We start from the raw sequence: 144,179 nt of genomic DNA on the forward strand, positions 1-144,179 counted from the left end.
CCTGTCTGGTGGGGTGCGCCTCAGACCACATTTCTTGAATGGGTCTTTTCCTAACGTGGTCATTTTTGTTCCAGGTGTGTTTTTCCAGGTGTGTTCCCAATCCTTTGTGACTCGCGTCTTACAGGTGTTGGGGTAGGGGGGATGTTCCTTTTTCATGCCTGTGTCAATATCCATTTTTAGACTGTCCGGTATTTGCTGTTTACTTTTTAAATCCATCTGATTCCCACGAGTCGAGGGTTTCCTAGAAGTCACCAACAGGCTCACCCACAACCCGCTGGAAGGCGACTTATATATACAGGGGTGACGCCAGGTGCCCCTGAGGATCCGCTTAAGACTCGACTACCCTCGAGCCACGCACCATCAGCACGGGTCGCATGACACTTTGGATTGGTGTTTTCTGCCAGGGTTGTCTCCCTTAGCCTACGTGTCCTCGTTAAAGCGCCAGGAACTCGCTTTTCGAAGAGGTGGAGGTTGGACTTGGGGTTTCTTCATTTCTGACTGCGGGCGTTTCTCAGCATTTTGTGCAGGGGTTGGTTAGACAGCCAGCCCCACGCCGAGGCCCAGGACCCCCCCATTTGACCCCCGTAATTCTCCCTACCACCACCCTATCACTGAGAGAAAAACCAGGGATCTTTTTCACTTTTTGTCCCAGCCGTAAGGTTCTTGAATGAGCAATACGTTCAGCCTCTCTCCTGACGAAGTCCGTCGCAAACCGACACCGTGTTAAGTTAATTTGTCCTATCCTCAACTTACCCATAATTTATTTTGCTTACCCACCTTTTTAATGCTTCCTGAAACGCCGGACACGTTCTATCCCTGCTCAAGTGCGAGCTGCTTGAGCAATTCGCCCATCCTAATTTATTTGAAACGCATTTCGTCAAGAAATGTCCTTCTTCCCCGCATTTTACGCACCTAGTGCAGCCCCACAGATTGCCGCCCGATGCCCAAAGCCGAAGCATTTCAGGCACTGTTTAAGGATCACACAGTCTGTGAATCTGCATCTAGCCCACCCTAAATTAATATATTTCCCTATCAAGTTTGCTCGCGCCTCACTATCCACCTCAACTACGACGTCGCGTCTACCCTTACTGACCTTCTTCCACTCTCTAATTTCACAAATTCCGTCTAATTTACTTTCCCTTTTGACGCCTGCTTTTACCGTGTCCCTACTAAACTCCTCTGGGTCACCCTGAATTAAAATCCACGGGTTTAATTATCACCTTTTGAACCTTAAACCCCATACCTACAATTCCCTGATCATTTTCCAAATTATTTTTCTTTCCGTAATTTTCGTGTACCGCACCTTCTTTTCCACCGTCTCGTAAAAGCGAGCGAGGAGATCGTACCACCTGGTAGCACAGCGATCCTCGATCCATCCATTTTTCCTGAAAGAATTTTTTTTTTAGTTTATCCATTAATCCTAATAAGTGTTATTTTCAATTTTGTGTGTTATAAGAAATTATTTTATGTTACTAATAGTTTTTCAAAATAATATTTTTTTAATTTTGCATGAATTTTAAATTTCGGGGAAAACTGTAGACAAGGAAAATCGCCGGTTAAAACAACTCGTTCGTGACGATTATCTTCGCGGACTTTGGACCCTACAAATACACGCGTTAGGGCTGGAATATTCATTGCTTAAAATATTTTATTTTTCTTTTCTCGAAGAAAACAAATTCAATTTTATCTTTCATCCCGATCATGTCAGAAAGCTTAGACAAAATAAAGTCTACTTTAACTATAGAAAGTTGTTTTGCCTGTAAAAATTCGGCTACCCCAAACCAGGTGGAAGTATGTTCTATCTGTCAACATATTTATCATTTTATTTGTGACAACTTGAAATTTCGCGAAAATTTTATTAAATTGAGTCAGAATAGGAGAGCGATATGGAAATGTGAACGATGTATGACATCGGCAGAAAATTCTGAAATACAGATAAAAGAATTAACAGTTGCCTTAGCTCAGTCAAAAGAACAGGTCGGTAAGTTAAATACGGCAAATAGTGTTCTACAAACCTAAGTAGATGAGCTTGCCCAAAAACTTAATGCTTTGTCGGCTCAAATAAAACAAGCCCCTAAAGAAAACGCGACCACGAATGATTTTACGGACTCAGAAACGACACCTTCCGCGGTGAGGTCAAACTTTGAATTGATCCAAGAAAATGCAACTACGATGTATGAGTCCCCCCCCCCCAAAAAAAATCCCCTACATATTTAGACGATGCAATAAAAAATATACCGCACCTCAAAACAAATGATCCTTGGGCCATAATGTCATTTTTGGAAAATTTATACAACCTAAAAAAATAACTCCAAATATTTCGACGAAATGTTTAGGCGCGTCGTAACAAAACAAGCGAACTCAATTTTATCGCAAGTTTTCATGGGTAAGAATACTGAAAAATTCACCTTTGATCAGGTTTCCGGATATTTAATTAATCAATTAGTTAATGTCCGAACTCGAACCTTTTTAATATCTCGAAAAGTTTTAAGGGCCCAGGATAGTAAGGAATGTTTTAGAGAGTACGTTTATGACGTCAAACGATCAGCTCAGATTTGGGGAAACTACACGGATAATGAGATTTTAGAAATAGTACTTTCGGATGTAAATTTAAGTACAAGAGCCCGTTTCCAATTTACCGTAAAACCCATTAATCTAAAGCAATTGGACGATATCATTTTACATGTAGAGCGTTTGGAAGTATCAGCCCAAACGGAATTTTTAGAACATAAATCTGACAACGGCAAATATAAATTTAGAATAAATGAGTCTTGTGAAAAATATAATAAGAAATTTAGTTATAATGATCGGCAAAAATATTCACATTCGTACCCAAAAATTACAGAAACAATTACCGCAACGATTATCAAAGCCGCACCGACACCTGAACTAATCCTATAAACAAAGCTCAGCAGCTATAAGCAAAGGCTCGGAGAACATAAATATGCCGACCCGAGAGTTAAAAAGTCCCGCGACAAGAACGACGCAAATTATTTTAGAACTAAATATAGGGAAAGATTTAAAAATCAAAATAAGTTCCAGAAAGGAATATCTGGGGATGATAAGGAAAGGTGGACGAAATCAATAAATCAGATCACTGGTAAAGTAAGGCAAAAGCCAAGTAATTTTGATAAAGTTTTACCTTTTTCGGGATCTTCGGAGTCAATTGATAGCAATCAGTCAAAAAGTAGTAACAGTCAATCCGAACGGTTCCATTCATTACGCAGCCAGAAATCGAAAAACGTGCAGCATAAAAAAAACCTAGAGTACAGGATCTACGGCGTTAATCTAAAGACAGATCAAAATAAATCAAAGTGCAGCAAATTTAATAATTACATTCAAATAGAAATTAATAGTTTAAAAGTTTTAAGTTTAATTGATACTGGCCCGGGCATTTCATGTATATAATCAGCTTTATTTGAAAGGTTATAAAAATTAAACAAAAACTTAAAGACTAAATCGTGTAATATTAGTCATCGTAGGGAATTCTCAAACCATTAATGTAGATTAAAAAAAACATTTAAAAATTAAAGTTGGTAACTTCACATGGACACATGAAATGTATTTAATCTTAAATTTACCGTCACCAGTAATTTTAGGACTAGAATTTTTAGGGAAAACTCAAATGCCCGAAGATCCTTTCGAAAATACAATATCCTGTAAATTCAGACCTGAAACCAAACTTTTTATGATGGACCATTCAAAACCAACTCGATCGGTATCCATGATTAAACAAGAAGATCTTAGGAGACACCTAAAAGACAATTATCCTGACGTCTTAACCAAAACATTAGGGTGTACAAGGGGATACTCGTATAACATTGTGTTGAAGGAGGGGACTGTCCTGGATCCCAGAAAATCAGGGATTTGCTATCGTTCAGGGCCCGAGCGGTTTCAGATCCTCAAGTCCAAGATTGCAGCTCTTCTTGAAAGTAATGTTATACAGAAAATTAATTCTCATTTCACGTCCCCATGTTTTCTTGTCCCAAAAAAATCTAGGGGAGAAAAATCAAAAGATTTTCGTTTGGTCGTGGATTATGGGACACTGAATGATAAAATTCAGTATAATTCACATCCTACCCCCACAGTAGAAGATAGTAATAATTATCCATTTAAGAAAGGGAGTGTACTTCACCGTTTTTATTTAAATTCAGCATACAATCAAATACCCCTGACTAGACAGTCACAAAAGTTAACGGAATTTCAAGTTCCGTGGGGCGTATATGCTTTTAAAAGAGCCCCTTGGGGTTGGCAACTGGACGACGTTTGGGGAATTAATTTTTGATTGTGTTTTTTCTTCTTCGACGACCTAGTGGTTTTCTCTGAAAATTATGAGCAACACTTAGAACATCTTAAACGATCGTTTACGGGATGCTGGATTGGCGATAAATGAAGAGAAGCTGCAACTCGCGCAGACTCGGATAAAGTTCCTCTGGCACGTCATAAGCCATAAGCGTGTAATATCCCTTATTCCAATTATTCATAAATATTTTATTTTAAAAGCTTTTCTCCTTGTACCGACTCCCAAGATAAGACATTATCAACACCCTTCACTCCCACCATTGCTAAATCCCTCCTAGACCTCCCACCAGGGTATATAATACGACTGAGTGTAATATTTGAGGAGTCTGTTTCCCGTAAGCTCTCCACTCCTGTAGCTATTAATTTCTTAATACAGAAGTTAATTTTTTCCTCTGCCCGTGTGTCAACTGCTACCCCAGTCTCTACCCCATAATCCTGACGTTGGTTATCACAAGCGGGTGAAAATTGATCCGAGTCGTACGAGCAGCTTACTAGAGATACCCCGTCCCAGAACTCCTCGCGAGGTCGCTCAATTTCTAGGCGCGATAAATTGTTTTAACCGATTCATTCCCGACTTTGCAAAGATTGCCAGCCCACTGAATGAGTTGAGAAAAAAGGACGCGAATCTGGAGTGGACGTCTGAGGCGGAAAATGCCTGGATGACCTGAGGAAAAAGATTACGGAGCCGCCGATTCTTGCTACTCCCGATTTTACAACCTCGTTCGCTGTATTTACGGATGGCTCAAAGCTCGGTGTTTCAGCATGTTTAACCAACGTGGTGAACGGGGAGTAACAACCCATAGCGTTCACCTCGCGAAAACTAAAGCATGCGGAGAAAAATTATTCAGCTTATGAGTTATAAGCTTTAGTTATCGAACATGCCCTTAACAAATATAGGATTTACCTGGAGAATGACGAGTTCGAACTCCAGACCATCGTGCCTTTACGAGCATAATTAACATGCAGGCGAAAGGCGGACGACAGGCTCGGTTTGCAATGAAATTAATGTTTTTTATGTACAAAGTCCGACACATACCGGGAAAACGGAACACTATCGCCGATTATCTTTCACGCAATTCGGTCGATAGTGAAGAACATGCCTCGGAGAAACCAATTCAAATTTTGGACAGTTATCCGGAAGCATTCAAAACTTTTAAACAAGAACAAATTAAGGACCCGGAAATAGCGGAAATATTACACAAATTAAAAAACGGATCATATATGGAAAAATATAAAATTATTAACGGCTCGTTATACTATGATATCGGGAAAAGAAAATATCGAGCGGTAGTACAGGAAAATCTCAAGGCGACAGTTTTTGATTTTTATCATGGTTCTATGTTAGGCGGTCACCTTGGCATATCGCGGACAATTACTAAAATCAGGGACTTGTACCATTTTAAAAATTTAAAAAAGTTTGTCGCGGATAAGGTAAAAAGTTGTATAACTTGCGCTCGCGCAAAAGTCCAGCAAAAACTACCTCATGGATCAATGTCGAGTCTCGAAGCAACTATCCCAGGTGAAAGGTTTAGATTTTGCCGGACCATGTCTAAAAGCATTTTCGTTGCCATCGATAGCTTTTCTCGGTTTGTTTTCTTGTCCTCGGTTCGGAAAACTAGGGCGGAAGCAGTAACAACGGAGTTGAGAATTTTTTTTAAATGTTTCGAATATTGGCATACCGTAGTATCGGATAATGCACCAATTTTTCGTTCGAAAACATATACCAAGTTTATTTCACAACACGGTATGAAGCAAAACTATCTAATCCGTTTTTATCCGAACCCGAGCAGAGCTGAACGGATTTTGAAAGATCTAAAACCTGCCCTTATCGCCTTTTATGTAATAATCAATCCGAATGGTCAAAGGGATTAGAATATTTACAACTCGCGCTAAATAACGCCGAAAATTTCTCAACAAAATTTACCCCGTCGCGATTATTTCTTGGCACAAAACTTAATACGCCCCTAGAACTCTAGTGGGAAATAGATTACACGGTAGACGGGAAACCGCTAAGTGCAGACTGGGAAATAGCGTTACAGAATATAGAAAGAGCCAAAGATTAAGTAAAAACCAGTATGATCGAAAACATGTAAATGTCGAATTTAATTTGGGTGATTACGTTATGTTGAAAGCCTACAATATTTCGGACAAGTCCAAAAATTTTGCAGCCAAATTGGCATTCAAATACGGCGGACCGTACGAGGTTGTTAAAAAAATGTCAGCTTTTTCTTACCTTTTAAAGAACCTCCACGAACCTGATGACATAAAGAAGGCGCATGTGTCCCAAATTAAGAGATTTATAAGACCACGAACCTGAAACAAAATTAAGTAAACAGTAAAAAATAATTAGGACGACTAAAACTAAAATTTATCAACTTACCTCGGGTAGTGTTAGTAGAAATCATAACGTCTGATGTTTTCCCATTTCGTCGCTACAATAAAACAATAAAATCAATTAATATTACTAAAGCTGCTAAAGTAGACCTATAGGAAATTATACTTAACTTTAAACAGTATATCCATGCCAGTAAAATGCAAGGGATTTTCCTCATGTACTAACAAAGTGATTAGGGTCGGTGGAGGAATACCAAGTACTCCACCGACCAAACGGAATGAGTGTACTGTATGGGTGTATTTATGTGTATGAATGTATTTATTTGTATGAATGTAGTGTTTGAAAGGGTAAATAGAATATAGACTTAGTTGGGGGCTGAAATGACCTAGATGTCGAAAGTCCCAATCAAAAAAAAAGTCTTCTCAAAAGGGTATATAACAAATTATATTTTTTCACTTGGAAAGTTTAGCTAGTAAACACATTTTGCAATAGCAATTAAGAGTTTCCCAGGTTTACATTTTCAGCGCATCTCCGATACGACCAAATTAAATTTACAAATTTTAATCTATGGGAAAAAATTGACTTATTTCCAGGTACCAATAAATCACGGTCAAGGTCTATCATTATCATGGGAGGTCACTGTCCTGAAAACTCCCTAATCCCTTCTCATGGTAGATGTAAACAGATAAGAGAGCGACACACAATCGTCCGAGGGAGATATAAAACTAATTGTATTAAGATTAAAATTTTGTTTAGCCAGAAATATGTAATATAAAATTTGAACCGAAGGATGCCTGACAATTAATTTCATTATATTTAATTAATTTTTTTACCATAAGAAATTGAAAGTTTAATTTAGTTTAACAGTTGATTGTAATTGTATTATATTTTGATTATACTTATACATAACAATCAAAATCAATGTTTATAAATTTGCAATAAAATTAGAGTATAATAAAATCAAAGGAGAAAAACAGTATGCACTTACCTGAGGAGTCTTCATCTCAGCAGCTTTATTTTAACTACCATAAATTAGAATACTGAAGCGGCCGATCTCACGTGTCTCGGGTGTCTCCTGGGAAGAGCTTACCCCTGAAATTCCTGGACAGCACCTCAGCTAATAAGTGAGAGGACTGACTTGCTTCAGGCACTCAAGGCGTGCCAGCTTTTCCTCTTCACTCGATATGGCGATGATGGACTTCGTGGCATTCAGCACCAAGTTTCGGGTGCATATTCTGCAGGATCAGGAAGAATTACAGAAGGAGGGTGGTGTCACGACTCAGGAGATCGCGCGACACGGGAACCGTTGAAGTGGGGGCGTGTCCCCCCTTTATCAGCGGGAAAGGAGACTCCGCCGCGATAGGTCAATTAGCGTCAGATGCGCCAAGGACGTTGTCGTGGAAAGACCAGCTGCGGAGGAGACCCAGTTAAGTGCAGGGTAATAAAAACAAAACAAAAGAAGGCATCCTTTGTAAATATTTGTTTCTCACAGTTTGTAATAATTTCTTTTTTAACAATATAGAATTACTTTTAATTTTAACAATTTAATTAAATTACCTTAATCCGAATTGTCGTGTACCGCACCTTCTTTTCCACCGTCTCGTAAAAGCGAGACGAGGAGGTCGTACCAACTTCCTAGCCGAACGGATAACCTGATCGTATGTACTGCCCTTTTCGACCCTAGACGGCGCCTCTCCTAATCTTTTCATCTCTATTTTCCCTCCTATTTCTTCTCTCCTTGCTTTTTGTTTTCAACTTTATCCCCCTACTTTTTTTTGCGCTTTTCCTCCAAGTTCTAAAACCTCCATCTTTTCACCTTTCCTCTTCTTTTCTTTTAAAACATTAATGTCTTGTTTCAAGTCTCCTATGCTCTTTTTATAACTCCTAATAGACCTACGCCCTCCGCAAACGCGGAAGCCCCTTCCGATAATGAACGCACCGCACTTTTAAGTGCAGCGCGCTCGTCTTTCCGGGCTTTCTCGGCTTCTATGTCCAGCAAAATCTTTGAATCAATGACTTTATCAATTTTCTGGACTCTCCTTTGCAGCCATTTTCCCGTTTTTTCGCTGCAGTTCTTTCTATCCTCGGAATATTCCTATATTTCTTTAAGAACGCACCTGACCTCTTGGAACTATTCTTCCAGGTCGATTGCACCAGCACTTGTGTCTATGGTAAGTGTTCAATTTAGCCTAGCCGAATATCACTAACACAAAAGGACAAATATACCGCCCATCAATAGGGAAGCGCGGTCAAACCGTAGACTAGTACGTTAGGGATAATGAGTTAACCAATTACTTTCAATAAAAAATTTTCTCAGACCAACAGGGACCGAGTTATATCGAAAAACACCCCGCAACGCTAGCGAAACCTAGTGAAGGGGCGGAAAACACGAATGACCCACTGAAAAAAAATTACTCAGCAGGTTCGAATTAGGAGGGTAGGATTTTTTTCCGGCTCAAAACGTCAACTTTACAATATCAAGGGGAGGCGCCTAGCAATTAACTGGAACAAAGTCGGCAAGTCACCGACCACGTGCTGGCGATTAAACGATTAAAATCGTTATAACTACGAAACGGCTCGATAGATTTTTACGAAATTTTGTACACTTGTAGGGAATAGTCCACAACCCAAACACGGAGCGTTGTTTCGCGTGTCGGCCCGAAGTGAACTAGTAGATAGGGACAGCTCTTTCCCGCATACTCGGTCACCCTAAAACGGACTCTTAAGGATCTTTAACGTCCGCACCTGGCCTATTCGGACTTATCGGACGTTTTGATTCTCAAGATGAGAGCTGACGCACCTCCGCATACGACATAAAAGTGTTTATTTGTATTTGTGTTGTCTTATTCGACAGAAGAAAGTCATAGTTACTCCCGCCGTTTACCCGCGCTTTTTGAATTTCTTCACGTTGACATTCAGAGCACTGGGCAGAAATCACATTACCTCAACACTCATTAGGGCCATCACAATGCTTTGTTTTAATTAGACAGTCGGATTCACCTGGTCCGTGCCAGTTCTGAGTTTATCGTTCAATGGCGGCCGAAGAGACGATCCGCCCGTTTTCCGTCCCTAAAAGAGACGGCAACGGACATAGTTTCCTTCTTCTTACCTTTTGTCTTTTCTGACCTAGGGTTTATTTACCGTCCGTTCCTGCCATTGCTAGGCTTACCGGACCTTGCTTTTTTGGTGTCTTCCAGTATTTCTACCTTCATCCACCCCCCGGAGAGGTAGAAAAGGGTATGCTCTACCTCCGGCACCGGTTGACCGTTATCCTCCAGCTGAGATACAAGTTGTTGGTTAAACCACGACCACCACGAGTCCTACCTCAATTGGGGGCTACTTGGAGTTGCCCCCGCCCATGGTTCCGTATTATTTTAAAGGTGAGACTGATCGCCCACCCGGGAGTTGTCCTGTTTTATTTTATTTTATTTTATTTTCCCTACTGTTTTCACTCGTTACCCGAGGGGTGAAGGCTCAGTAACCCAGGAAACCTCCGCCAAAGTGAAGGGGGGAGTTGGTAGGAATAAGGAGAGTTAAGGAGTGAGTAGGAAGGTAAGGTTGGTTTGCCTCCACCATCGGTTACCCCTAGACCCCTGAGCCGATGGTAGGTCTTGTATTGGCCCATAGAGAAGTAACTCTATGGGACACATACTTGCCACTTCTTTTTCTCACTTTTTCTCTCTCTTTTTTTTCATTAACTCCAGTCTTCTTGTAGCACGTTGTGCACCAGTTTCTTAAACACCAAGAAGTACTCTTTTTCTTCTACCCATGTTCTCTTTTCTCTTGGCCATTCCAATCCTTTTTCTCTCAAAGTTTTCATTGCGAAAAATCTTTGTCTGTCGTAGTTGACACAATCAAAGATTTTGCGGTCCATCGTGTCTATACTTCCACGCTGACACAGATCGTTTTGGATTTTTCCAAACCTCTTTAGGTAGGATTTGCAGTTACCATGCCCTGTTATCACCTGGCATATATAGAAATCGTTAGCAAAAACTTTGTTTTCTAACCTTTTTTTCACATCCGGGAAATATTCATATGTCTTTCTACCCATATCTGTTCTATTCCATTCGTCTTGCCATTTTTCCATAGTCCATCCTCTTATCCTTTTCTTACAGTCACTTCTTCCCAGCATCTCTATTTCATCACTTTCCATCACCAAATCCTCCATAACGATCTCCATTCCTTTTCTACTCCTCCATTCCATATCCAGTTGTATCAAGTAGAGTTTTAATGGGACTATACCTCCAATAACATACAGAGCCATTGTAGGTGATGTTCTGTAGGCTCTACACAGTTTGATCAGTAGTTTTCTATAGCCCTTTTCTAGATTCTTTATGTCTGGGACTTTTAAGTGTTTCTTAATGAAGGACGTCCCATAAAACATTGCCGAATTAATAATTCCTTTGAATATTATTTGTATGGAATTGAAATTGTATCCCCATGCTGCTCCTTGGAGTCTTACCATCTTGTTCATCCTCCTTTCCATTGCAACCAGTCTTTCTTTTATGTGCTTTGATATCTTCATTCTTTCACCAATTTTGATTCCCAGGTATCTATACTCTTCCATAAAATCGATCTTTTCCCCATTATATTCTTTGGCCTTCTATCTCTATTCATATCTCCTTTTAAGAACATTAGTTTTGTTTTTTCCTTAGAGATAGTCAATTTTGTTGCTCTCGTCCATTTTTCCATTATCTTTATGACTGACTGGAATTTCTCTTCAATTCTGTTTCTACTGTTTTCTTTGACAATAACAACCAGGTCATTCATAAAAGGATTGTTTCTACTTCTCTTAGGTTTTTCAACAGAGTGTCAAAAAGCCAGATCCAGATAAAGGGTCCCAGAACTGACCCTTGCGGGCAATCTTTCGACACTCTTTTAGTGATCGTAGTGCTCCCCTGTTGCATGCACACGTATCTATTTTTGAAGTAGTTTTGATTCATTCTGTATATACCTTTTGGGCAACGTTTGTTTTTTAGTCTTAGTAGTAAAAAGGGCCACCACACATTGTCAAAGGCCCCTGTGTTATCTACAAACAGTCCCACACAGTACCTTTCTTTAGTCTCATTCACCACGCCACTCAGTCTCTGCAATGCGTCATCCACACTTAATCCTTTCCTGCCACCATACTGATGTTCACTTATCACCAGGCCTCCCCATCTATCCATCTTATCTATAATTATTTTTTCCATTATTTTTCTCATTGTGGATAGCAAACAGATGGGCCTGTATGACCTGGCTAAACTAGGGTCCTTGTTTTCATCCTTTAGTAACGCAACTACCATTCCTATTTTCCATTCAGCTGGTATCTCTCCCAGTTTAAAACATGCAGTGATAATTTTCTTTAGATACGTTTTTATCTTTCTGTATCCATGTTGGATCATTTCCGTCAAAATTCCATCAACAACTGGTGCTCTTCCTTTTCTCAGTCCAAAGACCGCTCTATAGAGCTTTCCCTCCTCTTCCTGGACAAATTCTTCACTCTCCTTCTCTTCTATTTCTTCCTCATATATTTTAATCTTTCTCCTTATGTATTTCCTCGTCCTCCTCCTCTATATCGTCCGTCACCAGTCCACTTAATAGATTTTCAACTGCCTGTTTAATTATTATATCTTCTCCACTGTTACTGCCAACCGCATGCACTATTTCCCTTTTTTTCACCTTTTCCATCACTATTTTATATCCAATACCCCACAAGTCTTTTGTACATTCCTTGGTTAAATACTTCCTCCATGTGATTCTTTTCCTTTCTATTATATGTGTGTTATAGTTTGGTACGGCCTCCTCGTCTCGCTTTTCCGAGACGCTGGGAAAGAAGGCACAGTACACGAAAATTTCGGGAATTTAATTAAAATGCTTAAAACTGTAAGAAATTCTATATTGTTTAAATTTATTAGTACAATAGTAAGAACAAATGTTATTAAATGATACCTTGAATTATTTTATTTATGTTACCGGGCACTCGAGAGAATCTCCTCCTCAGCAGGTCCTTTCCCTATAACGTCCTGGACGCATCTGATCTAATTGGCCAATTTGCGACGGAGTCTCCTTTCCCGCTTAAAAAGGGAGAACACGCCCCCACTTCCACGGTCCTCGTGTCGCGCGATCTCCTGAGTCGTGACAAGTTCTTCAAGACTTCTTTATACTTTTTTCTCATTATTGCCTTCAGTTGCTCATTCTTTTCTCTTTGTACCTTCTTCCTTAGTTTTGCAACTTATTTTTTCTCCTTCTGCAATTCTCCTGTCCACCACGTTATTTCTCCTTTATTTTTCCTTTTGTTTCTTATTTTTTTCCCTGCACGTGAACACGCTTCTTTTATATTTCTTTCCATTTCTTTTATAGTGTCTTTTATTTGGTGCATGTTTTCCAGTTCACCTATATGTCCATTTTTCAAGTTTTCTCTATATTTCTCCCAGTCTATTTTACTCCATCTTCCTACTCCCTGCATGGCTTCCTTAACATGCAGTTTCCTTTTATTTACTTCAATTTCTATCATTCTGTGATCACTAGCTGTATAATCTGCCAAAATTTTCCAGTCCTTCACCCTTCTTGCGACTTCTCTCCCTGCTAGCGATACATGTGCTATGTCTTAAATTCTCAAAAGTCGTAAAGTCCGAACTTTTGTTTAGTACTGTTAATCCATATTGGTCTATGATTTCAACCAACTTTCTTCCTTTTTCATCTCCTACATCGGACCACATCAGAGGACTTTGCATTGGCATCCACTCCAAATATTATATTTTTATGCCCTACTATGTGTATTATTTCATCCATTTTTGTTAGGTATCTTTCAATAGGGTGCGAGAACTGGAAATACCCTGTAACAACTACAACCTCCCAGCTCTCCCACCCCAAGGCAACTGGACAGCCGAAGACTCGCAGCAAGGAAGGTCCGTGGGTGGCCAAGGCACGGGACCGAGCTCGCATCCTGGTGTCACCACCAGTCTCCTCGCCCAGGCCCGGCATGTTGACAACGCACCACTTCCCGACCAAGCCCGGCTCACCACGATCCGCAGAGCCAATCCTTATCACGAAGTTACGGATCAAATTTGCCGACTTCCCTTACCTACATTATTCTATCGACTAGAGGCTATTTACCTTGGAGACCTGCTGCTGATATGAGTACGAGCAGGCGCGGTGATCGTCATGGCCCTCCCCCGGATTTTTAAGGGGACCCGCACACTAGGTAGGTGGGGCGGCGCGGCGCGGAACCGACCCCCTAAGAAAAATACATTGAAATGAACGTAATGTCGCACACTAGGTAGGTGGGGCGGCGCGGCGCGGAACTGACCCCCTAAGAAAAATACATTGAAATGAACGTAATGTCGCACACTAGGTAGGTGGGGCGGCGCGGCGCGGAACCGACCCCTAAGAAAAATACATTGAAATGAACGTAATGTCGCACACTAGGTAGGTGGGGCAGCGCGGCGCGGAACCGACCCCCTAAGAAAAATACATTGAAATGAACGTAATGTCGCACACTAGGTAGGTGGGGCGGCGCGGCTCGTTCAACTACTTGCGTTACCTTTTGCCTTCCACACAGTGAATTAATGGTCCCCAATGTCTATCTATTAAGCCGAACTTCATTCAGTATATCAATTATCATTTTCATTTTATTTATTTTACTTGTTATTAATGATGTCAAATAGGAGATATCATAAGTTTAATTACATATCATACAATTGTGGAGCACGTTGGAATAAATAAACCTATTAAAAGACGACCTGACCCTGGCATGGGTCCCTGGGCATTCGGGGCAATAAAATGGTTGACATAATGGCCAAAGAGGGAACCAAGATGGACATTATAGTTCCCGAATCATATTGTGGACTAGTATATAGCCACTAAAGAGGATACACCTTAAAATGAATCCGTAATGTGTCCAAGGTTTGTAGGTTAATACCCATGCAGTATTATTAGAATTACCTAGGATTACTATGTATAAATTGTTAAAATAATTCATTGAAGATTTATCCAACTGGCAGATGTGGTGTAAAAAAATGAAAACCTATTTGTTAAATGGGATGAACACAAGGATTGTAAACATATTATAAGACACCGATTGTGTCAATATGTATCGTTGACACCATGTTAAAGTGACGAATATGGATTTCTCCACTTTTCACATTCGTCACTTTAACATGGTGTCAACGATATAAAAAAATGTATAAAATAAAAACATAATTAAAACTTATTATAAGTATAGGTGAAAATACAGCAGATTAGAAGCATTAACAAACATTGAGATGAATCTTTTAATATTTTCAATGCTAAAATAGATTAAAAATACTTTATTGAGCACATTGACATGAATTAATTACTATTTACATCCGTATTTTATGAACGGTTTCTAAAACAACTTTTTCAATATTCTTGAAGTACCTAATGAAAACATTTGAGTTGGTGTTTCTTGTCGGCCAGATGACGAATACATACATGATTGGAGATTTTGTCAGGGTGGCGGCCAGACTATGAACAACTCAGCAGTTCTTGACGTTTTTATTATTGGCGATGTTGCATACTTATTCTCGCCCTTCATCCGGCAAAACATTAGAAAAACCAAACATTCTAGAATAAGTACGAAACGTCGCCAATAATAAAAAAAAAAGTCATGAACTGCTGAGTTGTTCATTGTCTGGCCGCCACCCTGACAAATTTTCCAATCATGAAAACATTTGAGTCTGTTCACTTCAAGTAAAATGTCTGCATACAATCAAATACACGTTTGCAACTACAAATACCATAAAAGAAAGCGGATTTTAGTGAAATAGTAGTGCTGACGGTGTTCTGAGAGGTATGAATCTTTTGTGGCCGTCTTTTGAATTAATCATGAAATAATCCCTCCCGTTGATTTTCATCGCCGTTTGATAATTGGCCAGTTTGGTCTGTTGAAAAGTTGGGTATATTTTTAGAGCTCTTTTTGGTGCGAGGTCTTTCTTGTTCCAAGGATAATTTCTCTTGTCGCCGACGTACCAACGCCAGATTATTTCACCGCCGAAAACGGCGAGAGCACAGGTGAAACCGGACAAGACGACGACGTAAGTCGTGTAAAGGTCGGAATTTCTGAGCCTCCTCTCTTTGTTTCCTAGGTTTAAAGGGCAAACGACAGCGTCGGGGAGTTCAAGCCCTAAAGAATGCTTCAGAATTCCCGATTCTACAAAACGCTGAAGTCTGCAAACGAAAATGGTAACGTTAACATTTCCAGTGCGTGTTCTCGAAGTGTTCATCTGAAAAATAGAACCTACATCGGATTGAAGAGATTCGGCAGAACGCTGTTGTTCTGGTAAGCGAAGGCGAGAGATCGTATGAGAAAACTTTTGTCGGTAATAACGTATGAGCAGCGTTTCCTTTCGTCTTTCACCCTGGTAGACTTTTTTTTGTAATCGTTGTACATCAATCTTGTAACGGTATACCAATCGTCAAGATATAACCAGCCTGTAAAAAAAAATTCTTTCATATTTGCCCATTCCATTATTAAAGTTTCAAAGCACCGGTCATAATTTTTTGGCTTATTGTGGCTTCACTTTTCGTCTCTATAAACTGCGATCTGCTCGTGCCGAGCGTTTTCTTCAACGCGTTTAACTCTACGTCTATACCCTAAAACAAAAGGACGTTGTACATTAATGACAGTGACAGTAACAATAATTTCTTCAAAAACGTAAGAGAAAATGCAGCTGTTCTATCCTCTAATCCCCCTCTGACTTGCTTCGAAAGATCTACATGGACATGTACATAGCAGATTCGTGCAGACAATGGAAAATGAAGATAAAGTGTAAGTGTGTCCTTGTCACATTTACACTCCGAAGAAGAGTAAATCTCCTCTCACAATATACTACGAAAAAGTTCCCATCCCCGAATAGGACTGCGTTCATACCATGGGTTCCACCTTCACACACACACGTTCAGCATTTACGACTGAAAGGACAAGACCTAAACACACGCTACAATTTACTCTACGAACTTATAGAACGACAATCCAAAATATAAAAACAAACTTACATTTTACAAAACGCTACTACAACCGATTTGGACATACGGTATAGAACCGTGGGGCACCGTTGAACCTTCCAATATCCAGTCTTCAATCCTTTTAGTCAAAGTCCTCAGATCAATTATAAATGCACTGTATTATGTCTCCAATACTACCTTCCACAACGACCTTAAAATCCCATTTATCCTAACCATGATCCTCAAAAATTTAACCAATGATCTATCCCCATCACCCCAATAGTCTTGCCTAAGCCTTGACCAACATAACCCATCACTACAATCCCGCGTCTCAAGAGGAAATGGCCCCGCGACCTACTTTCTGAGGGGTAGGTGGTGAAGTTTAGTTAGGGATCGAAGTGGAACAATAATATTGATTAATTGCTTCCCACAATGTAAGTATGTAAATATATCTATATTCATGAAATTACATATTGTAACATTAAATATCAGATTATAATAAAATATTGGAAAAAAATGATTATATGATTATGAAATATCGTTTACAAAAAGTGAATCTACGTACTCACCCCGCCTTCATCATTTTTACTGACATTAAGGCCTGTTTCACTGCCGGATAGTAGGGTAATTGACGCCGGGTACAGGTTATTGGTTGGAGAAGTATCGGGACGTTTCATACCTGTCCGGTAAAAAGCCGGGGTGGTATGCGTTCCGGGCTGCCCGGGTATAAGTTGAGGGAGCCGGCATCCCCCTCAGCAAGGGCCGTCTGTCGTTGTTGGGTAAAGCGTTATACATATTGTGTCACTTTTGATGAACAACCGAAGTGAATCATCTTTGATTACATAGTTTCATCCAGTTATGTGTTTTCACTGCTCAGTGTTCCTCAAGCACTCGTACTGCTAAACAGTGAATGCGAGGGGGAACGTTTTTCATCGTTCACTTTCGACGTTCACTCTGGAGGCAATTGAAGATGAATGGCAGTTTACATTTGTCACTTTAGATGATTCATCTAACATGATCTTCAAAAGTGACAAATGTAAATGAGCCTTAAACGACCAAGCAAAAGTAGAGGTAGTTGGAAGTTCATAGAGGTTTTCACATACCCGGCGCGGCAATCGTCTGTAGTTCAAATTTTTCTTTTTAGAATGGCGTCGGCTAAAATGGCGGACGTTGATTTTGAGTTACTGATTATTTTATGTCCAGTTTTATGGGGCAAAACTCCAAGCGACTGTAAAGACAGAATGCTTACGCGAAATGGTTGCATGGGCATATTCGAAGAAATTAAAGATTTACTTAAAGAAATGGAAAAAAGAAAGAAACGAGTACGGTAATTATACTGCTACTTAATAAAATTTTACTCCATGATTACCTATTATAATATCTTATATCTTAAAATCTTAGATTATTTATATCCAAGTTTATAAAAGATTACAAATTAACAAGCACACCGTATTGTTGATGCTTTGTTGACATATTAAATCTTAGATATGTGAGGGTCAATTTCAGCTAGACCATTGGTTTTTCTTTTTGAAAAGTATAGAGAAAGACTGTCCACTAAAACTGCCTTCACATATGTGCCCAACTATGTAGGCTTGTTAAAATAATGGTTTGTCAAAATCAAACTAAAAGAAAAGAGAATGTATAATAAAATAAAAAGTTATAACGAAATTAGAAATGAAATAAAAAAATAAAAAATGTACACCTTTGAGTAAAGAGAAAAAAAGTATTTACTTTTTAAAACAAAATTTTTTAATTTTGATGAAAAATTATAATTTTGGAATTACTGGCTTTGACAAAAAAGGGGATAAAATGTATCTTCCAAAAAGGCACCTCGTGCAGACTTGAATTTTCCGGGGTCCCAGGTTTGCCGTTCCAAGATGGCCGCAAAATCTCTTCTTGGTGGACAGTTCTTACTACTCTTCTTCACTAGGAACTAACGATGATAACAGCCTCACACCAGTTGTTTGTCCACTATATCCCCTCTTTCTTCCACACCGCCTCCGGCCCCACATCGCACCTCAAGTCCTTTCTCAGGGCGAGACGATTCCCAAAAAAAAAGATAGTAACAATAAAATCCAATTTCGAAATTTGGCGAAATCGACGCAGATAAATGCCATTTTAGTGAACCAAGTGGCGTTATTACAAAATAATCCATCATCATTTTTCTGACGTTATTTGCTGACATTACACCTCGTATACTTAAAGTCACGTCTCGGTATATTTTAAAGTCCAACTATTTTCAAACTATTCCTTGCTTGGTAACCGTCTCTTTCGAGAACGAAATTGTGTAAAACACACAACGTTTAACGATGTCAAATGCAACTTCGGGATTTAGGTTTATAGCTCTGTGGAAAATTCTCCAATGGGACTAAGAATGCTCCTATGCGGGACGCCGGCTCCTTCTATGTGACTTCGAAGAACTCAGGTTATCAAGGTAGGGTATACAGAGTGGGTGTTGCCTAAAGGCTTACACACACGTGGCTATGCAGATCTAGACTCCAGCTGCCAGAAGAGACTGAGTCTCTGGACGACTCGAGTAACCCTTCGCCCTTATATGGGCTGTTGGCATAGTACTTATCTAGTGCCATTCATTGTGTACTCAACCCCCTATGCAATGTCTAGTGATTCTAGAGTGATGATGATATCATAAATCAGTATTATTATTACCGCCATTACAGAACGAGAAAAGTCACAAGGAAGTTTGAACATTACATGAAAAAGACTTATAAATTGTAGGTTATTCCTTTCAAGTGATAATTGTATAATGCAGAAAATTTCTCCACTTCTGCCACAAATTTTAAATTGAATATTTGTTCAATAATTTCCATCAGACGGTTTTATATTATAACCCCGAGGTACGTCTTTCTTGTTTTGTGATACATAAACTTCTCAAAAATGAGCAGAGATGTTTGTAATTTATTCTTATTCTATTAATTTAATTAAATTAACCGATATATTCTTGTTAGTTGGATAAAACAAAATAGAAATACAACCAAAAAACAAATAAACGTTAATCTTCATTTTTAATAAAGGATTTAAGAATATTAAACATGAATATTATTCATTTTGTAACCTAACAGCTTTGCTGGTCTTTTCTCCATTTTAATCAAGTTGTATTCTCTTTAGTCATGGAAAGACATCATCTTGAACCAGAAGTTCGTAATATTATGGTGAGAATGAGTCATCGATGTCATCGGCAAGTGGATATCGCAGAGGCAGTTGGCGTTTCTCAGAGCGTCCGAGAGACTGAACGTGCCAATAGGAGGCCTAGTACTGGCCTAGTACTCTCAGCGCATTACGACACTAAGGGAGAACCGTCTTGGCCTTCTTTGTTCATACTGTTCCTTAAGCCGTTGCCGGCTCTTTACAGTTTTTATTTGGCTTTCCAGCTTGTGTTGCTTTTTTATTATAGACGGAAGCTGGCAGAACGTAGGGGTCAGAAAGAGAGAGCAAAAGTNGGTCTAAGCCTTTCCATCTTCTATTTCCTTCAGTTTTCCGTAACCCTCACCAAGATATGTACTCGTTCCTAAGAACTAGGACGAGACCTCTCGGAATCCGCGGTACTGAAATGTTGAGATTAGGAGGAAATACCTTGCCGGCGGTTGAGGGTTTTAAATTGCTAGATATCCCACCGTGGGCATTACCTAAATGAAATAAAATAAAATAAATAGGTAAATAAACCACCAACTGCATTGCTTTTTATTGGTTTCTTCAATTGGTCAGTTTAATGGCTCTGTTTCGAAGGCTACGCAGGCCATCCTTTGTTACGCATGGTTGCACGCCACATTTTTGCAGTGGCTCGGTAGCCTTCGGGGGAGGCGATAGCTTCTCTTAGGGTGCGCATGTTGGCTTCTTCGGCACTAATTTCAAACAGCCACTGAGTGCGAGTTATTATATGTCGCGGGCACTCAAAAGCGACATGCTCCACCGACTCCACTTCACCGCACTCACACGCAGGGAAGGTCTTGATCCCGAATTCATATAGTTTGGCAGCAAAATCACCATGACCCGTCAGCAGTTGGGACATGTAGTGGTCTGGCTCAATATGCTTCCACTTTCTTCTGCAGCTGATGTTAGGGAGGAGGGCATACGTGTGACGCCCTTTATTGGAGGCATCCCATCGTCTTTGCCATTCCAGCTCTAGCCAGTCTGATGCTTCTTTCGCATTGGTGACCGGTATGCATGGGTTTATGTCATTTTGTAGTTCCCATATGGCGCAATAGTATCTGGCATGAAGGTCTACTGGTGGTCGAGCTGCCAAGACCTGTATAGCATCGGTAGAGGTCGTTCGATAAGCTCGCGTTAAAGTCAGAAGCGCAGTACGTTGCGCGCGCTTGAGTGTCTCCCATTCAGTAGAACGCAGTGCTCGTGCCCACGCAGGGGCCGCATAATACATGACTGAGTCACAAAGCGCGGAAATATACGTAGACCGGGTACGGTAGGAGATTCCCCACGCAGCACCGCTCAGCGCTTTGAATGCAGCTATCCACGATGGCATTAATTGCCTCATGTGTTGGGCGTTGACTCCAAATCGCATGCCTGCGCCTATGCAGACCCCCAAGTATGTAACAATCTGCGTGCGTAGCTTTGATTGTTTCACCGAGCAGGCGTACAACGGGAGGCGATCGTATGCTAGCTTGCCTTTTAGGATCATAAGTTGGGTTTTTTCGGGGGCTGTTTCCAGTTTACACTCGCGGCCCCATTTCTGGAGCTCGGTGACTGCCAGCGCGCCAGTATTTTCAATGCGTGCCTTTGTTTCCGCTGGGATGATGACGACGAGATCGTCCACATAAGCGATTGCTGAGAGTCCTACTTCTTCAAAGCGTCTGAGGAGACCATCGAAGAGTATTGCCCAGAGATATGGGCCAAGGACAGACCCCTGCGGGATCCCCATCTCTACTTCTCTCGAACACGTCTCGCCATATTCGCGCAGGGTGCCCGTTCATTCGCTTAGATAGCTTGAAACAATGCGTTGGATATCCTGGCTGGCTCCCATGCTTTCTATGCTGTTCAACACGGCCGGCCACCACATGCGATCAAACGCTTGCCGGATATCAAAGAAGATTGCTGCTACATATTTGGTCGTTGCTTCTGATACGAGTTCCATCAGCTTCCTTATGGCGTGAGTGGTGCTCCTTTTAGGCATTCCACCGAATTGGCCAGGATGAAGGCCACTGTCAATCGTCTCACGTAGACGCGCCAGGATGAGCAACTCCAGGACCTTGCCCATGACTGGGAGCAGCGAGATCATTCGATAGGACTTCGGCTCGTTCGGTGGCCTGCCCACCTTCAGGAAAGCGCAGACTTGCGCCTTTTTCCATGCGACGGGGAAGTATCCGAGCTGCAGGCAGTCCGTCATCAATTGCTGAGCGTATGGCAACATTAATTCCGAACATATCTTGACAGCACCCGCTTCTAGCCGGTCATTCCCGGGCGCACTCCGTGTTCGCAGGCGACTAACTGCGGCCAGTAGTTCCTCATCACTCCAGCAAGGGAAATCACTGCCACCAGTTATACGACGCACTCTCTCCCTTAGGGCAGAGTGAGCCGGTTCGTCTGTCGACGGGTCGTCCACTAAGAAGCCAGACTCGAGTAGGGCTTGGCCTGCGGCCTGCAGTCCGCGGCACCCGAAGGACTCAAGAGCGTGTCTGGGTTTAATTTTGCCCATCGCCACTTTTGCATGCAATCCCCATCTATTGATGAAGTTCTGTTCCTCAACAAATTTTCTCCAGCTGAGGCGCTTTGCTTTACGCAGCTCGCATCTGTAGTGGCGGTTCGCCGCATAGTAGGTTACCTGGTGGTGTTCCCTGCGCACCAGGTCACGGCATTGCTGGTAACGCCGTCTCGCGCGCTGAGCAACCGCTCTCAGCTCTTTTACGCGGGGCGTCCACCAAGTAGGACCGGAGCGAGTAGTTGCGTTCTGGTTCATCCTATCAACATTAGTGACTAGGATGGTTTTAATAATGGCAATTTTGGCGTCAATTTCTGAGGTGTGCGCCGCAGGCCACAGCAGGGTGTCTCCGTTTTCCAATAGGTCCCCTTCAACCATGAGTGTAAGCTTATCTTTATCAATTTTTGCAAAATCTGGGCGTCGTCTCGTCCTCACGAACGCATGATCTTCAGTAGATCTCAGGTCAGCCCGAATCCACGCATGATCACTCGATGTGGCATTGCTTTCAATATTAAAGCAAGCCAGCCGACGGGACAGCTGTGGTGACATGATGAGGAGATCGATCGCTGTATCGCCCTGAGCCGAGAAATACGTCTTCGGGGAGTCCTCAGTGTTGATTAGGTCAACACGCGCCGCGCTGAGCATCTCATGGACAAGCTCGCCACGCCGATCCAGCTGAGCGTCGCCCCATGCAGGGCTGTGCGCGTTAAAGTCACCCCCAAGAATACAGCTCTTAGGGCTATACTTATTTATCACTTGTAGAATTGTCGTTATGTCTTCATCTATTGGACGCCGCCTATCACAGTAAAAGGAGAGAACCAGGAGTTCCTCCCCTCCCCACCGGAGGAGGCAACAAGCCATATCGGCGGTGCACTCAGGCAGGGCAACCGCCCGTATGCTGCTGTTCAAAATATAGATGGCAGCTCGCTGGGGCTCAGTCATTCTCGATGCCACTACCCGCGCATTCAGGCCCATAGCTTTATAAACTCCTCCTTTCCATGGCTCTTGAGCCAGAACGATGTCAATTCTTTGCTCAAAGGCGAGGACACGAGCCTCATCGCTGACGATTTGTGAGCCATGGTAGTTGAGTTGCGCTATTTTGAGGGTGTTTGTACTAGCAGTTGGCATCAGGTTCCTTTGATGGTTCCTCTGCCAAAATCTGCACATTGCTATTCGGTGCCAGGTCAACGCATGTTTCTATATGGCCGGTGGGCACGTTTTGCTGGAATTGCAAAGAGGTAGCAGTCAAGGCCACGTCTCCATAGTCGGTAGCGCTCTTTGCCTTTATAACTGCCCTGATGTGAGCCTCGCACTCCCTTGAGCCAGGTGCATGGGATGAGTCCCTGCCCAAACGGATGCAATTCGCGCATTTTAAGGTTTCTGCGTTGCAGTCCCTCGTATCATGCGCGAGTGCACACCTGCCACACACCGGCTCTTTCTTCGGGCAGTTAGGGGCCACGTGACCGTAACATTGGCACTTGAAACATCTTGTCACGCCCACATAGTCCCGGACTGAGCAAGACTGATAATCGAGGTAGATTTTTTGCCTATCAATCACCGCATTTCTGACTTCTGGGGGAACTTCAACCACCCAAGAGAAGGGGCTAGTTTGTCGTGGGGCTCTACCATATCTGACGGTGTGCAGTGGTCGAATATACTGTTTGTGCTCCTCCAGTGCATTGTTGGCCACGATTTCTTCTCTCAATTCATCTGCCTTTGTGTCTTTAGGGACACGTAGAATTAAGATCCGAGGGCTCCTTTTGCCCATGAGGCGCGGCTTAAGTTGGGTGTCACTCAAGACCTTCAGGACCGCTGATTTTGATGCGTCCTGGTCAACTTTGATAGCCACTCCTCCTCTGGCTGTTGACCTAATGCCATCTAGGCGGATTTTTGTGACCCTAGGGTTTAAGTGTTCCTTGACCTTATTAAGGAGGTCGCGAGATTCCATTCCCTCTGGTAGGTCCACAATGATAAGTTTATGCTGTTCTTCCTTGGCTTTTAAGATGGTCTCATTTGATCTTATTTGTTCAAGAGGCTTAGCTTTCTGGGTTTTTGCTCGGTGCTTGCTATGAGTTATTGCGGTACCTCCTTCAATAGTATCATCGCTGATTGTCTTGTTCCCACGGCGACGGCGGTTTGGTTTAGCCAAAACCCAAGGGTTATTTGCATCATCTTCACCAGCAGGCAGCTGGCTATGCCCTTCGATGGGTGGGTTGCCCACTGCGGAATCAAGTTTCTTAATCCTATCCACACATGTGGTCAACTCACTTACTATCGATTTGATGGGGGTTACACTCGACGGGCTTTTTGCAGTGTGAAGTTCAGCAGCTATCCGGTCAAAGGCCGGAGACAAGGCCGCTTTAATGGCGTCTATTTGAGCCTCAGAGGTCAGGATTCTTTTGCTTGCCTCTCTAAGCTGAGCGTTTTCAATAGCGAGGTGCTGAAGCCTGCTAATTATGTTATCAACGCGTTCGCATACAAACATTGCCGCAGGCTTGGGGCATTTACTGCCAGGATCCATCATATACTGTGATATTTCTTTGCGTAAATCTAATGCTTCTGAGCACACTGTCATGTTGGCATTTAGTGACTGGGTTAACTCATTCAAGGTAGGCTGGTGTTTAGTGCGCTTACCCGTTACATGTGAGTACGATTGCCCAGTCATGCTTCCCGCAGGGGAGGGCAACGTATCGGTATTGCTTTCGGGGTCCGTGCATAGTAAGCTTCCCGCCGTTGAGGCAGAGGCAACGCTAGCTTGGCCAAGCACACGCGGAGTGATTGTGCCATAAACGCCTCTATCAATGCCTCGGGGCAGGGAGCGCTTAAGGCTAGATTGACTAGCAAAAAGGTCAGATGTTCGTTGCCTGTTAGCAGTGCTCGGGGAATCACTGTTTTTTGCTTTTCCCTCGGCAGGTTCACTTAATCTTGGTAGAGTTCGTTTTAGGCTTAACAGTTTACCATCAAGATCCATTTCTTTGGGTAGACTTGCTGAAACCTTACTTGGGCTTGCGGTTGTCCTTCTACTGCTTTTTGCAGCAGCAGATATGGTAGTCGATTTTTCAATGTTCTTTTTTCTCTTTGCATCCATGACTAACTTGTTGATCAAAGAGAAATGATGTCAACTGTATTTAAATGAAGTAGAAAGCAGGAATAAAGGCATAACACAAAAAGAGAGTGACACAAGGAGGAGGAGGGGTGCCAACAGAACTCTTAGGAATAATAGATGTCAAAGGTGATATAAAGTTTGAAGAATAAAAGGGATGGTCGGAAAGAAAGATGACAAGATGCCACTTGGAAATGAGAAAGGTGAAAAAGGGGAAGAAAAGAGGGGTGGGGCAAAAGATGTCAAAGATAACTAGACAGACGGAATAACGGAAGATGAATAATGCAAATGGAAATCAAAAATAGCAGAAAAAATAGAAAGCTGAAGAATAAGTGAAGATTGGAGAGAGCGGGGAAGGGTAGGATGACAAGAGATGTCAGAATGATGAAGAATTCAAGGGGATGCCACGTATGACAGAAATCGGAAAGCTGAAGAATTGTGAAGTAAGATGGTGAGAGGGGAAGGGGAGGATGACAAGAGATGTCAAAAACGTTAAATGAAGAGTGAAGAATCGAAGTAAAAGACAATTTAGCCGAGATCGGAAAGATATTCCGGCCTCCAAGGTTGGACAGCCTGAAGGCGTCGACCACGTGCTCAGAGACCGAATTAGTTTATCGTAAATAACTTTCGATATACTTTACCGATTCTGACGTTCAAATGCTTTCTGGAAAGCTGAATGCAAGCCAAATCTGATGAGGTAACTCACATATAGGGATTGCTTCAACAGCCGCCTCAATAAGTCGTCATGTGAAGAGCACTCACGAGCACGTCCGCACACTTCAAACGCTTGAAGACAACTTCACTACGGGAGAACAGAAGTATTGTCATTGCTGCAAGACGGAACCCTTTCCATAGGGCCCGCCAGATCTTAAATGAAGTACAAAATGTTTTGACATGCCCTTTATCAACACACGATCCGTAATCGTTGGCCTCACATCGTATGCCCCTTTGAGACGGCTAGCATCAACAGCCCGCCACGATCAACTTAGGAAAATATGGTGCAGCGAGCGCCTAGAAGAGAACTCAAATTTGAATTCTGTTATGTTTACTGATGAGTAGCGTTTCTGTCTGTATAGCGATAGCAGGCGCCGAAGAGTCTACCGAGAGCAGGGGATGCGTACAATGCCCCAGTTCGTTCTCCTTTCAGTGCAGCTTGGATGAGGCAGTGCGGGATTTACACTGGATGACGAACTGGACTCCATAAAGGCAACCTCCCAGCATTACTTTATATCCAAGAAATTATCGAGGAATAATCCCTCAAACCAGGGATCTCATTGGCAGGGATTTTTCGATTTCTGGATGGCAATGCCAGACCTCATAGAGGTAGGGTTGTTCATCAATATTTAGAAAATCTGGGAATTTCCCATCTGCTCCTTGTCTTTCTCCAGGCCTCAATCTCATTGAGCACATGTGGGATGCGTTGCTGAGAATGCTTTTCGATCACTAACCGCAGCTAATTGACCTGCTATAACTGAGTGCAGCGTTGCAACGCTATGGAGTTAAATTCCTTATAAAATTAGTGACAACCTAATTAACAGTTTGCCTAACAGGTGCACAGAGGTTTTAACTAATACAGGGGATTATATACGGTAATATTGTTTAAAAAAATTATTGTGTCCAATAAACAAAATAATGGAATTAAAACTTTTTATTTTGTTATTTTTCAAAATCCCTTCATTAAATTTTCCTGCAGTAAAAACATAATAATTTCCTCAAAATTTTAATGCTATTCATAGTAAAAATAAAATAAAAATGCTAGGGAAAGTAAATACCGCAAAATCGGCATTATTCCTATTCATGTTGGAGCACATTATTTTCATTCCTTTTTATTTTTTGAGCGGTTTATTTTCAAACTGTTAACTTTGTATATATAGGGCTTAAAATTGTAAGTCCTGAGTACATGTCTAATTTTATTTTTTGAAAAATCTTAAACCCTTCCAACATTAAGGACAGATGAATCCGGATTTTCGCGGGTATACAGTAAAATATTCAGCTCCTCGTCGATATTAGCTGCCGTTTTCTTTTTGCTATAACTTTGTCATTTTTGACTAATTTAAAATCCGATTGCACCATTGTTCTCAGCGTAAAAGATCCTTTAAAATTATGTGTTAGGATATATAGGGTCGTATTTGAAATTTTGAAGTTGACTCTGGGCCTGAGGTACCGTGTATAATTTTTCTCCAAAAAGGTAAAAATTTGAAACTAGACTAAAAAATATTAAACACTTTTTTTTTGTCATTGGTTCAAGAGAAATTCAGCCGGGACATCTAAAAAGGACATATAGCATATAGTATATTAAGATTAAAGACATATATGGTAGTAGTAGTAGTAGTAGTAGTAGTAGTAGTAGTAGTAGTAGTAAGAGGAGGAGGAGGAGGAGTAGTAGTAGTAGTAGTAGTAGTTCAATAATTGCGCACGCCAATGGTATGAATGCAACTGAGAGACCTGAAGACTTGGAGGGCAAAATATCGGGTCTCATCACCCCTACTGAAGTATTCCCGTGTGAGTGACACCACTTAATTACACTTGACTAGTCTATTGGTCGCCGAGTATCTCAGTCGCTCAAATAATTGAGTATCCCCGTGTCAGTATGGCAGTATGCTGTTGCATGTCTAGACCCAACATAACGATATTACAATTATTATGATGTGTAATTTAATTTTAATATGCTACAATTTTTATATAGCCTGATTTTCAATATGTTCAACTTAGTCTTGGTGAAAACGATAAACGATATTGTTGAGCGTTCACATAATATATACTTATGTGGCCTCGGTATTTTAACATGAACTGTTTGTTAAAATTGATTACTCTCACCTTCACTGCATCCGCTATGGCTCCGCCTTGTGTTGCAAACCATTTGTTATTATCTTTGGCCACGTCTTTCACCTCCTTTATTGGCAACGTAGATAACGAAAGAGTTAAAAACGCTGTCAAATTCGCTGTGTAAAACGCTGTCAGTATCAGAATGAATATCCACCAAGTGGCAAATAACATTCGTGCCGAATCTGAACAAAAATAAACAATCAATAGTGAAAGAAAATATCCAAACGGATCAAAATTTACATAAATACTTTGACCAACATTAGTATAATTTGTAGCTTGGGCGTTTCCGATCATTTTGGTCAACCTATCCTCGCTATGAGAATCAACTGACCAACCCAAACCAGCGAGACTAGAAAGACGAAAACGATTAAGCTACAGGTTCTTCACCCGCAGACCTCAAAAGAAATCTCACAGTTACAATTAAGAAATAAATATAGTGCGATCAAGGTTAATTATATCGTACAACCTCAACACCTTTTAGTACGTAACTTATAGAAAAAGTAGAACTCGAAGTATCCCTCATTTTTCCTCAAATTCAATTCCGTCAAAAATGTTTCTAATGTCGCTGACTATCGGTTACAATTGCGACATGAAATGCCACCATAAGATATCTGAAGGAATGTCCGAAATGCCAAGATTTATGGGCACCTCAGCTACCTATCCGTTCGAAACAAAGCTTTTTTTAGTGGAACAATGGAGGTATTTTCCACTTTCAGCTCTAGAATGGAGATTTAAAATTTAAAATGCACTTTTTCGTCGGCCGGAATAAAGTAATCCGGCAACAAAACAAAACTACCTTTAGCTTTTAACAAAGATGAAATTCGCAGAAAACAAAGGCGCTAGAGCCTTGCTTCACCCTTCTTATGTCCTGGACCTCACACCAAATGACTGTCCTTTTTAAATCAACGGCATATTTGTGGAAAGGACGGCAATTCGAAAACTACGACGGTGTGGAAACTAAGGGACAGCAGTTTTGTAACTCTACCGATACAACTAAATGCATACAAATATTTAAATTATTTGGGGTATTGACAAAACCATTGTATTATATTAAATTGTGCTATTACTATAGTACCAATATATTATCGATCTTTCTAAAGTGAACAAGAAGATTATTCCTATGTTTTCGAATACGTTTTGCCTGTTCTTGTATATGATTATTGATTAACAACAATTAATTGATTTTTTAAATGTCACAAATTAGTAAAACGGGCAATTTGCTAGATTATCAGTTCAAAAGTGTTTTGATGGAAATATCGTAATTTGGTGAAATTGAATTCCTCTGACCACATTTTTGGTCATTCCTTTCTCAATCTAAATTGTTTTTCCTTTCTGATTAATTTGTTAACTTTATTTTAAGCAACTACTAAGATGAGTAGCATCAATCCGTAAAACATTGATATAATTTGTAGCTATATCGTCTTCTTTTCGCTGGTTTGGAATATGTATACAACGACGATCGGCGAAAAGTATTGCATTTTTATCGTATTTACGCGAGTCTTAAATTATCAAAAAAAAAGTCTGATTTGTTTATTGACTGAACATATTTCTTGAGCACAACACTCTCTATTCGAGTCAGCATGTTATTTTAATGTTTTAGTTAAGGATGAGCATATTGCGGTTAAACCTTCATCCCCTGACAGACTGAATTACAAAGCCTTTAACTTCTCTTTATAATATAACCCGATTTAACGTCATCCACAGATGTCTAAATCGATTCTTACCAGTTCTGGGATTTAAGGTGGAACCTTGTTTCATCAGTGCCCCATAAACGAACCAAACGCAAGATGGCAAAGGAAACACTTGAGCATATTCGTCACGGCACAGTTTCATCCGTAGCCACATTACCAAGTACATGATGGGTCCGACAGCCAGAAGCGATATTAAAATCAACACCCAAACCTGTAAAAGTTAAAGTGACCAGATCAGTATGTATAAGCAGATGAACTGCCCTCGTTATTGAGGTTATTTTGTGACATGTTTGCCCTCATTAAACTTATATAATGGAATATTTACAGCGCTGTCGAAAGGAGCTAGCAACCCACTCCCGGTATTCGAATCTGCCGGTCTTTTCATCAGGACGTAATACGATGCTTGGTACAATTCAACTCCCCAGGTGATGTACTGATGAGATTGTGGCAATACTGGAAGAAAGGCAGCAACCATATCTGCCTCCTAAAACACGTGTAATTTACTCTTAAACACCTGCATTTCGAATGGAAATAGTTAGCAATGAAAGAATATATATGGGAATTGGACAAAAAGAATTTGTTAACTTTTTTTACAATGTTTATTGTTTGGAACATTAATACAACCCGTTTTTTTGGTTTATTATTTTATTCCTATAATAATCCATTTTCTGAAGTACTTTTCAGCTTCCCATCGTTAGTCTTAATGTGTTTTACATTTATAGCACACCTACTGTAAACATAAGGTTTTTTTCACTGGTCAGAAACTATAGTTCTATTTACAAACTGGCCTTTGCCGCAGTACCAATTTGTGAGTAGAGCTATTGTTTCCAACCAGTGGATTGATATACTCACTCCTCCTTCAATATTTCTATTAAGCTTTTTCTTTTCACAGAAAGAAAAGAAAAAGCTTTATAAAAATCGATGAGAATGTCCAGGCCCTTATACACGACTGCACTTCGAGGGATGTCCCGGCCCCACGTAGGTACGCCACCACCAATACACAGATCGATGCAAGAGCCTCGGAACCGAAGATAACAAAACGCAAAGTACCGTGCACAAAACACTACATATACAACATACAATCGTCATCTGGTGGGGGAAATCTCCCTGTCCCCTTGGGTGTCCCTGAACCCTGCTCCTGGCTCCTGTGAGGGTGCCAGAGGAAAACAGAGTTACAGCACTCCCAGGCCGGCAGTTAGTACAGGGACCCGAACCTCGGAATAGACACAAGGGAGGCTGTCCTATCCTCGTGCATAATATTGTGGGGAGTAGAACTGCCACCTGGCGTCTGGATGGTTACCGTGGTGGGTATCGCGGCGGGCCATTCTGAGGCCAGGCAGGTTGTGGGCAGATCGGAGAAGCACCCGAATGGGCCGTATGATCGCCTCCAAAGGTTGAGGATTGCACTTCCATTGTATACATACAAAACCTAAGGACAAAACACAAAATCGATGAAGATTAAGAGATTAATTAAGAATAAAAGTGCCTACCTCAGCCAGCCCGACAACACCACCTTCCTATCACAATACCTCTCCTTACCTCCCTAACGGATTTTTCTGGCCTCAATGAGTAATCTGTGCCTGTGTCTTCTTAGTCACCGGTATAGAAAAAGACAAAAGAAGAAAAAAAGGAAGGAAAAGGAAAGAAATCGCGGAGTGGTGTCACGTCGTTCGGTTTTGGGAACATGGGGAAATTTTGGAACTATTTCAGTGTCTTAAAAAATATAACTTTTCCGTGATAAAATGTTTTAAAATTTATAAGCCTCTGATACGCTTTCAATTTCCAATCTCCTTGCCAATCATTTCTCTAACGTTTATTCTTTAAAGTGACCAGCACTTTACGTTTATGAAAGCATCCATGGTAAAATATTACGTTGGTTTGCATCCTATTTAGGAGGTCGAGTGCTTAAATCACGATTAAAACCGTTTAATTGTCACTTAAAATAGTTACCCGTCACAATTAAAATAGTTTTGTAGCTTACTAGCTAGCTATACTTTTGTAGTTTACTCCTGGAAGCCCTCGAGGGTTGCATTTAGGCCGTTTCTTTTTAAAATCTACATTAGCGATATCTCTATGTTTACAATTTTGTATACTTCCTCTGTAAGGCCAAATCTGATGATTTCATGCGTTACGTTCAGCGTTGCAACTAACTTCAATTAGGTAGTAAGTAACAATGGTATACATATGTACATAATCAATGAAAGAGTAGAGAAACTCCCAACTGGTAAAACTCCAATGAGACGTTTTTTCTCTATTTAATGGAGAGGTGTTTCTATCACTGTCACTATTACTGTAAAGGAGATCTCGCAACCATCGCTTCTTTAGTCGGCAAGGGGGGTGGGGTTTGAGGGAATTCGTTGGGATGCGAGTTTTTGGATTTGAGGATTTATGGTTGTTGGGAGGGTTTTATGAAATTTGCGGTAACGGGAGCGGATTACACCTTGGACAAAAGGAATATTGAGATCGGTATGGTTGAAGTCGTTGAACTGATAAAATGGAGCAACAAAGATTTTTCTGAAGATTATGGATTGGGCAGTTTGGGTGCGACGGATATTGGAATGTGTGGCTGAATGCTACATTTCCAGTCAGTAAATCCAAATCGGTTTCACTCGTTGTAAAGCAGTCTTTTATTTGTAAATGAGCGTTTGTCAATAAGTCGTGAAAGTGCTCTGTATCATGTCATAACCTGTTGGCGTTTTAGTCGTGTTTGGGGATTCCACTTCAAGCGTTTGTTGTTGTACATTCCTAGGTACCGTACCTTGTCTGCATTTGGCAGAGGGCTATTATTGAAGTAAACTGAAAAAGGGATTAGTGAGGAGAGTGAAGGTTATGCGGGTGGATTTTTCTGGATTGAATTTTATTCTCTTCTGGTCAAACCAAGACTCCACTAGTATGAGGCGTTGTTTAAGGACCGAATGGAAATGACTGGATCAAAGATAAGTGAGAAGATCGCTGTATCGTCTGCAAATGTTAGAGTGGTGGTTTGAGGATGGAATGGGAGGTCAGTTAGTACACGTGGAATAGTGTGGGGGCCAAAACACTGAGAAAAGTGAAAATGGTGATCCGCGCCCACTGCCTTGCCGTAAGAACACGCATAGGTCACAGGGACTCCGTAGTTAATCCTGCAGGCTACTAGTTTTCTGCATTGTAAATGCTGCTCAACGCTTAATCCTTCGGTGCATAATGATTTGGCCATATCCCACCGTACGGTAAACGAGTCCAGGGCGCTGTCTCCGGCATCCTTACCGATTCCACCTGCGCATTCTCCTTGCCGAAGCCGATCCTAAGCGAAGGAGGATTGTGCTCCTTCCTCAGCCTAGAGAAGTGAACCGCCCTCGTTTTTCCCGCAAAGAAATCGAATCCTATTTCCTCGGCATTGGCAACATTCCTGTCGATTACGACTGCATTTTTTACTACTTCTTCTAGATCTTTATCGTTCATAAATATAGCAGCATGGTCGAAGTAAAGCGAGTCCGTCATTGGGCACTCAATACCATCGAAGATGCCGTTAACCGCACTCGCGAAAAGTGTTACCACCGATACTTGTGGTATTCCACTTCCTTGCTTCATCCTTTCGGGTAGTGTCCTAGCGTAAACCTGAATATCAGGTTTTAAGTAAATCCTGACATTTCCGAAGGATAGCATACCTCCATGTCCTGTCAATGGCCTTCTCAAGGTCGAAGAAAACAGCCACCTCATGTTGACTGTTGTGAAAGGTGGCCATGTTCCCCTCGAAATCCTGCCTGATGGTGCCAAAGTAGTCCTCGGGTCTCTAGAATTCATATCAATCTTTTATTTATTATTGACTCGAGGACCTCCCCATGCAGGTAGTCAGCGAGATTGGCCTGTAGCTCGAGGTTTTACTCGAACAGTTTTTTCCATTTTTGGGGATCGATATTACGATGGCTTCTTTCCACTGCTCGGGGTATTTTCCAGCATCCCCAATTTGGCGTGAAGTTATTTATCATTATTTTTTTACCTGTTTACAGGTGTAGAGTTGGTGTATTCAAATTGTGATCACAAATATTTAAAAATGTTGTAATATTTGGCAAACATTGTTACGTAGCTATCTAAGCGAAAATAAATATATATAAAAACAAATGAAATTTACTTTGCAAACTTACTTACTATACTATTATGATATAATTAAATTTAAATTAACATTAATATTTTATGAGATAGAGGGACTTCATGGGGAAAAGTCGTGAAAGGAGACCCATTTGACATGCCGAATAACCCCACTGAAGTATCGTCGTCTGTTCACGGGACACTCTGTATAACTGTGGTATCTTTTTATTACATCTCAAACCCAAAAATCATATTTTTCCAGGAAAATGTAACTTCATTAGTAGATAATTAAAAACATCTATTCTAATGTTAGCGAAACGAGTTATTTGCGTTAACAGCGTTGTTATAAACAAAACATTTAAATGTACAGGCAAAATATAAATATGGACAATCTTTTCGTACCGGGTCTCATTACTTGGCTGTGGAGCTGTAGGGGTAAGAGTAATATCGTTTATTATTTTGTTTTGACGGCACCAATTACAATTTAAATAAAATAAAAAAGTGATTCACACTATTTGGAATCTATTTAAAAACCATTCGGACAAGTGAAAAGGTCTTTCTGATCTATTTTTGGTTTGTCTATCCTCACTCTTTTGGACAGTCATGCGTATTTCTCCGCTTTTCACCACCATCAGCAGAGGCTATGTGCGTTATTTTGTCCATGACTCCCTTAATACTAAAAACAGAATTAAGTCTTCTTATTGACCGAATGAAGTGAGGATATGCCGACCAAAAATGAAAGGAAACGACCACACACAGGTCATGGTCATGTGAACAGGTTCATCACCCACAGACCTCAAGAAGAAATCTTACAATAAAACGTACAGTTAAAAAATCTTTCATTTGTAATTATAGCTTTTCTTTATGATTGGCATGCGTTAAAATATCAGACAAAATCTCTTCATTATTATTTCTCGAGATTTTAGGATATTCGTTGGTTTCCTTGTTGAATTGTGTCGAGCTCCCCTCGTTTCTTCTGAGAGAGGGTCTTTCTGATTCCCTTCCTCAGCCCCTTTCTTTGTCCTGATTGTGGCAGATGTAAGGTGTTCGGTGTATAAGTTATTGTTTACAAACCATTTGAATAGATGCTGATCATTGCTTTTTAAATTTAACGGTAAGAAACCGTGAAAATATTTTCCGCCTTCTTAACGGTCTTTGAAGGATTTATGTGCTGATCCAGTGCCTCGATTCACTTAATTATAATTAAATGACATAAATTAACATTACCATGTTCACTAATTTCGACAGGGCGCCTGTATCTTTGTCTCCGACTACGGGAAGTACGTTAGTAACTTCGTACTCAAAGCCGTACTTCTGTTGGAGTGTTTTAACAAGTTCGAAGGCGATCCCGATTCCGTCCAGTCTTCTTTTTCCTGTCCCTTTCTTGACGCCACTTAGAGGCATATCGTCCTTAAATGACAAAAACAAAAATGATCAGTCCCTCTTTAAAAATACACCCTTGGAAAATTTCAGTTAAAATTGTAAAAATTATGAGGGTTGAATTGAATTTGTAGACATATAGTATAGTTGAAGAGAAAAATATGTTTGTTAGTAGATAAAAACTCTTTAAAAAAATCCATAAATGAAAAATTGCAGCGAAAATATTGTGTATGAACAAACAGTTCATTAAAATTTACATGATAAATTACATTATCTTTGAGAAACACCGATTTAAACAATGAATCTGAATTTTCCGACAATTCAAGCAATGTGAAGTGTTTAGTGACCGTTAGTTAATGATTATTTGGAGATGGTGAGAGATGCGGTCAGGTGTGACTCACAATAATGACACATCTACACAGAAAACAAACACTTTGAGCCCTGAAGATGATCTCAATAAAGATCGAAACGTTGCCACGATAAAGAAAATGTTTTTCTAAAACTACGTTACACCAGACCGCATCTCACGATCTCCAAATAATACAAGCAATAAAGAAAATTGAACCACAAGACAGTTGTAAAGAACTCTATAATCTAGATTTAAAAAGATCCTTCTAACTTAAAAACTATATTTTTGTATTAAGAGTTTATGAAAAATATTCATAATTATTTATTTGTCATAATATTCAATCTGAATATTCATTCATTAAATTATCGTGTCTCCTTTTCAAACAAATGACGACTTAAAATGCGACAGTTTTGAATAATATATATTATACTTATAAATTCGACACTTACGAATGTGAGGATTTTGAGTGTTCTCCCTTTCAGTATTAAATCATTATTTTTCGAGAAGTTTTTGAGATCGCAGTCAAAAGAGCCGTCCAACGTAGCTGCAAACGGGTAAAATAAAAATAAAAATAAAAAAACAATTTAAAATGTAATTATTTTACATTGTATCCAAGGTGAAGTGGGATTAAGCAATTTATCAAATTCAAAAATTGATCCAAAACAATCTAAAAAATGTTCCTCTCTCTCTCTCTCTCTCTCTCTCTCTCTCTCTCTCTCTCTCTCTCTCTCACACACACACACACACACACAAAATCCCAATATGGGACTCTTCTCTGAAGGAAAAAATAGGAAAAATTGTTCGGGTCCAAAAGCTATTGTTGTTGCAATGATACTTATCAAAAGGTATCGCACAATCTCATATTCGACTGCTTTTATCATTGCGAGTTATTGTCGAGCAGAAATTTAGATTGGACTGTAATTGCTTCAATGACCAAGTTGAATAGCTGGCGATTGCAAATGGTCTTTAATGGTTGATAGATTACGCATCAAAAAACTCAAGAATAAGCATTTTCACGGACAGTCGAATAACAATTGATGCCATGAGAAATCCGTCTACCACTCCTCGAGAACATTAGACTGCTTCTGTCAGGTTTCAGCAACGTTGTTATATCTCCTCTTGAGTTAAAGCGCACACTGGTATAGAGGACAAAGAAACGTCGTTAAGCTTTCTAAGGAAGCAGCAGCATAAAGTCGCCTCTAATATGGAGCGCATCGCACACAGGCAGGATAACGAAACTGTTCTTCCCATCTGCCTTCACATGGCCTCCAATAATATATAAAGCATATAAAAAAGACGCAGATTGTTTTAGGTCATGGGAAAACGGCACCCTATTTCAGCGGTTAAGCATAGTTTCAAGTCCTGCCTGCTCGTGCCTATCACCTCAGTCTGTCGAACACCTTCTTTGGGAAAGCTTCGGCGTTGCATCGGAAACGTGGTGCAAATTTTTTTCGTAGATGCAATATTCGCCTTCTTAGACACAGTGAATTAGTGGTCCCCAATGTCTATCAATTAGGCCGAACTTCATTCAGTATATCAATTATCATTTTCATTTTATTTATTTTACTTGTTATTAATGATGTCAAATAGGAGATATCATAAGTTTAATTAAATATCATACAATTGTGGAGCACGTTGGAATAAATAAACCTATTAAAAGACGACCTGACCCTGGCATGGGTCCCTGGGCATTCGGGGCAATAAAATGGTTGACATAATGGCCAAAGAGGGAACCAAGATGGACATTATAGTTCCCGAATCATATTGTGGACTAGTATATAGCCACTAAAGAGGATACACCTTAAAATGAATCCGTAATGCGTCCAAGGTTTGTAGGTTAATACCCATGCAGGATTATTAGAATTACCTAGGATTACTATGTATAAATTGTTAAAATAATTCATTGAAGATTTATCCAACTGGCAGATATGGTGTAAAAAAATGAAAGCCTATTTGTTAAATGGGATGAACAAAAGGATTGTAACGATATTATAAGACACCGACTGTGTCAATTTATAAAGAAAAAAAATCAAATCTTATTTTGCAAGAATAGGTGTAATACAGCAGATTAGAAGCATTAACAAAAATCGAAATGAATCTGTTAATATTTTAAATGCTACAATACATTAAAAACACATTATTGAGCACAGCGAAACTAGTGATCCCAATGTTTATAAATTAGGCCGAACTTCATTCAGTATATCAATTATCCTTTTTATTTTACTTGGTATTAATGATGTCAAAAAGTAGATAAGCATTTATTTAGTTACGTATGATTTATACATTAAGAGCGAGAAGGAGATCATCATCATAAAGGCTTGGATTCAAAATGTTTATATATTTGGATGAAGCCCCTTCATCTTCTCTTTAACAAACTTGATGAATGAGGACACCATTTCATCTTCTTTTTAAAATATGTACAACAAAGAATTCATCTATCAATTTTTTCTTTTTTATTATAAATTTGATTTACACAACACGTTTTATTTTTCAAATAGTCCTCGAGGGGTTTTCTTTTTAAGTTTCTTTTGTTTATGTCTGAAAGAAATTTCAACCTGTACATACTTACCGTTCGGATAGTAATTTGCACAAAGTTTCACGAGCAACATACTAATAAAAGCACTGAACGATAAGGCTGCCATGGGGTAGAATATAGTTGTCCAGCAGATGAGTTTTTTTTAAACAAAAACCCCCGTTAGCTAACAACCCTGTTGGAAGGTCGACAACAGCATAACTGGTGGAAAGGTCAGATCGAAGCCCCTTATCGCAGTTTTCATTATTTCCATAATCAGATTGTACAACCCTCCGTGACTCAATCACTCATCGAAAATCAATCGGGAGTCTGTTTAAACAAAACAAAATTGGTTTGCTGACCTAGAATCTACAAAGGCGGGACTTGAATCCTTAATGGCATTGGCAAACAGAAATTCCCTGACTGGAAGTAAAACAAAAACACGTTAAGAAAACTTGACTGGCCAACAAATCGAGGCATTCGTTTTGATGTGCATGCCATTTCGGCAACCAGCAGTAATTTTTGGTCTTGATCAGTTCACGTGAGAACGATAACCACAATTGTCATATTACATATACATATGCATTGCATGTGCATACTTGTTGTTTATTTATGCATATAAATTAGCTGTTTAATATTTAAAAGCAATGGAAATGAGTTATTCACTTAATAAATCCTTTTCTCAAAGGGAGCTGTGAATGTAAAAATACGTAGTTTGCAATTTACAACAAAAAAGGAACTTGGTGATCTCTCTTTGAGTATATGTCATAAAATGATTCTAAAACAGATGTCTTTTAACTGGCAGCTTCGTCAAAATTCTTATCGCTGCAATAAAAGGTGCAATCATCAGCAAAGTAGCTGGAATGGAGTTGGGCCAGGTTGTTCGCTGTTGATTTGAAAGTTTTCCCTTGGTCACTCTCGATTTAGACGGCGGGATTTTGTAGGGAGCATATTTGTTGGACTAGTGGGTTAGCTTGTACACTTATGAAGTTATGGAAATTTGTCTAACGGGAAAGCATGAGTTCTTTGACAAAAGGAATTTGGAGGTCGGAGTCTAGGGTAAGGTTTGAGACGTAATAAGGAGCATTGATAATCTTAGGGAGAAATTTTGACTGCAGTGACTGAATTATTTTGGAATTGGAGCGTTTGGTTGAGCCCCATAGTTTTATTCCGTATGTCCAGAGGTGTCCGAGTACTGTAGTATTAACTGTATGTTCATTAGTGAAAGTTTTGATCGTTTGTTTTTATCGAGAAACATGCCTAGATATATCACTATGTCAACAGTCGGTATATGTATGTTGTTAAAGTGAGTTTGGGAAATGTCGCACGGCGGATGGTAAAGGTTGTGTTGATGCATTTATTTTAATTAATGTTTATTTTCCATCTTTTGATCCATTCATTGATGAATATCGTTCGAATGGTTTGGATGTTGGACGCAGCTAGATCTTTACATTCGGGGTTTTGTTTGGGGGGGGGTTTACAAAATCCTTTCCTCCGCTTCAACCTATTTTTCGTGGAACCCCTATAAATTATAAACATATGTTATGGAAGAGGACAAGAGGAGGGAAAAGAGGCGCCCCTCCGAAACATTAGAAGAGAACCGGCGGCAACACTGGGACGGTTGGCAACGCTGAGGGGTTGGTGTTGACGAGAGGGAAGAACAAAGAAACGGGACTAACGGGAGTACGCACGAAGAACTGCGCAGTTGTGGTTGTTTGGGACAACGGCGTTTTGTATTCTAGCGACTTTAATTAAATTACTTTATATCAAATTCTATTTATTTTTAATAATCCTTACACATACCTTTTCCGAACTGGTCGAAGAGAGGAGTTCCTTCGCCTTCCTTTTTGATTGATTTATAAGTTATAACCAGGGCTGTGATTTATATGCAATAAAAACAGACAAATATGCACATATATATGAAAATATATTTGGTAAAATATGCAATTAAAATTTGAAAATATGTGAAAAAACAATTAGAAATAGGTACACATAAAACATAGTACATAATGTGCATACGAAACCACAATGCACATACAGCTTGAGTAAAAACACAAATAAAGTGGAAAAAGAAACTGTTAAGTTTTATATAAATGTATATACATTGAACATTAATAAAACTCGTCACTATTGGTCCAAAAAACTCTTGCAATTGCAAACAACCACTTTTTTAAAGTTTTCAAACAAAAAAGAACGTCTATTTGGCCTCAAAATAGATTTGAAACAGCTAAACGACCGCTCGACGTCAACCGAAGTTATTGGGGCATATTTGAATACCCCAATTTCTGTTGGGTCTAGTTTAGCACTAGAATCGTCATCCTCTAATTGCACTGTATTTCCAGACAAAATGTCAGCTATAATCTGCATTTGTTTCCAACCTGGATTTTTCCCTAAAACTTCCATGAATTTCTTCTTCATTTTGTGTCCATTTTCCCCTTGTGCTTCTTCTAGTTTTTTAATAGCACTGTTAACTACAGCAATACTGTCTATCAGTGGCATAATTTGTGTTTCTAATGTTTTAATTTTATCTCCCAGAAATACGGCATTGGAATACATGTATGACAAATTATGTTTCAAAGTCGGGTTCACTATTAAAGTTTTGGCTTTTTCTATTGCAGCGGAATCAGAAGGTATCTTCGACAAAACATCTTGAATTTGATTGAAGTTCTTACAGTAGTACTCAGCTGCCATTAGCCACGTCCCCCACCTCGTGATAAGCGTGAGCTAGGCATTTAATATGGATAAGTTTCGGATAAAAAACTTTTATTGCAGATCTTGCTTTTATCATATAAGGAGCACCGTCTGATAGAAATAATAGAACATTTTCATGTTGAACTCCGCTTGGCCAAAGAAGACTCATGCATTCATTAAAATGCCTGGCAACGGTGGCATGATTACATTTTTCAAGTACCTCACAACTCACCAAGAAAGGTTGCGATGGTGAATCTGCGGAGAGTTTTCCCACGATTACGTTGACTACATATCTGCCTTCAACATCCGTCGTTTCGTCCATAGAGACCAGATGGGTCCATTTTTTATGACGTCTCTGATTTTCTGTAGTGTTTCCATGTAAATACAATCGAGGTGGGATTTCCTCAGTGTACTTTCCTGGGGGATGGATTTTCCTGTTTTTTCCAAAAACCTCTTGAACTCAGGGTGGCTTAATTTATGGAAGGGTATGTCTGCTCTAACTAGAGCTCGACATAAATCTGTATCGAAACCAGATTTTGCAGCCGCACTTGTGGAGGCTTGAGTCACAAATGTTTGCAGTAATTTTGAGTTCCTACCTTTGTTTTCCTTGTGTTTCGCTGTCTTTATATGCTTTTACCAAAAACCGGGTAGCTGTTGATACGGGTTTATTGCAACAAACACAATATAAAACTTCTCCATCTCCCTTAAAAGTCTCACTTGAAAACTCACGCACATACTTTCGAACAAGTTCTTTTGTCTTCGCAGTGACTTTCGGCATTTTAGTAAAAGTTGTTCCACAGTGGAATACGTGTGAGAGACTGGCAAGAGTGGGCAAGTGGAAAAAGCTGACAAATGCGATGTTTGGGTGGAGGAAAAGAAAGAACTGAAGTCGAAACATTTCTATGAATCCAATTAAACCTATTCCAAGAGAACACCAGTGGTACAAACCCTATCCCTTTCTATATTAATTCCTAGAAAAAAAAGCAAGGCGGAAAGCGTTGAAGCAGCAACTGAGTAAACACGAACTCATATGCAAAGAAATATGCATTTACTATCAACTTATGCAAAAATATGCATTTATGACTAAATATGCACAAATATACAAAATAAAAGTAGCTTAAATTGATTCCAAATGCTTCAAATCATATACAATTTGTTAAAACTGGATGTTTTACTAAATCAGGAAAAATATGCAAATGCATATATTTCACAGCCCTAGTTATAACTCTTTTACCTCGTAGCTTGTGTATTTCTCCAGTGCTTGAGTCGTTCTATCTCAAGCCGTTTTCCCAGTTCCAAATGCACAAGCTCCGGTGCTCCTATGTAGTTGTGGTTCTGGTCCCATGGGGAAGAGAACTGCCCGTTCTTTGACTAGTTGTTCACCCTGTTAATTTCCTTCAATACCTTCATGTCCCGGAATCCACTGTAAAGTAATCCTGTTTTTCTAGCTCCAGACAAATTTGGAGCTAAAAGCATATGCTTAGTGCCTTTATAAAAGCCTGATTGTGTGATAGCACATCCATGCACATTTCATATTTTTCCTTATATACACATACCCGTTATACCCTACACATTTTTTTTGAGGGGGGTTAAAAACGTACAGAAAACTCCACCTCGTTTTTCGGCCCAACGCGATACTTTCCCCTCCTTCAGTTGAAGGGAAAAACTGAAAAAAATCACTTTTGATTTAAAAGTTTCAATAATTTAATTCAAAAAATCAAAATATACATAGATATAATATATGTAAATGTAAGAATATATTGTATACAGGGTGTTTCAGGAGGAAAGGGCCATACGTTCAGGGAAGATAGTACATACAAAATGTTCAAGTTCAGTACTTATATCGCTTAAATTTAATTTAGTTTCCAAATCTATAGTCATATTTGAATTTTGATGCTTTTAAAGCCAAGAAATTACGACTTTTTTACAAAAAAAATCGGATTTTTGATTAAAAAAAATAACAAAACTGCTTATATCTCCCGGATGGGTTAAACATATAATCCTAGGATATGTTTATACTTAAGAATGGCTAGGACATTAACATATCTCAAACAATTAAATAAACAAAGGTTTCACAAAACAAAATTTAACATCCTTGCTTTATTTTTGTCTGTCTGGTTTTATACTAATATCACGATGACAGTTTAACAGAGCCATACCGACTCATCTTTTTTCTGATATACTATTCCTAAGGTAAGTTTTTAATCGTTTTAATGTAGAAAATGAGCGGTCGGCTGACGCCGTTGTTACAGGAAGGGTCATAGAATTTTTAAAAGAATATTAATATTTGGATAACTATTTTCACTTACTTCAAGAGCATTTATTAGGTCATAATTGAGAAGACATTATTGAGATCCAGGTTTCGTAAATGTTCTTTAGTCACCAACTTAACAAANGGATTGCAAACACTCAACAAAATTATTATATTTTAAATCATGATGGATAACACTTTGTTGAATACCTTTAATTTTTTTCGTCTCTGATAGACGCCCCTCCCGATGATATATTTTTAATGCATACATTTTTGCTCTTAATCCAGCAAAGCCCATAATGATGCTTCCACCTACTTCATCTTTAAATTTTCCCATAACTTTTTTATTTAGTAATGAAAAACATTCATCGGTATCAGGGTAATTGGATGTATCTGTAGGATCATGTAACGCTCGAAGGTCTTGATAAAAGTCATTAGTTTTTATAAAATATATAGAGTCTGTGTCCATATACATTAGACGAAGCTTTTCAGGGCCATAATTTGGTAGCATAATATCATAATGAAAAGAATACGTTAACGTTTTGGAAATATCTAAAATTGCCATACCTATACAAATTGTTTATTAAATTTTATCTCTTGTTTTAGTCTGTGGACTGCTACTAGATTTTTCTACTTCACTACGAGTTCACACCAGACCGCATCTCACGATTTCTAAATAAATATTTTTATATAATCTTAGCAGATTGAATAAAAGTCAGTAAACAAATGATGACACTGAGGTCCATGTACAGGACCTTTGCACATCCTATGTTTAACTAGAGAAACCTTGGTAAAAAAAATAGCCATGCAGTGAGATCGTTTAAGGCCAAACTTGTGCATACTACATATAACATCTTCACTTGGCTCCAGGGGAGGGACTTTAAAATTAATTATATTATATATTGTTCATTTCCCACAATCCCCCATCCATTCTGTTTTTTTAGTGAATTGTTTATACACTTTTTCATAGCAGAGGTTTATTTGAGTATACGGCCAGTCCGATTCATTCAGCAGGAGGTGACATATCAGATTAGCTCTTTCTGCATCCAACAAAGGGCATAGAAACAAGAGAACAACAATCTGATTGTCGTAAACATGTTCTGGTGATGTCACTTCAATTCTTTGCAGATATTCCGTTAGGCCTGTGTCCTTGAGTCTCCATTAGCCTTGCTGTTGTTGAGTCATTCCAATCCTGTCTTATACCTTTTGAAATTTTCTACCTTTTTGTCATGTTGTTTCCATAATTCCAAACACAAATTACTGAAGTGTTCTTTTTTCTGTTTTTTTTTTTTTCTTTTCTTAATATCGGGTGAACCCATATTCAACTTTTGTTTTTTTCCATTGGTTATATAGCAGGGATATAACCACACGATAGTGCTAGTAAAAACGCAGCATGTGTCAGCTACAAAAAACCTATTCTATTAACGCTTTGGTCAAAACTGCTACATATTTCATAGCATTATTAAGTATAACACCATTTACATAAAATCCAAAAGTAAAATTTTTTACAGGAGCAAAAATTGAATTGTACATCCTCATGAGTAAAAGTAAAGTAATTCCTGTCATACAGGAGGGCTTAATGTCCAACTACATGTGGGGTGTCACAGAAGAGAGGTCAAACCACTTTACAATACATTTTTCATAACATTAGCAATTAAAAGGCTATGGGCTCACCAAGATTTGAACTCCAGAATCACTAGCAGGCAAACACAAGTTGGACACCCTAACCATTGGTCACCACACATGATCATGTGTATACACTGGAGACAGTTAATAACTCAGATAATCTCGAGCTCATGCATTACAAATAATGATACACCCTATCATTAAGAAATTATATTTCTTATCAATATGTAACACAAATTAAATTTACTCAATTTCCAGTGTATCTATTGTTGTAGGTTTATGTTAATGTTTCCTTCCAGGACGTCCTCATTTACCACGGTGTGAAGAATGCTTGAGCATCCAAATTTTGTTGGCTTGTTGTTCTAGGCAAAATTTTCTATTGTTTACTGTTTATCGTCATCTTGTATCTACCCTTTTGAGTTACAACAATTTCCACTTTTTTTAAAATTATTATTAGTTTAACTGAATTAAATAGGGTTGCATATATATTGGTTAACCAACTATATTGGTTTTCTGAAAGCACATCTCCAATACTCCAGTTATTACCAAAAATTCTTCCTTTGGGAATTGTTTATTTCTGACACAGTATAAATACAGTCAAGAACCATTCCATTATTTCCAACCATAAAATCCATTTTCATTGAAAACAATTTATTTTACTATTGAGTACAAAGTAGACAATTATTACAAACAAATTATCAGTATTTGTCTTAAGTCACTGTACGAACAAATTTGAATTGTAAATACTTGAACAAATTAAGTTATTCTCTTATTATTAATTTTTTAAAAGGTATTTGTGAAACTGATTCAAACCTGAAACAATAAAATTATGTTAATTTTATTAGAAGTAAGTGGTAAAAAGGTAAATTATTACTTACTTTGCAGCTTTGTACTTGTCCCTAATTGCTACATGTTTCGATGTAAATGACTTATTGTGAGTTTCATTTAGGTGTACAATAACTTGAGACAACTGAGAAAGAGTATAACCTGTGGTTCTGGCTAAATTAACGGGCCATACTTCAATAAAACCTAAGCAGTGTCTTGCCAATGCAATGGCACCAGAAGCAATAATAGACGGATAGAAGTCAAAGTACGGGTCTGCTTCCAGCAAAGTTAATTCACAAATGTACTGCAACATATAACATAACATCTAAGAAACAGGTTACACACATTAAACTACATTCATTATATGTAAAGTGCATAGTTACATCATGGGAATTCATAGAAAATAAGTAATATAACGTTGTCATCAAACCTTTCTTCAATTGTGTGACATTATAAATTAATATTACATAATATTTGGTCACTTGATATTTTTGCATGTCAAATTAATTATATTATATTTATTATTTGAAAAGTAAGTATTTATATTTGAATAATTTCATTGAGGTAACTAACAACTTAATATTTGTATATAAATTTTTGCTTTTATTTGGTTGTTTGCTCTCGTTGGAGAGATGCCATGAACTGAAGTTTCCAGAAAAAACGATGGTGGTTGTTTACTGAGTATCTGTGACACATAGGTCTGGAGGGTAACAAAAAGATAGACTAGGCAACAAAGGTCAGGACGTCCTAACCTCCAGAGTTAACCACAGTGATCTAGCCAAATAAAAATCCATTAAAAAACAGGATTAAAAGAATGTGGTAGGCTTGTGAATCAAGAGCACTTTCGAGAGGTGGCCCTCAGAGGATCTGACTCGTTGAATAAAGGTGAGATCCGATTAAAGATTATAGGCCATGCGAGGTGGAGAAACGGACACATACTTTTGGGCCAAAGCCCACGTGTCTGACATGCAGAGAAAGGTTGCTCGATGTGTCCCACTTAATTGACAGGGGCTCTTCATATAAGCTCAAATCTCCCTTGGCCTCCTGGCTCCATGTAGAGAGCATATAAGAATGCCACCTGATATGAGAATTGTGCTGGAGAATGTCAGCCGATTTTTAGAGGAAATAGAACTTTTATTGCATGTAGATGACTCACATGCATGGCTTAATATATAAATCAGTAATCAGTTTGGTTGTTCTTGATTGTCCTCCTCTTCGTACATTTACTTCATTTTGGTTAGATATATTTTGCCATCTTAGGTCTGACCATCCATGGAAATACATATAACATACAAGGATCAGAAATCACAGACGACACCAACTCAATTGTCCAACAAAATATCCAAATTATATATATATATATATATATATATCTCCACTGTNTAGTTAGTAATCAATATATTATATATATAATAATATATATAATAAACTTCAGGAGGTGTTTCTAATCACCAGATACATCAAAAAACTTCCTATAAACCCTTGTCCAAATCTCAATGGTAAAGAAGTAATTTCAGGTATTGGGCTATAGATCTTTTACATGTAATTTCCAGAGATAAAAGTCCACTCAGTAAGTTTCTATTTATTACTTACAACTTACAGTTACAGCTACATAAGTAAGTGTAAGTTGTAACAGAACAGTTTTAATGTTACCTTAAACCCTTATAATAGTTACTTCTACTTACCATAGCAAGAAACAAATTTTTGTCTGGAAGTTTTGTGCTTGCAGCAATGTGGGTAATGAAAGTACAACAAGTTGGTGCAGAAAGTTCGAAAGATAAAACTTTCAGTATTAAATTTTCCATCCTTAATACTTGTTTTTTTGTATAAGTGTTATCTGTTATATATGTAAATTCGGAAACCTCAGGTGGAAATATTTCTTCAAACTTCCTGTCATAAAAAAAAAAAATCAATAACAAAAGCCATTATTTGTAATAATCCATAAAACATAAATTGAGAGAACTGCTTAAAAATTTAAAAAAATGTCTTTACAAGATTTATCAGTGATTTTGTATATTTACGATAATTGATTATCTTATATTGACCTATATAGAAAATGAGAGCTACATTACTAGAAATATTTTATTTTATACATAAAAACAAAACCACCCTTCTAATTGCTTAATTATTGTTGTAATAACAGCAAATGCACTAATTTTTTAAAGCATTCAGATTTACATAACATACAAACAATAAAATATGTAAATTTATTTGATAGAAATAATATAGATACTATTACACAAATTACAAAATCATTAACAACTGAGCACACCAGATTGGAGCGTGACAAATAAAATTTTCCAATACAAGAATAGATAAGAATAAATTATTAGCAACTATTGTACATAATAATTTCTAACCATTTTTGAGAATATAATTTTCATATATTAATCTATAAAATAACTACTTACGCTGCAATAAACATTGCAGATGTCCCTAAAAGTTGTAGTTTGGCACGTGCGACTGCCATGCTACTTAAAAATCTGTCTAGGAAAGACACAGCCATAAATAATGTTTCATTGTGAAGTTTGTATTCTTCTCCAACTTCAACCAGCCAATCAACAAGAATTGTTCTCATTGAATATGTTACATCCGGTTGCCGTTTCATATAATACGCTTTTGGCCTAAATTGAGTCTGAAAAATACACAGAACTTCAAAATTGTAGTGAATTTATATATTTGTTATCGTAAAATAATTTTATAATTACTTCTAATTGTTTGAGGTATTTATAAATGTCATCTCTATATATCAAACAAGAATACAGTTCTTCAAGCTTTGCTTTACTAGCAATTAACTCAATATTTTTTGGTGAACCATCGATAGACATAGGCGAATCATATTTGTTTTGTTTTTTATCCTCTGCTACTGCTAATGGGATTTTAACTAATTCTTTTAAAGGTGTCCGCGTTACAACTTTTTTGGCAACAGTAGGATTTTCCTTATCATCTGAAGAAACGGTCAAATTGGATAACTCTTTTTTTAACTTGCTCTCATCCACTGTTTCCTTGATTTTTAGCACTGGATCTTTTACAATTTGATCAGTGATCTGAAAGAACAGAAAACAACAACAAATTAACAACAGAGAAAATATTTTATTATATTTGATATTTTTATTCATACAATTAAAATAATCATATACAAGCCCTACTAAAAAAGGAGACAACCAGATTGGTAGGTCACGGATTTGGACCAATTTTTTTGGTAATTCTACATTCGAAAATATCTGACACTTATATTTTTCTTTCCAAAAAGTAGATTGGGGATGAGGCGAGGGATCATAAACCTGGCCTCATCCCAAATCTACCTTTTGTAAAGAAAAATATTTATACTGAGAAGGCTGATCAATCACCAAAGCAAGTATTAATCTGACACTTGTATATCACTTCTTGTGGATAAGCCCTGGTTTTGGCAATTTTTTTTTTTTTTTGGAAGTTGAAATTTTCCATTTTTAAATATTTTTATTTTGTCTTTCTACTTGATCAAATCAACTTTGTGAATATATCATTCTACAGCATTTTTTATGTAGATTGCCAAAACAAAATATTGTCAATAACCAAAAAATTTCTAAAAACCGAATATTTTTGAAGTTAATTAGATCATATTTTCTTGTGAAACTATATGAAATTTCGTTTTTATTCACCTCTAGAGATCCTTAAGTACAAATTTTGTTTGAATTTAAAATTATCAATTTTTTTGGACCCAAAAATTTTTCTGATTTTTTAGAAGTCATCGGAATATCCTGATTGAATGTCTTTGTTGTCCAGTGAGAATAAGTAATTCCATAAATTTCCAGTTTTTCACTTTTCCACCTTGCCATGTGGATTGTCCATGCAAAATGGTCGTATATCTTTTAAACGAAACTATATATAATAACAAAGTTAATAATTTTGTTTAAAAAAAGATGCTGATGATGGGTGTAATTTCAAGTCCAAATAAATGTTTAAATAAATAATGAATTTAACTTTTTTAAATCACATGGAATTGATTTTTTAAACAAAAACCAAAAATATATATATAATACAAATATAAATTGCTAAATGGTGACGCGATCCAGATTGCCGAACACCAAAGACCACGAACTAAGAAAAGCTACGCTAGAGTACATCTACCTTTTTCCATAGAGGAATTACTGGCCAACAGACTGCAACAAAATACCTGATCTCTTAGACTTTTTTCTTAGCAAAAAGGTTCTCCTAATTTCCTAATTTCATTAACATAAGAGGAAAGTTTGATCTAAAGTGTACTCACTCAGCAATATACTGATACTAAATGAAAGGATTTAAAAAAAAAAAAAAAAAAAAATGCAAGCCATCACTAGTTAATTTTAACTCTGGTTGGACTAGTTTTGCTTTAGACGTGGATGCAAAAATGGTCCTTAATCCTTCCTTAAGTCAGAAGAACAATTAGATAATGAACCTAATGTTCACTTCCATCATTCAGACTGCAGCATGATGAAATACTAGATAGATTATGCATAAAACATTTAGTAACCAGATTTGTACTTCTTCTTGGGCGCAACATTTTCAGGCACTTCTGAATCCAAAAAGCATAGCCAATCTCATTATTTTTATGCGGAACCTAAGTTTGGTGTTTCTTCTCTAGATAGTCCATTTTCTTTCAAAGAACTGCTCACAGTTGTAAACAAACTAAAAGATCATAAGGCAGCTTGCCCAGATAGAATCCCATGTGAATTTTTTAAATATGCTCCTTGGGAATTCCTCGACCATCTTCTGTCTTTAAATAACTATATTTTTGATTCCGGTTCAGTCCCTCACACATTTGGTGAATCAAGTATCTTCCCACTGTTTAAGCACGGAGATCGAACCAGTCTTTCTACCTACAGAGTCTTCTTGTCTTGATAGTGTAGCTAAGATTTTTTCTGGTTTACTACTTAACAGGTTGGACGCTTTTGTTAGCGATAATGGTTTACTAAGTGAAAACCAAATGGGCTTTAGAAAAGGTTTCTCAACTTGTGACAATTTATTTGTTCTATCAAATCTAATAAGTCTGAGAATGACAAAACCTAAGCAAAAACTTAATGTTTTTTTGTCGATATATCAGCTGCTTTTGATAGTTGATCATAGAGGCCTAATTTTAAAACTTTGCAATCTGGGTTTCTCTTTTAAAATTGTGACTATCCTTACGTCTTTGTTTTTTTTTTTTTTTTTGCAACCACTTCTTGTATGCGTGGCCAGAATGGAGTGTCCAAGTTTTTTAGGGTACAGTCTGGTGTGCGACAAGGTTGCGTGCTAAGCCCTTTATTATTTGCGCTGTTTCTGGATGATCTTCCCCAGGTTTTTGAATGTGGAATTCGCATGAATGGTTCAGTTATTAAAATATTAATGTACATGGATGACATTGTTATTTTGGCAGACTTCTTCAGAGCTTAAGAGGAATATTAAAATTTTGATGCCTATTGTGAATTTTGTGTCCAGAAAGGGATTCCTAGATTCGTGGATTCGAATCCCACCTGTCACAAATTTTTTGAAAAAATTGTGTATAATTAATTGAGTATAAGTATTGATTAAGGTTAATTCAGAGCTAAAGACTTGGCCAAGATTTCAGATCTCGTAGAAATATAAATAATAAATTTCGTAGAATTCAAAATTTATTTTATTTTACAGTTAATTAAGGTTTTTAGTTGAGATGAAAAAAAGCTAATGGCACGAGAGGGATTCGAACCCACGACCTTCGGCTAGATACGCCGCTGCTCTACCACCTGAGCTATCGTGACCTCGATCCACTTGGACATCAACTCCCCATCTCAACCCCACCTTATGAGTTTTCCCTCCTTTTGCCATTTTTCAAAGATCGTAGGTTCGAATCCCTCTCGTGCCATTAGCTTTTTTTCATCTCAACTAAAAACCTTAATTAACTGTAAAGTATTAATTGGTCAAGCGGACCACGAAATTAGTGAATTTATTTTATTGTTCATCCTTTAATATGTACAATAATAGTTTTTCGTTAAATTCGATAGAAAAAATTTGAAGACACTAGCCAAATGATAAAAATAAAATAGAGAATATGGCGATGTTTATTAAAAAATTATGATATGAATAACAAGGCTGAATAGAAAAGATTTGAATCTAGGAACATAAACAAGAAATAGTTCGCAACCAAGTATTAAGAATTGTTTGTATTAAACGAATGGGTATTAACTTATTTACCTTGTTTTCATGTCAAAACTAGAAAAGTTGAAATTGAATTGCTTTTATATTACTTTTTAAGGCATGTATCAAAATTGGAGAAATGCGAAGCCACAATTAAAATCAACATTTTTATATATTTAACAAATTCTTTATAATTATGTATATTTCTTATTTATTAAACATATTATATGTAATAACACAATACTTCAAATAAAAATCGAGGAAATTACATGAACAATAATTACATTAATTAATTACAACATTGGATAAAACTGATTTAACTGTTTAATAGGTTTTCAAAGGGGAAAAAATTATTTTTTGGCCAAATGTTCAGTACTTCTGTTCTTCCCCCCACAAGTTGAATTCAAATTGGCATAAACGGACTTTTTTTAAAGACTCACCTCACCCCCAAATAAAACAATCCGTTGGTGTTGGGGAATCTATTCTGCGGGCCCCTGGTTTTTTAAAAAACAATTATGTTGCAAATTTATATTATAATTCACAAACCTACTACCTACATTAAAGTTCTAGTTGAACACAAACATAGACGTTGGGTGTGTGCATAAACATGGACGTGTTTTAAGTAGTTATTTTTGAGAAAAGAGGTTATATATTTTCAGCCGATCATACAGGGTGATACATACACCGCTTTTGGGAAAAAACACATGATACGTTTGTTTAGTTTCTCATGAAACAAACTTTTGATAGGAGCTTAACTATTTAAACTTGACAACAAATTTATCTAAGTATATGTTTTGACAGGTATTTTAGCGCTGTATTCAATGGTGCAAACGGTTGTAAATTTGGAGCAACAGATCTCAAGTTATTCGCCAAATGTTTTATCCAAATACAAACAAAATTTGCTCCCAACTCGTCAATCAAGAACAAATTTATTTATTTTTCATTTTAATTGATTGTAAATTTGATACTGAAAGAGAAATTTCCCAACAATTTCTTAAACAACATCTATTAACTCTGGATGTAGTCAGTCATAAAAGCACCTGGTGCATATTTCGGAACCACGAGAAAGTAATTTCCTATCGTATCCTGCTATCCTGGAGAATTAAATCAATACTTTTTGACTCATGAGAAACTGGAAAAACAATAAAGTTTACATTTTTTCTCAAAATGCACCAACAAAAATAAAAAATAAATAAATTATAGGGGACAGATGTTAAATTGCACCCTGTATATAATTAAAATCAACTATCAGCTCTCCATAAATCTTCAAATTGGTCAAGTGTAAAACATATCCAAAAGACCATTCCAGTTCCAGCATTCCAGTCAACAATTCGCGTTTTTTCCCCCTCTTAAAGAATTAGCTCTACCGTAGGAGGCCTAGCGATTTTTCGATATAACTTCTGGGACTTGATTTCTATCGTATCTTCCACACATGATGACAAGGCTTTACAACGAAGAATTAAAACTCAGCCTAACTTTAGTTTGACGGGTTTCAGGGTACTCGATATTCCCGATATTCCGACATTACTGAAGGCCCACCCTCATTCACGATAGTAAATAGTCATACTGATTAAAACCTTTCATGCCATATATACAGCTACAATTTGGGGAGCCACTGGGGTAGTAACATTACGCGGTACACTGCCACCACCCACCCACACATACTCAACACTCACGATAACATTCATTCAAAAAACAAAACACAAGAAAAATCCTAATCTACTTTGGCGAGTCTGTGTGGTACTCTATATTCCGCCACAACTCACCCACACATACTCACTACTCACGCAATAAATACATTCATTTCAGGTAGGAAAACCACGTGTGGAAAAGCATCAAATCTGGCCATCCCCCTATTGCCTACATAAATAAATATTGCTCAAATCTTGCATTTGAAAATTTACGAGCATTCAAGTATTATATAGGTGGGAAAGTTTATGGGCCAACAAACAGCTGAGGTCATCGCCGGCCCTCCGTGTGTTTTCCATCTTTTTCTTTTCTTTCGCGCATATTTTGTTTTAAACTGCACCCATTTGAGCATCTCGATCTGGTTACTGACTCTCTGATTTCAGATATATACTACGTTGATATTTTAGAATGCTAGTCTCTCGTTTGTTCCTCAGGTTGTCAAATACAGAATAAAAACAAAACATACAATACATATATATACATCACCACAAACATAGATGTCTGGTCACATTCATTCCCCCAGAGTACTCGATATTCCTCGGGGCGGGGTTATAAGCCACCCCTTTCTTTCACGCTAATAAATTACATTCATTCCGATAAATTAACACAAAAACAACACTCGATAGAAACATAGAGGTCTGGTCACTTTCACTCCCCCAGAGTACTCGATATTCCTCGGGGATTCAAGTATTAATTTCACAAATGTCTATTTACTATTTATATTGTATTAACAAAAATATATCAAATAAAACCATGAAAACGTTTTATCTCCCGACCATTCCATTATTTTATTAAGGCACGACTGCGCGTGCGAAAGCACATCAAGGTGACAGACGCGTGGCGTTCCTGGAAGAGAAAGTATCAGGTCAGTGTCAAAAATACACGCAAAAAAGCACGCCGGGGAAATTCGTTGTATTCGTGTAGGGGAAAAAAAGGACTGGCGCGTTTGTGCACACATTTAAAGTTGTTTTTGCTTTATAATTTGTTAAGTGGTGAGGAGCGGTCAAGAACGAGGTACTTTAGAAAAACACATTTTTCATTTTTTGCCGACGTTTCGACCTAAGCGGGAACACAGCCGACGCCTCGCCTCATCTCGTTCTGTTCGACGTCAAGCGCACGCCACGTACAGTCACACAGCGTGTATCACAAATCAGTATCACAATCGAAACGCCTCTTTTGTTCTTAATGCATTATTTTGAGCGAAATCATGTAATAAATTGTTAGATAAATTTTATGAGCAAACCATGAAATAAATTGTTAATTAAATTGTATTAGCAAAACGATGTAATAAGTTTTAGTGAAATTTTATTATCAAAACCATGTAATAAATTGTGAGTTAAATTCATTCTATCAATAATGTATTCCGGTGTTTTGATAAATTTTCTTCCAAAACATTAATTTTTTTTTTAAATAAAAACTCATGAATTTTTGATCTCGCTTAATTTGGTTTATAGTAAAATAAGTATGTTGTAATTAATATAACAGCAATAATACATGTAGTTTGAATAAAAATAGGGGTGCCCGGTTCTTTCGTTTTCGACTGTACTCGACGAAAATCTGGAGAGTAGGGAAGGAACTTGGTTGCATCGCTTAGTAGCGTGGCATCAGGGTAATACAATCTTATGGAAAATTGGACATTGAATTTACATCGAGTGGCGGGGGAGGCGTTTGTTCTTGCTTTTTCAGTCCAATCGTTAATCGTTATCCATTTAATCCCGGCATAGGTTCAACCCTTTGCTAGATCTACCAATAAGTGAAAGATCTTGCAAGGGGAGGACTAGGTTGGTGGGTCACGGATTTGGGCCAAACCTTTTTTGGTGACTACACTCCAAAACATTGGACACTTAACCACCACTTCCTCCGAATGAATAAGCCCTGGTTTCGCAAAAAAAAAGTAACTTGAAATTTTCCGTTTTTTAATATTTTTATTTCACCGTTCTACTTGCTCAAAACAACTATGTCAATATATCATTTTACAGCATTTTTTATGTAGATTGCAACGAAAATATAGTAAAAGCTATCAATGTTTATCAATAACCAAAAAAAATTCTAAAAACTAAATATTTTTCAAGTAAACTACAATAGGTCATAATTTTTTTCGTGAAACATGAAATTTCATTTAACGATCCCTAAATATACATTTTTGTTTGGATTTAAATTTATTGATTTTTTGACCTCCAAAATTTTTTTCTATTTTTAAGAAGTCGTTCTCGGATGATTAAAATGGCTAGAAGGATTTTAACGTCAAACAAACCATTTGAAAGAAGAAGAACGTAGGTAGCTTTTTAGCGACGTATGTACCATAAAAATATATAAAGGTTTTCTATAAGAAAATACACAAAATAGGAAAATTATTAGTCAAAAATTAATTGGATATAATAGTCCGATTTTAATTTTTTCACTGTTGGATATATGTAATATTACTTAATTGCACAAATCAACGTCAAAATACCTTCTGACTTTTGCTTGCCAGCAAACCTAAGTAGTCTTTGTTGACAAGTGAGAATAAGTAATTTTATAAATACTCCCATTTTTCCAATAACAACCTGTTCATTGTTCCGACTTAAGAAAATTCAGGACGTAATTATTTTCATTGCGTTGTCCATCATTTGGTTTAACGGCCAAGAGAATCATTCTAAACTATCCTTGGATCTGAAGAAAAGATTTTCGTCCCTCATCCTTGACCCCTGTAATACTTAGGCAAGGGTCAGATCTTTTTTCTTCGTGCGATAGTCTATGGATACCTTCTTCATACCAGAAATGACCTCATTAATGAATGGGTTTTTATTTTCTTGGTTACCCTTATATGTGTATATTTTTCCTAGATTACTTTTTGTTGTCAGTGATCGCTCAACCATTCAACAGTGCCACAGGGTGGTAGACATTTTTCCCCCATTCAATATGTCGAATTGACTGTTCCCCAACACAGTACGTTTCATGTATGCAGACGGACGATACCACCATCCTTTAAGCAAACTCAGACCTGGTAGCCTTCAGAAACCTTCAGAACCATATTTTCTGTTAGGAAGAATGGTTGAAGAAATAGAGGATTAAATTCAATGAAACCAAATACCAGCAAATAACCTTCATCCTTCGCCAAAGCACTTCTCTTACAATCTACTACAACTTTCCTTTCCCAACAACTATTGCCGACCGTTAATAGGGACTTTACATCAACAAAAGACTTACTTGGAACCCCCCACACTCGACTCAAAATAATAGAACTGAACTTACGATGTAAACTACTTAAACGAATACTTAACAGATCGAAACTCTCATTAGAAAACAAACGTCTCATCTACGTATTATTATTACAACCGAGCTGGGCATAGGGAATTGAACTGTGAGGTGCAACCAATTATTTCAACCTACAAAGAATCTTGTCAAAAATCCTTCGAACAATTGCCCAAGTTTCCTACTTCATATCCAACCTTACTATCCACAAAGACCTCCAAATCCTATTTGTCCTCGAAACCCGAAGATCGATACAGTCCCTTCCATAAAACCCTCGAAACTCATCCCAACCCTCTAGTAGCTCAACACCTTTTAAACGGAACCCTCCTCGATAATCTACTAAGCGCCGTGGCCTCACCATTTCCTCCATAGTGAGGAAAGTTCAACTGTGCGGGAGTGAAATCAATTTATTATTTCTCCACACTAATTGTGTATTAATACAAAATTTTTGAAGACAACTAAGTAGCTTCTACAGCAGCTCTGGCGCTGTAAAAAAAATTTAAATTAAACTTTTTATATGTAGTAAACACTATTATGTTTTACAAGTAACTCATATGTAGAGACCGGATTTTTATGCAGTTGCATATTTTGTTGTTGTGTCATTATCGTGTGTCGTATAGAGTGCCAGTGAGATATTGGTTGAGATAATGACACATCTATACAGAAAACACAACACTTGAGTGAGTACAAAGCCTTTGATTGAGTCTAAAATTTCCAGCATTGTACAAATTCATCTTTTCACATGTATTTGTATAATTTAAACAATGTTTATAAATCCTAGGCCCTGAAATGATCTCAATAAAGATCGAAACGTTGGCATGATAAAGAAAATGATTTTCTAAACCAACGTCACACCAAACCCTATCTCGACCTCCAAATAATCATTAATTATTTGTCACTAAACACCACACATTCTCACACATTTTAAGTGACCAGCTCAATTTCACGGAAGGTAATTTAGAGAAGTACTTGTTTATTACCATTAATTGTACTCAAGTAGTATAAAATATATAATTTAATTATGTAAGTGAGAAAATATTTTTGTTAAATGTAAATAAACTTTGAGGGGTGTCGGTGGCCTACTGTAAAGTATAGGTCCAGGCATACTTATGTTTTTGTTTTTTTCCAAAAACAACGGCACTCTGAGGGTTCAAATAACCTCGCAGATGGGAAGAAAAAATCTAAATACTTGTGAATTTTAATTATTTTTAGTTTTAAAGAGTTTTAATATATATTTTAATTTAATTTTCTTAATTTAATTATCTACATTTCTGTTTAAAGTTACTATGATAGTAGAAAAACTGGTTTAGTGCATATCATTGCATATTTTAACATATTAATTACTGCATATTATTGCATATTTCAGGGCTTTCAATTGCATATTTTATGTCATGTTTTGACAATTTTTACCGCATAAAAATCCAGTCTCTGCTCATATGGAAAATGAACTACTCGACACAAGAAAACAGGGTCAAATTCATTTTCAAGGAATGAAGGAAAAACCTTTCGTTAATATCGTCTTCACATTTTTAAAATAGAGATCTAACATCAGTAAATGTAGTTTTTTATTTGTTTAATATTTCCTTACGATAATTGAACAGTGAAGTACATATCGCACACCCAAAAGTGTCACAAGTCGAAAAAATGTTAAAAACCGGATTATTTAGTTTTTTTAAGTGTTCAGGTGTGTGATCGTACAGGAAAATTACCTTTACTGTAGGTGGACTCTTAGCTGTTGAGCAGCACCAAATGTCACTTTCGATTTGGTGGAAACGCACTGTCTCCATTCACGAAAAGTGGCATATCTTAGTTTCCTGTCGAACTTTATCGCATCGGTGTGAGTGTTGAACAGGAAAAGTGGCACATTTCGTGTTGTCAGTTTTTTCTTGTTTAGTAAAGAATTTTATGTTGTACTGGAGTCAAATGTTCACAATATGTAAAAAAATTGTTAAGTCAATTGTCGAAAGATGTTTTTCATAATGTGAAATTAATATTCGCCCTAATGATGACCTTAAAATAGGTCGAAACTTGGCAGTAACAACTGAATTTGCTGTTTTCTTTGAGACCATACCTTGATGTAGAGTATTCGTGAATTATTTTGGTTTCATTTCTAACATTCTTAATGGTAACGTTGTTTTTCATAATTTTTCAACAATATTGTCTTTTACTTTTTATATATTTTATAGTTTCAACGTTTTTATAATGTTTTAATTATAATATTTTAATACTCAATAAAATCTTTATTTCAATAATTAATTTTGTATTTTAAATAAATAATTAGCCCTGACTCCAGGAGAGAAGCATATTTGGGTCAAAAATGATCTTAGTAAAATTTATTACATGGATATTTATGTTCGATCGACGTTTGTATGTTGTCCGTTACTATCAAAAAAACAATTAATACTCTTACAGACATTCATTGACCTCCATTATCGTTAGAGCACAAAAGAGAGGGGAGGGGTGGAGGAGAGAGGGTGAGGGAGAGAGAGAGAGGGTGAAGGAGAGAGAGAGAGAGGGTGTGAGAGAGAGAGATAGGGAAGGGGGAGTGAGGGAGGGGGAGTGAGAAAGAGAGAGTGTGTGGTGTGAGTGAATGGGAGAATGGGAAGGAGGGAGGGGGAGGAGTGAGGGAGGGAGCGTGAGGAGAATGAAAGAAAGAAATTGGACATTACGTTAGCTCGTCAATTTGGCTTTTAATCTTCATTCCATTTAATTCGATTACAATAGATGACATTACTGATACTGTACTCAATTTATTGCATTAATGAAAAGGATTGATTAGTACTAACTTTTATTATTTTTATCAAATTATTCTTAATTATATATACACTCAATTAATGAAACACAATTTTTTTTCGAAACGAAAAATATGTGTCGCAGACGGGATTCGAACCCTCGACTTTCAGCTAATACGCCGCTGCTCTACCACTTGAGCTACCGTGACTTCGATCGCCCATACCACAAACTTCTCATTTCGATACCCCGTTTATTCCAATTGAAAGCATCGCGCCTTTGAGAGGGCTCGGGCGATATACCACCTATATTTTGAGGATAACTTCATTTAATCCATTTAAATTTGTTTAATAATGCAAGAAAATGCACACTTTATTACCCTCCTCCCCTACATTTTAATATATTAAAGAAAAGGCCTCGTCAACAGAAATTAAATTAGCACATCTTAGATGTTAAAATAAAATTTACTGGCTGTACGATTAGCTTGGGACGATTATTTCATTTGTGATCAATGTTGAATGAAATTGTAAAAAGATGCATAGAAGTTTATCCTTTAACCACTATCTATAACTACAGGTTCATCAACCCACAGACGACAGGAGGAAATTTCACATATTTTATCATAGTTATAAGAATTATTTGTTATAAACTCTTCATTCCTTGATAACCAAGGAGTGTTTAGGTTTTCTTTTTAACATAAATAGCTTATTTATCTCAAGGGGGACAAAAGAAATTTATTGTCGTTATGAGGGTATTTACTGGTCGGGTCATTGTACAAAGACAATCTATTTGTCGTGCCATTAAAACGAAAAAATCGTTTCTATTGACCTAACACTTTCAAAAATTGTCTTATCGAAAAGGACCGTGGTAACGATAAATCTTTCACTTGGGATTTTGGGATTAGAGAGACGGGGAAAGGATTATTTGAACTTCCTGAATAAACTGGAAGGGGTCCTGTCTAATGTTTTTGTACTTTATCGATAAAAGATACACACAACATACATATTTACAATGTTATTTCTGAATAATTGAGACGGTAAAATAATTAGACCTTAAAAAAAGACAGTACTAGAACACAAAATACTGGCCTTAATCAATTATTCCTGACAAATTAATGTTTAAAATTCAGTATTGTGTATAATAAGCATTTTAAAAATTAATAATCATATTTCAAAATGAAGGAAAACAAGTTATGTAATTTGTAGAATCACATAATATATTTGTTCAAACGTATTTTTGATACAACTAACACGGGGAGGCTATTACGGTCGTAGGAACACAGATTTCAATGAAACTTTTTTTTTTAAACTAGGTCGACGGGTGAAAATATTCACATGATAAGGGTTCTAATGGATCCAGGAGTCAAAAAAAAAATTAGGAGTAAAAATGACCAAAAATTGTGTTCACAAAAAAGCTCCCACTGTTACAGCTCTCTCAATATGAATGAAATTTTAAGGGATGTTAATACATCGAAAAATATTGGACCAGTGTCCGACGGTTCTGTACATTGGAACCCAGGAGCCAAGAAAGCAAATAATTTAGGGGTAAAAATGACCAAAAATCGCGTCCACAAAAAGGTCCCACTGTTCAATTTGAATGAAATTTTAATAGATGTTATTACATCAAAAACTATTGGACGGGTGTCCGGCGGTCTGTCTAACGGGACCCAGGAACCAAGAAAAAAAAATTAATGTAAAAGTGACCAAAACTTGATTTTACTAAAACGCTCCCACTGCGCACAGCGCTCTTAATCGATTTGAATTCAATTTTAAGAGATGTTATTTCATCAAAAAATATGAGACACGTGTCCAAGGCTTATTACATCGAAAAATATTGGACGGGTGTGTCTAACGGGACCCAGGAACCAAGAGCCAAGAAAAAAAAGTATTTTGGGTGTAAAAATGACCGAAAATTGATTTTACAAAAAAGCTCCCACTGCGCACTCTCAATAATTTTGAATAAAATTTTGAGGGATGTTATTATGTCAAAAAATATGAGACACGTGTACAGTTAGGGGTCTGGCAAAAATAGCACCAACAAGCCTGTAATAAAAATGTTAAAATATTGTGGTAAATTCTGGCTCTGCGAAAGTCAAAAATCAAAAGTAAATCAAAATCATGGAATATCACAACTTCATTGGAAAAATGAAGACTGGACTCGCTTTCTCGACGTTTATTCATTCTTCCTCAGGTGGAAGAATTGTAAAACTTATTTTTATTTACTGACGATATATTTCTAAAAGAGGAACTCGAATTTGTATGTCGTCTGTGGAATTGTCCGTGCAATCTGCAAAATACGAACAAATCCTTTTGAAACAACTGGAACAAACTGAACTTGTAAAACTAAATAATTAATTAGTTGACTCAATTAAGTTCAAAAATAAAATAAATCTGTCTTAATCCTTTTTACCTATTATTATATTTCACCGTACCTATTTCTTAAAAACTTCATTTATAAAGAAAAAAACCTTCCCTTGTTTTTCAAGCACAACTTTTCCAATGCCAAGTTAAGCTTAAATATAAATGAAATATTAGAAAAATGCAATAAAACGCTTGGAGAATCAAGCAATCGTTGAACAATATTTGATAGTCCACCTTGTCTTAAGCGCCACGCTGTCATCAGTGAGTGTAGTTTTCAGTAGAACAAGGGACTAAAAAAGAAGGGCAAGGTGTGTTTTTCACTCCGGCACGGTTTTATTCGACAAGGGCGTCCACAAAGGGTAAAGAGCTCTTTGTTAAAGGGTTGTTCCTTTAAAAACCGGCTCGATGGCGACTAACATCCCGTTTTCTCGTATGAATTCTCTGTGATGAACATGCCATTTGGTCGTTACCGATATGAACAGAAAACCCACCAGCCCAACACTGAAATTGTGAAATACATCCGACCAAAATAATAGATAAAGATCAAATTACAAACCCTTTTTTTTTCCCCTTCCGATAAAATACGAAATTCAAACCTTTTCTTCGTGTCCCAATAGATAGTAAACCAATCTTAAACAGTTATATAATGCAGTTTAGTCGTTTCCGATCAATTTGGCCTGCAGGACTGATTCATGCCATCATCAGTGGGTCACAACGATAGGAAACGACTAAATTATAGGTCTCTCTCCGAGTAGAACCAAAGAGGAAAATCTTACAAGTCAATGTAATGCAGATATTGAACGTATAAATAAATGTATACCGTTTGTACTATTGGTATACCGTTCAATTATAACATATTATAACCGGTTTGAAAAAAAAGTTTTCTTTTTAAAAATGATTGTTCTGTTTTTTAACTTGAATCTGGTGTGGTGCTACAAATTGAAAATTGCCACCACCGCAGTGCGGAGATTTAGCAAACTAGACTGTCGAACGAAAGGTGTGTAGGTCACATTCTCCCGTTATAAATTTATCTTTGAAAATTATCCAGGTATAAGGATGAAAATGTGGTTCATTTCAATAAATATTTAAGGAAAATAAGTTTTTCCCTTCGTCATTAACTATATATATATATAGTTAGTTAACAAGCGAATTAAAGGGCAATACATTAAGGGAAAAAATCAATAATTTTTAAAAACTTGTCAATTCGTGTTATTTATATATAAAATTGGGGTGATGGGGGTTGCGATCGGATTAATAAAAATCAAAAATTAATGTTAAAATACAACGGTTGAACTGTGTTAAAGCAAGTGTCTGCAGGCAGCACGTTTCTCTCGGAGAAAAGAAACAACTCGACAAATTTCCGCTCGTCATCTTTTCTCCCAAATTCGAAATATAATCAAACGATATACTCACGATTTTTTTAGTCCTGTTCTGCACTGCCTCTGAGTCCAAATTGGCGCTGATGACACTCAAGACAGGGCGTTGCTTGTTGAAATTCGCTGTCGACGCCTTCGATTTGCCGACAGGAGCGATGTTTTCTTCGTCCTGGTGAATCTTAAAAGTGGCCATGCTTCGCGATAAGGATGACATTAAAAATTGATTTAAAAAAAATAAAAGAAGAGAAATTGCAAAACACCGAGTCTAGTGATGAACTGGACTGTCACCCTGGTGAATTATTAAAATATCGGCTAAACTACAGAGACGGCATGAACGCGGACGGACGGAGGGGAAGACGCGCGGACGGGTATTCGTTTGTTATTAGCATCCGAAAGAACGCGGCCGGCTGGCGACTGAGGACGGTTTGGCGAGAAGTCGCACGTCGTTCGAAGGCCCGTCGTAACTGCCGTTGCTGAGAGGCGAGGCGTTCATTGGACGGGAGGAGGCCAATCGGCGGCTGGCGGGAGCCGTTACGATTTCGGGTGGGGTGGAGTGTGAGAGCCGTGCCGGCGGATTCGGAAAGAACGAGAGGGGACGAGCGGGGAAAACCGAGTGAGACGGAGACGGAATTGCGGAAGAGGGACGACGTGAAGGAAGATCTTGGGAGCGAGAGGGTGAAGGGTCCGCCGGGCCCCGCTCGATTGCATAAAAAGGCCTCCTTATGAAACTGTTCCCGTTTATGCTACACATAAAAACTTCCCATGGAACTGATTTTTTTTTAACCTACCTTCCATCAAATAGCTTGCATTTCATACGAACTAAGCAATTAATCACCTCATCGCACTTTTTCTGTCTCAAAACACTCACATATAAAAATGTCGAATTTATTATGATGTGAACAAATTTTTGACATTTCTTGCATTTTTTAGTACGACCTTTTTTTCGGATGAAAATGTAGCCGCCCATGTTTTGCGTCAACCCGTGTGGTTTCCAGTACATCCATCACTGAGTCGGATTTATTTGATTAAAATTTTTATCATGATTAACAATTAATTAAACATGAAACTATTAACGATTAAAAAAGTTAATAGATATTCTAGAATGCGATTGATTCAATTAATCTTTAATCGTTAATCAGATTAAGTGATTAATTGATTTTTTTTAAAGTGACTATCAATTCCATCAAAGCAAATTTAAGTAATCAAGTGAATAGTGTTTTCAATCTTTTTTAAAAAAGGATTGAACACCGCACTCACTCCACCATTCATCATTTCTATAGTGTGTTCATGTAAATAGAAATTGTTTATTGCATTATATAAGTAAGTAAGTATTGCATATATATAGTGGAAGGTGATGGCAGGCTCTATCGTTACAATTTTAAACGATTTGACATACAAGATCTTCTTAACATTTAAATACATAAATAAGTAACTACAAACAAACGAAATAAATTGTATTTGAACAGATAAATAAAGTGATTAGATTAAACAGATGTGAAATTATTGCTTGTAAATAATACCAATAACTACCCATATCTCTATTCAGTTACTGTAGCAATAGTATTAGTTAATGATTATTTGGAGATCTTGAGATACGGTCTTGTGTGATGTAGGTTTAGAAAACATTTTCTTTGGGCCAACGTTTCGTTGACTTCGTACAATTAATTTATCTCTTTCTACTGAAAAGATAGGGCATACTAAATAGACACGATTAGCATCGGCGCTGCAGGCGTTCTGGTCTGTCATTCCTATTTTGTACTTGTGGGGTGGTAATGTGTTATGACTGAGGCGAAGTCTGCATAACGTAGTGAAAAAGTACCGAGTTCGATTAATTCGTGCGAACCATGGTTGGGAGATATTTTAGGTTGTATTTCTGCGTAATGTCGGCCCTAAGTGGTATTTATTTGGTCGCTGTCCTTTGCTTCAATGTTCGATTAACATGGGCAATTAAGTCCGCGTCTGTCGTGATATGTTTTAGCTTTCCACTAGTTCGCGCCGCATTTGCCAGCTTATCTACTTTTGAATTAAACTGATTGAAGCTGTGGCCCTTAACCCACGCGAAATATAAGTTTGTTCCCTTTTCCTTAACTAATGCGGCATAGTGGCGAATGTCTTGTATGATATGAGTTTCGAGGGCGTTTATTCGATTTTAGGGACCTAAGCACACTTTGACTATCAGATAGTATTATTACATGCTAATTTTCACTGTATCGTTCCAATTTTAGTATATGTACTGCGCTTCGCAGTACAGCTTAACTTTAGCGATTTGCATTTTCCTTTGTTTTTCCCAAAGCTTTCTTGGCCTTGATAAGACATTCTTCGTGACTAGGGCAAAGGTGCCCAGTCAGCTAATCGGAATGCTGAGATATTTATACGAACTCACTATAATGTTCTCTTAGTGTTTTCATGTATAATCCGATACTGAAAAGTTATAGTCAGAAATCGAAAACAAAAAAAAATTAAATTAAAGCTGTAAATTATTATACAAAGATTCATTATTTTTAGATCATAGTTTAATACAAAACGATCTGATAATGATTGCGGTGCAGTAATGTGAACAATTAATTAAACAATCATTAAAATAGATTAACGATTAAATATTTATAATCAATCGCAACTTTGATTAACGATTAATCCGATTAATCAGGTAATCTAGATTCACGATTAAACTGTTTAATCTGTTGCCATGCAAGTTAGATTAACAACATTAATCGTCAATCAGTTTACCGTTAATTGTTAATCATTAATCTATTGGAATTTGCACAAATCTGCCATCACTGAATATGTTTTATTCATTAACGCAACGATTATTTTCCAAAATTCAATTACAAGGCGGTATTTTAATGATTTGTCATTAAAAATTATAAACATGATATTACTATCACCATAATTGTTTTATAGGTATGCCAAATGCTAAAGAAAAATACAATCGAAGACTAGTATATAACATATATATCGAAATATGTACTTTTACTTGTACTTCAATTGTATACTACAATTTGCAAAAGAGTAATGCAAATCCTGTTATACAGGAGGGTCCAACTACCCGTTGAGTGTCTAGACTCTAGAGGGTTATGAAAAGGCGGCAAAGGATACAACGTTCCAACCTCTGGACTTAACCACAGCGATCTAGCCCATTGATGCTAAAATGCCTTAAAAACATGATTAAAAGAAAGTAGCAGCGTCGATCAGCACCGAAGCTTTCACGTACCAAAAGCATTATAGATAAGTGGCCCTCAGAGGACCTGACTCGTGGGGTCATCCTCACGCGATGAAGAAGAGGCGTCAAGAAGGTTGACATATGTGTCTGGCATGTAGTGAAAGGTTGTCGAAGTATCCTTATTTGAAAGGTACCATTCCATGGTTATATATAAACAGCAAGTAAGAAAGCCACCCGATATGAGAATTGTGCTTGGGCAAGACAGCGGTATCTAGGTACCCTCAGGTTTTTTTTCATTACACAAAACCTGGAATTGTCGGCCGGCAGACTGCTAGGTGATAAGTTCAGCCTTGTGCACGTGTGTATGTATGTACATCCGTATGCAGAATTGAGTTTCTATAAATCGACAAATTTCTTGAAAATATTTTTTTGTGGCCATCATCGCCTCCTCACTTGAGTAGAAAGAATGCTGTTCGGAAGTCTTTCTCTATGTCGAACAAGCTTTCCATCGAGTCTGGCACCTGGATTTGCTCTGGAAACTCAAGAGTATCCCATCCTTTACACACTTGTACTCGTGTGTGTCCGGCGTGTAGAGAAAGGGATGTTATATTGTATTAACTGTATTGAACGATTAGAATGATAGGTAAAACGGTCGAGAATCCCCTCCAAAGGACAGCTCAAGGAATGCCAAATGGTGAAGCCAGAGGGAAGAAAGCCCCGCGTCGAGCCTCGAGGTTTGCAAAACGGTAGGTACCACCGAAAGGGCAGTCACTAGTTAGTTAGTATTTACTTATTAGTTAGTAAAGTTTGTAGTAGAATGGGGAGTCAGTTACAGTTTAGAGTTTAGAGTTTGTCATTGGTCATTGCCCAGTAATAAGTTAGAAATTGGATTTTGAATAAGACAGGAGTCCTTACGTTCCCACCATGTGAGGTATGATAAACTTCAGACCGGGCTCGCCAAACCACAAGCAGTGGGAACAAGGACAAGCCAATCATGACGAATGATCGACTCTCCCTTTCCTTTTCTCACTTTCACCCTCTCTCTCTCACACACACTCTCTCTCTCTCTCTCTTTTTTTTTTAATTTTTTTTATTAGAAAAAATACTCTGGAGTGAATGTGTGACATCTGAAGAGTAAAAGTAAGTTATTAGTGAGATCGGAGTGAATTCAACCCCACCCCGGGAAATATCGTGTAGTCTGGGGGAATGAAGGTGACCAGACCACGCTTCTATCGGGTGTTGTGTATATGTTATTTTATTGGAATGAATGTAATTTATTAGTGTGAAAAAATGGGTTGCTTATTACCCAGCCACAAGGAATATCGAATACTCTGGGGAACCAGATTTCTATATTTGTGGTGATGATGTATTTATGTGTTTTGTATATTTTGTTTCTATTCAGTATTCGACACCCTGAGGTACAAACGAGAGGAGCATTTTCAGATATCGACGTAGTAAGTTAGTAAAATAAAAAGCAGAGGGGCAGTAACCACATCGACAACTCAATAGCTTCAATTTAAAACAAAATATGCGCAAAAGAACCGAAAAAGAAGGAAATTACAAAGAGGGTGGGCGATGACCTCAGCTGTTTGTCGGTCCATAAACCTCTGACTTTATTTATATTTATAATTGTTTTTATAATAATAATAATAATGGATAAATAGAACTGAAATACACTTGGCGTATGGATCAGCTTGATATTTGCCTGAATTGTTTTTGATTGAAGTAATCAGACAAAGAATGAACTGGAGTTAACCACTTTGTAACGTCATGACTCATCGGTCTGTTACGTCTCTATGCCGGATGGGTTGTTTTGACGGTTGTTCTTCCACAGTACGGCCGGACAGGTTTCGACAAGAAACTGAGAAGTGAGAAACTGAGAACTCAGTTCAAGTCTTCTCGATACCAAGGAAAGTTAGCCGCGATCTCCTCAATCGGACCCTCCCCTCCTCTCCGTCTTCACATTCATTACATTAGGTTAAAAAACGGTTATCTTGTGTGTTGTTCTGGGTCGTCTTCTCGTTCGATTCCTATTTTTATTTTAAAAACCTCTCTCGTACCGATGTGAAGCTTTATTTTTGACACTATCCAGTAGAAGAAAATTTACAAAAAATGGATAGCGGTGATCTGGTAAATCAACAACTTCTCCAGCAGTTCAGCTGTTTGGGGACGACCGATAAAGAGGAATTAATTCAACAGTTTCAAGTGTTAGTTGGAAATAATCTCAGCCCATCGACTGCTAAATTTTATCTCGACATGAACAACTGGTAATTTTCTTTATAATTTATTTACCATGATGGATCTCTTATCCTTTATCATTTGAAATACTGTAAGTAATCTACTTACCTTTATCAATATCCTTTTCATTATTATCAATTACACAACTGCCATACGATTTTCTGTTTTTTCTTAGTATCATTTTTATTTTATATTTAAAAACAGCGTTTTAGTAATAATAAAAACTAATATCTATAATGAAAAATTATGCATTTGCCTTCGTCTTTAGTTTGGTAGAGCAATAGGATTTAAATTCCGTGAGAAAATGAATTTAAATTCCGTTTTACTATTCAGAATTTTGTGTTTTTGTTTCCTCGTTCTCACTTTCTCTCTTACTCTCTCTCACTCTCTCTCTCTCTCTCTCTCTCTCTCTCTCTCTCTCTCTTTCTCTCTTTCTTTCACACACTCTTACTCACTCTCTCTCTCTCTCTCTCTCTCTTTCTTTCACACACTCTTACTCACTCTCTCTCTCTCTCACACTCTTACTCACTCTATCTATCTATAAATGTCTTTTTTGTTTATAATAATCGTATATTTTAGCCCTTTCTCGGATGAATCTATCACTCGTTTATATTAGTGATTTTTTTTTGTCGTCCCATTTTACCGTCAATGATCCCAATTTTCAAAGAGAACAGTTGTACGAATATAATTGGCGATAAAATTCGTCGATCCTTTGATGAAGAACTATTTGTAAATAAAAAAAAAACTAATAGTACTAATAAAAACAATAATTCAAATTTTCTTTGTGATCGACGCGCTCGGAAAACACAATTTCAAAATTAGGGTGAAAGTTGGTCCTTTTACTTATTTTTAGGATTCTTGATGTATTAAAAATTCCCCCCAAATAATCTTGTGCTTTTAGGCGAACATACAATAAACAAAATATTATGTTAATCTTTTATTTTAAACAATTAGTCATAACAAAACTCATTGTTTAATTAATTATTTATAATATAAGCTCTCCAGGCAAGGCCCAAAAAACAAAAACAAAAAAAAACAGTGATAAGCTTACAAAACATAATCAAAAGTATTAATTAAAATAAATAATATAAAAGTAAGAAGATATATAATAAAAATAATATGGTAAAAACAAAAGACTAGAACATTAAGAAGAATAGAAACAACAGATAAAAACGTTAAGCATTAGAGATCTTCTTTTTAAAAGTAGATGTAGATGTATTAATCGGGGTGTGTAAAATCCTGCACCCTTTAAGAGGAGTCGTATCCCTCATTCTGTGATTATAGCACACCGGTGAGTCCTAGTTCGTTAATGAACATAGTTCCTCTTGCGGGCAAGTGTAGCACCACAGTTTGTTAATAGGTGTGATGTCTCCTCTAATTCTTTGCCGAATCTGCACTTACCATGTTGGGTTATGCCAACCTTCTTCAGATGTCCGTTTAGCTTGCAGAGTCATGTTAAGAATACTGCTAGGATTTAACTCTTTCTTTAAAAAGTTAGGTAGGAGATTCTTGGGTTGTTTGTGTCCATTGAGTGATTTCACTAATTTCCATTTTGTCCTTGAATCTAAGGTAATAATTTATAATGTAAATCCATATACCACAGAAGGGTTCAGGTCCGCTTTCTTGTTGCCTTCCACTCTCACATCTCCTGGGACCCAACAGAGACTGTCTTTGATTTGCATACCTAATTTGTTTAATGTAGTTTTGCAATTCAGCACCATCTTTGAGCTAATGGTGTTTGAACTTAGCACTTTGATGGCTTCTTGGCTATCCAAAATGCTCGCTATATTACTGTTTTTGTACCCTTCATTCAGATTGAATTGGGTACATCTGTTGATTGTGTGGACCTCAGCTTGGAAGATATGGTGTATTTTCTCATGGTTTCTGTGTAGAATATGGTTCCAGGAACTCCTGCCCCCTTACTTCTTGTGTTCTAGATCCGCCTGTGTACCAGTAGATGGTGCCATTCTTAAAGGAGGTGTTTTTCCTCTCTTTCCCATTCTTTTTTGGTACACAAACAACACGTCGTCTGTCTGACAAAGATTGGAGCCCGCTAAAAAGTAGCCCTACGCTCGACAGATTCCACCAGATTAATCTCAGTTTTAAGAAATGAATTCCAGTTGATACAAGCATACTCAAGATGGCTGTGTACTAATGGCCTATATAACATTTTAATAGCAAAGAGGTTGCTGAACTCAGAAGTAAAGCTTTGACAAAGCCAAGATTCATTAAAGCTTTACTGCTAATCTTGGAAAAGTGATCATAAAAGTTGCATTTACTATTAAAACTGATACCTAAGTCATTTATTTCATCTACTTCATCCAGGGGAAGCCCACCAATGTGATATGACCAAGAATCACTATCCTTCAGCTTAGAAGACTAAATTATGAACAATATATCATCACACCCATAATTTCTAAACGAACAATCATTATTCTTTTATTCTGAAAGTTCAATAACAATTTAACTAAAAATTACTGTTCTATTAAACACCTGAAAAAACTTCATTGGTAAACAAATTAAACAATATAGTTGGATAAATTCCTGATTGTTTTATTCTGCCTATCATCCTGTTTTAGTCTGTCATACATGTTTCATTTTCTTGCCATCTTCAGTAAGCTTTTGTTCGATATGCCCCTTTCATCCCTCCACTAAGCCAAATGACACAAAATATCTAGGATATGTGTGGTGTTTAGTGACTTAAATAGTGATTATTTGGAGATTGTGAGATGCGGTCTGGTGTGACGTAGGTTTAGAAAAACATTTTTTTTTTTTATCGTGCCAATGTTTCGATCTTTATGGAGATCATCTTCAGGGCCTGGGTTGGCACGATTAAAAAAAAATGTTTTTCTAAACCTACGTCACACCAGACCGCATCTCACGATCTCCAAATAAACATCTAGCATAGATGAATCTGGGCTGATCAGAGACCAGACTATGGGTTCATCACCCCACAGACCACCTCTATGTAATTTTACAAATTCTTTCAATTATTGGTGTAATAAGACTGTTTTACATTGTAATGAGTAAATCTTGAAAAGTTCTGCTTCAGAATATTCCTCAAGTAGAGTTGAAAGCTTCCAAATGTACACGAATACAGTTACAGTTATATTTTGTGATAAAAACGAAAGGCTCTGCGATAACTTGCATTCTTTTAGCCTTATCAAACTATTTATAATATGGGTTTGATTTAATCAATCTGATTATAACAAAAATTCCTAAATTGATTACAATTCAAAAACAGAAGAAATGACTACAATGTTTGATCACAAGCCGGTTGAAATTTTCTTTATTAAGAGAAAAAACAATGAATTGCATGAAAAACAATATTGTCTGTTTTAAAAGTGAAATACAGTCTTGGGAGATTGAAATGCATTAGGTTAATTCATCATAATTAGCAGAAACAAAACAATGAAATTTAATATTTAAAAAAGTGTTTAAAACAGAAATCTGTATGTTAACTTATTTTCAAAAACAGAATTAAGATAGGTCAGGAGAGTAATGAAAGGGTAGCTAATGCTGGGATGTCCCAACCTCCCATGCTGGACCACCACTGTCCAGCCCTCTGACGGTAAAATGCGTTTAAAAACAGAATTGAAAGAAAGTGGCAATGTCAGGATCTGCAGAGAAGCTCTCTTGTATCAAGAGCACTGCCAATAGGTGGCCCTTGGAGGATCTGATTTGTAGAAGAGGGATCATCTTCATCCGCTTAAGAATAGGCCATGTGAGGTTGTCCAGCATGTAGATAAAGGTTGCCTGAGGTATCCTTAATGGAAGGGTGCCATTTATTGGCCCCATATAGAGATCATGTAAGAATGCTACTCAATATGAGAATTGTGCTTGAGCATGACAGTATCTGGATCCCCTGACTGATTTTTAGATGAAAGAGAACTGTTTTACTTTATAGATACCTTGTCTGGGGTTCTTCATGTATATTGATGATGATGGTGATGGATACTAGCAAACAAGGTTTGTGCTCCCTACGCTCTGCAACTTTCTCGCTTATTGTGCCTATCTAGTACCCTAATTTAGTGCTTTCTACTACATCCTTCTTAGAAGTATTTGGTCATTGACTGTCACTGCTACAATTGCATTCCCTGGGTTTTCTTTAAATCCCAGGTTGAGCCGTTGCTTTGCATTCGAAGGTGACATGGGGGAATGATATGGCTTTTGGGATCTTCCTTTGCAGGGTCCTCCCCACTGGGTTTATGTTTTCTTTTGGTTTATCCATGTGATTCCCACGAGTATGAGGGACCTAAAGGTCCGCACCAAAGGAGCTCTCTCTCTCTGGTGTAAGGATGATCACTCAAGGGGATCACCTGGTACCCTTGAGGTCCAGTTATTGATACAGTTACCCCTGTATCAACCATCCATCAGTATGGGTCGCATAACACCTTAAATTGGGGCTGGAATGTGAGATTAGGATTAAGATTGGTACAGGAAGAGGAGTAACGTGTGGGATGTAGGGTTTAGGAGGTGATAGGTCTAGCTCCTGTTCATTTGTACACCTCTTTCTGCCTGTTTGATTAACCTTTCATGAAGAAAGAAAGTCGGAGTTGAGTATTAGAGGCTATTAGAGATGCATAGGAGTGCTTCGTACCCCTTCATGTCTATTGATACTGAATGTATTTATTAACTCCATTATATTTAGCGGTCTATTGACCAAATTACTTCTTTCAATTGAGAGCAGCAGCACATTTAGCTGAAGGTCATGGGTTCGAATCCCGCTCGTGGCATTAACTTTTTCATTTCAACCAAAAACCTTACATAAAAAAGTATTTATTAACGTTAATGTGTAGGACGAGAGGACCTACGGTCGAATATTGAGTACCTCATCGACCCTCTAGGTTGCTATATAATAGCTGTAAAAATGGAGAAATATAGAGTACGCCACCACCTTAGTTGAGTGAATGGTATGTAAATAGGAAATAATGTATTTAATAATGATTTAGAGTGTGAATGGGATTGGATTTAAGATCTGATGTTGTTGGGGACTGAAATGACCTAGTTGTTGATAGACTCTGGAGCCTAGTTGGCTGCTGGACAGATAAGAAAGATCAGACGTTGAACCGCCAACACCTGGTGTGGGTGATTCTCGAGGCCTGCCGGAAATTTATTGTAAATTACTCAAAAGCTAGAATTGCCATCAGACTGCTAGAAGTGATAGGTTCAGCCTTGTACAAGTTTGTATGTATGTATATTTGTGTGAAGAATTGAGCTTATTTAAATCAGTAAATTTATTGAAAATTGGGCTTATTGTGGACATCATTGCATCCTCTCTTGTGAAGAAAGAGTGATTTAGTGCCTAAAAAAGATAGAATGATGCTCGGGAGTCTTTCTCAATGTTGAACAGGCTTTTGATTGAGTCTGGATGTGCCCTGAAAAGTGAAGGCCTCTACACACTTCTTCATCCTTTGATCCTACCTGGCCAACAGGTACTTTAGAGTATGGGTCAAATAGTCTCACACTCCTTTGTACCGGCTGGACACGGGCATCCCTCAGGTAGAATCTTCGACCTGCTACGGTACTCTGTATGTACTGCTGATATCCCTTTCCATCCGGACACCATCATCCTAACATATCCTGATGACACTGCCATTCTTTCCTATAATTCCGACCCCATTATAGCTGACTGAACCCTCCAGGCACCTATATTTGAAGAATGGCTCAAAAATAGCTAATCAAACTAACCACCAAAAGTCTCAAAACGTAACCTTCATCCTCCATCGCAACACTCTATCATATCTCCAATCCTTTCATTATCTCCAATTTATTATACTTCCCCCCCATCCCACCAAAAATGTCAATCGCTACTTAGGGCTGTATTTAGGCAAATGACTCACCTGGAATATCCTTAAAAGGATAGAAGTGAACCAACGATACATATTACTTAAAACACTACTTGACAACAGATCTAAACTCTCCCTTGACAAGAAAATACTCATACCTCAATACTAAAACCAATATGGACATATGGCATGGAACTATGGTGTTCAACCTAACCTTGCACTCTCCACAGAATCCAAACCGTACATCTATTATCAATGACTGGTTTTCTGTTTCCAATAGCACCATCCATTATGATCTAAATGTTCCCTTTTTAAATGAAATTGTAAAATCCAGCTACCAAAAATTCCAAACTAACCTCCAATCCCACTCGAATACCCATGAACAACACCTTTTCTCCTGTTCTCTTCATCATTGCATAGAAAGATAGTGGCCTGAGACTCAGTGAGTGCGAGTGATTAAGTGATGATTTCTGTTTTAAGATTGCTATCACAGGATATTTTCTTCACTCAAGTCTTTTCATTTTTTCCCCTTTTCTGTTGTTTATTTCATTATCTATGTCACTTATAGTACTTCTTGCAGATTGTTGCTCAATTACTCAATTTAACAAAAATCTATTAGAATTATGTAATAAGAATGTTATAAATGAACATGAACTATGAAAAAATTGAATTAATAAAACAATCACAGAAAATGAATATCAATAAATGTTTGTCACTTAATTTGTTGAACTGGCTCTAAGTTACTTATTAGGTCCATGTACACTCGCAGTTTTTTTTTTTTAATTATTCAAACATTTTGTGCCATCTCCAGTGTAATGTCTATTAACTTAATGTGGTTTTTTTTACAGGAACTTACAAGCAGCTGTAGGCTCTTATTTTGATTTGTTTGTGAGTTCAACAAAATTGCCTTCAATGTCATTTTTGAAGCAAACGCTGGAGGACGATTTCACAAAAGTGGCACCATCAACACAGTAAGTCCAATGGTATACCAGTAATATAATTTGTTTATACTAACATGTAAATGTAGCTGGGTTTCCCTCTGAACATGTATGCACCTTATTTTCTCTGGTTTGATCTGTCAGATGAGTTTCGGCATGTCACCATGCTTTGCAGTGTGATTTTGTTTACAAAGGTATTTCAACTACAAGTGAGAAAAAAAACCATTCGTGAGTATGTCAGGTGCGAATGCATGGCCCCCTTTCCAATATATCATTTATGAAATTCCTTTATAAATGACATTATTTATTTTTTTCTATCTGGGATAAATTTCTGACATCACAATTAGCACTTAGTTTAGTGCCACTATCGTATCATTAACACATTTAGATATGAAAGTAAAGTGAACTAAATTGAAAAATCTAAGCTGAGTTAATGTTATTAAGGGGCATCGATGGCCGCAAAAGCTTAGGCATTGACATGGTGTTCATCACTGTAAGGTAAAGGTCTCAGGTTTGAATCCTGCATTGGAACCCGACATACTTACAAATGGGCTTTTTTTCAAAAACACTGGCACCCTGAGGGTTTATATGACCTCCGCTGTTGCAAACCCTTGTTAAAAAAAATAATATGTGAGCTCCTTTAAGTATCCTTTAAAGTAGACAAATTACCCATACTTAATTTATTGGGGTACAAGTAAGTTTTAAAGTTGAAGCATTACTAGTATTAAATCACATCTGACATAACCTAATCACTTTCATGGTAAAGCATCATCTTTAGTTTTCAGTACATTTCATTTTGTCGAAGTTTTTTTGAACTCCAAATATGTTGAATTTTGTGCCATTGAAATGCAATTTGTAGGACCCAGCTTTACTTTTCTGCTTTCATTTAAAGAAAACACTGAAGAAAGTGGGGACCATGCTCTATCTATTTCAAATTGTAAGAACTGGTTGAGACAGTGGAAAGAGGTGATTGTAACATGGAGGATATTTATATATTTTTTGATGGAAGGTCAGAAATATTTGAATATGCAGAATTTGGGGTATTGTTGAATGTAGATTGTGACAAATGCAAGAACTTGACGAAGACTTTGGGAGAGACTCTTCACGCATTTTCATTATGCCTCATTGCCGTGGGAATGGTAAAAAAACAAGGAAATAGGGGGCCATACAAATTAAAGCAAAAGATGTGGAAAGGAAATTTTTCACTTGCAAACAGCTGCTCTAAAGGCCAAAAGAGAAGGTTTTTTTGTTTGGTTTTTTTACATCGAATCACAACTGGTGATGTAAAGTGGATTCATTATGTTAATCCAAAGCACAACAAATCTTGTGGCAAGCCTGGCCATGCATCAACATTGATGGTCAAATTTCGTGGATCAAAACTCATGCTCTGTATTTGGCGGGATCAGCTGGGTGTAGTCCAGTAAGGGCTGTTAAAACCGAATGAAATCATCATGGGGGATCGCTACCAACTACAATTAGTGTGTTTGAGCTAAGCATTAAAGGAGAAATGGTTAAATTTTCATAAAAAATCCTTTAAAACTTACTTGTACCCCTAAGTACATGGGGTACACACCTAAAAATTGTAATTATACAATGTTAAGTAAAATTTCTATTATGTGTTAGTAATGTTGTTTTATATTAATTTTTATAGAGTTAGTGAGTTTTGGCAAATTATGAACAATGGTGACGAATCATGGCCCCACGGTTGTTACCTTGAGTTCTGTGGTGGTGATTGTATGGGCAATGAAAAAAGAATCTTTGTTCCTGCTTTGAAACCAAATGATTCTACTTCAGTTGTTGTAAACTTTATTTCTCCATGTATGCCAGGCATTTATAAAAGTAAATGGCGATTGACAACACCAACTGGAACTTATTTTGGTGGTAAGTTTTTTAATTATATTACAATACAGTAACATACTTCTAGTTTGAAATAATAAAAGTTAGATGTGTTAGGGTTCCATTCATGCTTAGTTTAATAACTGTGTGTGTGTGCATGTGTTTTGAAATACAATACAATCAACCTTGCATTAGTTAGTTCACAGTCCATAGGAAAGGTTTTGCAGTTTTAAAACCCTCATTCATACACATCCGTGTCTGCTGATAACCAACTCATAAATCATACCTTCAATCTGACTATCTGACTATGTTCATGTGATTTTAATTAGTTATTTTATTAACACAATTAGAAAATTATCCATTTATTTTAACCTCATATTTTAAGAGTCAGAGGATTGTAGCTAGAAATAAAATAAATACTAACATAAAACAACAAAGTTACATTATACGATAAATAGCTTATTTTTTTAGAGATGGCTAGTGATTTTGAACAATTTAAAATTAATCTATCAACACAATCCATTGCGTCACATTTATCTTTTATATTTTTGATAGATTCTTCGATTGATATTCCTCCATCATTCTCCAATATATAAATGAGCTTATTGATAATCGATGAAATACTCAATATTTTGCCATCGGCCCTCTCACACTACTTATCACGTTAATAAATACATTCACTCTCAACACACACTAGGCAACACAAAGATGTATTATAATATACAATAAAACAACACTACTTCCTCCAAGAATTGGATCAGGGAGCCCAAATACATGCTGCCATGCTCTAGCACAATTCTCTTATTAGGTGGCATTTGTACACATTTTTCTGTATGGAGCCAAGGAATCCCTCAATTAAGTGGGACACATCGAGCAACTTTTCTCTACATGCTGAATATATATGTGGCCTTTAGCCCAAAAGTAAGTGCCCGGGTGTCATTCTCGCATGGCCTGTTATTAATCAGGTGAGGATGATCTTTCTGGACGAGTCAGATTCCCTGAGATTCAGACAGGGCAAAATTCACCGTATAATAAATAAGAAGGATTTCTCTGTGGAACTTCTAATGATGCAAAACATAATTAATTTTTTTATGGGTAGGATAGGCTTATGATGTAAGATTGCAGTTTGCAAGTACATGGACATCCATTGGACAGTTTGAACTATGAACAGGTAATAAATCTAAGCTAGTGAGAAAAAATTTCCTCTCTCACTCTTTCTCTCTTTCTCTCTTTTTCTCTCTCTCTCTCTCTCTCTCTCTCTCTTCTCTCTCTCTCTCTCTCTCTCTCTCTCTCTCTTTCTCTTCTCTCTTCTCTTCTCTCATAACTCTCTCTCACTCTCACTCTCTCAATAGTCAGCTTTGAATGGAAAACCCCCAAGCATTTTATTGCACATTGATCAACAGAAGTTTCATGTCCTTTTAATTTTTAAAAACTTCGAGCATTAAGTATTTGGATGTTTTCGTCAGCAACACAATAATTGCTTATGTATGACTAGTTAGAACTGTACTGTTAAAAACATTACAGTTAGTCTTATTATGTTTCTTTATTTTGTTTCAGACATAATTTGGTATATTATGTATGTGATGGAAAATGAAGCAACAGAACTTGCAAAACAGCTGTCTAATTTGAATACATTTGGTGATGCCAATACTCCTCATCGCCCAGATTCAAGTTGCTTTCCAAACCCTTTCGGTTCGTCACAACCTCGTCAAGCATTTCAAGTAAGATAGTCTTATTAGCTTGGTTATCGGGATTAATTATTCATAATTTGTTTTACGGTTAAAGTAGAGAGGTGTAAAAAAATAAAAATAAAAGAACACTGTGAAAACTATGTAAAGCAAGTTTTTGTCTTTGTCTAGACAGTTCTTTTTATTACAATTTTTATTGAAATAGATATGAGTATATCATTGCCTACTTTTTTATATTGTTTTACAATCAAGTAATATTTAGCTTCTTGCAAATTCTTCTACTAAAAAAATGGTACATCTTTTATTAGTTATTTCTTTAATTTTTTTTTTTAAATTATACTACATGCGCAACATTAATGATTCACTCATTTTAACCTATTCGGGGCTGGTGATGAAGTTTTGTACTTTTACTCTGAATTACCCTTAACTTAACATTGTTTTAAATTACTAATTTAAAAATCGCTTTTTGTGTGAAGAAGGTATTGCCTTTGGCTGAAAAATTAATTAATATTAATTACATACACCTTTATTAAAAATATAACAATGTGCTGTACTTGTACATTTGACTAATTAATAGCTCTTTCATTTGTTGACTAAAATTATTCTTAATAATGATATGCTCACTTTGCTTTAATTTGTACATTGTAATGTTTTAGGACTAAAAAAGAAGCTGTATTTATGTAGATATACTGAAGGTTTGTCTTCCTGGGATGTGAAATTTCACATTAAAAAAAAAATAAGAAATTATACTGGAAAGCTAAACACTGTATTTATAAACCAAGTAATTCAAGTAATTTATATTTTAAAAAAGTCTCTGGCAGCTCAATAATTTTCACATATATTGTCGAAGGTTTATGTTATCAAAACAGTTGTATTAAAGCATGTTGAATTGAAAATAGTAATTATGATGTGTGTATGTTGGCTTTCTGCAAGTTTTGAATTTGATTTGAGAGTAACACACATGCAAAATATTGTGTGGACGAGGTCGAATAGTCAGTGAGTGAAAAATGTTTTATTTATTTAACCTAGAAAATCTGTTTCTTAAGGGATATACATAGCTGCAACAGAATTTGTATCGATAAAATTGATAAAGTTTATTGTAGACTGGGCTTTCATTATTTATGTTTATATACTTTCAAATTAAATTTAACTTACAAGCAAAGAAACCTAACAGAATTGACAGATTTATCACAAAATGCAAATACAATTATAAAACCATTAACTATTACCATAATGAATTAACCTGACAAAAGAAAAAATAAATAAAAACCTAACTGAATGTGAAATCGACCAAAACCAATATCTAATTAAATGCTTGTCAATTCCTTAATTTGCACTATGTTTTAATTGTAAGCTGTTAGCAGTTTACAATATTTAATTTGAAATATTGAAGATATTACCGAATTTTAACGTTTATGATTAGTAAAGTTTATTTACTGTTATTTTCATGCTCATAATTTTAATTGACCTTTCCTAATAAATAAAAAAATCGAATAAATTTAAAAAATCCCAATAATGTTGACAAATTGGTCTTTATGATTTTGGATTCCTAAAATTGAATCTGACCAAATTATTAAATTTTTATTAAAATTCTAAACAAGTGCCTTCATTTACCCATATAAAATCACCTAGTATGAACGTATGTAGTCTTGATTTTTTTATATAATTTTTAATAAGGTAACATAAGTCAGTTCAAATAATCATGATATATGAAAAAGGCATTTCAAAATCAACTTGATCACCCAGGTGATGAATTACAATAAGAGATATAGAAATTCCATAATATATTTTGAGATTTCAAAAAATATTGTTTCAGAATCTAATTCAACAAGTCTAAATCGGCAGCCAATTGTTATAAACCTAACTCACTACACATACAAATGTACTATCTTTTTTGTTTGTACCCTCACACTTTTTCCCCATAAAAAAGGTATGGTTTATTTCATTAACTACTGTGTGTGTATAACAATAATGCAACTATGCAACTCAACAACACCATTTGTAGTTTGCTAATGCAGTAAATTCTTGTTTTACTTACCGCTTTTGTCTCAAATGCTCAATAAACATAAATAAAATATTCCTGTTTAAGTGATAAAAAGGATGAGTGAGTACAACTTCAAGACTGCGTTAGTGTATGTGCGGATTGTCATGTCCCCTGAATTTCTTGAGATCTTTAACATTATATAACAATTACATCATTATAATAAAAAAAAGATATATTACTGTTTTATTGTTTGGAAGTGTAATAGTTCTTTATTTTTTAGAATATATATTACTTTTTCTAAATAGAAAATATGGTTAAAATTGTTCATATTGGCAGATGTTTACCTATATTAATTAAAGGAGGATGTACATAGTCATAATGTATTATACATTCAAAATTTTGTGATACGTCAATTTAATATTCTTCAGTTGGGGATATTCAAAAGGTCCAGTCTTTTCCTATCCGTATCGTTTAAATGTAATATACACTGAGAAGTTGGAGAATCATTTGAGCCATCTTTCATACAGCTAGGTAATAAATCAATTCTACATCACACACGTAAATTGTCAAACTTACGTATGAAAAAAAAAAGTTGTGGGCTGAATTTAAAACAAAACAACAATAAATAATGTCTTTTTTAAAATACACACTATTGCAACGTTTTGACTATATTTGTTTTAGCCAAAGGTTTTTTTTGTTTGAAACCTCTTGCTGAAATAGTTGAGGCTACAAAAAACTTTAAAGATAGTACTTTTGGTTAAATTTGCCAAATAGTGCCTTTTGAATGAAAATTTTATGGTGTAGACTAGATATGACAAAATCTCTCCATTTAGCGTTTTTATCATAGCTTGAAAATGCTTGCACAGTTACAATGCCAAGCCTAATCCAATCTCCATTTACCATCCGTAGCTCCTGAATTTTTAACAAAATTGTGTGTAATGTTATATTTTTATACATCTTGTGTTAAGTAGTTTAATATTTTATTAAATAAAAAGACTTGGGTACTGTAATTGTTAGAATTGCTAAACAAAATGTTAATTGTTCAGTACTTAATTAGTGTTACTTAATATTTTGTTTTAAGTATAAGGAAAAATATTTAAAATTGTCAAAAGTCAACCCAATAATCAGCGATCATTCATAGTATCTTAATGGCATAAAATATTTTAATAGAGTTAATTATTTTGATGAAGGTACATACATACTATAATTTAATAAAATGGAGGGAAAACTTGTTAAACAAAATTAAGGAAACTTTTTAAACGTCTGAAATCAGTGAGAAGTTTGCTATACCTTTGGTTAAAAAATGTGTTGACCTAACTATAATTAGTCATAAAAGTTTCTTTTTTCATTTTCATCAAAGACTATTTAAAAAATAGTTCTGTGTTAAAAATAAAATTTAAATAAATAACTTATAAATACATTTTTACAAGTGATTGAACATAATATTTTGCTCAATATACTTACTATATGTCAGCTAATGCTAATTCTGTAAAAAAAATATGTATATAATTGTAAAATACAATTTTTATTAATGACTGTGTTTTTGTTTATTTTATATATATAACTCAAAAAGTGTGTAATTACAATAATTTAATCTCAACAAATGGTTGCTGGTGTCTGCGAGAAGTGATAGGCTCAACTCTGTACATGTGTCTTTGTACATTTTTATGCATATTTGAGCTTACATAAATCAGTACTCTCAGCATATAGCAAATTAAGGCTATGGTTATAAAAATTGTTATTTAAATTTTATTAAAAATTAAGCAGTAATACATTTTCATGTGTATTAGATGAATTAAATACTTGCGTGAAAACACATATTCACGCAAGCCTCTATTCTCCCACCAGTTGATCTTTTTTAAACCCATTACAGATAACTATAACGAAAATCTATTTTTCTTTGCACATTATACTATTCTTTATAGAAATCAATTTTACCTACTAAGTGGAAACTTGCAGTCTCAAGATAAAAAAATATAGTCAGAAATCTTACTGTCCTTTTAGAACTGGAACATTTCTTTGTCCTGCATCTAAGGTGCCCATAGTGTATTGTTTTCAACCAGTAAATAACAGGGTGCAAATGATAGTGTTCTTTCACCCTGAAGGGTTGTCACTCCCCATTTGCTGACCCTAGTGTCTATATATCAGGGAGTTCACCCACCTAGTTATATGGCTGAGTTGCTAGAATCCCCCTTAAGCAGTGCCCAGGAAATCGTTGCTTGCCATCCAACAGGATTAGGTTCCGATGGGGGCTGTCGACAGCTAGGTCATTTCAGCCCTTTGTGCATGCAAACTCTAATCAAGCCTAATACTAATTAAATTAGATAAGTTGCACAAATAAATAAATTCATGCATTACACTCATTGTGATTAGTCGGTGGAGTAATGCATATTTCAACATCCACCTACACATGTTATTAATAATATAATATAAATTAGGGTCGTTGGCCTAAATGACCCATAGTGGTTGAAGGCCATTTAATAATAATAATAAAAAAAAAAAGGGTACGTAGATGGGGGTACTTTTATAGATATGCTGCCATTGACACACTCTGGGGGGTCAATGGTGACACTTTATTTCACTATCGCCCCTCACCACTTACTCTAAAAACACGCACTCAAACAAAACACCTAATACAACATAACTAGATACAATAGAAAACCCTCTGATGTCCTCCAAAAAGCAGAACAGGGAACCCAAAAACTCTCTACCATGGTCGAGAACCATTCTTAAATTCGGCAGCATGCTCTCTGTAAAGAGCCAAGGCATGACAAGCTTCTATGGGTCACATCAAGCAACCTTTATCTGTATAAAAGGCACCTGTGCGAGTTTTGGCCCATGAGCAGGTGTCAACCGCAGATACTTAGAGGTGCGGGTACTCCAATTAAAATTTTGCAAAGACTTTTGACAATACTTTACCATATACTGTGGATACCCCACATTTCCCGCTGCTGCTTCTCCACCCTATGCCAGTTCGGTCATGCAAGCCAACTCTAACTAACCAGCACCCGCAATCTCCTGGTCTCCTCTTGTGTTTTCCAATTTTGATTATGGCTCTTTGGTCTACTTTGGATTCACCAGGGAGCTCGTTAACAAACTCAAGAGAATCATGAACTGTTTTGTTGTTCCAACTTGTTCCTGCCCTTCTGTCTCTACTCCTCACAAATTCACTGCTTTTAGTCACTCCTTCCTTATCCATTTTTACAACCTCTGGAATTCCCTCCCTCATTCCACTTGCCATGCATCAACCCTTTCCACCTCAAAGTCCATCTTTAATTACCTCCTGCCCCTCCAATTTAACACCGAGAATGGTTAACTGGTGTACTTTCTTGTTATTCAAGGGGGCCCAGAGTCCCAGATAAATTATTTTCTTCTTCTTCTTACTGTGATATGGCCAAGGAAGTACTGTTACATGCTGTCTTATATGATTTCGAGAAGGACCTCAAACACTAGGAGGTGTTCCAAAATGAAACCAAGGTTAGATTAAAAAACTATAGCTGTGGTTAAACAGGGAACGTAACCCTGAAATCAAATGACCTGGCCCTTACAGGTTGTGGGTTGGGCCTTGGGTTACCTCCTCTGGATATACCACACCAGGGTATGAGTAATCCATTCAGTGTTCGCAGGAATTTTTTTCTTTCCAACACAAGTGAACCAAAATATGAAAAATGTATTTCATTCAATATTAAACATTTGGCCATGATGTGAAATATGTCCTCAACAGCATGCGAATTTCGAAGATTACACTTTCTTGAGTCTCTCTCAATCCATAATGCTGACTTCAAATGTAATCCCTCAAAACAAATTTAAAACAAAACAACAGAGCTCTGCCAGGGCTAGATATTTATAGTTACATTTCTGTAAGTTAAAAAATACCATGTTATGTCTAAGTTCTTTGTAAATTTTAAAGTGTTCACTAGAATTTTCTAAACAATTCTCCCCATGGAGGGCATTGATTTCAGCAGCCTGCCAGCAGACGTACAACCCTCATGCAACATTATCATCTGACACATTGTTTGGGTTTTGATGTAGACGCTTTACAACATTGATAACTCTTAGCCCAATAGTTCATTCAGTTTGCTTATCCATCACCATTCCTATGAATCCTATGTTACAGCGATGGGACAAAGATGCAACTATATAAAATATAAATTTGCACAGTGGTAATCTATGGTGCTGAAACATAGCCCTTAAAAATAGTAGTGTGTAAAAGTAAAAATTTGTTGAAAAAATAATAGGGAAATAATAGATATTCAGGAACAACCAAGATTACTAAGGCATAGACGATGAAATAGTTCTGATGTATAGAAAGGTCAGAGGAGAGGTCACAAATTATAGTATATATAGAAAAGGTGGAAGGAATCAGAAGAAAGGATAGACTGAATATCAGATGAAAGGATGATGTTGAAAAAGATTTAAGGACGATGAAAATTGTTCTCTAGAGAAAGATGGTAAAAGACTGTTCTAGCGGCAAGCAAATTATGGCAAAGGATGAGGTCCACATAGGCCTGTATCGCCTGCTCAAGTAAGTTGTTCCACTTGTTCAAATCCTACTAACCTTTATACCGTGAAATTCATTTTTTTTTTTTTTCAAAACTCCACTATCATTAAAGCATGCTAAAATTTCAACAAATTGCCCTTAATGGTAAATCGCCATTATTTTTTTTTTTTAAACCATTACTATCTTTTTCCAATAAAATTAAGACTGAAATCAAATGCACAGATTTTCTCTTTAATTTTTCTTTATTAACTTTTCAATCCTTTTTCTCTATTTTATTTTATTTTAATATCCATGATTATGCACATTCTTTATACAACCTTCTGTAACCGTTAGTAAAGTTGTAAATTTCTTTTGTTGCTCTTAAGGTGAATGTCTCCTAGAGCATAAATCGTTTCTTTCTTAGTACTTATACTGTGCCTCATGGTGCTACCATTTACAATTACCGTTAATAATGGACATAATTTGGATATTAATATAACAAAAAAATATACTTTTGAAATTGTATATACAAAACAACACAATGCGTAATTAAATGTTACAAATGTTAACACAAAAGAAGCAAAAGTTAAATACAATACTAACAGTTCAAAATTAGTCAATATATGTCTTTACAAAATCTTGGTACAAAAATTTAACTTCATATTTTTTTATGAGGTTGTTTCTTATATTTTTATTCTTATATATTATTATTTGATAGAAATACGATTTTAACAACATAACACTTCACAAGGATTATCTAAATGCGACAATATAATTACAACTAATTGAATATTTTGTATGTAAATCTAGTATAAATGAGATTTTCAAAAATTGTACATTTCCATAATAGATTAGTAATTAAATGTGATGCCAGGAAACTTTGGTTGCCCTTTTACTAGAATGTATTTTTCAAATATGCAACATTAATTGTTCAGTAATACAAAAGGCTTTAGAGAACATCTTTATTGAAATGTGCTTCAGTTAATTTAAAAAACAAAAATAAGCACCAGCCTTGCCTAGGTGTGCCATTGCCAACATTAAAGTTAAATCAACGTTCTTACCAGTTTTGACTAAAATATTATATACTGTATAAAATGAAATCTAATTGTCACAATGTAAGTCAATGCATATAAAATTTCAAATTTCATCGTTAGTTTATAAACTAACAAAAAATACATCAGGAATATTACAATAAATTAATTAATACTGGAAGATTCGGACATGGCCAATTCCAACTGAGAGATTGACACTGTGTATTCAGTACTTTCCAATTCAATGATTGCAATAGATTATTTTGAAATCTAAAATCTTTACTATTTAACAAAAAGGAGGGTAAATAAAACCTCGAAAACTGATGATGAGCAATTCACACTGTACTAGTGTCAAATTCGAAGTATTTATTTTCAAGTCATTATTCTTGAGACGTACACTAAATAAAATAACATATTCCAAAGTAATACAATAAGAATATAAATATTGTTACAGTTTACAAAACAAAGATTACATACAAAAATATTCATTTACATTGTGCCAATATGGAAAGGAACGATTAAATCTTCTGTCTGTTTGACTTTTAATTCACCTAAAGCAACTTTAAATTTGTGAGAAGCCCTTTTGATCTAAAAAAAAAAAGTTTTATCAAAATACCCTTAACAATAAATATGTTGCATAGTTATATGAAATGTTCAATAATATATTTACTTACCAATTTAAAATCTAAATCAGAAATGGGTGTTCCTGATAATATTTTCTCAGGAACTGGTATGTCGACCAATAACCCTTGTGGGTTTATAGAAGGTTGCCGTGCAGTACTTGCAAGATGGTTTAATTTAGAGCTGTATTGATTTCTTCTTTCTAGATATTCATTTTGTTCAATATTATGAGGACCAAGAGCCGCAACATCAATAACATTCCTAAGATTTGGAACAAAATGTTTTCATTTAAAAAGTTGCAATTATACAATTTAAAAGTGTCCTTTGTAAAAATGCATGCAATTTCTGTTTTAATATTTATCAAAGAAGTGAAAATAGATAAAACTGTGGGCCATGTAAAACATGCACAACATACAAATTGGCCACACCAGGCTTAAACAAGGCCACGGATATGCTCCTTGTGCGGCACCAAAATAACAGTAAAACACTTATTGGTAGAGTGCGAACAGTTGGTGCCACAGAATAAAGTGTGGCTTGTCCATTAATGTCAAAGATACTTGAACTCAAAGTTACGCGTCATTGTTTGGAGCTGAATCGCCTTTGAATCAGGAGTGTTGAGATTCAGCCCCGTACCATGTCCCCTTGTATCTGGAGTGTATTACAGATATACGTGATACAAGATTTTGAGTCCCATCGAAATGGTATTCACTGATACAATGTTGCACAACATTGCAAATGTTGACCTATGTTCCAGGGGGAGCCGGAGTGTGGTTGCGAGTTTCAGGGTAGGGGAAATTGAATTTCTAAATTTTGTTTTCTTTAAACACTTTCAGCACAACCATATGCAGGGTGGGCGACAAAGACCCGAGGGGTTAAATGCCTGGGTAGACTCGTACCCCATCCCTAAAATGTGCGGGATTTGGTCGGCTCACGTGTCCTGCATAAACCTCTTGGACTTGTTCACAAACCCCAAGATTTTGGACCATTTAATCTCGGGGAGTGATTTGGTGATGTCCTCTCCTTCAAAAGTCTCGAATCTAAACCTAGCGTACCTATCGCACTGTGCGAGGTAGTGCCTTGCCGTTTCTTCTTTTATTTCGAAAAACGGCAAAAGTGATCTGGTAGAATACCCATTACGGAGAGGTGTCTTCTCAGTGGGCAGTGGCCCGTCGGCCGTATACGTATCAGCCTCCTAATTCCCTTCCTTGAGTTAGAGAATAGCCATTTCGATTCTACTGGTTTGATCTCCTTAACAAACTCCTTCGATTGCCTGTGTCCGGGGGACAAATTCCATTCCCTAAGGAATTGTTTCATACCCCAGCAGTTTTTGATACTCTCTTTCACTGTGCTTATAGAGTGAGGTAATACCGGTTGTGGCCCGACAAACGCAGTATTTGAGCCTTCTTTGGCCAGGCTATCCGCCTCTTCATTGCCATAGTGTCCTTTATGTGCTGGTATCCAAATAAGGGTTACCCTATTCTCATACCTGGAAGTGATCCTATTGATAAGATCACCAGTTTCCTCCACCAGTCTAGATGTTGATAAATCTTTTTGTAATGACCTAAGACTGGCCTGACTGTCAGAAAAAATTCTAATATCTTTTCCCTTGATTTTATTTTCCATACGTGTTCTACAATACACTTTAATGGCCCAGATTTCTGCCTGAAAACGAAGGTGTTTTTGCCAAGAGGGGAGGAGATGCTGATACCTAATTTAGGTATATGGATTCCAGCACCGCTTCCTTTACCTTTGATAAGTGACCCATCTGTATAGCAGTCTATGTTACGATGGTCCTCATCCACACTATAGTTGTATTCACAAGGAGGAACTACCTGAAAGTACTTTTTCCCTGAAGGGTTTTTAACCTTTTTATCGCTAACACTTAATAGTTGGCCGTTAACCTTACTCAATAATTGTATGATTTTCGATTGACCTTATTACCCTTATGGTTCCAGCTGCCTTCGCTAATTAATCTGTAGCAGCTGATTAGTGCTCTGACCTTAGCCTCTATGTGTAGAGGTGTGGTATTGGTTATGACAGCAAAACCATAAAAACATATTCATTGTAGTTCTTCACAATTACACGTGCAGCTTTTTCAGTACCGCCAGTAGATATTAGCAATTTTTTACTACTAGTAACTAAAGGAATGTTTTTATGTAATCATTTTTTGTGCTTATTTTGTGCTGTACGTGAGAGTTTTGCTTTATTTTTAAATGGGTGATGCTCGTAGTGATTGCAAAAGTGATTCAGATTATGAAAATATTTCTGAATCTGGTAGCCAATCCTACAAGGATATGCGCAGTACGTAGTAAAAAATGAGACCGTTTTACTGAGAAGTATAGCAATACTTCTGCCCCGATGTCAGGTGGCAATTTACTGGTACGTTATGTTATGTTTTTTACATTTGCAATAATAATAAATGGTTTAATTGATTTATTGCAAAAGTTGTATTTTTTTACTTCCCGAGTTAACTCAAGATAATAATTAAACATTTCTGAGATGTCAATTCGGTACATAAATAAAAGCTAATTTTAAACAACTTGAAAGAACTAAATTTTTCTTGTCATAAAAAAAAAGAAATGTCGTATAAAAAGGATATTTCTGGAACATACTTTAGAAAAAACTTGTAAGGCAAGGGGAAACAAAGCAAAGTAATCAAGGCAGCAGAAGAAAAAAGTAGTGCAACTTTGCCACATATTTTGGAATGTGTACTGACCTACAAACATTTTTTTTTTAATATAAAAGAAAGAACATCAGTAATTGATTCTGAGAGAATAATTCACACTAACGTATTAACACACAAACAGAAAAAATAATCAAGCCAAAACGAACAAACGGGAAAAAGGACATTTTGCTAAGACAGTGTCATTATTTTAAACCATAATACTTACTGGGCAGTTGTTTGCAGTATTTTATTTAACACTGACTGCTCATTTGCTTTCTTTGGTAGATAATTTTGATATTGCGCCAACTGATCGTCGCTACAAAAGTAAAACCAAAATAATAATATGAGATAAAAATAATACAATTAGAAAAAAAAATCTGTGGAACACCATTATTCACACAGTAAAAAGTCTATAAATGATTTATTCACATGTATGCATATGAACACACAAACTCAAAGTGAGTCTTTTCTAATACAAGTTAATGTTTTTATTGTTTGCCAGCCTACATCCTATTGCAAAAACAATTAATATATTCATGGTTAATGGCTGTGATTATATACAAACAAGTGATTGGTGGGTGTTACGGCCAAGAAAACAACTTTAATTGCTCCAAAAATATTAATTTGACCAATGTTTTAGGCCCTTTTTCAGGGTACAAAACGTTCTGAGCAAACGAACACGAATTACTATTTTTTGAGCAATTAAAATTGTTTTCTTGGCTACAACACCAATTAATTACTCATTTTTACTAGAATGTGGCTACATTGCAAAAAATGCTAACTGTGAAAATTGATTTATTGAATTACTTAGTCTGCTCCAAAGAAGAGGTGCAAAATTGTTTGTTTTACCTGCTGACACACTGTGTATTTGCTGAGTTGCTAACAGGATCACTCAAAAGGCGTGTGTGTACATCAGGATCATCGTCCTAAAAAGAAAATTAGCTATTTAAAATTATGTTTTAAACATGTACAATAATGAATTTTTAAATACGACAATACCATAAACCATAAATTCAATCTGGTCTAAAACTTTTTAACTACAGTCTTGGTTGAGAAGAAAAAGTTAGTGTCACGAGCAGGATTCGAACCCATGAGCTTCGGCTCAATACGTTGCTACACTTGTGCTATTGTGACTTCGATCCACTCGGACGGGGATTTGGTCCTGCCTTGATGGGGCTGGTGGAAGCAGGTTAAAGGGACACTAGACAGGCGAGTTGTGCTGATGATGAAGTGAGCACACCCCACTTTTGAGTACTAAACTGCTCAAAAAGGAATAGGGATATTGCCAATATTGTAGTATTTACTTTCACTAGTATTTTTATTTTGTTTTTATTATAAATTACATTAAAATTTATTAGAAATTACTGTTTTTTACTGAAAGAAAGTTTAATTAAGGGATTTTGAAAAACATCAAAATGGTAAATACCTGTTAAGTGTACTGCTAATAAGTTTGTCACTAATTTTATTAGGAATTTCACTACATAGATGTTGCAATGCTGCATTTAGCGTTGCAGGTCAACTGGCTGTGGATGGTAATCAAAAAACCTTCTCTGCAATGTATCCCACATGTGCTCAATCGGAATGAGGTCTAGAGACAATGGGAGAAGGGGCAAATGGGAAATCCTGGGAAACCACGCTTTGAGAAACACCAACTGCTTCTGTGATATCTACTTGCCGATGACATCAATGACTCATCCTCACAATAATATTGCAAACTTCTGGTTCAAGATGATGACTTTCCATGGTTAAATGGAATGGAATAATTAATAAAATGGAGAAAAGCTGTCTATTTACAAAATGAGTAATCTTAATATTTACTACTCTTAAGTAAATCCGTTATTAAAAATAAAGATTAATATTTTTGTGTTTGCTTTTGGTTTCTATTTTGTTTTATCCGATTAACAAGAATATATCGGTTAATTTAATTAAAATTAATTGAATAGGAATGAATTACAAATATCCTTATTCATTTTTGAGCAGTCTATGTGCGCACTAACTCTAAATAAGAAATCATTTAGTGCAAGCGAAGCTCCTGTGTGGTTTTCTGGTGTTATTCTGAGATTTTCTTCAACCAAAATTCAGAAAACATCATCATCTAGGGAAGAAATTCTGCTATGACTTCTTTGTCTTCCTTTCAAAATTTTTTAAACCATCTCTAACAGTGCTCTCACTGACACTGCCATCGCCCCCAGACTCCATTAATGTTTGGGCACCATTCTGACAGAAATTAAACTCATAAAATGAAATTACGTGAAAATCTCGCATTGACATCTAAGTAAAGACTGAATTATTTTCAAGCAATGAAATATTACTAAGATAAACAATCATTTTTGTTTAGAAGAGGATGAAAAATTGTTGACATTCGTACAAAAATATAATCCATCAAATGTAAGCAGTTTACTAGGGGTAATTGAAAGAAAATATGAAAACCTGCAATATTTTCCAGACAAACCAATAATCTAATTGAGGGTTGATGAGGTACTCGGGTACTCCATATTCTGCCATTGGCCCTTGCACAATACACATTCAAACTTATAAATCCATTCAGTCGCAACATACATAAAGAAACACAAGACAACTATAAAGTGTTATATACAGTAAAACAGCCCTGTTTCGTCTAAAAACTGTAACAGGGGACCCAGATACTCGCTGCTCAGCGCAATTCTCATATCGGGTGGCATTCCTACACGGTCTCTATGTGAAGCCAAGGAATGGCCATGCCAGACACATACACGGACTTTGGCCAAGAAGTAAGTATCTGTGTGCTACACAAATATCCATTATAATTATATTTCAATTATTATTTTACATTATTGTAACTAATTTAGCATTAACCATGTATTTAATAAACCACAAAGAGGGACCACTGGTACTATGTGGTAGGAGATAACAAACAAATGAAACATTAATAAAGATAATATTGGTAAATACAATCAAATCATCCAATAAAATACTAAATATTATTTTTTAATTATTACTTATGAAAATTTAAATTTATGTTTACATTAAAAAAAATAGCAATGCAGACTTACCTGTGTTTTGTTTTTGTTGCAGCAATACGTGAAACAACATCCCATTTTGAAAATAAAATAAATAAACTCTGTAAGGGATAATTATCAGATTGTAAACATAATCGAATATGTTAAAAACTCTTCATATCATTAACAATCAAAAGAACGTCTGTCTTAACTAATAGCAAAAGCTAGTTATCTATTATCAAGAATTCATTCTATATAACCTGTGATTTGCCAATGTGGTCATGTGCATAGGCAGCCGGCTTCGTCATTGTTGTTCACGTCGTACGACTCTGACGTCGAAGACATTCTTTTTGTAAAAACAAAGCGAGAACAAGCGGACACCCGTCCCTACATAAGTAAATCATTTTATTTATGTTATACAATTACAATAGACATAATAGAAATATCTCTTGTTCTGCTACTTCCTTAATATCTCACAAGCTTTTGACAAGGTCTGATATGAAGTCTCATCAATAAACTAAAAGGGATGCTACCAAAGCAGTACGTAGATATTATCAGTTTCCACATATCTGACAGACCTTTTATAATCAAACAAGAAGATCAATATTCAGAATTAAAAACAAGAAATGCAGGAGTGCCACAAGATAACATATTAGGTCCACTACTTTACTTCTTATACACCAGTGATTTTCCAAAAATTGCAATGCAACCATATTGGTAAATGACCCAGTGGTAGCATCAGTAGAACCGACCATCAACCATTCAACCAAAATCCTTTAATAGGCTTGTAATAAGATAAACGAATGTTCAAAAAAATGGAAAATCAAGCTCAATCAGCATTAATCAGTACATATAAATTTTACAAACTAATAAGTGGACCATGTTCTGCCTCTCACTATCGATGAAACTATTATACCATACAGCGATACAGCTAAATGTCTGGGAATGACCTTAGACCCAAGCTGAGATGGAAAAGAGTGTGTGAAGAAACAAAGGACAGAAATAGGTTTAAGGTATAGACAACTATACTGGTGGATAGGACGTGGCTCCAACCTTATTGTTCAGAATAAATTATTATTATACAAACAAGTCCTAAAGCCCATGTGGACACATGGTATTCAACTATCGGGTTATACCAAACACAGCAACATCAAAATTATACTAACTCTCGAAAGACTAATACTAACTAAAACTAAACCTCAATGCACCAAGCATCTTCAGATCCCGGCAGAAATACAAAGATTAGCAGGCAAACACCAATCTCGCCTCAGCCAGTATGAGAATGTGGAAGCGACCAAACACATACAAATCAGACACCGTCAATAGATTAAAAAGAACAAAGCCATATGAACTAGTGTAGTTAGAAATTTTGTGAATAGTGAAGTGTAAATCTTATTGCACTAATGGGTTCATAAGAATGTAAACATTTGTTTTTCCTATATACATATATCATTATAAAATTAATGGTAGGTCTAATAAGACCAATTTTAATTAATAAATTTAAAAAATATATAAGGTTCATTATCCATCCTTAAATACAAAACTCATAATTTATCATTCAATGAACCTCACTGCTCCCTCCAATAACTACCAGTTCTACTCTCCCATTTATAGAATTAAGCAAACAGGAAAATTCAAAAAATTTAATGTAATTTAATGCAAAAGTTTTAGAATATTGTAAATTAATTTTAAATTTTTTAAGAGGATTTCAACTACAAAGTTATATGAACCCTTGGAATGGCGGTGGTTTTATTAATTATATGGTACAGCTTGACATCGTCAGCAAAGAGTAAGAATTTTATATTCTAAGGAGACATTCAGCAACATCATTAATAAAGATCAGAAATAATAAAGGGCCTAAATGAAAATCCTGGGACGGTCCAGATTTTATGTTGATAAATTTAGACAAAGTATTATTATTTTTACTTGAAGTTGTCTACCACGCATATAACTATGAAATACAACAATTTGGGTCCATTGAAGCCCAGAAAATTTAATTTCAATAAGGCTAATTAAAATTGACATAATCAAATGCCTTACTGATGTCCGTGTAAATTATATCATCTTCTTTATATATTTTATACAATATTATGTATGTATCCATATTTTATGTTTCTAATATTTTAATTATTTTGTGTATAATTTTATAGTTTATCTATACGTTGTGTATTTTAGTACATTAGTCTATCACCCTGTAAATGTAAATAATGAATCATTCTGTGACGTCAGTTCTAAGAGTATTCACCACCAAACCCATCCGTTCGAAAGATAACATCAGTGAGAAGTAAGTGATAAGACGTATCAGATGTTGTTAATCTTCTTCTAAAATTGGTTTAATTATGTTTGTAAATTGTAAGACGGGCGTTTTTCTTTCGTTTAATGGTGAAAATAAATATAAAAGGTTCATTTGTCATTAACGATTTTTATCATCATCGCTGCAATAATCTAATCTATGGTTAAAGGAACTTTAGTGTAGTACATATGGCAATTCTCGTAACACGTTTGTAATATTTGATTGTAGTAAAATATACCGCACGTAATTCGTCTTGTTTGTATTGTAATGCTTGTCCGAGAAAACCTGATCCGCCCAGTCTCGCTCCGTTTACCCTATAAACTATATATTTCAAATTTAGAGACGTTCACGTTCATAAAACATCAACTAGCTGTTAGACCACGTGGAAAGCATAACTGAATCTGTACTTTTTTTATTCCATATCGCTCTGGACATACGTATGAGGATGACAAATAGTAATTCGTGTCTTGGTATTTGCAGAACGTGGATGGTGCTCAGTTGAAAAATTGCGTGAAGAATTTTTAGTCAGTTTACAAAGCACAATTTTAGTATTTTCTTTCTTCCTTGCATTTTCTTCCATATTGTAGGCAAGTTGCAAATGGGACAACCTTGTGTCCTGGTGAACTTCGGTGAGTGTTCGTAAATTTATTACTACAAAAGGCCAGTTAACCTTAAGGTAACTGGTCCTTGAAAAAGCAGCCAAAATTTAAAAGAGTCATAGTAAAAATACAATTAATTCTCATAACGTGAAGATGTAATATTCAGGGTGTGTAATATACTGCACCCGTTGCGAGCTATTTCATCTGTCTGCACCCATAACACACAGGTGAGTCCCAGTTCATTAAGAAATTTGATTAGTAGCCCCTGGTTTTCGCATCCCAAAACACTTCCACCTGCGTGCAAATGTAGTTACACAGTTTGTTAGTGTCTCCTCTCCTTCGCGGAATCTGCACTTGCTGCGTTGTGTTAAACCAATCTTCTTCAGACACCCATTCTGTCTGCAGTGTCCCGTTAAGAATCCTGTTAGGTTTTGCAGTGTTTTCCTGCTTCCTTTAATGCATTCTGTTCCTTCTTTACTTCCAAAACATGCTAGAAGTTTCTTGAATTGTTTGTGTACAACGAGTGAATTCCTCTGTTCCTTCATTTTTATTTTGTACTTTTGTTTAAGTACAAGGTCTAGGTTGATAGTGTGATGCGTATGCTATAGAAGGGCACAGGACCTATCAGCTCCAGTCCTTACTAGGGCGTCCGCTCTCTTGATTCCCTCTCCTCCTACATGTTGTGGGACCAAGCAGAGAATACCTTTTTTATACCTACTTTATTAAATTTATTTTTGCAATGCAGTACCACATTTGAGCTAATAATGTTGAAGTTTAGTGCTTTGTTGCTGCCTGGCTATCTGACATGATTATGTTCTTGTTTTTACCCTTTGTTCAAATTTAACTAATCTCAATTGCATGGACCGACTACTTTTAACCTGAAACTTAACCTTTCTGGGTCCGCTTACACTCGTGAGTTTTGATTTCACTCAAACGAGTTACGGCTTTGCGCCAAACGTTTGTTTACCTTTAAAATGATTTTTAGTTGAATGAAATGAATATTCTAGAGAAAATTTAGTGGAACCTGCAGGTACCTTTACGAATGGACTATTTCGGTTGTCATTTCAAAAACGGATGGTACTAAATTCAATACAGCTTTAATTAAGATTATCCTTTTAACCCTTGCAAGAAGATCTTCATGCTTTAGTACTTCTAGACAAAACGACATCCGTCATCTGTTGATAGTCCTACTTTTTTTTAAGTTGATGTGGTGACTAGTTGTCAACAGTGCTTCGACAATGGTTTTGCTTTCTGTGCTGAAACCAATGAGCTTGCAGCACTCTTTATATAAGGAGGGGCCCAATCTGCTTAATGCAGAATCGTCGACGAGATCTCAACCAACTCTCACTAATTAGCAAGCGATAGAAGCAGTTGGCCAGTATAGTCAACTCTGTGCTGTATTGAGAAGGCGAGATCCAGGTTAATGCTGCGAGTACCCTTGCTATCGTTGTTTTATTAGTGATTAGCGAGAGCTCGTCGGGTAGACGAGTCTCGACACTCAAGGCGCATAGTGAGAACTCGTCGGGGTGACGAGTCTGCGTCGTTGTCGGTGCTTGATTAGAGATTGGGGAGAGTTCGTCGAGTGGACGAGTCTCGAGGTATCTGAGTCAGTGCTCCTGCTTATATATACCTAGCGGGTACCGTGGTAACTACAGGTTGTCACATACATGATTGACTCCCCACCATAGTGACGTCGGGGTAGGATATGTAGGAAAAAGGGGGATAAGATTCATATTTCAGGTGTATGCGACACGGCAAACAGGTCGGATCTCTTCTCTGTAAATTGGAAAATAATACTTTTAAAAGGGAGCCGTAAGCTCAAAAGAAAACATTATTATTTCTGTTGACTTGGTGTTTGGGGATTTTATTGAACGAAAGGTGACGGTAGGATATAGGGATATATATGTATATATTGTAAATAGGTTTTAATAAACTCTTCTAGCAAAAGAGTTTTTGTCTTCTCCTTTGTGAACCTTCCCTTTTACCTTTTCTTTCTCTTTTTGTGAGGAGGAACGCTTCTTACCCAGCACTCTGCCTTCGTAACCCCTATATGTGGTAAGTGCCCCCTCACAAGGTGGCCACCACAACTATAGCTTCAGCAGCACTCTCGAACTCTCAACAGCCGACGTGCTGCCTGCTGCACAAGACTCTTCGCTCGCTACCGACTTCCGCTTCAACAACATCCGGCTCATTGACATTAGTAAACGGACTTGAATCAACAAGTCTTCCTTTCTCAAGACCACCAAAATTACTACTACTTACTAAAGAGATAAGTAAGCCACGACTGGAGCATGCCTGTGAATATGCTAGTTTTTAGTTTTTAGTTCCTTTCTGTTAAGTAGAATTAACTCTTTCTCCCATAGGGCTGTTTTTGCGAGTAATCTTAAAGTAGTAGTAATCTTACTTAGACCAGTAAAGAATGCCTGGTCTTTGCTCCCAGTATTCTTTGTGTTCTTTAGTTACCCAAGATTCCAGTTCTCTTTTATTGTGGCTATTGTTTATTCCACAATACAGATTGGCCCTATGGGTTGTTGCGAGGCTCCTTTTTTTTGCAAGTATATCTGCTGCCTCGTTAGACGTAGTTCCTTCATAACCTGTGTCGTTCCTCAAAAGACAAACTTTGAATAAAATAGGTAAATTGGTATTGGAATTTTATGATGACAATGACCTCATAGTTTTGAATGGTCCTTCCCCACGAGAACGTGGGGGGCGATTTCACTTTTATTGGTCCTACAAGCAATTCAGTTTTAATCTTTGTTGTATTTCTGGTTTAATTTTAATCATCCACGATTTTAACTTATTACTGATGATGTTCTCTGATCACCTCTCCATCTAGTTTGACATTCAATTTAATAAAACCCAAATTGACAAATTTCTTTCAATTCTACTTCAACTAAGATGGGATAACGATGGTTTGAAGAAATATATTATAAACGATGTAATTTTTGGCACCATTGAGGTTTTGTAATCTCCCTCCAACTGAACTTCAAGACCATCTTAATTTGCTCATAGGAATTCTTCGGACACATGCTAAAGTGGTACTGGGTCACTTATTGAGTCCATTTTCACTCGTGGTGTTGTGGAAACTACTCAAACGCGTTTCGGCATTGAGCCATCTTCAGAGAGTGACTGTGTCACTTTGTCTGAACGACTCGCAGGCCACACCCGGCATCACTACGATTCGAACAGCTATGTGTTTCTGCAAGGACAACTTCATTCGTTAACGGAAAGATAAAAAATCCATAGTTTGTTGGAAAGTACATTCGTTCAAATTATAAGTATATATATTCGTAAATTGTGAAACGGTCCTACATACGTGAAATTATGGCATACAAATTCTGTGTGTTGAAAAGAAAAGGACATATAATTTGTCGGCAGCATCTCAACTACAAATCTGTAATAAAGGATCAAGGAATTTCTGGTGGTTAAAAAAATTTAACAGAAAACAGTTTGTTGTTTGTATGGGTGCGGTAATAACTGTTTTCGCAGGCATTCTGAAGAACTTCTGAATACTAACTAAACCTAACTGAATCCTAAATAGTTATGCTGAGCCTTAGGCTCTGATTCATTTCTCGATGCGTCTTTCTCTTTTACACAATTAAGTACTATAATTAGTAATTTAAGGAATAACCCTGCATTCTTACGCCGTATGTTGCCGGTTTTTAATTCCTTCTTTAAGCAGATCTATTACATATATTTCCTTTCCTTTAGCAAGGTGATATTAATAAAAAATTATAGGGGTGTTTCTTGTTTAGATGCGATTGCGAGCTTACTGGCTGCCTACTAAGTCCTCTTTTATTCGCCCTTTTCATGGTGACCTCAATTATTCTTAGAATGTGGTCCTAGAATTAGCAGAAGGATAATTAAAGTACTACTATGTGCCGACGACATTATTATTACGTCTGACAGTTCTGCAGGTCTTCAAAGAAATGTCAAATTGTTTGACTTACTGCGGACAATGGCATTTGATCATCAATTTAAATAAATCAAAGATTATGGTGTTCAGAAGAGAATAAAATTTAGTTATTCAGAGCGTTGGTCATTTGAGGGCAAGCGGATCCAAGTGGTAAACGAATAAAAATTGTCTGCTCTCCAAATTCTCAACTTTATATTTTTTTGTTGAATTTGATTTAATAACTGTAATGTTTTTTTTTTTTCGTACACCTGTTACCTTTTTTCGTAGATGCGGTCTGTTGTGATGTAGGTTTTAGAAAAACATTTTCTTTATCGAGCCAACGTTTCGATCTTTATTGAGATCATCTTCAGGGCTTGGGATTTATAAACATTGTTTAAATTTAACAAATACATGTAGGATGTGGAAAAAAAGTGAATTTATACAATGCTAACATTTTTTAGATTCAATCAAAGTATTTGTACTCACTCAAAGTGTTTGTTTTCCGTGTAAATGTGTCATTCTTGTGTGTCGTGTTGAGAGTGCCAGTGAGATATTGCGGTTTTATTTGGATTTTGAAGGGATGGGGAAGGAAGTCGGGATAGAAAGACATTTTTTATATGAGGAGTCGTCTTTGAGGTGAAAGGAGCCGACAATGGGAAAAACGTGAGTAATGGTTTTGCCTGATTATCCTTTCAGGATTATAGACAGGGATAATTAGGGAAAGGAAAGCCAAATTGTTAAAAAATTAAACTATGTAGAAATGTATGATGTGTGGAATGTGATGATTGTTTTTTATGTTATATTATATGTTTTGTGTGATGTGATGATGATATATGGATGTTATCGATAATGAATTTGATTAATGATATTAGCGTAGCTGCGACTGAGTTTACATGTGTCTGTTGTGTAATTGATGCTGTGTTTATCCCTGTTGATATGAACCATTTCTAAAAAGTTACGCTTATGTTTGTTTTGTTCTGTGTGTAATATTTTTGGATTATTAAAGTCGAAATTGTGTTGGTGTTCAAAATGGTAGTTAGCTACTGCTGAAGGATTTTATTTGGGTTTTTTCTGAATAAGAGAGTAAAGCAACATATTTAAACAACAGATTTAAATGGCAAAAAGGAGGGAAAATTCAAAAGGTGGGGTTGAGATGGAAGGTTAGTGCCCGAAAGGATCGAAGTCACGATAGCTCAAGTGGTAGAGTAGCGGCGTATCGAGCCGAAGGTCGTGGGTTCGAATCCCGCTCCTGAGACTGACTTTTTTATCTCAACTAAAAACCTTAATCAATTGAAAAGATCGAAACGTTGGCACGATAAAATGTTTTTCTAAAACCTACGTCACACCAGACCGCATCTCACGATCTCCGCATAATTATTTTTATGGTATCAGTACCAACTTCCAGCAGACGGTTTTAATCCACGCTTGTATGTACGTACTTATACATTTATTTTAGTAGACTTTTTCTTATGTAGTAAATAAAGGTATTTATCTAGCTTATGTCCTGGGAGCCGTTGTAGTGTTAGACCATTTGAAGATGCAGGATTTTTTAGGGTATTAAGGTAGTTTCGGACAAGTTCTGTGGTGACGGTTAACGACAAGTTTTACTGCGGGCTTGGAGGGCCTTTCAAACTGCCTGACTGTATGAAAGAAATTGTTGCACCTTTGAGATGTTTTTCTCTTACTAGCGTTTGAATGGTCCCCAAGCGTTACAAGAAGCAGTGTTGACGGTAACTCAGCAGGCCTTATGTCGGATTAAATGTACAAAATTCCGAAATCCAACTGAAAACCAACCTTGAACGAATGGTAGGATGTAAAGTATTTACAATATCTTTACCGTAGTACCGTGAAGCAATACCTTGACAACCGGCTCTTCTCGTGCCAAGGAAAACTAGGTTTGCCAAAAAAGGCCATGTCTGGTAGAATTTCGAATAAGTTTGATACTTTGATTCATGGAATTCAAGAACAAGTAATGCTCACACATTTTAATTAGTATCATATAAACGATTAGTAAGATTTTCTAGATATATTTTAATTATTTTTTCATTTCCTCTGTCATCCAGCTTACAGCCCCGACCTCGTTTTTTCGGACTACCATTTATTAAGTCCATCGTTCTCTTTCAACGGGGCACGCATTCAAAACAGGTGAATGTCTTTTAAAATAACACAGACAAAAATTAGACAAGTCACGCAATTCTGGCCATTTGAGTTTGGAGATGATCTATGATGGTTTCTCGATAAATTCTGAACCATATTTTTTTAAATAATATTTATTAATACCTGTATAATTTAATACATTATGTAATGTTTTGATACATATTTACAAATCACATTGACACAGTAAATGTTTTGAGAGGAGTTAACAACCCTTGTTGCTTTCCCAATTTTACTCAAGGTCCTGAGTGTTTCAGTAGTGTTTTGTAGAGTGTCAGTTTGTTTTTTGTCAACATGGTAGATTTGCATCCAAGTATTTTATAGAGCAGTCCGTAACGTCTGTTTAGTTCCTGCCCAAGCACATTTTCAACTTCTCCCACATCCACATAACTTGGCTCCTTCGGAATACGTATTCATGGACCCAAATAAGGCTCTCTTTTAGCGTGGCCAAATGTACAGACATTAATTAATTTTAACTTTATTTATACATATTATGTACATGTAAATATTGTAATATCTTCTTTTTTGTGTGTNACATACTCTTAATAATAAAAAACCACGTTCAGTTTATGAAATATTATTTATTCTGATGTGAATAGTGAACTCTTTAAGCAAGTTAACACTTTAATTATCTAATGTATCTAGAGAACGCGGAGACCTTTATACTATATTTATCCATAATTTTTATTTTGAGTGCATTTTACTGTTTGTCATGTACGTAGTTATGTATCTAATATCTATAATCGTATGTTTTATCATGTAATGTGCGCGCGCACGTCCATATGGTACATGTGTATGAAGTTGTGTACCCTTCACAGTTTTTGTGGACCTTTTTTGCCGTTTTTGCGAAATAAAAGAAGAAACGGCAAGGCACTATCTCATAGAGTGTGATAGGTATGCTAGGTCTAGATTTGAAATCTTTTAAGGAAAGGACATCACTAAATCATTCCCCGAGATTAAATGGTTCAAAATCTTGGGGTTTGTGAACAGTTCCAAAAGGTTTATGCTGTACACGTGAGCCGACCAAATCCCAGACCTTTTAGGGATGGGGTACGAGTCTACCCAGGCATTTAACCCCTCGGGTCTTGGTCGCCCACCCTGCATAATATATAATATATTCACAGTTTTTTAAACACAGTTTTTAAAATATTTAATATAGTTTTGTTAAAGGGAAATTTTCAAACTTACATTCCAAAAAAATACTATTTTATTTTTATATTTTTAATAGAAAATTAATTAATAACATTATTAGGCCTTGTGATAAAATTTAGTAAATTGGTGTTCAAGAACTTTGTTAAAAATTTAAAATGTAAAATTCCTATGAGGTTTTTCCCCCTGAAAAAAATCAACTTTATTAGACTATAGGGGAAAAATTATAATAGTTTTTAATGGCATGATTGATGAATAATGAATTATTGTTGTTTGTAAGAGTTAATCCTGTTTCAAATAGGATGATGGTTGCGTGACTTTATTTTCCTTGGAATACCCCTACCCAGTTAATCCATTTTTGAACGCAGAGGTGACCAGAAAATCGCGAAGCGAAGATAGGTATCGAGAACGTTTGTCCTATAAAACTCTGCTCATGCAGCAGTACGAAGCTACAAGTCAAGTTTTTCAATTTAAACAGAAATCGTTAGTAGAAAAAGTAATGTAGAAATGTTGACAAATCAAAACGGTCCAATCCATATTGTTCTATTTGAAAATTTGTCAATATAGCCAGTATTTCAGATTACCAAGATTTATAGAATTTTATAAGTTCAAATTAAAAAGTTTTCAATTTAAAAAAAAAAAAATAATAATAAAAAAACTCGGGCCTCGCCAGGGGGCCAGCCCCCTGGATCCCCGGATGATTTTGTTTTGAGCCGACGGCTAGAATTCAGAAAACATGGAACATGTTTTAGCCGCGCAGAATTAATGTAGGTAATTGTGAATAAAGAAAGAAACAATTGTAAAACGTAAAACAGATTAAATTTATTTTATTCAACAGCACAATCGTTAGAAGAAGTTAAGTTAGAAGAATGGACAATATGGGTTTATGATAACTGAAATAGCTTATAAATTTTTAGAATCAATTTTATCTATGTTGCGAGCGAAGACTAAATCGATGCACGATCCACCACGGGTAGTTGATAATGCTGGATTCGTTATGAGATGCAGTCCGAATGTCTTTTCCATGAAACTGATTAAATGTTGGTTTTCTTTCTTCTTCATATCTAAGTTGATATCGCCAGATAGAATAATTGGGATTTCTCCGTAGCCTCTTTCTTCAATAAGTTCAAACATTTCTGATGCTTTTGGTGCGTACACTAATAAGTTAGCTAAGAAGAAAAATTCAATGTCTTTTACGTTGCTGTTGGGTGAAACGTAGAATGTGACAATCAATGTTCGTTGTCCGTTTATCGTGATTTAAACAGCGCAAATATCCCCACATTCTTCACTTATTGCCATACTTCTGTTGAGTTGTAACCGGTTTTTGTCAAATTTCATCAGATTGTGCGGGGTTGAAAATAACATGCAATCCTTTTTTTCGTACATTGCAACTCCTCCAACACGAACTTCTTCACGTTTGAACTGAGTAACACATCGATAGCCTCTCAGCGCAACCTCATCATCATTATTCAGCCAGGTCTCGGTTAACGCCAAAATCTTAGTTTCTGGCAAGGTAAAATCGGTGATTAAATCTTCTTTGTGCGCCATCAAACTCTGGACGTTTAGAGTAAGTAATGATAGATCATCGGGGCGGCCTGCACGGTTTAGAAGGTCTCTACACTCGTCGCTAATTGTGTGAAGGCGATGATTTACCAAACGATCAAACTCGGTTTTCAAATCGATATTCACTCTACCGCGAGCATGGTAAAACTTGTGATCCTTATTCTTATTTGTGAGGAAAAACCCGTCGAGAGACGTAGCTCGTGACAATGCGACATAAACGAGCTGTTGATCGTGGCTTTTATCGTAGTCGTACACAACTGTGTCGTAGGTCCCGCCTTGTGATTTGTGTATCGTCAATGCACATGCTTCAACCGTCATTTCCGTAACGCTTTTTTCGTTACGTTTTTTCCGGACGTTTTTAGCCGGGGGATGATGGCTAAAACATGTTCCATGTTAAACACTACAACTTCGTAAGTTCGACGCACAAGTAACGATGTTGCAACCCCGTAGATATGTATAAATTTCAGGGAGTTTCTACACCCAAAATGCAACAAAAAATTTCACTTGGCGATTGTCAGTTTTCAAATGTTTGACTGTGGTATTCGGTAAAACTCGAGTTTCTCCATAAAAACAGGTATTTACACAAATGTATCATACCTACACTCGAAAATCCATTAAAAGAAAATAAACATTTCCCTGCTAATTTCCAATTTGAAAAAAACAAAAACAAAACGGATTAACTTTCACAAACAGCGATAATTTACAATTCATAGATAATGCTAGTGAAAAGGTAAAAACCTCTTCAGTTTGGGCCTCAGAAGACAAGAAAAAAATGTTTTAGGAGTAAAAATTCTCTTCTTCTCTCAGTCAATTTGAATAAAGTTTTGAGGGATGTTAGTACATCGAAAAATATTAGACACGTGTAGAGGGTTTGTTTTCAATGATAGAAGTAAACCATTTTTTCACTCACGAACCCTCTGTGTGGTGTTGATGAGAAAGCAAATTCAGTTGTTTCTGCCAAGCTTTCGACCTATTTTAAGGTCACCATCAGGGCAAAACAATCTTAACTATGTTTACATATCGACATAATTAATTTTTCACAGAGGATTTTAAATTTCCTTAGAGAACGACTCAGTCCCAATTTGCTGAAGTCCTTGGCAGTGTTAGGACTGAGTCGGTCTTCAAGGAAATTCAAGATCGCCTGTAAAAAACTTTAATATGTCAATCTGTATATATATTTGATCGTTTTGCCCTGATGATGATGTTAAAATAGGTCTAAAGCTTGGCAGTTATAACTGAATTTGCTTTTTTTCTTCAAGACCATACCTTGAACCAGAGCGTTCGGGGGATTGGCGAAATTAGACCCAGAAAACCCTAAATAAAGTTAAATAATGTGGTGTAGACTGGTTCTGGTAAAGGATATAAGTTAATTTCACAATTTGTTCATGGTTTAAATCTTTTTAAACTTTTTTAAAATTTGTCACCACTGCATACCCACTAGGCAAAAATTACGAGTAATTGAAAATTCCAAACACTTTATACCCAGACGATGGTCGGGTAGATTTAGTTTATTTATGTACATCGTAACAATAAAGTAAAAAATATAAATTAGGAATCTTTTTAATCAAATATTTTTCTTGTGTATCGGAGTAAAAACCAAAGACGACTAACGTTGTGTTATGCTTCTTAATAGATGTGACAAGAGTGGGGGCGAATGACGGATCGTGCTACGTCAAATGGTCTTCTGGCCAATTAATGTCAAATAGAGAATCAGTCTGCTTCTTGCCAGAGATGGAGACGGTGGTCCTTCCGTTGGACGTAGAAATCAAAGAGGAAGAACTCGAAATTGGCGCGAACATCATCCTAACATCAGTTCGCCCCTCATGGAATTCGAAGGAAATTCTATTCAAGGTGACTTTTCATTAATCGTTATACGTACAAATTTAAATTGTATATTTTTTTTTTTTTTAAATCTATACTGACTGGAACTTAGTAAAATTTTAATTTTTTTTATCATTCAACATTAATTTTGTATTGTTGTATGCTTATTATTTAAACTCGTTAAGTACTGACTGATTAATTTGATAACAAGATCAACAATTAAGCTGATTTTTGCATTTTTTTGTGTGCTGATCAGCAAAAACCTTTTCAGATTTGGTATTTTATTTTTCATGCTAAATACGTGGCTCAAAGTTACCATAAACACACACACACACACCACGCACGCCACACACACACACACACACACACACACAATACACTGACATTTACTGGTGCTCGTATTGTATCTATTTCATTATATTGTATTAAGTTGTTACTTTCAATTGGCCCCTCCGGAGAGTTTGTTGTTCGCCAACCTTGGCTCAAATACTTTACGTAACAATCACACATAGCTTATAAACACATTTTTAATATTGTATTTGAAGAACAAAAACTTTTGAATGTTGGTCGTAAGCAAGGAGAAATGGAACATTATTTTCTGTTAGTATAATTTTAAAAAAAATTATCAGCAGTTAACATTAGATAAGTAAAAGATTATTCATTTCTTAGTAAGTTTTAGTAGAAACCAATAGCCGGAAAAATGATTTAATTTGTGATTTCATTGCCGAGGAAGTACAGATTTGTTTGTAATTGTTGGTTGGTATATTATTCTGTTGTACGTTAAAAATATTTGGCTATGGATTAAAGAAAACAATATGACAGTTTTCAGGTATTACAGTTCGAAAAGAAAAACAAATCGTTTCACTAAATAGACGTAATCGGATTTTTAAAATAATTCGGTTAAAGATGTAAACCGTTCTTCCCATCTTTTCATGTTTTTCTAACATGAGAAGGAAACAATGACAAATTATCAGGCATTTAATTGGATGTCCACTTTATTTTTAGTCAGTTTAGAATTTTTTCCACCTTCTGTTTTTTATGTAGTGCATTTGAAATGTAATGTGCTGTACGTGATTGCACCCTGAAAACGGAATCAGAGCTCCAAACTGAAATTCATTTACTTGTGGAAATCCGTTGATCTATTGTCAAGAATGCATTTACCACAACGTTTTCGTCTGCTGTATGTGACTAGGTTTAAAAAAAAATGTTGTTATTATTATATTATTGCAATTATTATATCAGCACCACATGTGGGTTAATAGCACATCAAAAAATAATAATAAGCAAATTCATTCGTTAAAATAATTAATTTATTTCAGTAAGAAGTGTCGAATGCTAGCCTAAATTAAAAAGTAAAATGAGAATCGGATGATTCTTCAAGTTTAAAGGATAAACAAAAATTTGACGGGAACGATCCAGCAACAATAGCAATTACTTATTGTTTTGTAAAAATTTAATAAAATCTAAACAACTTATTTTAGGATGTCACATGTTATTGTCCTTGTATTGTTACAAAAATAGGCTTATAAACTCACATACACACTTGTGAAATGACTCTGCCTATTAAGTCTGCACCGATTCTCAGCGGTTACTGCTATTCCGGTTCCCCGTCGACTTTTGTGCTTTTGTTCGGGAGATGCCATGAACTAGAACGTCTCGGGAAAACAGTGGTATTAGTGTGGGCACCCGTACACATAGGTCTGTGGCCGGAGGGCAACGGAAAGGCGGAAGACGCGGCTAAGGTCGGGACGTCACAACCTCCTGACTTAACAACCTCGATCCGGCTTCTTGTCGCTAAAAGTGCATTAAAAAAAATACGATTAAAAGCAAGTGGCAGCGTCGGTAGACTGAATCGGCAGAGAAGCTCTCGTGTATCAAAACCTCTGTAGATAGGTGGCCCTCAGAGGTTTTGACTCGTAGAAGAATGGTCGTCCGGACACATACTGTTGTACGACTTGGAATCTTTGGAAAGATTCCAACATGCAGAGAAAGGGTGCTCGATGTGTCCCACCTAACTGAAGGATGCAATTTCTTGGCTCCATACAGAGAGCGCATAGGAATGCCACCCAACATGAGAATTGTGCTTGAGCACAGTAGCTAGTTTCTGGGTCTCCTGTTCCGATTCTTGGAGGAAACGGTTTTTATTGTATATAGTACTGATAGTTTTGTGCCCTTAGCATGTGTTGAGACTGAATGTATTTATTACGTGAATGTGTAGTGGTACAGGGCCAATCGTGGAATATAGAGTACATTATCTACCCTCAATTAGATTAGTTGTCAGTGTGGAGGGTGATGGAGGACTGACAAGAATTCCACCACCCTAACAGTGTGCTTGGCATATAAATAGGAAAGAATGTATTTAAAAGTGAATGAGAGTGTGCATTGGCTTGAAAACTAATTAATTGCGTTGGGGGCTGAAACGACAAATATTATTGATGATAACACTTGCACTTATACAATCAGACATTAATGGTTTAAGCTCTACAGTGGGATTCTAAATGATCAAAATAGATTTAAAAATATTTCATGCAAAATGTATTTTTCTTTGGTTGTAAGTTATATAAATAAGTAAATTGTTAATTTTCACTTCATAACTGGATAACATAAATTATACAGTTTTATATCGGTTGTAGAGCTCTGAGGTTAGTGAAATAAAACAATAAAAGCTTGGGATAGTTTCAATACCATAATATTCATTGGACCAAATCTCCCATCCCACCAAATAACGTGAATAGTAACCAATCGATCACCTTTGCATATTGAAATACCAACTGAAAGAGTACTGTTGTACTGTAAGATATTACTTTATAGATATCTCGTTTTGTGGTTCTTTGTGTATATTGAGACTGCATGTATTTATTAGCTTGAATGTGTAGTGTAATGTGGATCGAATATTGGAATTGTGCGGAATATTGACTACCCCATCGACTCTCAGTTAGGTTAGTGTGGTGTAAACGGTGATGCAGGAATGTCAAGTACTCCACTACACCCTGAGTGAACGGTAATCAAATAGGAAAGAATGTATTTATGAGTCTGTGGGTTTGGATTTAGAGACTGATTGCGTTGGGGGCTGAAGTGACCTGTTAATAGCCCCTCGAGCAGCCCAATCTCGGTGGCTGGACGTATAAGACTGAGGTCTGACTCCGGACTAATAACACCTGAAGTTGGAGATTCTCGACGTCTGCCGGTAATTTATTGTAAATTACACAAGCTAGAATTGCCAAAGAACTGCGAGAAGTGATAGGCTCAACACAGTACCCGCGTATGTACATGCATGAGCAGATTGTGCTTTTATATCTAAATCACTAATCAGTATTCTTGAATTGGTGGTGCTATTTTTATTTTATGTTTTTCAAATTTGATTGTTCCTATTTGATGTGAGGTCTGCGAGGTGACGAACGTGTAGCTTAATTCGTCACGCTGGTCTGACGGGGAAAACCAGCGAGGACAGGCGGACCAGAATAAAATGAGAAAGTCAGTCTAGAGGCAAAAATAGTGAATTCTCTGTAATCATTAAGGGAACAGATAAAAATTAAATATCCTTAGACAGGTCTACTATATTTTTCTCTTATAATCGTAGTGATTTTTCCCCTTTTGCACTTAATTTTTCTTCTTCGTCTATTTTGTCTGATATCTGCTAATCGTTTTACTGGAAGATTTTAGTATCTTTAATAAAACACATAATTCTTCTTTTGGGCTCAATCGCTAGTGCTCATAGTTCGCCCATTCCATTTCCATTTCCCATCTTTGAGCCACCTGTATTTAGAAGAGCTCCAGGTTTTTTTTTTTTTTTTGTGTTCTCTCTATCCATTGTGTTCTCTCTTCAATTCAGACAGAAGACACACTGAGCAGATACTGCCAGGAAGAGGAGGAGACAGCAGAACACATTTTATATTTTTGTGAAGATCTATGTAGATGCCGCAAGCAATCCTACACTAAGGAGCCGCTGGCAAGGCTATGGAGGTTGATTAACAGCCTCAAGCTGTCCAGTGAATTATTAAATAAATAAATAAAAAACAGAGGCACACAATAGATCTACTCAGGTCGAGGTGCAGAAGGCCTTGTGGCTGCCGGTTTTATCCCTATCCCTATTATCTATAGTCTAATTCTCAATTTTATTCGAGATATTTCACTTTTCGTGTTACTTCAACGTTTCACAACTTTTTCCCATAAAGCCCCTGTTCTCAAATATTAATTCGACCGTAAATTTGCTTACGACTGTGGAAAGAGCATGCATTAAAAATACTATAAGATTCGTTTGTTGTTTATTGTGACCTTAAACAAACAAAGTACAATCAGTTAGAACATAACTTTTTTACGATTTTCCTTTTCTTCTAGTCTAAAGCGTACATAAGATTTTCTTGGCTCAGTAAATACTGACCTATATGGCGCTTACGCTTTGACCCTACTAAAAAACTTTAAGTTCGTGTACGTAACTTCTCAAATCTCAGTTATCACTTTTGTAAAATTAACCAATTAATTTAATTGTTAAAAATGTGATTTTTCGCTGACAAATTGTATAAAAAATTAAATTTATATAAAATAATATCTATAAATTTAGTTATAGATATTAGTTAGATTTAGTAAATTAAAAGAAACTGAATACTACTACAGTAGTATCTATATCAGTAGTATGAATCAATAATATTACTCAGTACTATTTTGTAATTTCTTGAATAAAAGTTTTTTAAAAACGGATTCGGCAAAAGAAATTTTAAATAATTTCTTTAGCCGAATCCGTTTTTAAAAAACTTCATTCATACTACTGATATAGATACTACTGTAGTAGTATTCAGTTCCTTTTAATTTACTAATCCAAATCAAATTTCTCCGATATGCCTTCGGGAAAATCTAACTTAAGTCTACTTTTTTTTTTTTTTTTTGACTGGGGCTTCCGACATCTAGGTCATTTCAGCCCCCAACTAAGTCTATATTCTATTTACCCTTTCAAACACTACATTCATACAAATAAATACATTCATACACATAAACACATCCACACAGTACACTCATTCCGTTTGGTCGGTGTAGTACTTAATATTTCTCCACCGACCCTATACTCAAACTAATCTAGATTGGGGTCGTTGGAGTACTTTTTTAAATATTCCGCCATCGACCCCGAACACACACACTCTTACGCTCTCAACGTTCGAGAGGCGATGATGACGTTATATTTCACCCTCACCCCACGCCATTCACGCTAATAAATATATGCAATCAGACAAAACATATATACACACAACACATAAGACATATTATATACAATAAAAAACCTCAATTTCCCTTAAAAAACGGAACAGGGGACTGAAACTCGCTTTCGTGTTCGAGAACTCTTCTTAAGTCCGGCGGCATGCCTATGTCTACGTTGTTGGTTAATAAAAATGCTTATAAAATCTCTGGAGTGGGAGAGAGTCCTGATGACAATTCTAGGCGCAACACCTGCATCCTAGCATTGTCATCACTTTATTTATTTAATAAAATAGTTATACTCGTATATAACTCCTCCCCCTTTAGAGAGAGCTTCCCTGGAAGCTCGTGGGAGAGAAAAATTATAATTACAAAAATTAGAACACATTAGAGATTTACATTAGCGATCTTAGCCCTATGTTAAAGTATAATTTTACATCTGCAACGAACCACACCTGTGGTTACTTAAGGCTAACATGGTTTTCTTATATCTACACAAAATGATGGTGATTACGGTTAATATGGTGGGTAGAATTATATACAGAAGGATAGTCCAGAGGCTGGGATTGATATGTATCGCTGGAATTTCTTGAAAGATGTGGGTGAAGGTTGGTATGTCCATTTCCATGACAATTTGTTTCGGTACATTATGATGAGGGAAAATCTTTGTTAACTTATTTACAATTTCTATAGCCTGATTAGATTTTAGTCTATAAGCCTGTGCATATTTTGAAAATGTGTCTATCAATGTTAAGAATTTTGTTTTTTCAAAAGTTACTCTATCTATATGAATTATTTCGAACGTAGGGTTAGGTGTTATGTTGAATTTGAGTTTTAATGGCCTTCTGTCATATTTCGTCATTTTACAAATCTCACATCTGTTGATGAAATTTTGAATTGATTTTCTCATGTTTGGCCAATAATAACAACGTTTGATTCTTTCCGTAGATTCTTCGATTCCTCTATGGTTTTTTTTGGTGTGGTAGTTTTCAATGATTTCTAGTTGTTCTTCCTCCTCAAGTACGTCCATTAATTTTGTCGTGTGTTTGAAAAACTTGAGTTCTGAGTGTTTAACGTGTTTTACCATCACGGAGCTAAATTGTTCATAGATGTCGTCTTCGAAGAAAAGGGAGTATTTTGTTTTCGGTACTATGTATGTTTTTACGAAATCTATATCTGATGCGAAGTTTGTTTTTGAAATTTGGATTATGATCCTTGTTTTGCTTTCGTGTAACTTTACTATTTTCGGTTTGGTGGGTTTTCCCGATATTAACCGGTCCTTCGATAATGGGGATGGTTATTGTCGTATTTCCTTATGCGTTGGAGTGAACTGTCTCAATGTTAGTTTCATTGTCGTTTTGTAGTTCGTCTAAATTTATGATAACTGGTTGGTTTTCCTGTATTTAATTAGGGTTTTGAAAAACCTCTTCCGCGATGTCTGGATTTTCTAGAAAGAATTGCGTAAGGAAGTCATCGACCTCTTTGTCTCCTGTGTCAGCATGGTTCACATAAATGTGACACGTGATAACGCATCAGCGACTTTATTATCAGTGCCCTTGCAATGCTTTATCTCGAAATCGAATTCTTCTAGCTTCAACCTCCATCTCATTAATTTTGAGTTTGGTTCCTTTATGGAGAATAACCTCTGTAACGGTTTGTGATCGGTATATAATATAAAAATAAATGTGGTTTAAATTGTTTAGTAGCCCAGACTATTGCTAAAAGCTCTTTTTCGATGGCTGATAGATATCGGATTCGTTTAAAGTGCGACTTGCAAAAGCGATGGGCAGGTCTGCATTTTTTACGTTTTGACTGAGAACTGCACCTAAAGCGACGTTACTCGCATCTGTAGTTAAATTAAAAGGTTTTGAAAAATCTGGGTATTGTAAAATAGGGCTGTTACTGAGGATATTTTTGCATTTTTTGTATTCTTCGTTATTGGCATCTACTTTTGATCCTTTTTTTAAACATCTAGTTAAAGGTTTGGTTAAACTTGCAAAAATTTGGATAAATCTACGATAGTAGCCTAATAATGCTAGGAAAGATTTTATTTCTTTTTTTGTATTCGGGATGGGAAATTGCTTAATAGCTTTGATTTTTTCAGGGTTGGGTTTCACGCCTTCCGGGGTTACTACATGGCCTAAATAATCTACTTCTTTACGACAAAATTCCGTTTTGTCTAACTGTATTTTGAGATTGGCCTCATGTTAATGTTTCGGTTTGCTGGGACTATGTACTACGAGTGAGATAATTATTTGGTTTTTTCCGTTATTAACCGTCCCTTCGATAATGGGGATGGTTATTATCGTATTTCCTTCTGCTCTTAAATCGTTAATATGTTCTTACAAACCTGAACCGTAAATTATGATATCATCAAGGTATACCATGACGTTTTTTATACCTCTTACATTTTAANTGTGTTAAATAAATAATGTGATGACAATGCTAGGATGCAGGTGTTGCTCCTAGAATTGTCATCAGCACTCTCTCCCACTCTAGAGATTTTATAAGGATTTTCATTTTAACAAACGTTAGTCTTAAGCCAGATTTCCCGAAAGCATATCGACGAGATTTGATTTAGATTCATAAAGTTCTGAATGTATATCAGTAACTTATTTGTAATTTCTTTGAATAAAAGTTTTTTAAAAACACATTCGACCAAAGAAATATATATATATATAATATAACGTTGTGGTGATTTTAAATCAAATTATGCATTAAGCGGTTTTTCCTCAATATCCGCGACAAAAAACAAATAGTTTTCGTCTAATTGTAATTATTAAATAATTTTTGAAGTAGTAAAACAAAAAATATGGCCAAACATTGTCAAATTAAAAAATAAATCAAAATTTCATAGTGTGTCAATTTTTTTGTTGAATAGTGTATAAGAGGGTCAGTGACAAAGATGCGCGAAAGGAAGAAAAAAATCGAAAATTTTTTCGAAGGCCGGCAATGACCATTTGATATTTGTCGGCCCTCAAATAATACATACTTCATACATAAAATAAATACCAAGTGTAATAATCCTTCTATTTCGTAATGGCTTGAGTAATATGATTAAAATGTAAAGAGTTCGTTTTTTGACATTCGTTTTAATTTCTTAGCAAAATTATAGCAAGATTTTTTTATAACAATGCAACTATTTCCTAAACATGTTTTAATAAGATGTAATTATTTTTCCCCATTCCAATTTCTAGGTCTTTACAGACGGAATAACCAACAAATTAATAGGATGCTCTATAAAGGAAAACCCTTCTGACGTTGTACTCGTGAGGGTCTATGGAAAAAATTCAGATCTCTTAATCGACAGAGAAGCTGAAAAAGAAAATTTCAAGGTGAAACACAATTTATAGATTAATTAATTCTTAATTTTATTAATATAGTTTTGAATGCAACTATATAAACTGTGTTGTTCAAGTTGCATCTGAAAGTAATAAACGTTTAAAAGTGGATAATTTGAATGTTGTAAATTTCGAGTTGAAATTTTTCCTATACTGGAGTCTACAAAACTACGAACTAGACTTACACATAATCAATACGTCACATCACTGTACATGCGGACCGTCATTGTGGAGAAGCAACACAAACAAACCATGTGGCAGCGAACTAGTTATCGTCTGAAAAACGCTTACACAACCGACTAACTCACTTTATAAAAAATGAACTACATACCCTGAAACAACAACGATTCCAAGACGTTCACTGGCCAGGACAAATCTCTTTTGATAGCAGCACACAGAATCCAATCCTATAAACCTGTTCCTCCTCATCTCACCCAATATGGCTCTTGGGCCATGTCCAATGAAGAAAAAACTGACTTATTTGCCTCCTATCCAGCGCTTTCACTCCTCACCCTTACCTGAATGATGACATCAATAGAACTTTAGAACATATGAGACCTAACTTTTCCTCTACTTCTCTCCTCTCCAATGAAACAACACACCCAACAAAGTATCCCTATCATAAGCCATCTACCACTAAAGAAAGCTCCTGGTTTCGTGGAGAGGAGTACGGCTGTACCAGATTACTGTAGTTTTCCTTACATACGTTTACAATTCTGTCTTAGAATGACATGCTTCCAATGGAAATTTTCCCTCATCCAAATGATTCCAAAGGCTAAAAATCCTTCTATCACCCTACCATCCCATTAGTCTGTTGCCTATAAAGGGCAAAATCCTATAAAAGCTCTTACTTAAACACATTCTCCCCATCTTTCATTCCTGTAATCTTATTCCTGATCACCAGCTGGGTTCAGACGTTCGCATTCCACTGTTCAGCAGTACCATCATATTGTAGACATAATCGATACTGCTCTTAAACAAAAGCAGCGCTGCTGCCATGTATTTTTAGATGTAAATCAAGCTTTGATCAGATATGGTACTCGAGGCTCTGGCATAGTCGAAAGATCTAAAATCTCCCCTCTCTATCAGCTAGCTGTCACACAGATGCAGGAGTACAACAAGGAAGTATCTTAGGACCTATCCTCTTTCCTCTACCGACAAATAATCCTCTCAGGTCCTGTCATGTTAATCAGTAAACCACAAACCCACGTCACATCCCTTGAGCCATGGTGGAGTAGTGGAAGATGACAATAAATATAAACAATTGTGAACATGTCACAATCACCCTTCTGAGAATAACCACTTGTTCTAACTACTACAAAAGCATCTCTTTTCCACTAGCAAATCTGCTATCTTGGGTTATATATTGACATACAACTTATATACACATAACTGCTTTTTTAAATGTCGAGGAGGAGTTTTGGGAAGAGATTGGGAGGAAAGTACATGGGGATTAGAGTGGTATTGGATATTAGTGTGGAATTTTTTGTAGCTGTTTTGCAACTTCATTTAAAAAGGAAACATTTAGGTTTAGGTTATCGTTATTGAAAACGTAGAACCATCTGTTGACGATGGATCAAAGAATTCATAATTGTAGGGTCTGGATTCTGTAGAGAATGGAAGGTTTGGTTGAATCCCAATATTGCCCATATTGGTAGGGTTCAGTATTGAGTTGTATATGAGTATATGAATAAAGGGAGAGGTTAGAATGAAGATTGGAATGAACAGAATAGAGTAATGCGATGAAGGTGAAGGGTGCATTTTGGGACTTTGTGGTGGTTCGTTTGATTCACTTTTTTTTAAACCATTCTTCAAATATAGGTGTGTCTGGAGGGTTCGGTCAGCTATGATGGGGTCAGAGTTAGAGGACAGAATGGCAGTGTCCTCAGGGTATGTTAGATTTGTTATAGGAAGAGACATCAGCAGAAAATGCTGAGTACATTTGCGGGCTGAGGAATCTACCCTGAGGGTCTCCTGCATCCACCTTGTACAAAATAAAGTGTGAGGATCTGACCCATACTCTAAAATACCTAGATATTTAATAATATCTATATGTACTTTCCACATTTGACACATCCTGAAATGTATTACAGCCATCAGCCCACATTGGTCAACCTGGGAATCCATTTTAAAAACGAAGTGAGAGGAATCATGTTCAACTGTAGGCCACCGGGTAGCAGCTGAAATCGCTTTTTGTTTGTCAAATTTTTGACAAGAAATCAGGGGCTCAGTTCAAAATAAAAATTAATTCTCTATTCTGACAATTGCTGTGGGTTTGTTGTTACTCACTGCCTTGAATATCTGACAGCTGGCCCCTTTTCCTTTCTTAGGATTGAAACAATTACAAGGTAGATGGGTGGAGTCCCTTGTGTTGTTGACTATGGCTTTGGTTGTCCTTTACAATGATAATCTTTGGGCCTGCAGTAAAATCTTTTTGACTTTAGTGATTAGCGTGTTGATCCAGCATGTTGCTCCATATGTGGCCAACATAATAATCCTGTTTTATAAATTAGGCCAAGTGCCCCTGCCACAACTTGCTCCAAATAATTGCTATAACTTGGCAAAAATACAACTTATTATTTCTCTTAGTTAATTATATGTTGCATAATATTGTTTCATATCTGGCCATTTCACTTACTGGATGTTGAGCGTAGATGGAACAGAATGATCAGGGACCATCAGTCTCTTATAAAATAAAATTGTAAAAATAGGTAAAAGGGTTGATCTATAGCCTAGCAAAATCCATTGGGACTAATCCCAACAATTTTCTAAGCTTTCTATGCAACAGAACTCTGTGTACAGGAATTAAAAAAGAAAAATATGAAAGGTGCACAGATTTACATACTCTCAGACAGACAGGCAGCTATAAAAGCAGTAAATGCAAATGCTTTTAACTCCAAACTTTTTGGGAGTGCCTCAATTGCCTAATGGCTCTGGGATAACAACAAGATTACTTTACAATGGGTTCCAGGACATTTAGGTATAGAAGGAAAATAAACAGGCTGACCAACTAGCCAAAAAAGGGGCAGCCCTCGCACCCATGGAACCAGAACCACGACTAGGTTCACTGAAGTGTGTGCTTAAATTGGAACTGGAAAAAAAATCAACCACTGTATAAAATCACCAGGTATGAAGCCAGCTAAGAGATTTAAAAATCTCTCAAAAAGGCAAATGAACTCCTCTCTGTTAGCAGGCAGGATTTGAGAACAATTACAAGACATCAGCACATATCCTTCGTGAATGTGAAGAATTTTTTTATTATTATTTTTTATTTATTACAATGGATGTATACTACAGCTTATTGTACTATATTCCTGACTCCATTTTTGGGGGACTCACAATATGTGTGTGCAGTGTTCTTACATCGAAGAAACTCATTTTTGAAGGGGGTTGGGACCAAATTCACCCTCAAAAAAAGTTGTATTTTTTGAATATCTTGAAATTACTTTAGTCTTTATCCTTTCATCACATCAAAAAATTATTTACTATTGAAAGTTGAGCGAATGAAAATAATTGTCATGTTTAACAAATTAAGAGTTAATAGTTGAAAAGTATATTGGCCAAATATAACAAGGCACTATTTGAAGTATCGCATTTTTTCCATATTTAAAAAGTATTGAGAAATGCTCATTAATGCTTGAACTGAATGCTGTTATCTTGCACAGGTGTGGAAAGATAAAATTTAATCTGAGTAGCTTGTAAATTAACAGTTATATTTTGCTGTTGATAGTAAAGTGTAGTTATATGATATTTAATTAGAAATTACAATTTAATCCAGACAATAACTTACATGTTACATCTTTAATGCACTTAAATATATGTAACCTACTGTTAAAAAAATCCAATGTCATACAGACCTACAAGCCTTCTCCTAGTTTAAACTTTGGAATGTTTCTTCCTAAAAGATTAATCCCCATATCCAACTCCCATAATACCCTACCCGTCCATCAATTTGGTTTTAGACATCTCCATTCTGCTATCCAGCAAGGGTTACAAGTAATCAACACAATATTTTCTGCCATTGAAAACAAGTATTATTGCTCAGCAGTTTTTCTAGATGTCACAGAGGCATTTGACAGAGTGTGGCACCCCGGTCTGCTTTTCAAATTAAAAAGTTTCTTTCACCACACCCAATATCTCATTCTTAATTCTTTCCTCTTGGATCACTGGTTCAAGGTGAGAATTGGCTCTGAATTTTCAGACATGAAGCCCAACAAGGCCACTGTTCCCCAATGGAGTATCCTAGGACCAATCCTCTACCCAATTTACACTGTTGATATATCTATACACCCTAACACCCATATTACATCCGACGACACCACAATTTTCTCCTTGCAGCAAAAGCAAACCAAGACAACTACACCTCATTATTGACTGGCACACTCTTTGGTGCATTAAGCTAAACAAACAAAAGAACCGTCACGTGATGTTCACTCCCAGAAGACGTATAAATACTCATGAGTGAACATATACAGTAAGGTAATCCTTCCGTCCAACCAAATCCGCTACCTTGGGTTCTAATTGGACAGCAGACTTACACACACATAAAACTAAAAAGACAAGAACTCAGCCATTTACGAAAAAGATGACTAATTGGACCAAAATCCACAGTGAGTACACAATAAATTAATAACATACAAGCCACTAAGTAGACCGATCTGGACTTGTAGGGCTGTGGGGTTCAGCCAAGCCATACACCATCCAAAGAATTCAATCTTTTCAAAAATACTTCCTCCATCACATCCTTAATGCTCCCTTCTACATCATTGATCAAACCATTCATAAAGACATGCAATTCGTGAGAGACATAATCTGAACACAATTCCACACTCCCACTTCAAGCTCTCCTTCCACACCAATCCACTAGCTCAAGCCCTTTCTTCAACATCCAACTGTCCTGAGCACTCAGCACCAATTTTTTATGTTGCAGCTCTTACACAAGGCTGGATTCGCTCCTAGACTATACGCTACTTTTAAAAATGGCCTGGCTTATGAGTTTGTTCCAGGCAACGTTATCAATGTTGATACAGTCAAAGCACCAACAATTTATCCTCTAATTGCATCTATGATGGCAAAAATCCATACAGTCCATCGAGATATGAATGCCAGTCCTTGCCTTTGGTACAAAATTGAAAAACAACTCAAATTAATTCCTTCAGTCTATACATCAAAGAATAAGCAACTGATGTAAATATTTTGTTTGGAGAAATTGTTTTGGTAGTAGTGTGTGTGTTTTTTCATAGAGTCTGTTTTCAGTTTTGAAGAAACATTTCCTAACGGGATAGAATTTTTGTGGAAAGAGTTTGTTTTATTAAAGTCAATACTTTCCAAAGAAAACAGTCCAATTGTTTTCTGTCATAACGATCTCCTCCTAGCTAATATAATTCACCAAGGTAACAAAATAACTTTCATTGATTATGAATATGCGTCTTGCAATTACCAGGCCTATGATATTGGAAACCATTTCGCTGAATTTTCAGGTATGTCTTAGAATCTTAAAATCAGAATTTAATGTAAACCCATCCATTCCATCCACAGGCCCCAATGGCTACTGTCAACTAAATCCCCAATGCATGCTTAACTTGACAAACACATACACTCACATTGACACAAGCCCCATGCATCTATAGTCAATCCAAATAGTTAGAAAGTTGTTGATTACCGACCTATAAATGTCTCAAATTTCACGTTACACTTAATTTGAAGAAGTTAGCTGTACATTTAAAAATTACTGTCTTCTGAATTGCTTTGGAATATTGTCTTTTTCTTAGGTGCTATGAAACGAGAAGAGACAATTACCAAGATGTAGAAGTTGATAGTGATGTTGATGTCTAAAACAAGCACAATATTCTGAAAAATCTATTGAATGCATGTGGAATGTAGAAACAGAAATTTTAAAAAAGGAATATGATGTGATGATGAAATAATGAATACTATTGAACTAAAATTAAAACAAACCACTAACGAGTTATACTCCTTATAGCTTGATAGTTTCCGATCATCATGGCCCTTTTCTTGCTGGTTTTTAGCACTTTAATAGTGGTTCTGTGAGCAAAACCAGCGACTTGGCAGACCAAGATGGTTTGAAGTTATCAAGCTACCTGTCCATCAGCTTATAGATCTTAACGTGTTATTTTACAGTTATAACCTCTCGTTTCCTGCCGATAAAAATTCAGAACAAAATCTTCCAACTGTCTCAAGCTGTATCAATGCAACAATCATCTTTTCTAGGTATCCACGGATTCCGTATGAGAGGAACATCTGTGACATTCCCACTTTTTTAACGGACCAATTGGCCTTTTTCACAAAATACTTATGTAATTTCATTCACCGTGAGTGATACGTGTAGTGTATGCACTAAATAAGCATGGTAATGAGATTTTACTTCCAAGCGTTTTAAAGTTTAATTGATAATGGCGTGATTCAAATTTCAAATGATTTGGTTGTAGACTTTTGTTTTTATAAGCAAATGATTGTTTCTTAATTCCTAAAAATTACTGACATTCCATAAATAAATTAAATGATTTACAAGGTCAACTGTGTCTTGGCAAATGAAGTATGCATTTGTATTCACATAATTTGTGGTTTAGTTGCAATGCATGATTTACCAATTCCTTGTGACTAACCCTTTTATCAGGGTTTAATTAAGTAATTAATTACCCTCCAACAAGCTTGTAGTCCTTAATTGACTAATTCATCCTCATATTTGCTTCAGGTGTTACAGAAATGGACTATTCGCTCTTCCCTGGGGAGGACTTTCAAAGATCCTGGTTGAGAATATATTTGGAAGAATATTATAATATTACAAGTCCAAGCAGGGTAGTTTCAGAAGAAGATGTATCAACTTTATACCAACAGGTTAACAGATTTGTCTTAGCGAGCCATCTATATTGGGCAACCTGGGCGCTGGTACAAGGGCAGCATTCTTCTATTGATTTCGATTTTATAAGGTAATCTCTAACAAACAATATTTATATTAATTTTGTGCCTAACATGCTGCCAAAACATTTTCACAATTTTGAAACAGACTATGTAAAATACGAGACGCTTTGCAGCCACCTTTCCTTAGCAAAATACTTTGAATGAAGTGAAATAAAATCAATAGGAACACATAACTAATAGAGGGAGAAGGAGAGAGNGAAGGGAGAGGATAAAGAAATAATGTATTATTATAGTTGATCTTTGTAGTGACATTGGATATTCTTGTGTTTACGTCTTTTAACATTTTGCATACATTTCAGATACGGTGCGGAACGAATGAAGGAATACGAAATACGAAAGAGAAAGGTTCTTTAGTGATAATGTGTTAAAAAGATCCTGTGATTTTTATTTCTACATTTATTTTACTATTTAATGTTTGGATTTTTATGAACAATTAAGCATAATAATGAAATAATATTAAATGCATTATTGATTATATATATAAATTATATGTACATATTTTGTATGTAATTTACCTTTTGATAATTTGATCCTTTTTATAACAGAACTATGTATGTACAAGCAAGGATTCAAAACTCATTATCTTGAGAATAGTCTATGTATATTATATTCTTTGTACGTGCCAGTGATTTATTTATTACAGTGTTACTCAAGGAAACTTTGGACCTCCCATTTGATCAGAAATTATTATTATGTACATATTTCTTACATCAGTAATTTCATTAGAGTAACCTTTTGTAAACTAATAATTCTTCTCAGCTGAATTGGCTGCTTTCTCCTTTAGTGAAGGGAACTTGAGCCTGATGTAAGCCAGTTGAGAATTTGGAAGCCCCTGCTTCAATGTATGGTGCCTGTCCATTGTCACACAGGCTGCAGTTTTGAAGGCGGAAGCATTGGCGATGGGCTGATGGAAACTTTTATAAGCCCATCCAGCATTGTTTTCGACCTGACTCACCATTCCTTTTTTTGCCCTATCTTATTTGACTTTTATCGTCTGACAAATTATCAATTTCTCACCTATTTTAATGGATAAAGTTTATATCGGCCAATATTATGCAATCTGCCTGTAATAAATTAAATAGATATATTATTGGAATTTGTATGCAATCTGACAGCTGAATTGTCTTGCCTACCAAAGTTATAATCTTATCGGCACAATTCCCATTGTCGTATACTTGAACTCCACAACTAACTCCACAAACTTGACTTACTAACACCATTAAAAACACCTAACAACATAGATAACCCTGTACAATCTTTTACTGAAACTATACAAAATACTCTCTTAGAGTCGAAAGAATAGAGATCAATCTCAAATCCTAACACAACAGAGATTTCAAGATTACACATTTTCACTGACTACAGAGGACAAATCTGCAAAACCCTTCAACATCTACCTAAAAAAGCTGTAATTTTCCTTGCCTACATTTACAATTCTGTCCTTAGAAAAACATACTTCCCATCCAATGAAAATTTTCCCTTGTGCAAATGATTCTAAAGCCTAAGAAACAGAAACTTTTATCATCCTACCGTCCAATTAGTCTGTTTCCTATAACGGAAAAATCCTGGGAAAAACTCCTGCTTAAACACATTCTCCACATCATTCATTCTTATAACCTTATCTCTGACCACAAGTTTGGGTTCAGATGTTGTCATTCCACTGTTAAGTAGTGCCATCGCATTGTAGACATCATCGCTATCGCTCTTGAGCAAAAGGAGTGCTGCTCTGGTGTATTCCTAAATGTGAAACAAGCCTTCAATTGAGTAAAGCACTCGGGAATCCTCTGGAAACTTAAGAAAGTCCTCCCTTTTACCTACTATCTGATCCTAAAATCCTACCTATCTGACAGATACTTTCAAGTTATCTGAGGCCACTCCATATTAGCTGGGTATCACAAGGAAGTGTCTTAGGACCCTGCTCTACACAGTATATACCGCAGACGTTCCTACTCTTCCAGAAATGATACTACCTATGCGGATGATACTGCCATCCTTTGCTCCCATAAAGACCCTGTCATTTCAACCAGAAACCTACAGAGCCTTGAAGTAGCGACAAGAAGTTTCACATTTACCCAGTCATACAAACCCTCTTGTCTAACCTTCCAAATAATCCACCCTGAAGGGTAAGTGTCAATGGCCTCCAGCTCCTAAGTGTCAGTGAATAACAGTGAAAGTGTTCATGCTAGTACATAGGAGTGACTACTAATGAGTTCTCTTTTTTCTGTTTTATGTATATTTTTTGTTCATTTTATTTTGTTTTATGCTGAAAATGCTATAAAAGTTTACTTAAGTGAAGGTGTAAATAAATAAAGAAAGGAGAAAAAAAGAAAATGGGATAATTTCATAAAACCAAAAATATTAAAAAGATAATAATAAAACCAAAAGACAACTTATTGGAGAAAACATAAATTAATAATACTAAAATATAAAAAGCTACAAAGCTAATAATTGTGATAAAACTGGAAACATGTCCTACGTACAGGATAATGTGAACAATCAGAGGCTGGTGGAGATTGAGAAATCGGAATTTGAAACTAATTGGAGATAGTGTAAAAACTCTCAACATCTATTAGAGTTGTCATCAGTTAGAGTTAGAGATTGAAGGAGCCTTTTGAAACGCTTAGAAAGTCTCACATGCGTGAGTGTCTCACTTCAGCCAACATGTTAAACACTTCACTTGTAGAATTCTGAACAATATTTAAAAACGATCAAATACATAAATACAACAGAGGGAGCAAATTAAAAACCAGAAATAACAAAAAAATTAACATAAAAATGAAACAATACACATAAAAAAAGAGGCAAAAAACATAGTGAACAACCAAAGCAGAAGTTTTTTTTTTATGTGCTTTGTTTCATTTTAATTTCTTTTTGTCCTTATGTTAAAACGGTTTCTTGGTTATAGTTTTGAAATGAATTTTGCCAAGGCCAAAATATTGAATTACTAGATTAACCCCATTCCCCCTTTTTCACACTGTTACCACTTTTTTCCCATTTAGTATAAAATGTCTGCATTTGGTTTGAGTAATTAAAAAAAAGGGTACATAACTAGAAAGCTAATTAAACAAAGAAGTTGTTATATAATTTCCCAAGCGCTCCCGTGAATTTTTTCAAGGAGGTTAAAAGTTTAGTTATTACAAATTTTAAATTTAGCAGTTTTGGAAAGATTGTTTTTTTCACCAAAAATTAAACTGAAAGTTCTAAAAGGGTGTCTGTCAATAATATTTAAAAAAAATTTGGCTGAAGTGTATGTGAGAGTGAGAGTGAAGGAACAACCTATATGATTTTAATGGTGTAGAAAGAGGAAAAGATAGGGGGAGGGTAAGCGCAATGTTTTAATATAATTTTTCACTTCTCTCACTATTTTCTAGGTTTTTGTTTGGATTAAAATTGTGAAAGATTTCAGTGAGGACTGTATCTTTTTTTTTACCTAGTATTAAATTGTTGTGGGATAGCTTTCAGCAATTCAAAATGTCCAAGAATATGTGAATAAGAAGAAGTCTATCCGGAATAAGAACTCTATTGAAATATATACAATAGATTTATCTGAGGAAGAAATGAGTAATAGAGGTATATTAGCACTAGAAATGTTGAACTGAAAAAATCCATCTTATTGTGAAACGACTATGAGGTAGTGTGCTGGTGCTACATACAAAACCTAAGTTTACAATACTCCATTAAATATTTACAGTTAATTACACCTTCGGTTTTGCTTCCTGCTGAACTGCACTTAAATCAGATTGTATAGTTATGCTATTGAGAAATTAATTAAGGTTTAATTAATGGCCGTGGCCATTTCATTTGTCGCCAAGAATCAAATAGATTACACATTTGAAAAATGGCAAAAAGGAGGGAAAATTCAAGAGGTGGGGTTGAGATGGGAGGTTGGTGTCCGAGTGGATCGAGGAGCTCAAGTGGTCAATCTAGCCAAAGATCGTGGGTTCGAATCCTGCTCGTGCCATTGACTTTTTTATCTCAACTAAAAACCTTAATTAATTGTAATATATTAATTGATCAAGCGGACCACAAAATTAGTGAATTTAAAGCTATTGAGAAATTTATGCCTAGGAGACAGATTGTGAAACAGGACCTGTTTGACAGTAACAAAAATTGATAGGACATTAAAATTGTGAAATATTAACAGGGATTAAAAAGGGAGATATTGCATCCCTCGAATATATTTGGACACACGAGGAGATACTGAAAACCCTTTGTTTTGAAACGGTGGCAGCAATTTCCAGTCTATCTAGCATTACTATGACCATAAATAAGGCACAAGGACAAAGTTTTGAGAAAATAGGTTTGATTATAAATTCAAAAAACAATATTTACACATAGACAAATATAATGTAGCCTTTGTCGAGGTGGGCGACAAAGATGGGCATTAAAATAAATCCAATTTAACAGAAAAATGCATTGAAAACAATGTTTTTGACGAAGCGTTGGAGAAATGTAGTGGTGCGAGTGGGTGCTATGCGTCGTAATAGCCTCTAATACTCAACTCCGATTAAAAAAATGAATTAATTAATTAAATTAAGTACAAAATAATTAAATAAATATTCAAAGAGGAAATTAACTAATATTGTTAACATGCAACATTTTACTACAGTGTTATTAATTATAATCAATTTTACCACCAGTTCAGTTTATTACTAATATTTACAATTCAAATTGATATGCAGTTACGTTTTTTTAAAATAGGGATAATTTTTATTAAAGTGTTTTATTACAAATATTTTGTACAAATTGTAAATGGTTACATCTTTATGTACAATTTACTTACACTAATGATTAACTAAACAGTTTTAAAACAGGAAGTGTATTTGATGTATTCTTAAGCAATTCACTATTTTCAGTACTAAATGAAATCACATCAATTTACTAATAATCTTTTAGATTCTATAAAAATTTGTCATCTTAAGTGCTAATAATCCATCAGTTGTACAAGTAAAAGCAAATAACTTGAAAATAATTATTGCATATTTAAATATGAAATATCACAGTAATATTAGAGCTTTGTTAAATTATAAATGTGAAAAAATAGAGAATCATATATGATATTGATGTCATGTCATACAAATAAAACATAAAATTTAGAGTTTAATTTTATGTGTGTTAACAAGCAAGCAGAACATTGCATTAAAATAAAAAATACTACTTGCAAGTTAATACATCGTCATCAAGCACATAGAACTAAAAAATCGTCATACACCTGGCACTGGTGAAAGTGAGTTATAGCTGTTTTCAAGTGAAGACCTGCTTGAATTTTGATTTGCAACTACAGCATAAGGAGGGGGAGGAGAACTTGTATTATGGAAGTAAGGCTTGTAAAGTATAATATTCTGCTTAGCCATGTGGACAATATTCCTGATTTCTGCTGAACCTAAAAAAAAATAATAATAATAAAATATATATATATCATACAAACACACACAAATTAAATAAATATTAGATCATATTAATAGTTTATACAAAGCAGACATACTGAATGATGTACAACACTTGATAGTTTTAACATTAAATGCATTTTCAAGGTCTTTTTCAGAAATGACTCCAACAAAGTTGGTTATTCCTCTGAGCCTTGAAGAGGGGAGCCCAGATTTGCCCCGAAATGCAGTGGCCTCGATAAACCAATTCGTTGAAGCAATATTCACTATTTATTTGTCATCAAAGAAAAGACAGAAAAGACAATTAACAAAAAAAAAACCCCCCGAGGAGTAGTAATTTATAGACTATAAATTGTAGGTCATTCCTTTCAACTTGCAATTGTACAATATCAGAAATTTCTCCACTTCTGCCACAAATTTAAGTTGAACATTTGTTAGAGTATCTGAGTTGCAAATAGACTTGAGAATCCCCGCGGGTATAGGGCCTTACTTTGTGACTACTTTGTAAGAATGTATATGCTTGTATAAATAAATTTCTTTTACCTGGAAAACGGACATTTTGAAGTTCTTGGTTTCTAAAATTGGGCAAAATCTTAACAATGTCATACTGTGCTCGTGCAATTATACTATTTTTATCGACCATCTGAATGTATGATTGAGATATCTCATCTAATCCGTCTTTGGTTGCAATCACTTTAGTATTTTCATTCTCCACAACTTTTCTGTTGACTGAAAAATGAATGTTTCTTATTAAAGTTGCTTTATTTTAACATGGATCGTATTTTTAAGTCTAATCCATCTTATTTAAATAATTTATTGATATCCATATAAAGTGTTAAAAGATATGACCATTTGTATCGACAGGCAGCATGGCCAAGAAGGAAGTAAAAGTTTGCTTAAAATTAAAACAACAAACACTACTTTTATGGTAAGTAAAATAGTGATTCCTCTTCAAGGGTTAAAATTAATTTTATTGTGAGAATTAAAGTTAAATTTATTGAGTATTTTATTAGTCGGTACTCAATCTAGAAGCCAGATGCCCAATTCCCTGATGGTACAATCAACAAGTATAGACTAATATAGAGGAGTAGAAGTGTAAGAAAAACTTAAAAATACCCATAAGGGACTATTAAAGCTATGGTTTTAATAACTCTTTTTTGTAGGATGCCGCTGTAAGAAAAAGAAAACAAAAAAGCTTTATAGCCCCTTTAAAACAGGATAAATGGAATAGAATAATTTACAAATTAATACCTTCAGTATGTGAAGTTTGAACTTGATTGGCAAGAATTTGGATTTTTTCAGCAGCTGCTTCCTGAGGGCATTGGCTAGCTTTTCTAACAAACTCGGATTCTTTTTGTTGTAAGTGCTTCAAATGGGCCTTAGATTTATCTAAGTCCAGTTCTGACTGTAATATCTTTTTAAACTGCATTTTCAATTTTTTTATGCTTTCTAGGAAAAAAAAGACATTAGAATGCTTGTCTCTTGCTATTTTAAATGTTCATACCAACCAATATATTCTCGTTGGACTTCTGACCAAAGGCAATTTAACTGGAAAAGGTGCTGAAATGTATCTGTCATAGCACTATTCTTCTCCTTGCAAGCCCATTTCGACATGTTTTCCCATGTCGTATTTTGAGCGTTTGTAAAACTTTCATGGGTGTATTTTAAGTGATCAAGGTCTGAAATGATTTTGTGAAGATCTTCATGACCCGATTTCATAGATTTCAAAATGCTGCTACCTCTAAACAAACAAAAACAAAAAAATACACATACAAATCAGATTACCTAAAAATACAGATTATATAAATATAAAAAATAACAGTTGATTAAATAAAAGAGCAATTATATATAACAAACTAGCAATTACTCATCAGAAAACAAAACACTTCATAATGTGTATAAAATTTAGACCTCCAAGCTGGGAATATTTTCACAAACCAATAAAATAAGAAATTCATGTTTTACAATAAAAAATATTGTAATATAAACAATCAAAATTTTATTTGAAAGTAGGAATAAAAAATATATTGCTACTAATTCGATACTTTATCAAGACTGTGATCCTCGGAAGTTTTGACTCTTATAAGAAGGTTCATACCGGACATTTACTGTTGGGCCAAAGCCCATGTATGAATCTGGCTTGTAGGTTGCTCAATGAACCTAATTGAAAGGTGTCATTCCTTGACTCCATATAGAGTGCGCATAGTTATGCCACCCAATATGAGAATTGTGCTTGAGCAGTTAGATTAGTTACACAATATACACTGAGGACAAATTTATTTAACGCACCACTCAATTTATTTAGTTTAAAGTTAAATCCATTATCTTTCTACATTAGGTACAGGTAATTATGAGCTATTATAGTCAAAAATGGTTTACTTTCAGTTAATCTTTTTCCTTTATTATTTTCATTTGATATTGTTCTTATTCTTAAACCTTTTTCAATAGCTCCAGTAAGGCAATTGAGTGAGTATGATAGTGTCTGGGTCATATTATTAGAGGAAGGATACAGCGAATGTAAAGTCACCAGGAGACTGAGTGTAAATTACTCTACAATTGGAATGATGAGCTCTCTTTACAGATGAGGTGAGATTTGGCCTGAAATATTCAGATGGGCGTAATTTCATATGGAGGAAGTTGGTTTCTCAGGTGACATTCCAAGGTGGTTCATTGATGTACTAACGTGGCATTTCCCTTGAAGCGTACACCGAATTGGTTGTTGTGCGGTGAAGATCTCTAACTTCACAGAGGTACTTGCAAGACATTATCGAATTACTTGTAGTGCTGTTTGCCCCCCACTATGGTGAAAGATTCTTGTTAATGCAGGATAATGCCAGAGCACAATACATGTATTGTAAATGACGAACTAAATGACATTGGAATTTAGTGCTTGCTATTGCCAGCTCAAAGTCCAGATTTGTACCCAATCAAACACATCTGGGACCAACCTAGGGGATGAGAATGACAGTGAAATCCAGGTCCTAACACCCTAGAAGAGTTGGAAATGAAATCCTATTATTATACGCAAAATATGAATAAACCGAAACACATTATAATTTAAAGATGGGACATTAATTTTATCCATCAGTGTATATGGACAGTGATGGAGGAATATCAAATGGCATATGAATAGGAAAGAATGTATTTAAGAGTGAGTGTGAGTGGATTTGAATTTAGAGGAGATTGTTGGGTGGTGAAATGACCCCGAGCGCAACTCATTTAACAGATAAGATCGAGGTCTGTCCCTGAACTGCCACCACCCGGGGTTGGTGATTCTTGTCACCTGCCTATAATTTATTGTAAATTACAGAAGCGCGAATTGCCGGTGGACTGCGAGAAATGATAGACTCAACACTGTGCATGTATGTACATGCATGTGTAGATTTAAGCTTATACGGCAGTAATCAGTATCTCAAAAGCATTATTGCACTTTCGTCATGAACTGTCTAGGAATAATGAAATTTGATAATCCATCTAGAGTAAGCAGAGAAACAAATGAGTAATATAATTTTAATTATCTCTTTTGTTTATTTGCCCATCTCTTTCGTTTATTTGCCCTTTGTACTGAGGTTTGATTAGGAATGAATCAAATAACAAGCATAATATACAATAAGTCATTGTTATTTTCTTCTTTTTTTTTTAAACAAAACTTAGTATAATGTTGAATGAATTACAATTTTGATATTCCATGTAGTTATCATATTCTCCTTAGGAACTATGTCCAAATAATTTATAGTAGAATGGGGAACTATTTACCTTCGAAATGCTCCTTGCAATTTGTCCATAGTTGAATGCCAGAATAGGATGTAATGATAAATTGAGGTTGTGATCTTTTGTCCAGAAGGAATAAAAACAGAAAAAGTTCTAAGGTTACGAAGATCTGGGGAAGCTGAGAGGTTTACAAGGCTCGCCTGTTATCATCGACAATGGGCCGGCGCGGCGCCCGTTGCTGCGTCTTTGTTGCGTTCGCCTGACAACAAGAAAACCTACGAATTATTTTCCTCTTTTTTATGCGCATAATTCAGTATGAAACAAAACATCTATTTTGTAACAAAATTCGCGAGTATTTGTAATTAATCAGTGTAGTTTATCAAATTTTCATGTTATTTTTAATGATTATTTTGAGATCGTGCGATGCGGTATGGTGTGACGTAGTTTAGAAAAACACTTTCTTTTCTTTTTCTTTTTTACGAGGGTTCGCAACAGCAAAGGTTATATTAACCCTCGGGGTGCCGGTGTTTTTGAAAAAAAGCCCATTTGTAAGTAGGAGGACCTTTACCTTACAGTGATGAGCGCCGTGTCAACGCCTAAATCATTGCGGCCACCGATGCCCCTAATAGTAAACACTTTCTTTATCGTGCCAACGATTCTATCTTTCTTTATTCAGATGATCTTCAGTACCTGGGATTTATAAACATTCTTTAAATTATACAAATACATGTAGTCTGTGAAAAAATGAATTTATACAATGCTAGAAATTTTAGACTCGATCGAAGTATTTGTACTCACTCAAAGTGTTTGTTTTCTGTGTAGATGTGTCATAATTGTGTGTCACGTTGAGAGTGCCAGTGAGATATTGATGTTTTATGTCTATATACGTTGGATGAAGGAAGTAGGGATAGAGACATTTTTTTATATGAGGAGTCGGCTTCTTTGAGGTGAAAGGAGCAGACAATGGGAAAAAATGGGTCATGGTTCGGCCTGATTATCCTTTTAGGATTATATAGACGGGGATAATTGGGGAAAGGAAAGCTAAATTGTTGAAGAATTAGACTATGTCAATTGATGAGTTTGAGGTGAGGAATGTAATGATTGTTTTGTATGTTATATGTTTTGTGTGATGTGATGATGATATATGTATGTTATTGATATTGAATTTGATTAATGATATTAGCGTATGAAGAAGGTACTTACATCAACATCCGTACTTCTGTTACTGGAAGCAGAAACAACAGTCGTTCAACCACCAATTTTTTTCCATCAATATTGCTTTTCACGATCGCTCCTAGCAGTCCAAACGGAGCGACGTCGTTCGAAAAACCACGTCGTTCCAAACTCCATCGCGACACTCCAAATATCTACGCCGCGACGACGGCATGGCGCGTTCGTGAATGGGAAAACCCGCGTTTTTTTTGGCGCAGTCTCCGTCAAGTAAATTAGAAGACTGACAAACAAACAACCTTTCAAGAAAGTGGGGTACGAACAGCTCAAATAAACGCCACGTGTGTCAGGGCTGATGCAATACTTGGGTACCACTCACCGCCTGGCGTTTTCAAAACCGACGCGTTGGGTCGTCTCCGCCACCGACCGACTCGGTTTGAAAACCGACAGGCGGTTACGACCGCTATGTCTGTCAGGTTAATGCAACAACAATGAACGACTCACCACCTCGATTTTTCTCGCGATAAACGCTTCGGTCAAAACCGCTCCGTGTGTCATCGCCCTTAATGTATAACCACGATAGAAATAAAAGAAATTCGGTCCTCAACCAGTTGGTCGACCTTTTCCAAACAAAGGATACAAATGCAACGAGAGATGCGGTATTGATAACCCCTAAGCGCTGAGCAGAAATCGTAGTACAGAACTTAAGATCTTCGTAGTTCATCCCTGTAGCGAGAAATTGTAATGTGGCTGCCAACCTTTCATGTAGAGTGATGATTTCTCTCATGACTGTCTTTTGTTTTCTAATCAAGGGGTAACACGCTGAAGTAAATAAAAATAAGACGTAAATCTTTTTATTTTTAAAGTTTTGGTTGAAATGAAAAAATAGTGTCACGAGGGGATTCGAATCTAAACGTTCTTCATCATTATACTGGTATCATTTTCCACACGATGAGTATTTTTTGTCTATTTGCATGTTTTGTGGAAAAGCATTTGATAAATATCGGGTTGTCCGGAAAATAATGCAGGATTTTAAGTTTTCATTAAAAAAAATCTATATAAAATATTCTGTTTACNAAAATCCTGCATTATTTTCCGGACAACCCAATAATTGTGAAAAGAACATGAAGCATTATGTGAACTGCATCATAGAACAGAACATACAACATCGCCACGGCGATATCCCTACTGTGGTAAATATTGGAAATGTATCTTGTCAAGTTCATGAAAGTTGATACAGAAACCCCACTTCATCCATCTCACGTGATCAACCGTGTCAATCGTCTTTCGACGAGGCCTGCTCTGGCGTATTTGCGGCAAACCATTTAATCACGTCAAAGCTAGACATGACCGTGAGTTGCATTGCGTAAATTGGGTAAATTGCAAGTTGTTACAAAAAAAGCTCATCTCGATATGGATTCGGTCGATGATGACGGATTCATTCAAATTGAAACGGCATTTAGTAGTAACCTGAAACGTATTTTTTTAAAAACATCAATTTTTTCAAAAACATATTTTTTATTGCAAATATTTCAGTGATTAAACCAAAATAGCATTATTTTTAAAAGAATTTAAAGCCACTAATTTAACTTTGTTTTGGAATGTCAGTATACAAATCCACAAACGAACGATATTTGCGATAGAGCATTTAAAACAAAAACCAAACTGTATTAATCACGTCTGATTTATTAGAAATTTTGTATTAATTGTATTAATAAAATAGGCACCGAGGTAGAATGTCACATGAAGGGGTCTGGATGGGTTTTGGATAAAACAGATGGTTTGCTAATACGAATAAATAGATATAGACCACTTAGAGGATCCGGGTACATAAATATACCAAAACGTATATCCTTAACAAAATCCATAATAAATGTTAATAACGCAGGTGATTTTTGTTTTAAATATTCTATACTCTCTAAATTCGTGAGAACACATCCAGGAAGAGTCTCGTCTTATTCTAATATGCTGAATCATTATGACTTTTCCTGCATTAACTGTCCGACACCGTTAAAAGACATATATGTTTTTGAGAAGGTTAATAACATCTCGATAAATGTATTCGGTCTTGAATCAAGACTCTCGATGAGAAAAATTATGTTTATCCTCTCAAAATTGTCGATTGTTAGTTAGAAGACAACAGGGACTTACTTTTCCTGGAAAAAAATTCCTTATCGCATTATTGTTATATTAAAATTTTTCAAACACTCACGGAAGACAAATCAACAAACACGAACACGGATTTCTCATTTGTAAAAATTGTTTGACTCACTTCGAAAGAACAAACGGTAATAGTAATGAAAAATACGAATCTCATCAACAATATCGTAACAAAAATAAACCCACCCGCATAGTTCTTCCTGAAAAACACGGAGATTATGTTCCAGTAGTTCAATTTGAAAATATGCAAAACACTCATCGCCTACCTGTTGTTATATATGCTGATTTTGAGAGTATTCTTTTGAAAATTCATTCGTGTGATCGTAACAACAGGAAATCGTTCACGAACAGCGTGCAAAAACACGAACCCAGCCGTTTCGGAATTGACGTAATACTGTCTCAAGAAATTCCATTATCAATAATACCTAATGAAATTCCGATAAAACCAATTACATATAGAGCTCCGGAAGTTGTTGAAAATTTTGTTAGCACATGGAGTTAAAAACTGTATGAGATTAACGAGACGATAACACCTCTAATTCTTAATGAAGAACAAGATTATAATCACAGCCAAAAATGTTATATTTGTGATAAAGTCAGTTAAGTGGTTTATCCATTATCTCCTATCCAGTAAATCCGAACCTCTATTTGACTTCTGTGTACAGTTCTTTAATATACAAAGGTTTATTAAGCTATTTCATGTTTAATTAATTAGGCTTATTCGCTTAAATACTTTATTAATTTGTTATTCGTTTACTCGTTAACCGTTAAACTGAATAAAGTTCACAATTACTATTTTAAAGAGTTAAATGCTCAAAAAGGTTACATCAAATCAAGATTAACAAAATTTAAAACATATTTGTTCAATTATTACGATAATGAAGATGTTTTCCAATTAAAAGCTAGACTTGGTAAAATTAAGGAATCGTGGTTGAGAACACTCAGCTTAAAATTGACATGCTGGACCAAACCGCGGAATTCCAGAAAGCCCAACAATTGGAAAAGGATAATTTTGAAAGTTTATACTATGAATGGGTCGGAAAGGCTGAAAGATATCTATCCGAGCAACATGCTTCCTCCGTCGCCAGTATGAATCAATCAGGCTGCTGAGCCTTCTCTTGCTAACCCTACTTCTACAAATTGTAGTGTGCCACAAATGCATATTAAGCCTTTTTCTGGAAACTTTGACGATTGGATCCCATTCCGGGATGTGTTTAAAGCTATCATTCATAGCAATGTCAGATTAACCGATGTTGAAAAGTTGTACCACCTCTGTAACTCCTTGTCCACTCAAGCGGCTCATATTATGGAATCATTAAAACTCACATCCAATAACTATACGATAGCTTGGGAATTATTAGAGGAGCGTTACGAAAATGAAAAAAAATCATTGTTTATAAACATGTTAGAGTTATTCAATATCGATAAGTTAGATCGGGAATCTGCTGAGGGCCTCAGAAATACATATGACAATTTTCAAAAGCATCTTCAGGCCTTAGAAGCTCTGAAACAGCCTACAGATAAATGGGACACTCTTTTAGTCCATATGATATCATCCAAATTTGATTCCCAAATTTACAAAGATTGGCAAATTGCTTCTGCCTCGAATGAATTAAACACTATGGCTGATATTAGGGAATTTTTGCACAAAAGATTCCATTCCCTCAAATAACCTGTCAATTAAACCAAAATACACTAACCAAAGCTCTTGTCATTTAACTAAGCAATCAAGTGAGATAATATGCAAATTATGCCATCAAAACCATCACATTTTCAATTTACAGTATTGCAAGGGATGAGCATTCTGGACCGATATACTAAAATTAAAGAAATGGATGTTTGCTTTAATTGTTTGAAATCTGGACACTCCATGAAAGCATGCAGATCGTCTCGCTGTAAGTTTTGCGACAAACCGCATTATACTTACTTGCACCGAGATCGACTTAGCCCCTAAGTCTCCTGAGCCTCAGTCAGTAAAAGAAGAAAACCGTGCAAAATCAATCCACACCCCATCAGTCGCACACATATCCAAGGGATCTTATGCAAATAACAACCCTAATTATTCTATCATACTCTCAACCGCAATAGTTGATGCACGGACTCCTGAAGGAGATTACATCCCATTTAGAGTTTTATTAGATTCAGGATCTCAAATCAATCTAATGTCTTAAGTAGATATAAAATGCGGGTTCTGGAACAGTTAAGGTTGTGGTGAAGTGGGGAGAGGTGTAGGCTATGTATTCGTCAGACCCGATGGCCTGTCTGTGGGAAGTGAAAAAAGGTGAAGTGAGGAGAGGTGTAGGCTATGCATTAGAGTCTCGCGTCGGATTTTGCCGAGTGAACACGCTGTATTGTAGCTCCGTGTTGAATCGAAATTTTAAGTTGGTTGAAGTAGCCTGTTTCGCCTGTGAGTAGGTGGAAACTGTCCGACTTTCAACAAGCTTCAGGATTTTGCACTTTTCTACAAGAAAATTACAGGTAGGACTTTCCTATATTCGTTTTTGTTACTGAATTCATCGTATTTTATTTTGTTTTGTTGTTAACTACAAAAGCACCTAGCAACGGAAAGGGAATATTTCCCACTTAATTTTCATTTTTCCCTGCAATTATTTCCCTCCCAGCTGATTTCTGCTACGTTTGCAGAGGGAAATTTTCCCTTTTTCTTTTCCCTTTCAGCTGATATATTGTTTATCGCTGAAGCGGGAAAAAATCCCTGCAAATTTTGATTTTCCCTTTCCCTTTTTCCCTTTTTACCTCGGCCAGCTGTTTTTACATCTAGACACAAATTCTTATTTCTTTCATTCATTAAATTCAAATAATACTTGAATTATTGAAATACTCCAAGAAATAAATGTATAATGGCCCCACCTGAAAAAACTCGCCCTCCCTGGACTGCGGGTGCAACAGGAAGTAACAGTTTGAATACAACAGCCATTCCAAAACCTATTAGCAAGCAACCAACCAAAGCCAAAAGACCCCCAAATGATAATTCATCGGATACATACATCTATCGCCAGCGATTCCGACCATAAAATTAAAAAGAAGAGAATTGAACAAATCAAGGTAAATGGTCACCTATGCGGCGCATTAGAATCGAATCAAAAAACGGCTCATCATATTAGAGAGCAAATTGCTCAATATCTGATTGAGCCTAACAACAAATGCCCTAAACCGGCAGCTGCGCATATAATACACTTAACTGATCAGCTAATGTGTATCCTAAACGAACTGACAATTGAAAACACCTTCCTGAAAGGGAAAACAGAAAGCACACACATTAACACAAATAATTTAGTACAAGAAATTACCAAAGCCCTGACACCTATCATCGAAAACATACCAGAACACCTCAACCGACCACAGCCATCAACAAGCAAAAACCCTTCACTCTTTACCCCCTCAATAATAAACAACTCAGAACCGACCTCTTGGACCACAGTAGTTAAAAGAAAATTACCGAAAATCAAGGATACAACAGGACACGAAGAAGAAACTTCGCACCTACCTAAGACCGACGACCAGTGGGTCACGGTAGTTAAGAAGAGTATGAGGAAAAAAGAACACCCCAAACCTGCTGTAAAGGACAAGCCTGCTCAAGATAGAGCCACCTTATTACAAAAAGCGAAAGAAGAGGCCGAGAATAGCAATAAAATAGTTTTCATTGACCCGCGGGAAAAAACTGACTCCCAGGAGGTCCTGAAAAAAGTTAAGGAAATCATCAATCCCAGGGTGACGGGCATCCGTATTGATGACATACGAATAACAGCGAAAGGAGGCGTAGCAGTCAAATTAGAAGCCCCTAGTGACAGGCAAGCCTTATTATCTAATGAGGCACTTAGCCAAGCTGGTCTCAATACACGAACGGCGGGCAAGCGCAATCCCAGGATCCTGATACTGAGAGTCCCAAAAGAAATCCAGCCGCAGGAGTTGTCAGACCAGTTATGTGCGAACAATGGCCAGCACGAAACATGGGAAAGAGCCAATGTTAGACCACTGTTCACATTAAAGTATGGTACTGGCACCAGGGAAGAATCGGCGCACGTCTCCTGGGTGGTCGAAGTCGATCCACGGACATGGAAAGCCGCGACGGAAAGAGGCAAGGCTTACCTGGATTACCAGGTATGCACACTAAAAGACTATACAGGGGTTACCCGCTGTTATAATTGCCAGTCGTACGGGCATGTAGCAGCGGTGTGCCCCAAAAAAGATCCCGTATGCGGCATCTGCGCTGACGTTCACGACACGCGCCAATGCCCACGAGAGAGGACGCGGTGCGTGCATTGCCACCGTGCGGGTAAGACCAGTGGCCACCCAGTGGGTTCTGTGCACTGTGAGGCCCACGCGCGAGCAATCGCTAGAGCATGGTGCACAACAGACCATGGGGAAGCCTCGGACACGGGCGAAAAACACCAGAGCCTTACGGCCCAAGGCAAAAGTGATGGAGCTATGGGAGTCATGGATACAGACACAATAGAAAATGACACCCCTCAACTACACGAACAATGATTAGCCTCCAAAGGAATGATATAAAGTTTGCCCAAATTAATTGCCACAAGTCGGAAGCGGTCATGGCTGAGGCTCGCGCATTAGCCCATGAGCAGGGGATCCACGTCCTCCTTGTCCAGGAACCGTGGACCTGCGGAATGGACAGAGCCATGGGACTGTCAGCACGAATCGTCCGACACTGTGAACCCATTCTGACAAGAGCAGTAGTCTATGTATTGGACAGGGATACCAAAGCTATGTCACTTGAAGAGACTAACGGTGACTTGGCTTGCTGTCTCATAGAACGAGGGAATGAAGAAATCGTAGTCGCTTCGGCCTATTGTGACCGCCTGAGGAACATAGAAGACGATATCTCCCGGATCTCACGCCTTGTGGACAGGCATAGAGGAAAAAACACCATCATAGGAGGAGACTTTAATAGCCACCATGTGGCGTGGGGAGACAGACGCATCGATGCGCGAGGCCGGGCTATAGTCGAGTTTGCCGAGGACAAGGGGCTTTTGCTCTTGAATGCCGAGGACTCCCCGCCAACATACAGCGCCTCTCAAGGCGAGTCGGCTGTCGACCTCATATTCATGACCCCATCACTGTACCGTCGGACTGATGGATTCCTTGTCGACGTGACTGCGACCATTAGCGATCACGCATGGATCAGGTTCAATGTGAGACCCAGGGAAGCGAGCCGGAGGAAAATAGGAAAACGACGAATAAACGTGGCTTCTATTGACCCTAAAGTATTGGTAAAATTAGTAGAGGGGGACCTATTACAGGAAGGGAGCACTCTACTTTGGCCAGCCACTAACAAAACAGATATAGACGAGAAAGTGGCCATCATTGCAACGGCCCTTACAAACAACGCCGACAGAGCGAGTTGCCAAGCCCAGGGCCAACGAGGACCGGTGTGGTGGACATCGGCCGTGGCTGAATGTAAAGCCGTGGCTCAGCGATGTAGGCGAGCATATCACCACTGTCATGACCCCGAAGAGCGAGAATCCTACCAAGAAAGGAGCTGCGCCGCGCGAAAAGGAAAACGTGGCGCCGTTTCGTGGAGGAGGAGGATGCCACCAACAGGTGGGGCCTTCATTTCAAAGTCGCGAACGGTAAAATAACAAGCAGAATGGCGGGACAGCCCTTTCAACGAGGACACGAGGGAATTCGTGCGGCAGGCAGAGCATTGCTAGAAGAAGCCTTCCCAGAAGACACACTCACTGACGACGGGGATGATCATCGGACCATGAGGACTCGGGCAGCAGATATCTCGATCGATGGGCAGACAGACGCCTGGAGCGAGAGAGAAGTAGCCAAGGCCATCGAGAATCTCAGAACAGGCCGCGCGCCGGGCCTTGACCGCGTGGACGCGAAAGTCGTCAAGATGTGCGCATCTGTATCAATCCAGTTCATCCACCAACTGATGGTGGACTGCCTAAGGATTGGGTACTTCCCCAAGGCGTGGAAAGAGGCGCGGATTTGCGCATTCCTCAAAGCTGGCCGGCCGGCAGATCTCCCTGGATCGTATCGGATGATATCCCTCCTGCCAGTCTTGGGGAAAGCACTCGAACAACTTATACTGGCAAGACTTCGCAACTCCCTTAGCCCGGATCTACACCCTGGCCAATATGGTGGTATGCCAAGGAGGAGTACGACCCATGCCATACGGGAGATAGCTGACATAACCTTGAGCTCAACATCCCGGTATGTGGTCGGAATATTCTTCGACATAAGGAAAGCATTCGACAGGATGTGGTGGCCAGCGGTCATTGATAGTCTCAGGAGCCGTCGCACTGACGCTGATATATGTGCCCTCGTAAGTAGCTATCTGAGTAACCGACACGTGACGCTGCCGGAATACGGACCGGACTGTNCACCGATGGCTCACTCATTAAGGATAAGGGAAGTGGTGCTGGAATACACATACCTAAATTAGGGATCAGCATCTCCTATCCTCTTGGTAATAACACCTCGGTCTTTCAGGCAGAGGTCTGGGCCATTAATGTTTGCTGTAGAACACTGATGGATAACAAGATTAAGGGAAAAGATATTAAAATTTTTTCCGACAGTCAGGCCAGTCTAAAATCATTACAAAAAGAACTATCAACATCTAGACTGGTAGAGGAAATCGTTGAACTCATTAATAGGACAATCACCAGGTATGAGAATAGGGTAACCTTCATATGGATACCTGCTCATAAGGGGTACTATTTGAGCGTTCTATACCACTTAGGGCCTAATTAGCGACTTATTAGAGTCGCGTTTGGGCCGGTAGTACATATTATATTAATTTCCGAATAAGTTCCACAAACCCCCCACCCACCACCACCAACCCCTTTTAGAATACGCATAGCAGCCCCTTGACCCACGCAACGCAAAAAATCGAGTGAGGGTCCGTTGGATTCAGTATTTTGTATAGAATACAACGGTGAAAACCCCGAGACGATCAGATTTTACGGGCGGAAGTTGTAAGACCCGGAAAATCCAAATATCGTAAACACGTGTAGCCAGTCAGTCTTCGAATAATTTCAGTTGTTCCTATCACTGTGCGGCATAGTAAGCAATTTATTAGAGTCGCGCTTGGGCCGATACTTCGTGTTGGAATTCTGAAGTAAATTCGACAACCCCCCATCCCCACCCCCTTCCCTTCTCTATTATTTTGCGAGTGCAGGTGGTCCGAGTAGTCGGAGATCTTTGCTTCCTATTTCAGTCTTACTTTCATAATTACTAACATACTGACCTGATTAGCGACTTGTTAACAGCGCGGTTAGGTCAGTTAACTTCTTTTTCTTTCACCTATTAACTTACAATTTAACAATATATAATATAAGAAAATTTAAACAATGGCCCAAAATTTATTTACAATAGAGTTAGGGAAAACCGTCGGTAGAATTGGGGGTATTTAGATTCGCATAAGAAAAGTATTCTAGGCAAGCGTATAGGACATTTATAATGACCGAACTAGAATGTTTAGTAAACGCGTTCGCCGATATAGCTAGGAATGATTCTCGAGATAACGATTGTCAGGAAAAATTAAAGAAACTCTTAAGAAAAATGGAAAAAAGGGAAAATAAGATATGTAAAAAAATAGATTCGATCAGGAAAGAGTCGAAGAGAGAAATAGAAAAAGTCAAGTCGGAGTTGGTAGGTAGAATAGAGACATTAGAGGCTTGTAAATTGGATAGGTTATGGTTAGGGATGGTTAGGGATGGTTAGGGATGGTTAGGGATGGTTAGGGGGTCAAATGGGGGTCTTGGGCCTCAGCGTGGGAGCTGGCTGTCTAACCAACTCCCGCACAAAATGCTGAGAAATGCCCGCAGTCAGAAATGACGAAACCCCAAGTCCAACCTCCACCTCTTCGTGGTGACTCCCAGGCAACGTCCTGAAAAGGACGGCTGACGGAGGTGGGCGAAAAGCGAGTTCCTGGCGCTATAACGAGGACACGTAGACTATGGGAGAAAACCCTAACAAAATCCCCAATCCAAGGTGTCATGCGACCCGTGCCGACGGATGCGTGGCTCGAGGGAAGTCGAGTCGTAAACGGAGCCTCAGGGGCACCTGGCGCCCCCCCTGTGTACGTAGCCTTCCGGCGGGTTGTGGGTGAGCCTGTCGGTGACCTCTAGTTAACCCTCGCACCCAAACTACTCATGGAAAAGATCAATAAAAACACAACCCTTAAAAGTTCCCCAACAAGAACACCAAAACGCGAGACCATCGCACGAACCAAGAAACCTGAAGTCGGTGCTCCTGCACCCCCTCCGAAAGTGAACGCCCCCGCGCGACTAGACGAGGTTGCTAACCCCTTCGAGCGACGTTCGAGTATCAAACGCACGCCTCCCGGCTTGGACCAGACGAGTGCCCAAAGACCCCATGAAGCCTCTCTGCCTACGCGCCCACCGCTGTATTCACAGGCAGTCATGACATCCCGCTCGTGCGCCGAGACTGACGACTCCGCCTGCGAGAGCCCTCGCACTGAAAGCGATTTCGCAACCTCCACAAAAAGGAAAAGGACCCGTCGAACGGCGGATAGCGAGGCCGACACCGAAGACGAAGAAGCCAAAGAACACGCGGAAGCCATTACAACGGCCAACGAAATAAGGGGTCACATAGCCCAGTATATAATTGACCCGGTCAACAAATGCCCCAAACCTGCGGCCGCTTATGTCATCGCCCAAACCGATAAACTCGTCGCGGTGCTCCATAGGCTAGCGAGCGAGAATATTTATCTCAAGGGCTACACCCAAAGTAAGAGAGGAGATAAGCCGCGGGACGTCCGCGACACGGCTGACGCTGTCGTTGAGGCACTAGTCCCCGCAATTAAGAATATCACTGACGAATTAAAGAAAACGCCTAAAACAGGCTTGTCCCCCATTAAAAGCGTGATTGGTGAACTCCAGAAATGCGTCAGCCAAATACAAAAATACGAATCTCTTCCTCAGACCGCGCGCCGACCAAGCAAAAGTAAGAAGAAGAATAAACCAGCCGGTGACCGCAAGAACGAACAACTCAGCGAGACCGAAGTAACTGGCCACCCGCACAATGATAGGCCTAGCAAAGGGAAAGCGGAGCAGTGGACCACTGTTTCTAAGAAAACCAGATCACGAAAGGAAGAGCCAGCAAGACCCATTAATGGACGAACTGATCCTCGAGTAGAGCCCACCTTCCTAAAGAAAGCAAAAGAAATGTCGGAGGCCCAAGCGAAGCTTGTCTTCATAGACCCACTAGAGGAAATGAGCCCTCAAGAGCTCCTTACGAGAGCCAAGAGAATCATAAACCCTAGAGAGACCGGCTTCCGCATTGAGGACATACGGCCTACGGCAAAGGGTGGACTAGCCGTGAAATTAGACACGGAAGAGCACAGGCGAGCCATGCTTTGCAACAATGCCTTCGAGAAGGCAGGCCTCGTCATAAGAGCAGCGGGGAAGAGGAACCCGAGAATCCTCTTACTGCGAGTCCCCAAAGAGTTTACACCAAACGATCTGACCGAGCAGCTGGCGGCAAATAGTGGCTGCGCTGATCTATGGGTGAAGGAAAACATCAGACCCCTCTACACCCTGAGATATGGCCCTACCTCAAGAGGAGAATCGTCTTACCTGTCATGGGTCATCGAGGTCGACCCGCTCACTTGGAGATCTGCCACGAGGAGAGGAAAAGCATACCTCGATTATCAATCCTGCGTGGCCAAAGACTATACGGGTGTGACAAGATGCTACAATTGCCAGGGGTATGGCCACGTAGCAGGAGTGTGCCCTAAGAAGGAGCCGGTTTGCGGAATATGCGCGGGCCCTCACGACACCCGGAAATGCGAAGGCGAACCGGTTAAATGTGCCAACTGCTACCGGATGGGACGGAACAGCGCCCACCAAGCTGGAACTAGACAGTGCGAGGCACACGCCTGGGCTGTGGCCAGGGCGAGATGCGCCACGGACTATGGCGAAGCAAATGGAAAGAGCCCAACCGATCTAGATCTTGCCGGCAAAGGGGAACAGCTTAAAGAGCACGTCGAGAGCGGTACCTGCGAAATGGAAACAGATGGACGCGCAGGAAGCCCACAACCAACGACGTCATGACCACTTGCACCGACACCACTATAGCCAGACTGAAAATTGCCCAGCCAAATTGCCATGCATCCCAGGCAGCCCATCGCAAGGCTAGAGCTCTTGCCCAGCAGCAGGGTGAAGCACTCCAAGATGAACATCCCCATGGCACATCGAAGAAAGTCCAGTAACCTCAGGCTAAGGTTCGCACAGCTTAATCTCCACTGCTCCCAAATGGTTTTCGACGAGGCCCGCATTCTAGCGCGAGAGCAGGGTATAGATATATTACT

At 36.9% G+C, this 144,179-nt stretch overlaps 8 protein-coding genes across 19 annotated transcripts; 4 read left to right on the plus strand and 4 right to left on the minus strand.

Annotated features, from left to right (window-relative positions):
* Positions 1 to 14,942: 14,942 nt before the first annotated feature.
* LOC106668893 (glutamate receptor ionotropic, kainate 2) lies at positions 14,943 to 38,391 on the minus strand. Its single transcript, XM_014398047.2, has 9 exons — positions 38,243 to 38,391; positions 36,123 to 36,217; positions 35,172 to 35,354; positions 30,202 to 30,360; positions 29,910 to 30,087; positions 28,177 to 28,367; positions 16,129 to 16,234; positions 15,883 to 16,072; positions 14,943 to 15,808 (listed from the first exon to the last, which is right to left on the minus strand). Exons 1-9 carry the CDS (start codon positions 38,313 to 38,315, stop codon positions 15,397 to 15,399), a joined length of 1,587 nt encoding a protein of 528 aa, XP_014253533.1. The 5' UTR covers positions 38,316 to 38,391; the 3' UTR covers positions 14,943 to 15,396.
* A 6,992-nt stretch (positions 38,392 to 45,383) lies between these two features.
* LOC106668947 (cyclin-A2) lies at positions 45,384 to 63,561 on the minus strand. The gene is made up of 6 exons (XM_014398164.2): positions 63,116 to 63,561; positions 48,287 to 48,625; positions 47,990 to 48,213; positions 47,264 to 47,468; positions 45,632 to 45,882; positions 45,384 to 45,566 (listed from the first exon to the last, which is right to left on the minus strand). The coding sequence occupies exons 1-6, from the start codon at positions 63,290 to 63,292 to the stop codon at positions 45,515 to 45,517; spliced, it is 1,248 nt and encodes a 415-aa protein (XP_014253650.1). The 5' UTR covers positions 63,293 to 63,561; the 3' UTR covers positions 45,384 to 45,514.
* A 4,524-nt stretch (positions 63,562 to 68,085) lies between these two features.
* On the plus strand, positions 68,086 to 81,646 carry LOC106668939 (uncharacterized protein C6orf106 homolog). The gene is made up of 5 exons (XM_014398151.2): positions 68,086 to 68,505; positions 75,114 to 75,236; positions 76,855 to 77,084; positions 78,597 to 78,760; positions 79,384 to 81,646. The coding sequence occupies exons 1-5, from the start codon at positions 68,351 to 68,353 to the stop codon at positions 79,387 to 79,389; spliced, it is 678 nt and encodes a 225-aa protein (XP_014253637.1). The 5' UTR covers positions 68,086 to 68,350; the 3' UTR covers positions 79,390 to 81,646.
* Positions 81,647 to 86,340: 4,694 nt separating this feature from the next.
* Positions 86,341 to 92,751, minus strand: LOC106668951 (ragulator complex protein LAMTOR1-like). Its single transcript, XM_014398170.2, has 5 exons — positions 92,541 to 92,751; positions 90,358 to 90,434; positions 89,735 to 89,824; positions 86,897 to 87,104; positions 86,341 to 86,810 (listed from the first exon to the last, which is right to left on the minus strand). The coding sequence occupies exons 1-5, from the start codon at positions 92,583 to 92,585 to the stop codon at positions 86,712 to 86,714; spliced, it is 519 nt and encodes a 172-aa protein (XP_014253656.1). The 5' UTR covers positions 92,586 to 92,751; the 3' UTR covers positions 86,341 to 86,711.
* A 1,965-nt stretch (positions 92,752 to 94,716) lies between these two features.
* LOC106668949 (ethanolamine kinase 1) lies at positions 94,717 to 123,748 on the plus strand. 8 transcript variants are annotated; one of them, XM_024229621.1, is made up of 8 exons: positions 94,779 to 95,303; positions 95,367 to 95,605; positions 105,773 to 105,990; positions 114,345 to 114,482; positions 119,419 to 119,675; positions 119,745 to 119,968; positions 121,204 to 121,438; positions 121,730 to 123,741. In XM_024229621.1, exons 3-8 carry the CDS (start codon positions 105,835 to 105,837, stop codon positions 121,782 to 121,784), a joined length of 1,065 nt encoding a protein of 354 aa, XP_024085389.1. In that variant the 5' UTR covers positions 94,779 to 95,303; positions 95,367 to 95,605; positions 105,773 to 105,834; the 3' UTR covers positions 121,785 to 123,741. The 8 variants fall into 8 exon arrangements, with proteins under 8 accessions (XP_014253653.1, XP_024085389.1, XP_024085386.1 ...); XM_014398167.2 differs by lacking the exons at positions 94,779 to 95,303; positions 95,367 to 95,605 and adding an exon at positions 94,717 to 94,770; XM_024229618.1 differs by having other exon boundaries at positions 94,779 to 95,408; positions 121,730 to 123,742.
* A 2,311-nt stretch (positions 123,749 to 126,059) lies between these two features.
* On the minus strand, positions 126,060 to 134,211 carry LOC106668898. 5 transcript variants are annotated; one of them, XM_014398055.2, is made up of 7 exons: positions 134,125 to 134,211; positions 134,045 to 134,058; positions 130,574 to 130,787; positions 128,326 to 128,558; positions 128,069 to 128,266; positions 127,361 to 127,546; positions 126,060 to 126,813 (listed from the first exon to the last, which is right to left on the minus strand). In XM_014398055.2, the coding sequence occupies exons 3-7, from the start codon at positions 130,600 to 130,602 to the stop codon at positions 126,635 to 126,637; spliced, it is 825 nt and encodes a 274-aa protein (XP_014253541.1). In that variant the 5' UTR covers positions 130,603 to 130,787; positions 134,045 to 134,058; positions 134,125 to 134,211; the 3' UTR covers positions 126,060 to 126,634. The 5 variants fall into 5 exon arrangements, with proteins under 5 accessions (XP_014253541.1, XP_014253540.1, XP_024085382.1 ...); XM_014398054.2 differs by lacking the exons at positions 134,045 to 134,058; positions 134,125 to 134,211 and adding an exon at positions 131,732 to 132,267; XM_024229614.1 differs by lacking the exons at positions 134,045 to 134,058; positions 134,125 to 134,211 and adding an exon at positions 131,327 to 131,344.
* On the plus strand, positions 133,184 to 133,843 carry LOC112127970. The gene has a single exon (XM_024229616.1). The coding sequence runs from the start codon at positions 133,442 to 133,444 to the stop codon at positions 133,829 to 133,831; it is 390 nt and encodes a 129-aa protein (XP_024085384.1). The 5' UTR covers positions 133,184 to 133,441; the 3' UTR covers positions 133,832 to 133,843.
* Positions 134,212 to 134,337: 126 nt separating the features above from the next.
* Positions 134,338 to 138,382, plus strand: LOC106668897. The gene has a single exon (XM_014398053.2). The coding sequence runs from the start codon at positions 136,841 to 136,843 to the stop codon at positions 138,362 to 138,364; it is 1,524 nt and encodes a 507-aa protein (XP_014253539.1). The 5' UTR covers positions 134,338 to 136,840; the 3' UTR covers positions 138,365 to 138,382.
* The last annotated feature ends 5,797 nt before the right edge of the window (positions 138,383 to 144,179 follow it).

This window comes from Cimex lectularius, unplaced genomic scaffold, assembly GCF_000648675.2.
Source record: "Cimex lectularius strain Harlan isolate CLEC.00 unplaced genomic scaffold, Clec_2.1 scaffold450, whole genome shotgun sequence".
NCBI lineage: Eukaryota > Metazoa > Arthropoda > Insecta > Hemiptera > Cimicidae > Cimex > Cimex lectularius.

Excerpts from the sequence above, each read along its gene's own strand:
- LOC106668893 (XM_014398047.2), bottom strand. The coding sequence starts at position 38,315 with ATGGCAGCCTTATCGTTCAGTGCTTTTATTAGTATGTTGCTCGTGAAA. Across the intron at positions 28,368-29,909 it reads CACCTTAAATCCCAGAACTG|ATTCGGCACGAATGTTATTT; the intron begins GTAAGAATCGAT and ends ATTTTTGTTCAG. Across the intron at positions 16,073-16,128 it reads AAGCCAAAAAATTATGACCG|GCTGGTTATATCTTGACGAT; the intron begins GTGCTTTGAAAC and ends TTTTTTTTACAG.
- LOC106668947 (XM_014398164.2), bottom strand. The coding sequence starts at position 63,292 with ATGTCATCCTTATCGCGAAGCATGGCCACTTTTAAGATTCACCAGGAC. Across the intron at positions 48,626-63,115 it reads AGAACAGGACTAAAAAAATC|ATCACTGATCAAATTGTAAA; the intron begins GTGAGTATATCG and ends CTGTTCTTTCAG. Across the intron at positions 48,214-48,286 it reads AATACCTCAAACAATTAGAA|ACTCAATTTAGGCCAAAAGC; the intron begins GTAATTATAAAA and ends TGTATTTTTCAG.
- LOC106668939 (XM_014398151.2), top strand. The coding sequence starts at position 68,351 with ATGGATAGCGGTGATCTGGTAAATCAACAACTTCTCCAGCAGTTCAGC. Across the intron at positions 75,237-76,854 it reads AAAGTGGCACCATCAACACA|AGTTAGTGAGTTTTGGCAAA; the intron begins GTAAGTCCAATG and ends TAATTTTTATAG. Across the intron at positions 77,085-78,596 it reads AACTGGAACTTATTTTGGTG|ACATAATTTGGTATATTATG; the intron begins GTAAGTTTTTTA and ends ATTTTGTTTCAG.
- LOC106668951 (XM_014398170.2), bottom strand. The coding sequence starts at position 92,585 with ATGGGATGTTGTTTCACGTATTGCTGCAACAAAAACAAAACACAG. Across the intron at positions 90,435-92,540 it reads GCAACAAAAACAAAACACAG|GACGATGATCCTGATGTACA; the intron begins GTAAGTCTGCAT and ends TTTTCTTTTTAG. Across the intron at positions 86,811-86,896 it reads CTGATTTAGATTTTAAATTG|ATCAAAAGGGCTTCTCACAA; the intron begins GTAAGTAAATAT and ends TTTTTTTTTTAG.
- LOC106668949 (XM_024229618.1), top strand. The coding sequence starts at position 95,378 with ATGGGACAACCTTGTGTCCTGGTGAACTTCG. Across the intron at positions 105,991-114,344 it reads CGAAGGAAATTCTATTCAAG|GTCTTTACAGACGGAATAAC; the intron begins GTGACTTTTCAT and ends TCCAATTTCTAG. Across the intron at positions 121,439-121,729 it reads ATTGATTTCGATTTTATAAG|ATACGGTGCGGAACGAATGA; the intron begins GTAATCTCTAAC and ends CATACATTTCAG.
- LOC106668898 (XM_014398055.2), bottom strand. The coding sequence starts at position 130,602 with ATGGACAAATTGCAAGGAGCATTTCGAAG. Across the intron at positions 128,559-130,573 it reads TTGCAAGGAGCATTTCGAAG|AGGTAGCAGCATTTTGAAAT; the intron begins GTAAATAGTTCC and ends TTGTTTGTTTAG. Across the intron at positions 126,814-127,360 it reads TCAAAATGTCCGTTTTCCAG|GTTCAGCAGAAATCAGGAAT; the intron begins GTAAAAGAAATT and ends ATTTTTTTTTAG.
- LOC112127970 (XM_024229616.1), top strand. The coding sequence starts at position 133,442 with ATGAAGGGGTCTGGATGGGTTTTGGATAAAACAGATGGTTTGCTAATA.
- LOC106668897 (XM_014398053.2), top strand. The coding sequence starts at position 136,841 with ATGATAATTCATCGGATACATACATCTATCGCCAGCGATTCCGACCAT.